The sequence below is a fragment of the Schistocerca serialis genome, chromosome 7 (assembly GCF_023864345.2).
Source record: "Schistocerca serialis cubense isolate TAMUIC-IGC-003099 chromosome 7, iqSchSeri2.2, whole genome shotgun sequence".
NCBI lineage: Eukaryota > Metazoa > Arthropoda > Insecta > Orthoptera > Acrididae > Schistocerca > Schistocerca serialis.
This window is the reverse complement of record NC_064644.1, coordinates 406,625,171-406,769,349: the sequence shown is the minus strand read 5'-3', so window position 1 is coordinate 406,769,349 and position 144,179 is coordinate 406,625,171. Positions and strand designations below refer to the sequence as shown.

The window sequence follows — 144,179 nt, the reverse complement described above, 5'->3', positions numbered from 1 at the left end:
GGATGACGTCAGTTCATATCTCGTTCATGAGACATTAGCTAACGGTTTTCTGCTGAGAAGGTGTTCTCTAAACAGTATCTCACACGAAAAAACCAGTTGCGTCTTTACCTGATGTTGCTCGCACCTTAGGTAACTCGGCTATGCATGGCTCTGTTTAAAAGGAACTGTTCGAACACAATGGTCTTCCATCTTAGTAGAGACATGTGGTCGTCCAGAGCCGAGTCTTCTTGCGACCGTACATAGAATCATGTACAGTGGCTACATTCCTGGGAAGTCTTTATGCAATAGCCGGCCGCTGGTGGCCGAGCGGTTCTGGCGCTACAGTCTGGAACCGCGCGACCGCTACGGTCGCAGGTTCGAATCCTGCCTCGGCCATGGATGTGTGTGTTGTCCTTAGGTTAGTTAGGTTTAAGTAGTTCTAAGTTCTAGGGGACTTAGGACCTCAGCAGTTGAGTCCCATAGTGCTCAGAGCCACTTGAACCATTTTTCTTTATGCAATATCGCAGCAGAAACATCTAGCTTTTCGTAGTCCTGTTGCACGAGGTCGTTCAAACTGCGTGAGGTACTCATAATGGCGTCTTTTTCGCCTTTAAGGCATTCTTGACTAACATCGTCTCACCACGTCCAGTCTCAAAGTTAACTAATGCTATCGACCGTTACAGCGTGTGTTTGAAGCAAACCTCATTCACATCCTCATAGTGGCGCTGCTACCGCCAGTCTAATGCAGTTGTCGTGCAATCTGAATTGACATCATCTTTCAGATGTAGAAACACGCCTACGAACTTTCGTTTATGTCGCACAACTGCTTCTTCGTGTTGTGATTTTTCCGTCGGTGTGTTAACTTACTCATAGGACAAAAAAATTTTTTTTTTTAAAATAACTATGCTATTTTACAAGGGTACGTGTCTCGTAAGTACAGACATACAATCCTGAACTACTTAGACAATTAGTTTTAGGATCAAAGGTTTCATTTGTTGCTGTTGATATTGCTGTTGAGGTCTTCAATCGGAAGACTGCTTTGATGCAGTTTTCCACGATAGTCTACTATGCGGAAATCTCTTCGTCTCTGCATAACGACTGTGAAGCTGGTAGCTGTAATGGAACCTTGCCCCCCTCTACAATACCACCCCTTCTCCACCTTTCCCCCTATTACTAAGTGAGGATTCCTTGATGACACAGGACGTGTTGTAACAACCGATGCCTTCATTCAGTTAAGCTGCTCTATAATTTTATTTACTCCACAATTCGATTCACTACGCCCTCCTTAGTCTATCGATCTACCCATCTAGACTTCAGTGTTCTCCTGTAGCATCCCATGTCGAAAGCTTCTCTTCTCTGTTTGCCTGAAATGCTGATTGTTCGCGCTACACCTCCGCAGAAGGCCGCACTCCAGACAAGCAATTTAAGAAAAAAGGCTTCCTAACACTTCCATTTATTTTCGACGTCACTAAATTTCTCTTTTTCAGCTACGCTTTACTTGCTGTTGCCAATCTGCATTTTATTTTCTCTCTCCTCCTCCCACGATCGGTTACTTTGCTGTCCAAACAACAGAAGTCTATACTTTTAGTCTCACATTTCCTAACCTAGTTCCCTCAGCATCTACTCCGTTCAACTGCTCTACCATCTATGACGTCGTCTTTGACAGGATTACGATGCCGTCGACAAACCGTAAGGTTTTTATTTCTTCCAGGATAAGATTTTCACTCTGCAACGGATGTGCGCTGGTATGAAACTTCCTGGCAGATTAAAACTGTGTGCCGGACAGAGACTCGAACTCGGGACCTTTGCCTTTCTCGAGCAAGTGCTCTACCATCTGAGCTACCCAAGCACGACCTACGCCCCCTCCTCACAGCTTCACTTGTGCCAGTTTTGTTTCTTCTGTTCGAATTTCATTTACCGCTTCAAATTTCTGCTTTGTTCAGTTTACTGCGTCCCCAGTATACAGAAAGAATAACATCGGTGATAGGCTAAAACACCCTCTCACTCCTTTCTCAACTTACTTTTCCCTTCCATGTCCTTCGACTCTTATGACTGCAGTCTGCTTTTTGTACGAGTTGTAAACAGCCGTTCACCCTTTCGCCCTCAGTATTATATCCCTGTTGCCTACAGAATTTCAAACATTCACAAAAGCTTTCTCTTAATCTACAAATGTTGTAAACGTAGGTTTGTCTTTCTTCCCTCTATCTTCTAATACGTCGTAGGATCAGTGTTACCTCATATATCCTAACGTTTCTCTGGAACCGAAACCAATGTTCTCCGAGCTCGTCTTCTGCCAGTTTTTCCATTCGTCTATAAATACTCTAGAGTGCAAAATTTAAGATCGAAAGAATTTTCGTAGGAGGAATCATTGCCAAGTAATATAGTTCGATGAAACTTGAACCATGCGTAGAAATGACTGCTACGGAAGGTAACTGAGGCAAATACGCAATGAGATGAACAGAAAAGACACTTTTATTGAAAGACAATAATTACAGTGCGACTTGTGATGGTCCCACGGATATTACAAAAGGTGAGACATGGTTCTTAAAAGGCTGTGTGAACACGGACAGCAGTGCATGGTCTGCATCGTGCTACCAGACTGGCTCCAAGGTTGGTAAGAAGTTCTCATGGTTGGATGGTTGGGCGTTCCATTCCGCCACCATCGAGGTTTACTACCCCTGGATAGTCGTTGGTGCCTGAGGACGTGCTGCTGCAACACGTCTGCCAAGCGTGTCCCACTCTTACTCTATGGGATTTGAGTTGGGAGAACGGCCAAGCCAGCCCATTCCTGGAGTATCCTCTTGTTCGAAGAGCTCCTCTAGTTGCGTTGTTCGATACGGTGACGCATTGTCATCCATAGGAATGATGGCCGAATCCATTCCTGAAAAGGCGCACATGGGAAAGGAGTAGAGTGTTACAACAACTTTGACCGAAAAGGGTACCATGCTTAAAAATCTGGAGGTCCGTACGTTCATCCAACACCTGGATCACGAAAAAGTTACTGGGTGCATTACGTTTTACCACTTCTCGCCATGTAAGTGTAAGTGGACGACTAGAATCACTACTCAGACTGAATATGCTCTCATCCGAGAAGAGGATGCGGCTCCGCATGTCATTGATCCAGTCCCTATAAATGGAAATGTCGTGTGGCTAGGGCCTCCCGTCGGGTAGACCGTTCGCCTGGTGCAGGTCTTTCGATTTGACGCCACTTCGGCGACCTGCGCGTCGATGGGGATGAAATGATGATGATTACGACAACGCAACACCCAGTCCCTGAGCGGAGAAAATCTCCGACCCAGCCGGGAATCGAACCCGGGCCCTTAGGATTGACAGTCTGTCACGCTGACCACTCAGCTACCAGGGCGGACTATCCAGTCCCTATGATATGTAAATTGAAGGTTATGGAGGGGGGGGGGGGGGAGAAAGGAAAGGAAAGGCATTACTGATGTCGGCTGCATCGGGACTGTACGCAAATCAGCGGCGACGTGTGAAAATGTGTACTGGACTCGGGATCCGCACTTGGAATCTGCTGCTTACTAGACACGTGCGCCATCCGGGACACCGTGTTATCGCAACTGCGATGTCAAAGTTAGCGTAAGGAGGGCTATGCGTGAAGCGTTAAGTGAATTCGAAAGTAAAATTCTATATACCGACTTGACAGAAAATCCTAGGAAGTTCTGGTCTTACGTTAAATCAGTAAGTGGATCGAAACAGCATATCCAGACACTCTGGGATGATAATGGCATTGAAACAGAGGATGACACGCGTAAAGCTGAAATACTAAACACCTTATTCCAAAGCTGCTTCACAGAGGAAGACCGCACTGCAGTTCCTTCTCTAAATCCTCGCACCAACGAAAAAAATGGCTGACATAGAAATAAGTGTCCAAGGAATAGAAAAGCAACTGAATAGAGGGAAGTCCACAGGACCTGACGGGATACCAATTCGAGTCTACACAGAGTACGCGAAAGAACTTGCCCCCTTCTAACAGCGGTGTACCGCAAGTCTCTAGAGGAACGGAAGGTTGCAAATGATTGGAAAAGAGCACAGGTAGTTCCAGTTTTCAAGAAGGGTCGTCGAGCAGAGGCGCAAAACTATAGGCCTATATCTCTGACATCGATCTGTTGTAGAATTTTAGAACATGTTTTTTGCTCGTGTATCATGTCATTTCGGGAAACCCAGAATCTACTCTGTAGGAATCAACATGGATTCCGGAAACAGCGATCGTGTGAGACCCAACTCGCTTTATTTGTTCATGAGACCCAGAAAATATTAGATACAAGCTCCCAGGTAGATGCCATTTTCCTAGACTTCCGGAAAGCGTTCGATACAGTTCCGCACTGTCGCCTGATAAACAAATAAGACGAATATCAGACCAGCTGTGTGGCTGGATTGAAAAGGTTTTAGCAAACAGAACACAGCACGTTGTTCTCAATGGAGAGGCGTCTACAGACGTTAAAGTAACCTCTGGCGTGCCACAGGGGAGTGTTATGGGACCGTTGCTTTTCACAATATATATAAATGACCTCGTAGATAGTGTCGGAAGTTCCATGCGGCTTTTCAAGGATGATGCTGTAGTATACAGAGAAGTTGCAGCATTAGAAAATTACAGCGAAATGCAGGAAGAACTGCAGCGGATAGGCACTTGGTGCAGGGAGTGGCAACTGACCCTTAATATAGACAAATGTAATGCATTGCGAATACATAGAAAGAAGGATCCTTTATTGTATGATTATATGATAGCGGAACAAATTTTGGTAGCAATTACTTCTGTAAAATATCTGGGAGTATGCATACGGAACGATTTGAAGTGGAATGATCATATAAAATTAATTGTTGGTAAGGCGGGTGCCAGGTTGAAATCCATTGGGAGAGTCCTTAGAAAATGTTGTCCATCAACAAAGGAGGTGGATTACAAAACACTCGTTCGACCTATAGTTGAGTATTGCTCATCAGTGTGGGATCCGTACCAGGTCGGGTTGACAGAGGAGATAGAGAAAATCCAAAGAAGAGCGGCGCGTTTATTCACAGGGTTATCTGGTAAGCGTGATAGCGTTACGGAGACGTTTAGCAAACTCTAGTGGCAGACTCTGCAAGAGAGGCGCTCTGCATCGCGGTGTAGCTTGCTGTCCGGGTTTCGAGAGGGTGCGTTTCTAGATGAGGTATCGAATATATTGCTGCCCCCTTCTTATACCTCCCGAGGAGATCACGAATGTAAAATTAGAGAGATTCGAGCGTGCAAGGAGGCTTTCCGGCAGCCGTTCTTCCCGCGAATCATACGCAACTGGAACAGGAAAGGGAGGTAATGACAGTGGCACGTAGAGTGCCCTCCACCACACACCGTTGGGTGGCTTGCGAGGTATAAATGTAGATGTAGATGTAACACTGTGTGCCGGATGGCGCAGTGATTAACGCACCTGAGTAGTAAGCAGGAGATCCCGGGGTCGAATCCCGGTCCTGTACACATTTTCACTCGCCGCCGCTGATTCCGCTTAATGTCGTGATGCAGCTGACATCAGTAATCCCTTTCCTTTCCCTTCTCCCTGCCCCTCCCCACCTCCAGCTTCAATTTACATATAATTTATCACAGCTGCGGATTCCGTGTGGTGTATGTTCTCTCGGACATGTCCGAAAGAACAGACACCACGCAGTCATATAACAGTCTTTGTGACTTTGGCACCATCGCAAATGGTACGGCCAATGTGCAGTTGCCGACGGAACACAATGTACTGGTGGCTGGGCAAAGATATTACCGCTGCGCAATCGCCTTGTCACTGTGGTGTGAGAGATAGCGTGCCTCACAGTCCTGTTAATTGTAACTGCAATTTCACCTGTTATTTTACGTGGGTCCGTTCTTGCCTGTTACACAATGTGACGGTCATTTGCTGTTGTAGTGGGGTTGATCGACCACCTCCTCTGGTTCGGGCAACAGTGGCTGCTGTTGGGAGCGCTCTCCGCGCACATGAAGCAGTGCTGCACCGCGCTTCTGCGATAAACCTGTCACACTTCGTCCATCTTCCGGTTTTCCGATCATTCTTTCCAGTGTGAAGTCATCCAGACGTTGTCTCCAGGCCTCTTTGTAATGAAGAGCACTGCAGCAGTGCAGCCGTGACTGCTGTCTGATTGACACATGCTCGCTTTTCCCGTTCCGTCAACTGCCTCGTGTTGGCGCTATAGCCACACTGACTTCACGTCATGTGACGTTCAGCTTTCTGTGGATGACTGGGAGACCTCACATAACATGCTCGCTCACTACTTAATATACAGGGTGGTCCATTGATCGTGACCGGGCCAAATATCTCACGAAATAAGCGTCAACCGAAAAAACTACAAAGAACGAAACTTGTCTAGCTTGAAGGGGGGAACCAGATGGCGCTATGGTTGGCCCGCTAGATGACGCTGCCATAAGTCACACGGATATCAACTGCGCTTTTTAAAATAGGTTCAAATGGTTCAAATGGCTCTGAGCACTATGTGACTTAACTGTTAGGTCATCAGTCCCCTAGAACTTAGAACTACTTAAACCTAACTAACATAAGGACATCGCACACATCCATGCCCGAGGCAGGATTCGAACCTGCGACTGTAGTGGTCGCGCGGTGCCAGACTGTAGCGCCTAGAACCGCTCGGCCACTCCGGCCGGCTTTAAAATAGGAACCCCCATTTGCATAACATATTCATGTAGTACGTCAAGAAATATGAATGTTTTAGTTGGACCACTTTTTCGCTTTGTGACAGATGGCGCTGCAATAATCACAAACATATGGCTCACAATTTTAGACGAGCAGTTGGTAACAGGTAGGTTTCTTAAATTAAAATACAGAACGTAGGTACGTTTGAAAATTTTATTTCGGTTGTTCCGATGTGATGCATGTACCTTTGTGAACTTATCATCTCTGAGAACGCACGCTGTTACAGCGTGATTACCTGTAAATACCACATTAATGCAATAAATGCTCAAAATGATGTCCGTCAACCTCAATGCATTTGGCAATACGTGTAACGACATTCCTCTCAACAGCGAGTAGTTCGCGTTCCGTAATGTTCGCACATACATTGACAAAGCGCTGACGCATGTTGTCAGGCGTTGTCGGTGGATCACAATAGCAAATATCCTTCAACTTTCCCCACAGAAAGAAATCCGGGGACATCAGATCCGGTGAACGAGCGGGCCATGGTATGGTGCTTCGACGACCAATCCACCTGGCATGAAATATGCTATTCAATACCGCTTCAACCGCACGCGAGCTATGTGCCGGACAGCCATCATGTTGGAAGTACATCGTCATTCTGTCATGCAGTGAAACATCTTGTAGTAACATCGGTAGAACATTACATAGGAAATCAGTATACATTGAACCATTTAGATTGCCATCGATAAAATGAGGGCCAATTATCCTTCCTCCCATAATGCCGCACCATACATTAACCCACCAAGGTCGCTGATGTTTCACTTGTCGCAACCATCGTAGATTTTCCGTTGCCCAATAGTGTATATTTTGCCGGTTTACGTTACCGCTGTTGGTGAATGACGCTTCGTCACTAAATAGAACGCGTGCAAAAAATCTGTCATCGTCCCGTAATTTCTCTTGTGCCCAGTGGCAGAACTGTACACGACGTTCAAAGTCGTCACCATGCAATTCCTGGTGCATAGAAATATGGTACGGGTGCAATCGATGTTGATGTAGCATTCTCAACACCGACGTTTTTGAGATTCCCGATTCTCGCACAATTTGTCTGCTACCGATGTGCGGATTAGCCACGACAGCAGCTTAAACACTTACTTGGGCATCATCGTTTGTTGCAGGTTGTGGTTGACGTTTCACATGTGCCTGAACACTTCCTGTTTCCTTAAATAACGTAACTATCCGGCGAACGGTCCGGACACTTGGATGATGTCGTCCAGGATACCGAGCAGCATACATAGCACACGCCCGTTGGGCATTTTGATCACAGTAGCCATACATCCACACGTTATCGACCTTTTCCGCAATTGGTAAACGGTCCATTTTAACACGGGTAATGTATCACGAAGCAAGCACCGTCCGCACTGGCGGAATGTTACGTTCAAATGGTTCAAATGGCTCTGAGCACTATGGGACTCAACTGCTGAGGTCATTAGTCCCCTAGAACTTAGAACTAGTTAAACCTAACTAACCTAAGGACATCACAAACATCCATGCCCGAGGCAGGATTCGAACCTGCGACCGTAGCGGTCTTGCGGTTCCAGACTGCAGCGCCTTTAACCGCACGGCCACTTCTGCCGGCGAATGTTACGTGATACCACATACTTATACTTTTGTGACTATTACAGCGCCATCTATCACAAAGCGAAAAAGAGTGGTCCAACTAAAACATTCATGTTTCTTTAAGTACTACACGAATATGTAATAAAAATGGGGGCTCGAATTATAAAAAAAACGCAGTTGATATCCGTTTGACCTATGGCAGCGCCATCTAGCGGGCGAACCATAGCGCCATCTGGTTTCCTCCTTCAAGCTAGACGAGTTTCGTTCTTTGTAGTTTTTTCGTTTAAAGCTTATTTCGTGAGATATTTGGCCCGGTCACTATCAATGGATCACCCTGTTTAAAGTTACTTTATGTCATCCCTAAGTTTTGCACAGTGATGCAATTCACGTCATTATGTTGCAGGAGTGAAATAAAACTGATATTTGCCGGCCGCGGTGGTCTCGCGGTTCTAGGCGCTCAGTCCGGAGCCGCGCGACTGCTACGGTCGCAGGTTCGAATCCTGCCTCGGGCATGGATGTGTGTGTTGTCCTTAAGTTAGTTAGGTTTAAGTAGTTCTAAGTTCTAGGGGACTGATGACCACAGATGTTAAGTCCCATAGTGCTGAGAGCCATTTGAACGATTTGAAAACTGATATTTCGACGATAATCACACCTGTCAATAGCTGCCTTTCATCATTTGCTTTTCACAAATGTTCAAATGCTCAGTTTACTTTCGACAAAAGTGCACCTGACGTGAGATCAACATCCAGACGATGGTGATACTCGAACCATACATTTGCGAGCATGGCTGATGTACCTGCATTCAGTACTGGTGCCACGTGGCTCCGCTGTTCGCTCAAAGTTGATGGAAGAGAAGGCACGCGGACGGAGTGGTTTACAACACATCACCACACCCCGAAAAAAATGAAAACGAAAAGTCTCATATCGCGAGGTTAGGCTAGCTTTAGCAACAAGTGACGCAATGCGGGAACCGAAAGCGACTTAACGGCCATTGCGTCAATGAGGCAGCTCATTGGTAAGGAAATGCTGTCGCTGCGATGTAGCCGAATTCCGCCTGTGATGTTGCCTTTACATCTGGGTAAGATGCTCCACTACGGCTGCGTTCACAGTACCACCGACAACAGTTGCCAGTCGCCATCGTCGGAGGTCGCCCAGTAAGATCGGCCGACACCTGGTCACAGCGTCCGATCCCTTTCATCAGCTTTTGGCGGAGTCACGGAGGTTAGGTTACGTTAGGTTACATTAGATTAAATTAGATGAGTTTAGGTTAGAATCTATTCTACCGACCAGGTTAGCCGAGGGCGCTAATACGCTGCTTCCTGGACTCGGGTAGGTGCGCCGGTCCCAGATCCAATCCGCCCGGCGAATTAACGACGAGGGGTTGTGTGCCTGCCAGCCTGGATGTGGTTTTTAGGCGGTTTTCCACATCCCCGTAGGTGAATACCGGGCTGGTCCCCACGTCCCGCCTCAGTTACACGGCTCGCAGACATCAGAACATTTTTACCCTGTTCCATAGATTACACTAGTCGCAGACAGTTGGGGTACACTAATTCCTTCCTGGAGGGTGTGGGATGGCGGCAGGAAGGGCATCCGGCCACCCCTTCAACTAACATTGCCACATCTGATTAACCATGGCGACCCTGCGTATCCGCGGGAAAAATGGCACAAGCAAAAGAAAGAAAAAAAGGTTTGAATCTATTCTATGTATGAACTACGTTAGAGTTTAGCCTGGTGTGGGATGGATATCACGACACCTTTGTTCTTGGGGACGAGTGCTGAATCGCGGCTCTTGCTATTAAAAAGACGCAGAATGCATGTGAATGAGGTCTATCCGTCGCGAAAAGATCGTGACGAGTACTGCACAGCCTGTCGTCATTTATGGGAGTAACTCAATAAGTTTTGTGGATATATGAGATGTAGGGGGAAGTGTGATGTTACCCCTTTCATGTGCAATGGGAAGATACCTTCCCACACACTTTAATGTCTTCCAGGGTCCAAGGGATTCAAGATTCCCACGTCTTGCTGCTGTTTCCATCTATAGACGGACAGTGGCGTTTGTAAGTAACTTTAGGATACTTATTTGATATTTTGTGCAAGGTTCTTCATGTTAATGCGAGAAAGAAAATTTCGAGTCCATTGTTACACATCTGTAATATGTTGTAGACATTTGGGAATATGTGCTCCCACAGCCAAAGTTAACTGTAAATCTACACTATTTCACACTTTTAGTGTAGACAATATGCCTGTTTACTGAGATGCTATTAGCCATATTTACTTATCTTAGGTATTTCATTACAGAATTACTTTATCAGAAGGGAGACGTACTCGAGTATCTCTTCCCATTCCCTGAGGATGAGTCGGTTTCTGAAACTGAATCAGACGTTGTTTCTAACAGATCAGGAAAATAATATACTGATCATCCACTCACGGTCTCCTGCTACTTTTGAACAACAAGTTCCACAGTAGTAGACAATGTCTTCAATAAAACTATCATTCAGAATATTGTTGAACAGGACAAACTTGTATGCATCCCATGAATGATGAAGTTTTCAAATGAGCCCTGAAACGCCTGTAAGAGTAAAGAACTGGGTGGACACATCAGACTCTGAAATCAAAGCATTTATTGGGTTACTCATCATTATGGCCATCCTGAGATTGTCACATTTATCAAGTTACTGGAGTTCAGATTCTCTTTTGCATGTTGAATCAGTGTCGAAAGTGATGACTCTAAAAAGTTTCAAAAATTTTAGAAAACGTTCGTCTCAACCATAATTCAAAGGCAGTGGGGAAGGGTGCTCCTGGATATGATAAATGATGTAAAGTGACATAACTGACGCCCTAAATTGTAATTTCTTAGAGGCACATATCCAGTCAGGTAGATTATCCAATTATGAAGCTATGATAACATTCTACGGAAGATCGAGCATGAAAAAATATATGCTCATGAGGCCTGTAAAAAGAGGGTACAATTTCTAGCGTCTGGCTGATGCTAAGACAGGCTATCTATTGAAGTTCCAGATCTATTGTGGAAAAGAGGAAGACGATAATGCCAATATTCCTCTTGGTGAAAGCGTTGTAGTTGAATTGTGTCAACTTTGAAAAATAGTAAATGCATTGTCGCATTTGAGAAGTATTTCACTTCGTACGTCTTCTTGAAAACATTTTTGGAGAATGGAATATATTTTTTAGGTATTGTCAGAGTCAACATAAAAGATCTTCCGGAAACGATGAAGAAAAATGACAAATTTTCAGGAGGCGAGTTCATGGCACAGATGAAAGATTCAGTCGTTGCAAGAAAGTAGCAAGAGACAAAAACAGTACCAGTTCTGTCTACAGAAACATATCCCAAGGATGCAACATTCGTTTCCAGAAAAAGAAAAGATGGTACCATGTGTAGCATAGCTTGTCCAAGTGCCATGAGTTTGTACAACAGTGTACTGGGCAGTGTAGATCTCTTCGATTGGAAGCGAGAACGGCATGAAGTTGGACGGCGATCTCTAAAATGGTGACACAGAATATTTTATTTTCTAGTTGATGCTGCCATCGTGAAAGCGTTTATAATGCACGCAGCAGTCACACGAAATGAAAACCAGCGTACATTCCGTTTAGAGTTAGCAAGATAATTACTGTCAGGATTCTCATCACGGAAACGACGTGGGAGTCCACCTGTATTCATTACTCTCGTTCCAATAATAATAAAAAAAAAAAATATACGGACAGCATTGCTGTGCCTGATGAACATCTGCCGAAGAAAATTGTGAAGTATAGGCGTTGTCGTGTACGTATCCATGTTTCAGATTGATCCATAACATCCAATAATTAAATTTTCGTTAGTATTTAGTGAATAAAAGATAATACAGCAATCACGTATGTTTTTATTTTGTTTTAGAGTGTAAACTTTTATAATAAAAAATCCTAAAAAATTTGATAGTATCATCTCGTGGTCCATGGGAAACCATTTTCCTACACAAATTTTCAAAAAACTGGGGGCCTAAATTTTTTTCCTTGTATGACGTAGGCAGTTCATACCAAGTCATTGAACCACCAACTGTCACCTGTAATACGCTCAGAAAAAAATGTGGCAGTGAAAGAGTCACATACGAGTCTTTGTGACCTTGAAAAGTAATATTATAAACACTCGGTTTTGCTGTATTTATTTGAAATTTTGCAGGCATACGTCAATTAAGCTTCTATGAATGCCATTCAATATACGTGTGCAAAACATGCATAAACTTTAGAATAAAATACTCTGAACACTTAATACAATGAAATGTGGAAACACATACACCACATTTGAAAAGCGCTTGATATAACAGAATTACGACCCTTTTGGCATCAAACTGCCAATAAACAGTAATACTAATTTGTAGACACTTAATATCCACCTGCAACAACCCAAAAATGGTTCAAATGGCTCTGAGCACTATGGGACTCAACTTCTGAGGTCATTAGTCCCCTAGAACTTAGAACTAGTTAAACCTAACTAACCTAAGGACATCACAAACATCCATGCCCGAGGCAGGATTCGAACCTGCGACCGTAGCGGTCTTGCGGTTCCAGACTGCAGCGCCTTTAACCGCACGGCCACTTCGGCCGGCAACAACCCAAAAAAGATCCACTACAGTATCTATACGTTTAAGTGCGCCACCCTTATCACTTGAAGGAATTGTTTTTTGAGATTATGAAGTACGTCTATAATTTCCGATAAAGGCTTTTGCCTACATGTGGTTTCCTAAAACCTGTCATTTCAGCACTTGGATCCCGAACTAAATCCCGATTATGATATTTTTTTAACCTCAGGATGCCACAAGCTCACACTTTCTTGGGATAAACTTCTCAGTTTCTCATAGTCCATATTCCATGTGCGAGAACGTCGATCGGTTTGACCGAAGAGTGCCGGCCGCGGTGGTCTAGCGGTTCAGGCGCTCAGTCCGGAACCGCGCGACTACTACGGTCGCAGGTTCGAATCCTGCCTCGGGCATGGATGTGTGTGATGTCCTTAGGTTAGTTAGGTTTAAGTAGTTCTAAGTTCTAGGGGACTGATGACCACAGATGTTAAGTCCCATAGTGCTCAGAGCCATTTGAACCATTTTTTGACCGAAGAAAACAAACTGATTTGAATTTCACCGACTGTCGTCCGAAGTCTGTACGTTCGGGGGATGAGATAGGCTACAATGCGAACGCGCATGTAGTGACGTACTGATTTGAGAAGATTAGCCGTTTTCGGCCGCTGTCGGTCGTGGGCGGAATCCATCGATATCGGTGCCCTTGTGGACACAGCCTAATACGGACCCATCGGGAGATAGACAGAAACACGAGAAAGTAGCCGGTTTAGGGCAGAGGGCAAAAGTGCCACGGCCAGCACCACGAAAAGAAAAAGAAAGAAAAAGAAGACGAAGATCTCTGCGACAATCTGGACTCGTAGTAAAAGCAGTAGCGGATTGCCTGAGTCTGCGACAGTTCATGTAAAGGTAGGCTATGTCGGTAGAGGGTGTCACGCAGCTGCATAGTAATGTCATAGCCATCTGTTCATCGTCCAAATCTGTGCGACAGCGCCCTGCACTGCTTGGAACATCCATCAGCTGCGCTCTGACAACGGTGACGGAACACGAGCAGGCCAGGTTGCCTATGGTTTCTTCTCCGGTGTCGTTCCTCTTAGCTGTGTCTATCCTGTCCTTACTGGGCGGGCATGGCAGTTTCGTACTCGAGCGATCTGAGCATCCTTGTCTCGCCTTCTATCGATGGCTTCCAGTCGCGAGTGGAATGGGAAGAAAGCCTAACATACGCTTCCATGCGAAGTAGCCTCTGCCATGCACTTCACAGTGGCCTGCTGCGTATGTACGTAGATGTAGAGCCATGCTTGAATGCTGGTGTCGTGGAAACGGCGCATGTGATATAGAAATTTGCAAGGGCTAAAGATAGCGACACGCCCATCTTCCTGGTTTCTGGCAGAACTTCTTGGAAATCCTGCTTCTGTCGCACCAGCAGCTGCTTTACCGCCTCATTCGTTCTAGATTCGTTTTTCTGCAATAAAACTCAGATAAATTATTAATGAAGGCTGCTACAAAGCAACATCAAAGTTGTTCAAGAACACTCCCTCCACTAGAATCTTCGTTTCATGGTCTCTGTTTGTGTTTCAAAGCTATACATATAAGGTGCAGTCAAATAGAACGAAACGCGTGGAAAAAATTTGTAAACTATTTATTATTACAAAAGTAATGGACAAAACTGTTAATCCATTTATACCACTGTGAGAAAAGGCGGTCGATGTCTTCATGGAAAAATGTTTGCCGTTGGCTGCATCTCTTCGTCCGAAGCAAATCGACGGCCATGAAAGTGGAAGGAAAACTAAGGAAGTGGCGCGGTAAGGGATCGCGACTGTATGGAGGATGTGCAAGGGCTTCCCAGCGAAACTTTTGCAGTCTACTCAAGATAGCAGATGTGGGTGGGCCACATATTGACAAGGTTATTTCGACTATATTGCAGAAATTTCACCGGGAAGCCCTTACACATCCTCCATATTATCCTAATCCCCCCGACTCGAATTCCATATTTTTGGAGCACTGAAGGAAGACATTCGTGGCCGTCGACTTGCTTCGGGCGAAGAGGTGCCTGGGTGCAATTATAGTTCCATAGGCAGCCACAAATATTTTTTCATGAAAGCACTGGCCATTTATCTCACAGTGGGATAACTGTGTTAGTAGTTATAGTGGTTACTTCTAAAGTAATTAAAATTTTCCCATTTTTTTCCCACCTATATCACTTTCATTTGCCTGTCCCTTAAATGTACAGGGTGTTGGGGTGTAGGTACGGACATTGCGATCGTTGGTACCTTAAAATGTGCACCCACTTCAGTGCGTTAGTTGTTTTCTCTCTGCGCCGACCAGTCTTCCCGCAAACACTTCACATAATCACTTATCTGATGTCTTCTGTACGGTCGCAACTACGCCACGAAGTGGACCACGGCAATCACTACATATATTATCCGCTTTTACCTCCACGTGTGCACACTTCAATACCTGACCTGATGCCCAGGGGAAAATGAACGTTAATGGCTTCGTTATACCACGAGTACTTGGTGAAGTGCGAGGGTTAGTCAATTATTATCCGCATAGTAGTTATAAAATTTTATTGTAGTCAAATAGGAAATTTACAAGAACATAATTTTTCGACATAGTCTCCTTGCGTTTCAACGCACATGGTCCATAGTTGTACGTGCTTCCTGATGCCCTCAAAAAAGAAGGTTCTTGGTGGAGCTGCGAACCAGGAATGCACCGCTTCTTTCACTCCTTCGTCCGAGGCAAATCGACGGCCCTTTAATGTCTGCTTGAGAGGACCAAACAAGTGATAGTCAGAAGGGGCAATATCAGGACTATATGGAGCATGATTCAGTACTTCAAATTTGAGTTTCTAGAGCGTTTCAGTTGTGTGGGCAGCAGTATGCGGACGGGCATTGTCGTCCAACAACACAACACGTTTTGACGGCAATCCTCGGCGTTTGATTCGAATTGCAGGCTTTAGCCTGGCAGTAAGCATCTCACTGTTACGTACACTGTTTATTGTTGTGCCCCTTTCCCCATAATGTTCCAGTACTGGACCTTGTGAGTTCCTAAAAACCGTAGGCATCAGTTTTCCTGTGGACGGTTGGGTCTTGAGCTTTTTCTTGCACGGCGAATTTAGATGTTTCCATTCCACACTCTGCCGTTAACTCTCCGGCTCATAATGACGAATCCACGTTTCGTCACCAGTAATCATCCCCTTCGTTATCATAGCGATCCAAATGTTTTTTGCAGATGTCCAAGAGCGTTTGTTTATGCAACTATGTGAGTTCTTTTGGGACCCATCTTGCAGAAACTTTATGAAACCCAAGTCTGTTGTGGATGATTTCGTAGGCAGAACCGCGACTAATTTGCAGACGATGCGCCACTTCGTCAATAGTTGATCGTCTGTCAAAGAGAATCATTTCACGCGAACGCTCAATGGTTTTCTCATTTGTGGCGGTAAACGGTCGTCCGGCTCCTTCATCGCGCGTAACACTTGTGCGAACATTTCGGAAGTTTTCGGTCCATTTGTAGACACTCCGTTGCGGAAAAAGACTGTTCCCGTCCTGTACCGAAAGTCTTCGATGAATTTCGGTGCCTGTTACGCCTTCCGACCACAAAAAACGGATCACTGAACGTTGCTCTTCTTTAGTACAAATAGACAGTGGAGCAGCCATGATTAACAGCACGGCAGCGATAACGAAACTAGCATAGCAGCTTGAAAATTGGAAAGCTATAGCCGGCCGAAGTGGCCGTGCGGTTAAAGGCGCTGCAGTCTGGAACCGCAAGACCGCTACGGTCGCAGGTTCGAATCCTGCCTCGGGAATGGATGTTTGTGATGTCCTTAGGTTAGTTAGGTTTAACTAGTTCTAAGTTCTAGGGGACTAATGACCTCAGCAGTTGAGTCCCATAGTGCTCAGAGCCATTTGAACCATTTTGCAAAGCTGTAACAACAAATAAACAAAACATGCATCATCAATGTAAACGACAGTACTATCAAAATAAACAAAAATATAACTAAATTGCGGATAATAATTGACTTACCCTCGTAAATACTGATGTAGTGTTGTTCAATGCACTGTCACCACTAATAAACAGAAGTATCTGCATTTATATCTCTAACACCGAGTATAATTTAGAGTACCTGAGGACTTTTCTCCATCTGTATGTGAAGGATAACCTCAGGAACTACTATAGGGACTAACTGATAGTCTGATTCACGAGAAAGGTTTGTGTGCAGAATTTATTACCACTACGCCAGACAAGTCATCTGGTCATGGATACTTTGTGCTACTCCTGCAGAGACAGGGTGAGTCGCTAGTAAGATTGTAAGATGGAAAGAACTATGCCCCTTACATGAAGTCATGAAAGATCACCGCACTCACGTTGAGTGAACAGTAGGGCTGAACAAAAATGACTGACAAGGCACAATGCATCTTGTAGAGGGTATAGTATGGGCGTATTGGAATAATTAATGTTGGGTGATGGTTTTAAAGTAATTCACACGACATGAAAACTTTGTGGAAGTGCGTCGATTTACTGGAGACTAGTTTATCCCAAGGAAGTATTCAGAGTTGACAACAACCGGGCTCGGGAGCGACAAAGGGAAGCGACAATAGGCAGCTTAGGGCAGCTCAAACTCTGAGAAAGCGGTAACGGAGTGCGGCCTCCAGCTGCCTTAAGATGAGTGACAGTGAGGGGGTGGTTGACCCCATGCTGGTGTACCGAGAAGCAGACAGAGAACTTGTAGGCCTGTTGATAAATGTCTGTCGTCACGTTTTCAGTGAAACATGCGAGAAAGCCGTGCAAAGCTACAGTGGAGAGGTCAACAGAGGCCAAAATATGTGTGTTCATGACTACAGCAAGTTCACGCTGAATTCACGGTCTGCAGAGTCTGAAGTAAATCAGGTGAAGAGCGACGGAATGAAATACGCTGGCCTCCGATGGGAAAGTAGGACCAAGGAATTTGAAGTACTCTCCTGGGAGTCAGAATTCCGGAAAAATTGGTGTTTTGTGCAGACGCTAACATCGATGGGTGGCCTGGGAGGAGCTAAATAGCAGAAGTTGAGAGGAAGGGAAATTTTGTTGGAATTTGTTCACTTCCCAAAGCAGGCATTGGTCGGCGCTGTGAAGCAAAGCGTAATTATTGCGTCTTGCGCTGCAATTGGTGTAAGTGATTTTGCTGGAGGGGAAACCGAGGCAAAGAGTGGACTAGCAGAACACTCCGTAGAAGTCTTCCATTCCCAGCTTGCCTAGAGTGAGGATGTGGTGTTCTTTACTCAGCTTGCCTGAGAGAGAGTGAGCATCTCTGCAGTTTAGGACTTAGCAAACAGAACGATTGAGCTTGGAGATAGGAAGTTTTGTTTGGCTATGTACTGAGCAACATAGCTAGGAGTGAATAGACGAGCACAGCCTTGCAGCACCATGAGGCCGGCCGACGTCCGCACAATGACGACGCCCCGCCATGCTGAATTCGGTGATATTGCACCTGCTCCAGCTTGAGTTACGCCACTGATTAATTTGTTGGATCACGTATGCAAAGTTTCCATGAGGGTTTCATGGGCCATGTTTTGTAGAATTCTTCTTGCGCTTCGCATTACGCCTGGGTCAGTCGATAGGAATTAATTTTGATTTATCGCACTTTACTCCACGTAAACGCAATTTATTCCCACTGCCTGTTAGGAGTGTCATGTAATATGATGATTGAAGGTTCTGAGTTAAAATAAATTTGTGTTAATCGACTGCATCTGTTCTCAATCAAGTTGTTGAAATCCCAAGTTACTTTCATAATTAATTTTATGTTCAACATTTGCATCTGGTGTTCAATAGCTGAATATAACATCAATGTTCACCCCTTTTAATTAAAAGGGATCAATTCTGAATCAATTAATGTCGACACTGCCACCACAGTTCAATCAGGAGTCACAGGGCCTTATTACTTTCCTTGCGTTATCCGATATTGCGGCAGTTTTTGCACTCTCTATTGATCTGTTAGTCAATTAGCTGGGGTGAACAGACGCCAAAACCAGGTAAGTGACGGGTGGGGTGTTACAAGATTTAAGTAATGTACTACATAATAGGACTAAATCCTTCAAAGTTTGTCTTCATTATATTTACAAGTATGCAACGCAACACTTACTTCGTTCTGAAGAGTAGCAGTTTACCATGATACAACACTATGCTGTATTAACGTAGCCTTCATTTGACAAAAAAAATCTATATCAGTAACATTTAACAATATGTAAGGTTTGACAACAACGACTTCCCTTAACTTCCCAATGTTGTGGGAATATTGTGCAGAAAATTTCATAAAATCTGTTTCACTAATTATGCCACAAACTTGTATCTTAAGGATCACATCAAGAATACCTTAGAAAGTGCTTATCATCTCCCTCTACGTTCTCAGTTGATGTAATATATGCTAAGATGTCTGACTTTGGCAGAATGAAAATTTCATCAGAGTAACCGAACGGATTAAAGTGTATTGTAATATCCGCGAAAGCAGACAAATTACTTGCATATGCGATTGCAGATGTTGTAATGGTCGCCTAGTCGTAGATATTCCTAATTGCTATAATCACACTAATTCACTCCAATTTACGGAGCTTGTTAGCACTTGACGTTAGGTTGGCACCATTAAAATGCATTGTGGTAATCGCTGCTGCTTGCTGGATCGCTGCTTTGTCTCGATGCCGATGCTGGCTCTAAATCTGGTTGTCTAGGGTTAAAAAACATAAGGTCCCGTGTTTTTTATGTGCTTTTGATGATAAAGAACGATCGAAACCAACAAATATGTAAACTTCAAATATTTATTACTCTGGTGGACATCTTAACTCCACTGTCCACCAAAGATCATGACACAACACAAAGAAGTACTTCCTTTACATGTTCTTTGCATTGTTTATCCACCTCAAACAATAACACACAAACACACTTTACCAAAGTGACGTTCCGACTGCCTCCTCGACCCTTCTTGCTGCTTGTATTTATAACATTGTCAAAGAACTACTAAAAAGTGATATAGTTTATAAGTCACATGTACATCTGTTATCATAATTTGTGCAGATAAGTTATTAATTTGCATCGAGTGACATAATTTAACATGTTATGAAAATGACAGACAGATTTGTTGACTTGACAGAATAATTCTCTGTTACAAAAAGGCCATTTTTTAGAAATTTGTCAATTGACTTCTCTAATTTGCATAAATAAGTAAGTAACATGAATTATTAAGAATTACATTGGTTTTCGTCTAAAATAGGATTGATTACGTGAATACTGAGTGAAAACGCTCCTAGTGAACAAAGAGGTTTCACTGGGTGATTTTTATTTAAGGAGATCCAAAATACCTAAGTTGGCCACTATTTTTCGTACTTCATATTAATTATTTAAGGTAAACTTAGTATTTTTACATGATGACATTTGCTGTATCAGTGATCAAGTGATATTAACTTTTGTGTGGGTCAGTTATTCAGTATAATTTATTGGGTTGACTGTTTATGGAGACATGTTGTGCAATCATTGTTAACATACACAATAACTTTTCTATAATCATAAATACTCGTTAAACTGGTTGAATTTGGAGGGTATCGCATACTTCATTAAAGTAAAGCCTTTAATATGTTCCGTTACAATACCCCCCTCTGGTAATATCATTTACAGAATGTTAATGATATTAGCTGACTAGGACAAATGTGTCAAATGGTTAAAATTTGGAAAAGTACTAATTTAATAATTTTTTTTGTTTTTGTTTTACTATGCATAATGTGTATGTATACAATGACCATTACATCATTTCAAAATGACTTTTTCTTGCAAATATTTTAGTTGTGTTGTTTCAAATGCCCTTTGTGTTATGGCTCTCAGTATGACAACATAATAAAAATATTTAGTAATATATGAAATCAAAAAAAACTGTTAATCTTTGCTCCTAGTGAGCCACATGGAAAATGATCAAAAACAGACACAAATATATCACATGCGATCTTAAGATATATAAAAATATATATGTAAATTATTTCAAAGTCAGCTCGCATTGAGTCACAGAATAATCAAGATAATAGAAGGAACATAAATATATTACATAGATGGACAGGTCAGATGTCCATAGGAAAATATTGCAACTGTCTGCTCATTTTGAGCCACATGAAGGAAATGAAAACAAAGAACATAATTATAAGTATGGACATGATATATAAACACAAACACTAGAGAAGTCACATGTATGAATATAATATGCATTTGAAACAAAAGAAAAGTTTTTTTAAATATTGTCTCCCATTGAGACATATAGTCAAGATAGTACAAGAACATATGAATACCAAATTTGCACACTTAAATTGATCATAACATAACACAAACATCAAACTTGGTGAACATCTGATTAGCTGTAGAAAATTGTACACAAATCTTATGCCTAAGAAAAGAATAGTAACAAAATGATGGGTCTTGCACAACAATTTTTTTACATTGTCTTTTATATTTGGTGCAAGTATGTCCCATATTCAACAATACAAACAGAAAGTAATAAATGTTTGTCACCTCTTTGGGTGCATGGTTAAACTTGCCCCTTGCAAGTAAAGAAGATGTCTCCAAATTTAATATTCAATAGTGACAATAAAAATATAAAAACATTGTCTCAGAGATCTGGAACTTTTCCAGGGTCTATAGGATGAGTGGTAGTTGCTATTTGACACACCCACTAAAAATCTTCAGCAGGGAACGCTCACAGGCAGAAGGCTCAGTGTAGTGCAAATGATTGAAGCAACCAGGCACACATAACACGAATATGCACTCGTGCTTCCTACAACCAACTGAGCGAGTTTGAATGGGGTCAAATTGTGGCCTTCCGAATGGCGGGATGGTCCTTTCGGAGAATTGCCATATATAAGTTCGACGCGATGTGTCAGTTATGCAACGATGCTTCTATCAGTGGTCACATGGACATCCGTAGACGAGGTTCTGAACTTCCACGCAGCAAATACGCCAGCCAGGTTCAAAATGACTCTGAGCACTATGGGACTTAACATCTGAGGTCATCAGTCCCCTAGACTTAGAACTACTTAAACCTAACTCACCTAAAGACATCACACACATCCATAACCGAGGCAGGAGTCGAACCTGCGACCGTAGCAGTCGTGCGGTTCCGAACTTAAGCGCCTAGAACCAGTCGGCCACAGCGGCCGGCCGCCAGCCAGGGTCGTCGTATTGTATGAGCAACAGTGGCAGAGCGTACAGATACCACAGCACAGGGCTTATAATGCCAGACGTGACAACACGAACTATTGCGAACCAGTTATTAGCAGTGGAATTACGGGTACACTCAACTCTAGCCTCTCTTCCAATCACAGCGCGACTGATGCCGTCAGAGGATCATTTGGAGTGGCGCGTCGTGGTCTTCAGCATGAAAGCAAATTCTGCCTGCACGCAGGTTGTGGTCGTTTGCGCATACGACATAGACCTGGTGAAGGCTCTCTCGTAGAGTGCATTCATCAGAGACACCCTGGCCCCACCCCAGGGCTTATGGAGTGGGGCATGATAAGCTACAACTCTCGTTCGCATTTGGTGTTTCTGGAAGATACACTAACCAGCACTCGGTGCATGCAGGATGTTGCTAGACCCGTTTCTTTGCTCTTCTTGCAAGAGGAAGGTGATGTGTTTTTCCAACAGGATAAAGCTCGCCCATTCATTGCCCATGAAACCCAACGCGCTCTGCAACTCATGTATCAGCTGCTCTCACCAGCACGGTCTCCGGAATTGTCCAGTCGAGCAGCTGTAGGGTATGATGGGACCGGAAGTGACTCTTGCGACTCGTCACCCAACAATTCTTACACAATTAGGTGAACAGGTCGACCAGGCGTGACGTAACGTACCCCAGGACATTATTCACTATCCGTACGATCGACTAAATGCCAGAGTGAGAGCCTGCATTACCGCCTCTGGTGACTACGCCATGTACTAACGTCGGTGCTTCAGCATGTACTCCATATGCACAGCTGCAAGCACGAATCTTGACTGAATTGGAAACCTCTAAAAGGGTGTAATAATGTTTTCCGACAGTGTAGTTTAGCTTGTGTGATAAGTATATCGCAATTCTACTGTCATAGATGCATGGTACTAGGTGAAAAGTATGTACACTCCTGGAAATTGAAATAAGAACACCGTGAATTCATTGTCCCAGGAAGGGGAAACTTTATTGACACATCCCTGGGGTCAGATACATCACATGATCACACTGACAGAACCACAGGCACATAGACACAGGCAACAGAGCATGCACAATGTCGGCACTAGTACAGTGTATATCCACCTTTCGCAGCAATGCAGGCTGCTATTCTCTCATGGAGACGATCGTAGAGATGCTGGATGTAGTCCTGTGGAACGGCTTGCCATGCCATTTCCACCTGGCGCCTCAGTTGGACCAGCGTTCGTGCTGGACGTGCAGACCGCGTGAGATGACGCTTCATCCAGTCCCAAAAATGCTTAATTGGGGGCAGATCCAGAGATCTTGCTGGCCAGGGTAGTTGACTTACACCTTCTAGAGCACACTGGGTGGCACGGGATACATGCGGACGTACATTGCCCTGTTGGAACAGCAAGTTCCCTTGCCGGTCTAGGAAAGGTAGAACGATGGGTTCGATGTTGGTTTGGATGTACCGTGCACTATTCAGTGTCCCCTCGACGATCACCAGTGGTGTACGGCCAGTGTAGGAGATCGCTCCCCACACCATGATGCCGGGTGTTGGCCCTGTGTGCCTCGGTCGTATGCAGTCCTGATTGTGGTGCTCACCTGCACGGCGCCAAACACGCATACGACCATCATTGGCACCAAGGCAGAAGCGACTCTCATCGCTGAAGACGACACGTCTCCATTCGTCCCTCCATTCACGCCTGTCGCGACACCACTGGAGGCGGGCTGCACGATGTTGGGGCGTGAGCGGAAGACGGCCTAACGGTGTGCGGGACCGTAGCCCAGCTTCATGGAGACGGTTGCGAATGGTCCTCGCCGATACCCCAGGAGCAACAGTGTCCCTAATTTGCTGGGAAGTGGCGGTGCGGTCCCCTACGGCACTGCGTAGGATCCTGCGGTCTTGGCGGGCATCCGTGCGTCGCTGCGGTCCGGTCCCAGGTCGACGGGCACGCGCACCTTCCGCCGACCACTGGCGACAACATCGATGTACTGTGGAGACCTCACGCCCCACATGTTGAGCAATTCGGCGGTACGTCTACCCGGCCTCCCGCATGCCCACTATACGCCCTCGCTCAAAGTCCGTCAACTGCACATACGGTTCACGTCCACGCTGTCGCGGCATGCTACCAGTGTTAAAGACTGCGATGGAGCTCCGTATGCCACGGCAAACTGGCTGACACTGACGGCGGCGGTGCACAAATGCTGCGCAGCTAGCGCCATTCGACGGCCAACACCGTAGTTCCTGGTGTGTCCGCTGTGCCGTGCGTGTGATCATTGCTTGTACAGCCCTCTCGCAGTGTCCGGAGCAAGTATGATGGGTCTGACACACCGGTGTCAATGTGTTCTTTTTTCCATTTCCAGGAGTGTATATAGTGAGCGCACTGTGTGAGGAAGATGTTCGTACACCAGTTTCACAAGCTGTAACCTCCAAACCTCCACCACATTGTGTCACGCATTACCACTTTTTTAAAATTAAAATTATAGCTAAATCCTATACTACATTCCATTAGAACTAGTAACAGCCTTGGGAGAGCCAGTCCTGACAAAACTCTACCATCCGGTGAGCAAGATGTATGAGGCGAAATACCCTCAAACTTCAAGAAGAATATAATAATTCCAATCCTAAAGAGAGCATGTGTTGACAGATGTGAAAATTACCGATCTGTCAGTTTAATAAGTCACGGCTGCAAAATACTATCCCGAATTCTTTACAGACGAATGGAAAAACTGGCAGATGCCGACCTTGGGGAAGATCAGTTTGGATTCCATAGAAATATTGGAACACGTGAGGCAATACTGACTCTATGACTTATCTTAGAAGATAGATTAAGGAAAGGCAAACCTACGTTTCTAGCATTTGTAGACTTAGAGAAAGCTTTTGACAATGTTGACTGGAATACTCTCTTTCAGATTCTGAAGGTGGCAGGGGTAAAATACAGGGAGCGAAAGGCTATTTCCAATTTGTACAGAAACCAGATGGCAGTTATAAGAGTCGAGGGCCATGAAAGGGAAGCAGTGGTTGGGAAGAGAGTGAGACAGGGTTGTAGCCTCTCCCCGACGTTATTCGATCTGTATATTGAGCAAGCAGTAAAGGAAACAAAAGAAAAATTGGGAGTAGGTATTAAAATACATGGAGAAGAAATAAAATCTTTGAGGTTCGCCGATGACATTGTAATTCTGGACCTGGAAGAGCAGTTGAACGGAATGGACAGTGTCTTGAAAGGAGGATATAAGATGAACATCAACAAAAGCAAAACGAGGATAATGGAATGTAGTCGAATTAAATCGGGTGATGCAGCAGGAATTAGATTAGGAAATGAGACGCTTAAATTAGTAAATGAGTTTTGCTATTTGGGGAGCAAAATAACTGATGATGGTTGAAGTAGAGAGGATACAAAATGTACACTGGCAATGGCAAGGAAAGCGTTTCTGAAGTAGAGAAATTTGTTAACATCGAGTATAGATTTAAGTGTCAGGAGGTCTTTTCTGAAAGTATTTGTATGGAGTGTGAAACGTGGACGATAAATAGTTTAGACAAGAACAGAGTAGAAGCTTTCGAAATGTGGTACTACAGAAGAATGCTGAAGATTAGATGGGTAGATCACGTAACTAATGAGGAGGTATTGAATAGAATTGGAGAGAAGAGAAATTTGTGGCACGACTAGAAGAAGGGATCGGTTGATAAGACATGTTCTGAGGCATCAAGGGATCACCAATTTGGTGTTGGAGGGTAGCGTGGAGGGTAAAAATCGTAGAGGGAGACAAAGAGATGAATGCACTTAACAGATTCAGAAGGATGTAGGTTGCAGTAGGTACTGGCAGATGAAGAAGCTTGCACAAGATAGAGTAGCAGGGAGAGCTGCATCAAACCAGTCTCTGGACTGAAGACCACCACAACAACAATAGTGGATGGAAGTGTAGGGGTAAAAAATTACAAAGGGAAACGAACTTTTGTAGACGGTTATCAGGTTCATAAGAGTGCAGTACACAGTAATATTCAGAGATGAGACGGCTTTCACAGGATAGGACCGTAAGATGAATCAAATTAGTCTCGGATCGGAAGCCCACAACAATATCCCCTGTAAACAGATGCACAGTGCAGTGGTAGAATGGGAGCCGGTGAGAGTGACAGACAGCTCAGAGTTTCCTCTCCGCTTTTCCTTTGCAAGCGGCGGACGGCATGTTTGTGGAGGCGTCGCTGGCGTGACGTGTCGTGGGCGGGCTGTTTGCCGGCTGCTGGGAATGTAGGCACGGGGACAATGGCCGCGCGCTCCGACGCACCTCGCTGCTACTCGGCCACTTCCGCTGTGCTGCCTCGCGTCTCCACCATCGCCAAAGTCACGGCCGGAGCTGCCCTGCCTCTGCCTCTGCCTCTGCCTTTCCCTCTCCCCTCCCCCTCCCCCAAGCCAGCGCTAGCAACACAGAGGACTCCCCCACCTACCTCTCTCGTCGTCACGACAGGTCACTAACGACTCCTTCCGCATATCGCTGAAGTTCATTTGAACGCCGACTCACACTGGATGCAACGGAACGGAAGGCGAGTCACCGTCGAACGGTAATACACTGACGGAAGAAAAATCTCAACACCAAGAAGGAGATGAGTGACGTAAACAAAAGTTGGTAGGTGTGTTCCTAGATCTGAACGATGATGTTTACACAAATTTCGTGCCGGTCACACAAAGAGTGGCGCTGGTAGTGCGACTATGACGGTGCAAATCAGGTTTGCTTTAAATACGCGCTGCAACGGTTGTGAGGGTTAGTTACCTTTGAGATTAGATTAGATTAGATTAGTACTTGTTCCATAGATCATGAATACGACACTTCGTAATGATGTGGAACGTGTCAGATTAATAAAAGGTGTCTATACAAGATATTACATTAGACTCAATAATTCTTTGTTTTTTTGAGGTTGGGAAATTACCCACTTACTACATCCAAAAATTCATCTAATGAGTAGAAGGAGTTGCCATTAAGAAATTCTTTTAATTTCCTTTTAAATGCTATATGGCTGTCTGTCAGACTTTTGATGCTATTAGGTAAGTGACCAAAGACATTTGTGGCAGCATCATTTACCCCCTTCTGAGCCAAAGTTAGATTTAACCTTGAGTAGTGAAGATCATCCTTTCTCCTAGTGTTGTAGCCATGTACACTGCTATTACTTTTGAATTCGTTCAGATTGTTAATAACAAATTTCATAAGTGAATATGTACATTGTGAGGCTACAGTGGAGATTTCTACCTCTTTAAATAAGTGTCTGCAGGATGATCTTGGATGAGCTGCAGCAATTATTCTGATTACACGCTTTTGTGCAATGAACACTCTTTTACTCAGTGATGAGCTACCCCAGAATATGATGCCATACGAAAGCAGAGAATGAAAATAGGCGTGATAAGCTAATTTGCACAAATATATATCGCCAAAATTTGCACTGACCCTAATAGCATAAGTAGCTGAACTCAAACGTTTTAGCTGATCCTCAGAGTGTTTTCTTTTCCATTTCAACCCCTCATCAATACATACACCTAGAAATTTTGAATATTCTACCTTAGCTACCGATTTCTGATCGAAGTCTATATTTATTAATGGGGTCATTCCATGTGGAACTGGATATACTGTGTTTTATCAAAGTTTAATGAGAGCCCATTTGCAGAGAACCACTTAATGATTTTCTGAAAAACATCGTTTACAATTTCACCAGTTATGGTGGCGTTAGTCAAGAATGCCTTTGAGGCGATATAGACGCCTTTATCAGCACTTCACTGAGTTTGAACTAGGTCGTGCTATATGATTAGAAGCTGGATGTTCCTTCTGCGATGTTGCAGAAAGACTTGGCAGGAATATAGCAACTGTAAATAATTGTTGGCAGCTGTGGTCACGAGAATGTACGGTCGTAAGAAGATCGGCTCCGGAAGACCATGTGTCACTACCGAGAGGAAAGACCATCGTGTTCAAAAATTGTTCAAATGGCTCTGAGCACTATGGGACTTAACTTCTGAGGTCATCAGTCCCTAGAACTTAGAACTACTTAGTTCTACAGAGTGTCTCTACAGAGTGTCTTGGCCTGCTCGATCCAAGATCTGACTCCAATCGACCACGTAAGGGATATCATCAGACGATAACTGCAGCATCATACAGAAACCTTGTATTGACCGACCAAGTGCCACAGGTGTGGAGCTGAATCGCACAAACTGACATAGGCACCTGTTCAACACAATGCACATCCCATGCTTGCATTCAAGATTGTGGCGGTTAGATTGATTATTAATGTAGCAGCAATTCACGTATTGGTCCAAATGGCTCTAAGCACTATGGGACTTAACATCTGAGGTCATCAGTCCAATAGACTTAGAACTACTTAAACCTAACTAACCTAAGGACATCACACGCATCCATGCCCGAGGCAGGATTCGAACCTGCGACTGTAGCAGTAGCGCGGTTATGGACTGAAGAGGCTAGGACCGCTCGGCTACAGCGACCGGCCTTCATAAATTCACAGGCTTATCTCGCACTTACATTAACCTGTGATCTTGCAATGTTAATCACTTAAATGTGTTACTTAACAAATGTCATCCTGAAATTTCATTACTTTACAGTAATTATTTTTTGGTGTTGTCATTTTTTTTCGGTGTATGTTCACACAAGACGGAGCGGCAAAACAATGTCTATACCTAATGTTACTCTCCGCGCCATCTTTTGCTGTGAGACGGAGGGCACTTCGTGTATTGCTGCCCCTTCTCATCTTTCCTGTTCTAGTCGTGAATTGTCAGCGGCAAGAAATATAGCTGGTAAGCGTCCATGTAAACTCGGCTCAAACTAATTTTATCTTTACCTTATCCTGCAAACTATGGATGAAGGGCAATATGTAACGAGGGTACGAACATGCGGAGTAGGTTCTCAGATATGTGAATGGCTCTAAGACATCTTACGTAACAGAACTGCGTTGTACTCACAGCAGGTGTTCGTCACAGACATGGGAATTGTCAGTAGCGGTCCACGGAAGTTGAGGTCTTTATTAACCTGGAACGTGACATTTGGTTGGTGAAACCGAAGAATGTGAAAGGAATAACCGTGTTGATATGTAGTTTAGCCTGTGGTCTATGTCAGATTGTAAGGTGACAGCCTGTTCGTGGCTGCTGGAGCCAAGAATGTCAGAGCAAGAAAGCTGGTTGTTGCGACAGACTGATCTGAAGCTTTGCCCGAGATCTAGGTTAGGCTGCAATGTGACAGTTTAGTTGTGAGTTGGCATAGCTCACGAATGTGAAAGCAAGGAAGTACCTGAAATGTCTTGGGCTCCTCAGAAATGTCGACACTTTCTATCTCCGCACTAGTGTCTGTTGTGTACATGGCTCCCGAGGTACACAACAAACACAACAAGAGGTTTCCACTAGACAGGTACAACCACTAGCATGGCGCCTCCCAGTTCTGAGGCGCTGCCTACAGATGGTGCTCAAAAAATCTGGACCACTTTCTGCTTGCATAGCACGTCCATCAGCGCACTGTACTCGTCCATCGACAGGGTTGCGAGTCGCCAAAGATAGTGCTTTCAATCTAGGGCTTCATTGATTTCGGCTATTACCGGCGGAGATGGAAATCCTTCTGCCGACAGGCAGAAAAGGTGACGCGCCGCAAACAGTGACACAGTTCCGATCCTGCAGTCAGGTGGCGCCCTTCGGTGCCTACAGTTTCTGCAATTACGCCATGGAGCACAGTACAGCGATTTCCGTGCCGATGACTGTATTCTGGCATAGCGGTTGCTATTACGAGGGCAGTTCAATAAGTAATGCAACACTTTTTTTTCTGAATCAGGGGTTGTTTTATTAAGCATTGAAATACACCAGGTTATTCCCCAATCTTTTAGCTACACAACACTATTTTTCAACGTAATCTCCATTCAATGCTACGGACTTACGCCACCTTGAAATGAGGGCCTGTATGCCTGCACGGTACCATTCCACTGGTCGATGTCGGAGCCAACGTCGTACTGCATCAATAACTTCTTCATCATCCGCGTAGTGCCTCCCACGGATTGCGTCCTTCGTTGGGCCAAACATATGGAAATCCGACGGTGCGAGATCGGGGCTGTAGGGTGCATGAGGAAGAAGAGTCCACTGAAGTTTTGTGAGCTCCTCTCGGGTGCGAAGACTTGTGTGAGGTCTTGCGTTGTCATGAAGAAGAAGTTCGTTCAGATTTTTGTGCCTCCGAACACGCTGAAGTCGTTTCTTCAATTTCTGAAGAGTAGCACAATACACTTCAGAGTTGATCGTTTGACCATGGGGAAGGACATCGAACAGAATAACCCCTTCAGCGTCCCAGAAGACTAACCATGACTTTACCGGCTGAGGGTATGGCTTTAAACTTTTCTTGGTAGGGGAGTGGGTGTGGCGCCACTCCATTGATTGCCGTTTTGTTTCAGGTTCGAAGTGATGAACCCATGTTTCATCGCCTGTAACAATCTTTGACAAGAAATTGTCACCCTCAGCCACATGACGAGCAAGCAATTCCGCACAGATGGTTCTCCTTTGCTCTTTATGGTGTTCGGTTAGACAACAAGGGACCCAGCGGGAACAAACCTTTGAGTATCCCAACTGGTGAACAGTTGTGGCAGCACTACCAACAGAGATGTCAAGTTGAGCACTGAGTTGTTTGATGGTGATCCGTCGATCATCTCGAACGAGTGTGTTCGCACGCTCCGCCATTGCAGGAGTCACAGCTGTGCACGGCCGGCCCGCACGCGGGAGATCAGACAGTCTTGCTTGACCTTGTGGCGATGATGACACACGCTTTGCCCAACGACTCACCGTGCTTTTGTCCGCTGCCAGATCACCGTAGACATTCTGCAAGCGCCTATGAATATCTGAGGTGCCCTGGTTTTCCGCCAAAAGAAACTCGATCACTGCCCGTTGTTTGCAACGCACATCCATTACAGACGCCATTTTAACAGCTCCGTGCACCGCTGCCACCTGTCGGAAGTCAATGAAACTATACGAGACGAAGCGGGAATGTTTGAAAATATTCCACAAGAAATTTCCGGTTTTTTCAACCAAAATTGGCCGAGAAAAAAAATGTGTTGCATTACTTATTGAACTGCCCTCGTAGGTTGGTTCGTAGCGTTTTTGTTTTTTCGTGTTGGTATCCCGGTTGCTACGGGTTTATTAATCATTGTCATTATTTATTTGTAGTTCACTGTTGCTATCTGAGTTTACATTGTAACGTATTACTATGTTTACGACGTTTCTCATTGAGCCATATATGTTATCTCGCATTTCTAGCTGTTTCTCTCACACAAATAATGTTAAAAATTCAGAAATTCAGGGTCGCCACCAGCCCAAGCCCTTCCTAACCATTTAGAAAAAACGAGGCTGGAAAATTATTAGTTTAATTACTTAAATGATTTAATTACAAGTACACAAATTTTTTTAAGCAGGCAGATAAATAGCACTACATGTTGTGCATGAAGCAACTTGATTAATTCAGGAATGGAAATCAGAGTAAGTGGGTAAGATCGACACCAAAGAATTTATCTTTTACGTAAATTATCTATTGTAACTAAATATTTGGTTGCACATCGTAACTACACATAACTGGTGCCTGACTCGAAATATTTAAGTAGGAATTACGTGAGAATGAAACAGGGCACAATTTAACTACAGCAAGAAGAAACACACAAGACGGGGTGTGAGACAATTAAACTATCATCTCCTTTGCATTAATACCATAAAAATATCCCAGTGAGATTTGCATTACGATGCTACGCATGCACTATTCTGGACAGAGGTTTAACCAACACACAAGACTGTGCGATAATGATTTAACTTACTAACTGCGTCTGCTGCTTGCAAACGGCCGAACTAGAGCACGTGGTGCATTCTGACTCAAACTGTTGTACTGCTTTGTAGAAAGCGCACGAAAGAACAGATATTCTTGCAGAAATTGTATCTCATTAAACAATGAAACTGTTAAAACAAAGCCTATTGCGGTGCCGTGATGGATCAGAAGGGTCATTGATTACCAAACACGTGGCACAAAATCGACACACAAAGACAAAAGCAATTTCCACAAAATATAAGATTAAAAATCATTAAAAAAATAACTCGCTTCACACGCTTCAGTTAAGCTGAAGTTCTTAAGTATTTCACCAGTTAAACATAGCGAAGTCCTAACTCAGCCTGATTCCTATCGCATAAACCCCCCGTAAGAGCTACGATCCGTACTGACCAAGCGTTCACCGAAGAGTGCCCCTTTCTCTTTAGAGATTACCTAGCTCCCTGTGCAGCGGAAGCTGCCAGAGGGGTACCCCTCCGTCACCGACCTCACACACAAAAACAGCCTTCGACACAGCCCTCGACTAAGATGGGTAAACCTCTCTGTTCAGGTATTGGAAACCTAAGTTGGTCACCCTGTGCTCTCCTTCGAACGAGAAGTAACATCGTCTGCTCCCAGCAGACGATGACCAATTTAGCAATTCCCACAAAACAAAACCGAAACCCCATATTAAAACACACATATAAGAATCAATAGGCCTTATTTGAGTACTCAGCCTTTCTGGAAGAGTTCACGAATTCAGCTAAAATCAGATAGTAAAGTGAAGAAGTTGTACCGAATTCGACAAGCGTCTTACGAAACGACTTCACAGAGACGTTTCATCATATTCTCATTTTCTCATTGGGAGATAATGAGTTGTGCTATGGACGCTAGAAAATGGAGTGCCAAGAGGAAAAATCGGAACATTCCCGACATATTCTTCTGTTAAGAGTGCAGTAGAGGCGAGACAGCAGCGGAGGCAGCCAGAAACATTTGCGCCGTGAATGGAGATAATGCCACTTGATACAGCATGGTAGGAAAATTGTTTCCTCGTTTTAAGGGAGATGTTTTCGACACCAGTGACTCTCCACGTTCAGGGAGACCTTGCTGGTTTGATAACGATCGTTTATAAACGCATTAATCCACAATAATCCACGTCGGAGAACTGGCAAATGTGCTGAACTGTGATTATTCGCCGGCCGGAGTGGCCGAGCGGTTAAAGGCGCTTCAGTCTGGAACCGCACGACCGCTACGGTCGCAGGTTCGAATCCTGCCTGGGGCATGGATGTGTGTGATGTCCTTAGGTTAGTTAGGTTTAAGTAGTTCTAAGTTCTAGGGGACTTATGACCACAGCTGTTAAGTCCTATAGTGCTCAGAGCCATTTGAACCATTTTTTTGTGATTATTCCACCATCGTGCGACATTTGAATTCAGTGGGGTAGGATCAAAAATCGGTTGTAAGAGTACCGCATGCTCTAATCCAAAATCACAAAAATCAGCGGAAGGCCATATGTATATTTCTGGTTGCCCGCCCGGCTAGCCGCGCGGTCTAACGCGCTACTTCCCGAGCGGGAAGGCGTGCCGGTCCCCAGCACGCATCCACCCGGCAGATTAGTGTCGAGGTCCGGTGTGCCGGCCAGCCTGTGAATGGTTTTTTAGGCGATTTTCCATTTGCCTCGGAGAATGCGGGCTGGTTCCCCTTACTCTACCTCAGTTACACTATGTCGGCGAAACATTTGGGGTTACACTAGTCTGGTATGAGACGTTCGCTGGGAGGTGGGTCCACTGAGGGCCGAACCGCACAATAGCCCTGGGTTCGGTGTGGGGTGGCGGTGGGGTGAGTGGACTGCTGTAGCCTGTTGTGAACCACTGAGGGCTACGGCAGACGACGCCTCTCCGTCATTTCTAGGTCGCCGGCTCGATACAATACAATACAATACAGGGTGATTCAAAAAGAATACCACAACTTTAGGAATTTAAAACTCTGCAAAGACAAAAGGCAGAGTTAAGCACTATCTGTCGGCGAATTAAGGGAGCTATAAAGTTTCATTTGGTTGTACATTTGTTCGCTTGAGGCGCTGTTGACTAGGCGTCAGCGTCAGTTGATGCTAAGATGGCGACCGCTCAACAGAAAGCTTTTTGTGTTATTGAGTACGGCAGAAGTGAATCGACGACAGTTGTTCAGCGTGCATTTCGAACGAAGTATAGTGTTAAACCTCCTGATAGGTGGTGTATTAAACGTTGGTATAAACAGAATACAGAGAATGGCCGCCAGGCAGCCCGTGACAGAGCACTTCATCACTGGCCTCCAAGAAGCCCTGATCTTACCCCCTGCAATTTTTTCTTATGGGTGTATGTTAAGGATATGGTGTTTCGGCCACCTCTCCCAGCCACCATTGATGATTTGAAACGAGAAATAACAGCAGCTATCCAAACTGTTACGCCCGATATGCTACAGAGAATGTGGAACGAGTTGGAGTATCGGGTTGATATTGCTCGAGTGTCTGGAGGGGGCCATATTGAACATCTCTGAACTTGTTTTTGAGTGAAAAAAAAACCTTTTCAAATACTCTTTGTAATGATGTATAACAGAAGGTTATATTATGTTTCTTTCATTAAATACACATTTTTAAAGTTGTGGTATTCTTTTTGAATCACCCTGTATTTCTGCTTCGTCGTCATCAATTGGCTCGTGAAGAACACGGACCATTCCTATCAAGTATCGTTACTGGTGATGAGAAATAGTGTCTTTTCGTTAACATAAAGAAAAGAATCGTTGAGCCCAAGCAAAGCATCAACTCCACATACAACGACCTGTGCTCGTTCACAAAAGATAATATTATGCATCTAGTGGGACAGCGACGGTGTGGTGTATTACGAATTGCGTCCCCGAGGTGTAACCATCACTGATGACATTTATTGTCAACAACTGAGAAGACTTGCAGACGTAATCGAAGAACAACGACCAGGAAGACTGCGGGAAGTGATGCTGCTCAACCATAAAGCCCGCCCGCATTCTGCTACACTGACAAAAAAACACCATACAGGAGATGGGTTGCGAAGTCATTCTCCACCCACCATATTCACCTGGTCTTGCACCTTAGATTTTCGCCTTTTCCGTTCTCTCTGGAACAGCCTTCGAGGATTTTCCTTCCCGCATGAAAATGCTCTCCAACCGTGGCTCATCGAGCTCTTCGCCTCAAAACCACGTGATTTCTATTGCGGAATCGAAAAGTCGACAGACTGTTGCAGACAGTGAAGGAGAATATATTATTGAGGACTAAAGCGCCTGCTTTGCGTATCTGTTGTGTTTCATTAACTTACGGAGAAACGCTACTAACTTATGAACCAATCCAGTATTTATGGAGAACTAGTGCAGGTAAACGAGTGTCTGCATAATCACTTTTAGTCACAGTGGCAATACCATACACTGCGAAGAGACAGCCAAGTTATTTAGATTTCATTGTATTAGGTATAATACATAAAGTGCCACGCGTCTGACTGTTACGAAAAATTAAGAGTGTATTACAGCACTTAATAAAATTAACGTTATTGATTATCTCCTATTGCGTTGTCATGTTTCTGCTCTAGTGCCTCTCTGCCAGGCAAGATCTTCCCGAGAACTGGCAAACAATTAGTAAGACTAGCGTGCAACTGCCACCCATGTTAGTGAACTAATAGCAGTGAACAAGTTCTCTGCTGCCGTGGATTTTTGGGCTGAATTAATGGTAACGTACAATTACAACATCCCAATATTGTTACGAGACACAGTGTGGTATTGTCCAGAGATAGCAGTGCCACACCAAAATCGGCAGCGCACATGGGTGCCACAGGCGTTAGCGGTGTCTCACTGCAGTTCGCAACGGCGAATCGGGGGCGCTCCTGAAGAACACGCCTCCCGTCGCAGCACTGCAGTGGCCTCACACTGACGTCAATATAGAACCGAGCTGGGGAGATCTCTGCCTCAGTTCGAGACCTCAGCTACAACAGTCATCATCGTCGTGTAGGACCAATGAGTTGTTAACCTTTCAGACAAACTTGTACTACACTAAGTGTCGAACATTGTACTGCAAGAGACAGTTTCTTAATCTGTGCGGCGGGGCGGGTTTCTCTCTCACATCCTTAAAACAATCTGTCCACCTACCTGAATAGGCTTCACAGGTTGTCTGCCCCTTCACACTACGATGGTAGATATTGGTTTAGCCGACAAAAGCAACATTGACGAAAATTCTACTTAATACCTACCACGCAAAGGCCACATAACGCCGTCTACGGACAATAGCTGAAAGTTAGTTAAACTATCGAGTTCCCGGGAGTCTTGCATGACTCGTTTGAAATAACGTCTAAAATTTCCTCTAGCTTCGTTTATTGTCTTTAAAACAAGGGAAATGCCTATGAAGTCCATATTTAATATCACGACACTAATTACGCTACTTGCGAGTTAACACATTCAGCCGTTTAGTAGGCTTGTTGCACAGAAGTGCTCTCCACAATGTATCGTAATTTGTACGAAACACGCCACACGGAGTTTACTCACGACTTGAAAAATTCACATGCGAAATCTCCTAAAATAAATCACTCAAAAAGCTCAAACTTTCTCAAAATGCTTAACACTGTAGTCGCATTTTATCAACTACACGAGAACCGATCAAACGCACAGTCTCTTCATTTTGGTACCAACTTGATCAGCGCAGTTTAACTTAGGTGTTTACCAGAAGACGGCTCCCGAGTGACTATCTCGACTCATAGCTCCGAGGCACCAAGCCCTACTGAAATGCGCGGAAAATGTTAAATTCCTATTGGCTAGTAGTTAAGCAGCCAATCAAATCATCTCGAGCACTTCTATACTCGAGGTGTTTCTAACGTCAGCCAATCAGATTACCACAAGTAATTTAGACTAGAAACTTCGTAATTCAGAAACTAAATACAATTTAATGAAAACAAAAAATGATTCCTTTCCACAAAATAAATTACTAATAAATTTAATAGTCGACGCCCCTTCTGGCTGACTTTTACAAAATCAATTTCACTTGGACATATATCACAAATTCCTCTATTACAAAATAACTTTCTCATGCTTACATTTACTCGGTTTTTAATAAAGTATCACGTTCTCACTTAACGTATCTCCTGCATCCACTCTCTCACTCTCTTCAAAACACTCACACAACCAAAACACAGTGAAGTAATAATTTTCCGAAGTACTGTTAATTACGTCAGAAACCTGTGTCAATGAAACTAAAGAAAATTCCACAAAATTAGATTATATGAACCTATCCTCTTGGTGGTAGCATCAGTTGATACTACAGATGAAGACACTACAGTACAAAACTCGGTTTCGGAATGCCGGCACGGTTATTATGAGCTTTAGGTAAGAATATGTATCTGCGAAAATATTGAAGTATTGATTTGAAATTTTAATAGTATGGTTCTGTTATCCATACAGGGTGGAACAAAGGGAACGCATGTTTTCACTATTGAATGACTGGGGCACGGTTTGATAAAAATAATAAATGAAGCATTAAGTGATAGATTTTTTAATGCAGTTTTGAAATATACATAATTTAATTACGTTCGAAAAATGTCTTGGAGGTGACGTCCTTCTTGCTGGACACAAATTTGGATCCTCTCCTGAAAGCTCCAACATTTCATTCGGCATGGCTTCAGTTTCCTGACGAATGGAGGCGAGGGGGCCAGTAAACATCACCATATCTCGAAATAACATAACCTGGGAACATTTGTCGAACCACTTCCATGGATGCTCTCGCCATGTGTACTGTGGCACCGTCCTGCTGAAACCGTATTTCTCTCATGTTCACTTGACGCCTTTCAAGTTCTGTACGAAGAAAGTTAACATTTTGATGTAGGTCCAACAACCCCCATCTTCGAAATGCAGCACCACACTGTTACTTTTCAACTGTGGAGAGGTCTTTGGTGTAATTCATGTGGGTTCCCCAACGCCCAATACCGACAATTCTGAACATTGACGTAATCGTCTACATGAAAATGTGTTTCATCGCTCATGGAGACTGTAGAATCTGCATCTTCCGTAAAAATTTCGTCCATTACACGACAAAACTCTCTGCAATCCACAAAATCCCCTACACTAATTTGCTGGACGATCATTATCTTGTACGGGTGAAACTTAAGATCATCATGTAAGATGCAGTGAAGCTAACGACGTGATATATAAAGCGCTAGAGCCTGTCGTCTAGCCGATCGTTTCGAAGTAGCAAGAACTGTCATTCTCACTCGGTCTACATTTTCGGGAGTACGAACTGAACGGGGAAGACTAGGTGGTTTCTTTTTCATCACAGATCCAGTACTTCTAAACGCTACATCCCATCGGAGTACAGTATTTCGATCAGGCACTGCACCTCTACGTCCAACTCTAAAATTTTGACGGAAAAGACGTTGCACTGTGACTACAGAATCATTGTTTCTAAAGTACTGCTCGACAAGGAACACACGATGCTCTACGCTCCAACGCTCCATAGCGACTGAAACTACATTGCATGGGCAGTCTGCCAACATTCATTCAAGGTCAATACCCCCTCTCGTATCCGCGTACTAGCGGTTCAAAAAACATGCGTTTCCTCTGCTCCATCCTGTAGAACTTGGTATACAAAGTATGAAAAAGATCGATTAATATTTAACAGTACTTCCTCAGATTGTGTAACGTACTGCACGCAGCTTTAAGCTAGTACAATGGCTGGCTCGGCCCAGTAGCCAGCGTCTGTTGTGCGAGCTTGAGGACCAAAGTCCGCTCTACTCCGGGCTTCACGGCAAGCTACGTTTTCAATGCAAGATGGCGATTCGTAATAATTTACTTCGTGACCAAGTGATGCTTTCATAGTCATTGACACTTGTAAATTGCCGGCCCATGGTGGCCGAGCGGTTCTAGGCGCTTCAGTCTGGAACCGCGCGACCGCTACGGTCGCAGGTTCGAATCCTGCCTTGGGCATGGATGTGTGTGATGTCCTTAGGTTAGTTAGGTTTAAGTAGTTCTAAGTTCTAGGGGACTGATGACCTGAGATGTTAAGTCCCATAGTGCTCAGAGCCATTTGAACCATTTTGAACTTGTAAATTATCAAGGAAACCGGTGGCAAAGAATTCTGTCAAAATTAAGTAAAACTTTTATTCATTTATGTAATAAAGTAAACTAGTATTTCATCTGTGGTAGTTAAAACTGAACCATCTCTCAGAGCACTCACGGAATCCACAGTTGTGGCCGGACGATTGTAGTTTTGTCTGGTCATAACACACAATTGTCACAAACTCGGATCATCTACTTTGGCAGGTGAACAGCAGGTCAACATTAACTGCTGAAAATGAGCTAGGGTGTGCTGCAGATAAGTCACTGAATTCGTGTTTGTTAGGCATGGCGCTCGAAACCCAGACGTCCATCCTCCTCATGTTTTCTCTGAATTCCTAGATTGTTCCTCCATCGAGTCCAAGCCTGATTCGTTACCCCCTATCCTCATTTCTCATAAGCTCGATGTCGATGGGAACTATGAACTCTCTTGTTTTTTTCCTTCATTTAACTTTCGTAAGCAGTCTATAGAATTTCCTTAAAAATGTTTGACTGATTTAGGCTTTTGTAGTATATCCGAGTTCATAGAAGGAAGAAGTTTCTAGTTAAGATGCAACAGCTTATGTAATTGAAGCTATTGGAGATATAACGCTGAATGAATACGATATAAACTCAACGAAAATGTAACTTAACAGTGTCCTCAAAGACCTCTCTCATTCATCCTGAAGATGTCACCAGCCTGTGAACCATACGAGTTAATGTAGACTGATGCTTATGACCTACACTAATTCCGCAAAAATACATTATAGTCTATACACAATGGACGTCAATCAGTGGGATGAAACGGACTGTTAAAACGTGTCAAAATGCATTTCAAATGGTGGAACTCCTACAGACCGCCTCAGCGGGACCGGTGCTATCAAACATTCACTGGAAGGAAATTTTGACGTTGATAGCGTCTGCCAAAATCGGAAGTTAACTTCATACCGCCGTACACACTCATAGTAGTGGATTTTGTTCTTGCGTGTTTTGTGAATCGTTATTTTATAGGCTACTTTGACATAGGGAGACACTGCGAAGTTCGCCTGAGAATTTTTCTCCCACTGTTTCATAATTTCAAAGGTGTTTTCATGAATATATGGAAATGAGTTTTTTCGATAATTCACTACTAACAGTTCATTTTTTGTTTTCGTTCCTTGTAGAAAACAGGTAAAGTGATTACCGGACAATGTCAGGTTTGTCAACTAGTAAGAATAAAAAGAGATAAAAGTATTTTAAACGAAAACTGTTTGGAAAGCTATAAATTCAGCTCTACTGAGAGGGAAAATGCATTTTTTTCGTCTTTGCTTAGCGATTAGCAAGAAAAACCTGAAAAACATAAAGTAAAAAAGCACTATTCACTATCTTCCACATAATGTTTAATATGCTTGTATGTATACGTTTCCTCGAGCAAATGAATGTTGATATTCTGAACTGGGAGGACGATACGGTTCCTATTCTTTCAATTCCTAGCAGTGGAGGCACTTTACGATACGAATTTGTTAAGAAATACTGCTGTGAATTTTCCTTTGACAGCTAGTAAACTCCACTATCATTGATATTCCCTTAATGCTAATATATTTAGAGTGTTTTTGAGACCGCCAATATATCACCACCTCACATGGACTGTTGATTTCTGGGCTAAGTGACGAGATGTAGTGTACCCGTTTCCTCTGCTGGCAACACACCACCATTTGACGGCGACGTTCCGTTCCTGGTCGGTTGTTGAAGTCCTGTGAAGATCGTCCTGTAGACGGTGGCAAGGAATGAGGAAGGCGGCGTGAACAGCTTGAAAGGTCTCTGTTGGATTCCTTTCATGTTTAATTTCTTAAATCTGTTGTCATTTACGGCATAAATTCCTCTTCTAAATTTACTGTGGCGTTTCTGACTATCTGGGAGGAGACTGAGTAGTGCAACGTGTTACTTTTACACATAAACAAGAACGATCTGTCACACTACTACACTTTAAAACACAGTTTATATGTAATTCATGCCACACAGTCTCATACGGAACCTACATCCGCTTTCTTTTATATACTGTATATGATAAGATACTGTCATCCCCCTTCCCTTCTGTGTGAGAGGATGAATGAGCAAATGTATTTCTAGTTGCATGCTTGAGGGTAGCAGACAAGCCTGTCTGCTAGAGAACAGTAGGACCAACGTCGGAACAGGTAGCTACGCTTTCTAAAAGCAGAGAGGTTTCTATCCTTAGTATGGTCCTGTCCGTCTCTTGTCATGTTGGTACAGGAAGCTGCCCCTCTGGCCACTTCCGTTTGTATTTGTGAGCCACCCTCAGAAAGGGACCAGGCAGTCTGTCCGCGGCGAGCGTCTGAAGTGGTAAGATCTCCGGCTAAGCGCGTGTCTGCTAAGTCCGCAGGACAATGTATTTCTTAAGTTCAGCCTAACTGAAAATTTAATCACCTTTATTTCAGATTTATCTCTAAAATATCTAATGTTATCTTAAATTGCAACGCAGTGTAATTCGCGTGTGAAGTTCAGAATATCTTCCGGTAGTTGCTTTGTCACTACTTTGTGTGTAAAGTGGAACCACATGTTGATCAGTAACTCTAACTAAGATCATAAATCTTAAATCCGAATGCTTGTGTGATTATAACGTCTCGTCTTGACAATATTTTTCAATATAGCAACTTTTCTTTATGTTCAACCCACGTGGGGTGTACTTCGCGAGACCAGTACCACGTGCTTATATAACTGTTTGACCCATCAGGTTAATAGTAAGACGATAGTAACCAGTTCAAGGTTTTTCTTTAGTAAATTGCGTTTAGATGTAATTTATTTTAATTATCAAAATTATTGTGGAGTTACATACACTCTTTGTGTAAACCAACTTGACCACGTGAAGCATGTGGTGAAAGCATCAACGTAGCCCTCAGCTATTCTTTTCGGGAAGATTTCACAGAGAGTTAGTATGAATTTAGTATACCAGTGAGTGGTAATTACAGGATTGTGCTACGAACGTAACTTCTTTGGGTGAAAATAGAATCGGTTGGTAGTGGTTAATTTTCTGTTGCATATGTTTCAACGTTCTTTGTGTGTTGTTTTATGAATGCAGTGTTGTATGCAGTCTCCCAATCTTGGCTCCATATTTGATGTGTTCCGTAAGATTACAATCTCACATTTTCACAATCCTAAATAAGGCACCAGTTTAGTTAGGAATCAAGTTTAATATGCTGAAATTTCAATGATCAATGTTAAAATAAATTTCCAAATATAAACTGATTTATTTCTTTTATTTAAATTCTCTTTTATATACACTCCTAGAAATTGAAATAAGAACACCGTGAATTCATTGTCCCAGGAAGGGGAAACTTTATTGACACATTCCTGGGGTCAGATACATCACATGATCACACTGACAGAACCACAGGCACATAGACACAGGCAACAGAGCATGCACAATGTCGGCACTAGTACAGTGTATATCCACCTCTCGCAGCAATGCAGGCTGCTATTCTCCCATGGAGACGATCATAGAGATGCTGGATGTAGTCCTGTGGAACGGCTTGCCATGCCATTTCCACCTGGCGCCTCAGTTGGACCAGCGTTCGTGCTGGACGTGCAGACCGCGTGAGACGACGCTTCATCCAGTCCCAAACATGCTCAATGGGGGACAGATCCGGAGATCTTGCTGGCCAGGGTAGTTGACTTACACCTTCTAGAGCACGTTGGGTGGCACGGGATACATGCGGAAGTGCATTGTCCCGTTGGAACAGCAAGTTCCCTTGCCGGTCTAGGAATGGTAGAACGATGGGTTCGATGACGGTTTGGATGTACCGTGTACTATTCAGTGTCCCCTCGACGATCACCAGTGGTGTACGGCCAGTGTAGGAGATCGCTCCCCATACCATGATGCCGGGTGTTGGTCCTGTGTGCCTCGGTCGTATGCAGTCCTGATTGTGGCGCTCACCTGCACGGCGCCAAACACGCATACGACCATCATTGGCACCAAGGCAGAAGCGACTCTCATCGCTGAAGACGACACGTCTCCATTCGTCCCTCCATTCACGCCTGTCGCGACACCACTGGAGGCGGGCAGCACGATGTTGGGGCGTGAGCGGAAGACGGCCTAACGGTGTGCGGGACCGTAGCCCAGCTTCATGGAGACGGTTGCGAATGGTCCTCGCCGATACCCCAGGAGCAACAGTGTCCCTAATTTGCTGGGAAGTGGCGGTGCGGTCCCCTACGGCACTGCGTAGGATCCTACGGTCTTGGCGTGCATCCGTGCGTCGCTGCGGTCTGGTCCCAGGTCGACGGGCACGTGCACCTTCCGCCGACCACTGGCGACAACATCGATGTACTGTGGAGACCACACGCCCCACGTGTTGAGCAATTCGGCGGTACGTCCACCCGGCCTCCCGCATGCCCACTATACGCCCTCGCTCAAAGTCCGTCAACTGCACATACGGTTCACGTCCACGCTGTCGCGGCATGCTACCAGTGTTAAAGACTGCGATGGAGCTGCGTATGCCACGGCAAACTGGCTGACACTGACGGCGGCGGTGCACAAATGCTGCGCAGCTAGCGCCATTCGACGGCCAACACCGCGGTTCCTGGTGTGTCCGCTGTGCCGTGCGTGTGATCATTGCTTGTACAGCCCTCTCGCACTGTCCGGAGCAAGTATGGTGGGTCTGACACACCGGTGTCAATGTGTTCTTTTTATCATTTCCAGGAGTGTATATATCATCGGTTGTCGTATGACTATTAAAAGATTATAATTAATGTTAGTCTGGTTGGGAATTTGGTAAGCTAGACTGGATACCTGGTGAAACAGTTGCTCAATAATGCAAGGTTAACTTCCCCAGGCAGCTCACAGCTTTTAACCCACTTTTATGGTCTTGTCTATCAGTTCCGCATACACCACAATTAAAGTAACAACATTATAAGCTTTAAGCGAATGCTAGTCTCGTACCGCATGGTTGAGCCTCCTAGTATCACGTCCCATTGCGAGAGGAATTTCAGTTCTGATGACTTGCCTACAGTTGTTCTACCTCTTTAAACCACTTCTGAAGTACAACTGCCGAACTTAACTTCACTCACACTAGGATCAATATGCCCATAAAAAGGTTTTAGATTCTCCTTACTCTTTTCCTGGATAGTTAAATTTTTGCTGAATATGAAAACAAATGACATTTTTCTTTTTTACTGTTGTTTCACTAGCTCGTGAATGTCCGCCCGCGGCAACTGAGTGGTCAGCGTGGCAGAATGTCAATCCTAAGGGTCCGGGTTCGATTCCCGGCTGAGTCGGAGATTTTCTCTGCTGAGGGACTGGGTGTTGTGTTTCGTCATCATCATCATTTCATCCCCATCGACGCGCAAGTTGCCGAAGTGGCGTCAAATCGAACAACTTGCACCCGGCTAACGGTCTACCCGACAGGAGGCCCTAGTCACACGACATTTACATTTATTTACCTCGTAAATTCGAGATGAAAGAGTGACATCCCCCAAATACGATTATCTCTTGTCGAAATATGTGTTCAACATTCGTAAATGTGGTTAACAGTGATAATATTGGTGAAGGCGTAAAGTCACTTGTCTTAAAAGTTATTCTACAGCGACAGCGCAGAACACATATGAGGCACAGCAGTTAATAAGAAGGAACTGCATTTAGGTCAGTTTTGGAGGAGGAAGGTTCACTTGTTCTATGGGAACCTGTGTGAGCAAGAGGGTGAGATTTGGTGAAGTGGGAGAGGGGTGGGGGTAAGGAGGCTTGTCCGGCAGGGGAATATAATGAATAAAGATTAGTGTTAGCAATTTAGAATCAACTGTAAAACTAACTACCAAAATAACAGAAGTAAAACTCATGTTCACTTAGGCATTCCTTCAAGAGTGCAAAATGGAGTCTAATATCCTAGTGCAAAAGTCCTATAACAAAACACTCGTCTGCAAACTCGAAGCACCGTGAAAGAGATGACGAAACGAAACTTGTCAGTCTGAGAGGGTATCTGCTGTTATTTCAGAGCTTAGGAAATAGAGTGAAATTTATGAAGAATGGCAGTATGAACTCTCTGATCAATATGTTTTTGTACTCCCTCTGGACTAGGTGCATACATTGATTCGGATGAGAAGGGTATTTTAAAGCCAGTTCGGTGCTAGCGGCCGTGCGAAGCGGAGGTCCGATACTTCCGCCTGTGCGGCGTCTGCGAGTGTTTGTTCACTTGTGGACTTAGTCTGCGCGCGGGCTAGTAACAACGATCATGGCGAACAAGTACAGGAAAACTACATTAGGATTCAATTTCTGCAAAGACTACGAACGACCAAAGGCTTTAGCAGTGGAACGATTCATTCGAGAGGACGTCAAGATACCGCCAAACGATATTGTCGGAATTCACCTGTCCATCATTAGTCCTACGGTGTTTGTTAAGATGATAAATGACGCGGCGTGTGAGAGAATTCCACAGGCGACAAAAGCAGGTCTACGATTTTGCCATGGTGACGGGAATGTCGGCACGGTTACTGTAGAACACGCTGGTCTGGATGTACGGACAATACGTGTTTTTGAGCTGCCATTTGAGCTCCCGGCTGACGAAGTTATCGAGGCTTTTAAGCCATACGGCACGGTATATGGTCACACGGCAGAACGCTGGACACAATTCGCCACGTACCCCGTTCTTAACGGAGTGCGACAGATCGCTATTGATCTTCAGAAGCATGTACCGTCCTATCTGACAATTGGTGGTTGTCGGGCGGTGGTGATTTACGATGGTCAACCACGTACACGTTCTGGCTGTGGCCAGGAGGGACACCTCAGGTCGAACTGTATGCAACGGCGGTTTACGCAACTGCCTTCAGATGTGCGGGAGCCGTCGCCGGCGATGACAGTACTACCGAGCACCTATGCCAAAGCCCTCACTGCGTCCGCTGATGATCGAAAGGACACATCCCCGATGGTAGATCAAGATGGCACTCTCCGCAACCTTGTAGCAGACGTCAGGATGACAGAGGATGCTGTTCCATCGAGCATACAATCTACGGCGACAACATCAAATGAGACCGAACTCCCAACGAGCACAACGATAGTACACGAAGAAGTTCCAGCTACTACGGATGCTGTTCCGTCTGGAACGCACTCTGTGACAACATCAGTTTCGACCGAACTCCCACCAAGTACAACGATGGGACTCGAAAGACTTCCAATTCCTACGGATGCTTTTCTGTCGGGCAGCCGTGATTCCCTACAATCTGAGGACACGGAAGGAAGGTCACGCAAACAACGTTCCCCGAAAAGGAGGAAACGGCGACATCGCACGACATCTCCTCGAGATGACTCCCCTTGCCCCGACGACGATGTGCCTGTGGACCAAGACGACACAACAGCCTCTACGGAACAGGATGAGGCAATGGAAACTGTTCGATCAGACCGGCAGTGGTCTGTCACATTAACGGTACGGGGACGTGATGATGCTGAAGAGAAATCACAGCCAGTTGGCTCTCCAGAGGCAGATGCTGTGGCTATGGACATGAATGTATCACTGCCTGCAAAGATGTGGTATGAGGATATTGAGGGGGCGCTGGACGTCATACAGAGGCAGCCGGCACTCACGAAGACGGCCTAATAATTGCTGAAGGTGAAGGGAGAGGGGCGGGAGAACGTCTTCTAACTCAGCCCCCAGCGCCGATGCAGGGAGATGTTGTCCCTCGACAGAGTGGCATTCAACGCCATGCGAACCGTATTGCAACATTAAATATAAATGACGTGCGTTCACCGGCCAAAATACACCTACTGAAGGAAACGATTTGAGCGTCTGATGTGGATTTTGCTTTGCTGCAGGAAGTCCACATAGCTGCACTCCCACACATAGCAGGCTACCAGTCCTATTCGTCACATGGAGATCACAATGGAAGTGGGGTGGCAGTTTACGTGCGAGATGGCTTCCCAGTGGAAAACGTGTGTTATCTTCCGTCGGCCAGGGGAATGGCTTTCACTACGTTTGGGACACGCATCATCAATCTTTATGCACCGTCGGGAAATAATCGGTGGCGGGAAAAGGCGCGATTTTATGCAGAAGACATTGCCCCACTATTCCATAGACGTTATGAATGTGTAATAATTGGTGGAGATTTCAACTGTGTTCTCAGCCAGAAAGACCAATCGCCGCAAGCAAACATCAGCCAGGAGTTGCGAATCGTTGTCAACGACCTTTTACTTAGTGACACGTGGGAATTACGACATGGAGATGCACCGGGATACACCTATGTGACAAGTCATTCGGCGAGCAGATTAGATCGCATTTATATGTCAAGGGCTCATGCAAATGATGTCCAGGACGCAGAACGCTGGCCATTGGCATTTTCCGATCACAACGTTTACATCTGTACGATGCTTCTCCCACGTATAGAGGTGTGGAAAAGTAAGGCTCCGTGGAAACTAAACATTCATCATCTACATGATCCTGAATGCCGTCAACGGATCCTTGAGACATGGACGATGTGCGAGCGAAGGGTTGGAAGGTATGCGACGATGCTTGATTGGTGGCTGACTTGTGCTAAACCGGCGCTTCGCCGTACGTTCATCTCATATAGCAGGGAGATGGCAGAATGGCGTCGCCGTACGACCGACTTTTATTTTGCAGCGCTGTGCGACCTGGATGATGGCCCTCCGGGACAGGACATCTGGATCGAACGCAAAATGATAAGAGCTAAACTAGTGGCTTTAGCTCGGAAACATCTTCAGGGAACCATGGTGCGCGCCAGATGTCACGATATGATAAGGCACGAGATTCCTTCCATGCACCACGTCGTGAATGAACGAAAGCAGCGACGACGCGTTTTGGTACGGGAATTAATTACCCGCGAAGACCGAAGAGTGACGCACCAAGCGGACATTGTCTCAGCATTTGTCGACCATTACCAACACATCTGTCAGGAAGAAGCAGCCCCTGTCGATGACCTCGACCGTATAGCCACGCACGTCTCCCGTACACTGACGGTGGAAGCCGCGGGAACCTTACTGGAAGCCATTAGCTGTGAGGACGTACATGATGCGATCGCACAAGGTGCGTTGAATCGGTCCCCAGGCATTGATGGGCTTCCTGCTGAATTTTACCGAGAATTTCATAACGAAATGGCACCGCGATGGACGGAAATGTACAACGAGATATTCAATTCAGATGCGCCTATTCCACCGTCTTTTATGAAAGGCCTTTTGGTGCCAGTACATAAACCTAAGCCACGGATTACAGTCACACATTATCGTCCCATCACCTGCTTAATGCCGACTATAAGATCTTTGCACGGTTGCTAGCGTCCCGATGTCGTATGTTAATTCGTAGCGTTCTCTCTCCAGAACAGACGACACCGGGTGGATCGGTGAATGTGCAAACAGCTACTGGCGAATGCCGTGATGTGATAGCGCTAGCGGAGGAGTGCCGGCTTAAAGCGGCGATGGTGTCGGTTGATTTTGACAGTGCTTTTGATAAGGTGCGCCGCAACTATCTGTACGCTATATTGGAACAAATGGGATTTCCAGACCGTTTTACTGGTCTCATTAGAAGGATTTATGGGGGCGCACAATCCTTGGTACAGGTTAATGGGCGTATAGCAGGGCCCATTCTAATTCGACGATCCATTCGCCAGGGCTGTCCTCTTTCGATGCTGTTTTGGAACCATTAATTGGGAGGCTAACAAATTCTCTTTCTGGGATGGAACCACTGGGCTACACCTTCAAATGTCGTGCCTATGCGGACGACCTCCTGCTGCTCGTTCGTTCTGAGGAAGAGGTGAAGACGGTCCTTGAACTGTTGTTGGACCATAGTGTGACGGCGGGTAGTGCAGTGAATATAACAAATCGGCGGCAATGTCGGTTGGAAGGGGCCTTACGCCGGAAGAAATCAGTCCGTTTCCTTATGTGCAATGAATCCGCTATCTCGGCAACAACTTTACCTCATCTGTAAAACATACTGCGGCAGTTAACTACCGACGCCGGCCGCGGTAACCGTGCGGTTCTAGGCACTTCAGTCCGGAACCGCGTGACTGCTACGGTCGCAGGTTCGAATCCTGCCTCGGGCATGGATGTGTGTGATGTCCTTAGGTTAGTTAGGTTTAAGTAGTTCTAAGTTCTAGGGGACTGATGACCTCAGATGTTGAGTCCCATAGTGCTCAGAGCCAACTACCGACGTATTTTACAGGCAACACGTATCATGGTCCGACAACATCTCCTACGGCGCTTTGATCCTTTGCAGCGAGTCGAGTATCTGAACACTTACGTGGTTTCTCGAATGGTGCATATTTCGCAGATCCTGCCCCTACCACTCACGCTCGGACGTCGACTTCAATCAGCACTAGGGTATTTTGTGATGATTGGATCGCCCCTTAAGGTGCGATACGCAACGCTCACGCTCCCTACGGACAAGGGGGAACTCGGACTTACGAATGTTCACTGCCGAGCGACGGCGCTCCTTCTAGCCACGATGTACAAGCAATGGCGTAGCGGGCGTGATTCCCTTACATCCCGCCTACTGGATCTCCTGGTTCGAACGTCCCTCACACCTCCGGTGGCGGTGGGCAACATTCCGCCACATTTTGCGCATTTATCAACATTTATCGTGGAACTTAGTTATATCAGAGACGAGCTTCCGCGCACGAGACCGCCATGCGCGAAGGATTTTTATGTTTGGCTGCTACGACGGATAAGTCGTTGTGTCATTGAACTCAAACACCCCAGGTTGCATTGGCCTAAGATTTGGAGACATGCGCACCAAAAATTCGTTCCTGCCTTCGTTCGGGTACTGTGGTTCTCTGTCGCCTGTGGCAAGCTCAACACCAACCAACGGCTCCATGCAATTGGACTAGTGGACACTCCACTATGCCCGAAATGTCGCCTAGTGGATGACGACCATCACCGCTTAACTTGTATCGCGGTGGAGGACGTCTGGCTCCTAGGCAGACAGATGGTAGCTTGCTGCCTCCGTGTGACCCCGCAACATATTGCACCTGCTTCCTTCTTACATCAGGAGAGTGACTACTTTCCGGCGACTAAATCACAGTCGATCATCTGGGTCAAAGGTTGGACGATCACGTACCTCTATGGGGATGCTGCCAAGTCGCGGCTTGACTTTTGGTATTTCTTGCAGCAAGCCCACAATGAGGTTCATAGATGGTCACACTATCGGAAAACCTTTGCCAACTATCTTCAGGCAGTCTTCCTCGACCCACCACGCAGTTGGGATGTGCCGGGTGCAGTCGGTGTGCACATTTGACAGCTGATAATGAACCTCACGCTTCTCTCACCACTCAATATGTAATGCACATACTATACCATGAAAAGATCTACATGTTCCTTTTAACAGAGTGATCTTTACTGAAAATAAATAAATGAAAAAAAACAACATAACTGTTCCTTTAAATTTGTGATTTGTTTTACAATGATTTTTTTCTTGCAGAGGATGCATTTCATTTAGTGTTTGTGAACTGCCTATAAAAAAAAAAATGTTGGTAGAGCACTCGCCCGCGAAAGGCAAAGTTCACGAGTTCGAGTCTCGGTCCGGCACAACGTTTAGTAAAAAAAAAAAAAAAAGTGGGCAGCGCGGCATAATGTCAATCCTAAGGGCCTGGGTTCGATTCCCGGCCGAGTCGGAGATTTTTGAGGGGGTATCTGCTTTTATTTCAAAGCTTAGAAAATAAAGTAAAATTTATGAAGAATGGCAGTATGAACTCTCTGATCAGCATGTTTTTGCACTCCCTCCGCCCTAGATGCATACACTGATTCGGATGAGAAGGGTATCGTAAAGCCTTTGTATCCATATTCAACTGGTCCTTGATCTCCCAGACATTGGGAGAGGGACGGAGTTGACATTCGAGCTGGTCCCACACGTGTTCGACAGGTCTGCGAGTCTTGCTGGCCACGTAAGTACCAGAACACCAAGGAGGTAGCTCATAGAGGCATGTTATATGTGCAGACGAACATTGTCCTGTTGGAAAATGTCACAATGATACTGCCACATTAGAGGTAATACTTGAGGACACAGGATGTCTGTGATGTCGCGCTATGCCGTCAGAGGTCCCTCAAACTTTACCAGTCGCAGTGGTAGAGGACGGGCCAACACGTTGGCAAGACTGTTTTGCGTACGCTGTCCAAGTTTCTCCGCGAAGTTGTTACACATAGTCCATACAGTCTCGACATCTCCCCATGCGATTTCCTTATTTTTGGAGCCCTGAAGAAAGACATTCGTCGCCCTTGAACTGCATCAAGGCGTTAAAGGTCTTCTCTGACAGTGGAATAAAATTATTAACAGTTACGGTGATTATTATTGAAATAATAAACGGTTGACTTAATTTTTAGGGTTCCGTATCTCAGTCAGTAAAAATGGAATCCTTATAGGAATATTTTATTGTCCGTCTATCTGTATGTCCGACTGTTCAAAACACTTTCTGCGCAACGGGTAGACATGCCAAGTTGAAATTTATATCTCCTACTAACGTCTACAGTCCCTTTTCGGTATAACAAACGTTACCTTCGCAGTCAATATAATCAAAAGGCACGGCCATTTATGTAACATACACTACTGCACATTAAAATTGCTACACCTCGAAGATGACGTGCTACAGACGCGAAATTTAACCGACAGGGAGAAGATGCTGTGATATGCAAATGATTAGCTTTTCGGAGCATTCACAAGGTTGGCGCCAGTGGCGACACCTACAACGTGCTGAGATGAGGAAAGTTTCCAACCGATTTCTCATACAAAAACAGCAGTTGACCGGCGTTGCCTGGTGAAACGTTGTTGTGATGCCTCGTGTAAGGAGGAGAAATGAGTACCATCACGTTTCCGAGTCAGAGATGTGTCGGATTGTAGCCTATCGCGGCTGCGGTTTATCGTATCGCGACATTGCTGCTCGCGTTGGTCGAGATCCAATGACTGTTAGCAGCATATGGAATCGGTGGGTTCAGGAGGGTAATACGGAACGCGCTCCTGGATGCCAACGGCCTCGTATCACTAGCAGTCGAGTTGACAGGCATCTTAGAGGCATCTTATCCTCATGGCTGTAACGGATCGTGCAGCCACGTCTCGATCCTGCGTCAACAGATGGGGACGTTTGCAAGACAACAACTATCTGCACGAACAGTTCGACGACGTTTGCAGCAGCATGGACTATCAGCTCGGAGACTGTGGCTGCGGTTACCCTTGACGATGCATCACAGACAGGAGCGCCTGCGATGGTGTACTCAACGATGAACCTGGGTCCACGAATGGGAAAACGTCATTTTTCCGGATGGATCCAGGTTCTGTTTACAGCATCATGATGGACGCATCCGTGTTTGGCGACATCGCGGTGAACGCACATTGGAAGCGTGTATTCGTCATCGCCATACTGGCGTATCATCCGGCGTGATGGTATGGAGTGCCATTGGTTACACGTCTCGGTCACCTCTTGTTCGCATTGACGCGCACTTTGAACAGTGGACGTTACATTTCAGATGTGTTACGACCCGTGGCTCTACCCTTCATTCGATCCCTGCGAAACCCTGCATTTCAGCAGGACCGCATGTTGCAGGTCCTGTACGGGCCTTTCTGGATACAGAAAATGTTCGACTGCTGCCCTGGCCAGCACATTCTCCAGATCTCTCACCAATTGAAAACGTCTGCTCAATGGTGGCTGAGCAACTGGCTCGTCACAATACGCCAGTCACTACTCTTGATGAACTGTGGTATCGTGTTGAAGCTGCATGGGCAGCTGTACCTGTACACGCCATCCAAGCTCTGACTCAATGCCCAAGCTTATCAAGGCCGTTATTACGGCCAGAGGTGGTTGTTCTGGGTACTGATTTTTCAGGATCTATGCACTGAAATTGCGTGAAAGTGTGATCACATGTCAATTCTAGTATAATATATTTGTCCAATGAATACACGTTTATCATCTGTATTTCATCTTGGTGTAGCAATTTCAATGGCCAGTAGTGTATTTTGATACTCGCAAACCTATTTATCAAAATGTATAGGGTATCTCTCGTTGGTCTAGGACCATGAAATTTTCACGAAGGAGGGGTTCGCAGCACAACAAAAGGAAAGAAATCCGAAAGCTGTTAACTTGTAATCACGCCAGACGAAGAAAATTTTTTGTCATTTGTTATCAGACCTTACTTCTGTCCACCCACCTGTTAGAACCCCCGCCCTTTTTATCAGGTACAGTTAGACGTATTGTATTGAAATTTATGGCATTTTTGCAGCTCTATAGTCACTTGGTAGACTAAAAATGTTAAGCTTATACGTCAGTCCAATCAAAAGTTACAGCCATTTATGTCACACATTTTGATATTCGCAAAATCACTCATTAAAACGTATAGCGTACTTCCTCTTGACGTAGAATTATGAGATTTGACAAGAAGAAAGGCTTGACATACAAGTTAAAGAGAAAAATATGCGATTATATCCTTTTTGTATTTGTTGCTGTTGCTGTGGTCTTCAGTCCAGAGACTGCGTTGGTGCAGCTCTCCATGCTACTCTATCCTGTGCAAGCCTCTTCACCTCCAAATAACTACTGCAACATAAATCCTTCTGAATCTGCTTAACATATTCATCTCTTGCTCTCCCTCTACGATTTTTACCCTGCACGTTGCCCTCCAGTACTAAATTGGTGATCCCTTGATGCCTCACAACGCGTCCTATCAACCGATCCCTTCTTCCAGTCAAGTTGTGCCACAAATTCCTCTTCTCCCCAATTCTGTTCAGTATCTCCTCATTATTCACATGATCTACCTATCTAATCTTCAGCATTCTTCTGTAGCACCACATTTCAAAAGCTTCTGTTCTCTTCTTGTCTGTTTTTCGTCCATGTTTCACCTCCATACATGGCTACGCTCCATACAAATACTTTCAGAAAAGAATTAAATTTAAACTCGATGTTAGCAAATTTCTCTTCTTCAGAAACGCTTTTCTTGTCATCGCCAGTCTACAATTTATATTCTCACTACTTCGACTATCATCGGTTATTTTGCTCCTCAAATAGCAAAACTCATTAGGACTTCAAGTGTCTCATTTCCTAATCTAATTCCCTCAGCATCACCTGCTTTAATTAGACCACATTTCATTAACGTCGTTTGAAAAAAAAATTCTTTTGTCATTTGTTATGCTTGCCTTAGGTGTGAACGGAAAAGTTATACTTTCACACAAGACTCGAGCCTGTAATCTTTATCAGTTGACACAGCATATGTTTCATCAAGGCAAAACATTGCTCAAGAAGATATTCAGAGAGTGGTTACTTCCACACTACAACGAATACAAGAGTACACGTGGCTATGGGGGGGAAGGGGCGGGGACGACGAAGACGACACATATCATACTGATGTTGATGATGATCGGTCCAGACTAAGTGAAAATTTTTATTTGTTTTGTGATGAACGTAATACAGTTTGATAACGCTAGCCTGGTGCCTCATTGTGTGACACTTTCTGCGTCCATCGGTGCACAGTATCTGATGAAAAGTATCAGAACACCTTTTAGTGGACATCAATAATGGGTCTGTACACCGTTAGCCTATATCACAACTTTAACTCTGCTACAGACACTTTGTATGAGATATCTGAATGTCTGGGGAGGAATGGCATCCATTGTTCCTCAAGGGCCGAAGCAGAGAAGGTAGTGATATTGGAATCCGAGGCCTGCAGCGAAGCTGACGAACTGACTCAAACCAAAGGTGTTGTATTCGTTTCAAGCCAGGATTCTGGCCACGTCAATCCATTTCTTGAACGTTGTTGTCCACAAACCATTGCCTCACAGATACTGCTTTATGACAGGGTGCATTTTCATGCTGATATAAACAGTCATTGTCTCCGAACTATACTTGTACTGTAGGCAGTACATTTAGCGTTTACTTACGCGCAGTAAGAGGACAACACCATAATCACGAAAAACACTACTGTACAGTAACACCACCTACTCCATAGCTCACTGTTCGAACTACACAGGTTGGGAGGTAACGTTTTCCAGGCATTCGGCAAATCCAAACCCACAGGGTGTAGCATGCGTTATCACTCCAGATCATTTGTTTCTAGTCAGTCACTGTCCGATGGCGGCTCTGGTTACACAATCTCAAGTGTCGATTAGCACTCACTACAGAAATGTGTGGCCCATGAGGAGCTGCTGGATCACTGTGCCCCATTATTTCTGTCTGTCTACACACAGTCATTACACTAGCTGGACTGCTGACAGCACTTTGGAACTAAGGAGTGATTCCTTCTGCTGATTTCATGCAATTTTTTTGCAACCACCTCAAACATCAAGAAGGAAAACAGGAAATTAAGTGGAAGGATTGGGTTTCACATGATTCATTATTGTTTATCAAAACATATTTATTTAAGAAAAATAACTAAAATCACATAGAGCCAATTAACAGGATCACAAAAAACACTCTGAACTTTTCGGATTTAAGAAATTACACAGCTTAGTGTCGTTTTAGATAAGTCAAGAGTTCAAGATAAGAACTGTGTCTGATGGCGGTTCTTAGATGTCAGATTCAAAATTTCTACCTTTACGAACCACAACTCAGAAAATTCTTCAACAAGAGAACAAATAATTAATATTTGGAAACCGATGGTTCTTTAAGACATCATAGAATCATAGAAGGTTAAAAACTTAATAGCTATACAAGAAGACAGAATAATTTATGGGTGCCTCGAGACATCTAGGAAAAAATTTTTAAAATACTCCTCCAAGGGCATCTAGATAATTTAATAAAATAAACAAGTGCACAAATTTATAGAGCTGCCTTAAGGTGGACAATGCAAGTTTTCTTAAATCTCGCCCCAATGTGCAGTTAAGTGATTAATAAGCGAAAGAGTGTGCACAGATTGATATAGCTCCCTTCAGAGAGACAGTAAAAATTCTCTTAAGATATATCCTAGAAAACACTTATGTGATTCAGTAACTGAACATGTACGCACAGCGGCTCAAGAGCACCATTTAAAAAGGAAGAGAATCAATAATTAGTACTCAGAACCAACTTGTAGCAAAAGGTGAACCGTGCATGGCTCCCGTTTATCCCATTTATTGTTTGTCATCTTCTATTACGGTACTGCCGCCTCGTTTTCTTATTCCATTTACTGTCGTCACTGACTTCCTGCCTTAATTGCCCGTGAGTGGTAGCAGCAGCGCATATCGATAAGGGCACTGTTGTACCATCTCTGAACGACCGATAGTACTTCCGTGTTGTCGTGTGTCTGGCAGTCAGTTGGAGACGGACCAGCAGTGCAGTCGGGGACGGAGCGCCGGTAAGGCGCCGACAGCCAGTGCTCGCCGACCGCCGGCGACACACATGAACTGTCCGACGGTGGCAGATTGGAGCGGGACGACCGTTGGTTGGTCGTTCGGTTGGTCGTCTCATCGGCCGACGTATACTTGGTCCTTTCACCGTTTCCGGGCCTGGGAGTGGGTCGGTTGGCGTGAAGCAGCGAGGAAATCTCCACGGCGCATAGTGAGCAACAACATGTTTTTTAAAGTTGGCAAATTTTAGCCACTCCCCGGTGGAGTTTAACTGTACTTGGTTATTTTGAATTGAATTGCACCAGCGGAATCTTCTACATTGTCGCCGTTAACGTTCCGGTTACCTGTCCTGGCCGTTGACGTAAATTCAGGCAGTGTATTTTCCTCATCGTGTTGTCGCTGTCCAGGACGGTGTGTAGTTTTACAGCTCAATGTATAATTGGTTGTGGGCGCCAATACCTTCTACGTTGTTCCATTGAACTCCCTGTTGTGTGCTGGTCAGGTGGAGGAGAAGTTATCTTGTCGGTGGGTCCGTTGACTGTCTGTCGGTTGGGTTGTCGTCGGATCGAGAATGGTTGGGCCGACTGCCTGTCTCACCTAAGCGAGCGTTAGTGTTTGAATTCCAGGCCGACCCTCGGAAACTTTTGAGCGCCGTTGGGTGCACGGCCTTTCCTTATTAGTTCTTGTTATTTATATTTGTATGGCTTCTAGCCGATTTTTTTAATTAAGGTTTTTTGCCCATAACGTGTAAGATTGTTTGGGCCTTCAGCCTAATTGAAAGAACTGATTTAAGGTAAGGCCTTCTGCCTTTTAAATTTCTGATTTTGGTTTGAGTTTTAAGCTATTGGCTTTCAGCCGATTTTAAATTAAAGTGGTCTCGCCCTTAATGTATGAGATTGTATGAGGTATTAAGCTGGTTATTAAGATCCAAAAATTAATGCTGTTTTTCTTTTTTTTAATTTTCTTGGTTCTTATAATGTTTGGTCAAATAAATGAAGTTTTATGTTCGAGTGTAACTGACAGCCACTTATTTTGGACCATTTACACAGTTTAAACTACCTGTCCTGTCCTGCAGGTTTAGCAGGGCGTCTCAAAAGGTAAATGTATAAACAAATAAATAAATAGAAGATGAGAAAAGGTCGCCCCATCAAAACATTTAAATAACAAACAGTTAAACAATCAGATCTAGTAAACTGTAACCATGAGACAGAGCATAGTAAAACTTAGTAGTTTTGTAACCTTTTGCTTTTTACACCCAGTGAACCTCAAATGCTCCATTTAGTTATTATCAATGGGCTATATTTTCACAAGTACAGACGACCCCTCAGTATGAGACGTGCGATTCATTTACAGCCGACCGACATGTGGCCGTCGTAACAGGGCTTCACACTATGTCCAACAAGAGCACTTGACTCTGCAAAGCCCCAAACATCAAAAAGTACACAATTTTAGTACAAAATTTGAAACAGTAATTTGAAGACTGCCCAAGGGTAGCCGGCGGCAGTGCACTCTGTGAAACGGATCTATAGAGGTGACACTAATAGCCACAATACGATGAGCACTGACTGAGTCAAGCACGAAGAGAATCGAAGCGTGCCACAAAAGTAGAATGCTGGAACAGACAAAGGGAGCGCCTAAATTTCACTTTCGTTCTCATTTAATACAACCCCATGACAACAGTATTTGCGCAAATCACCGGACATTTCAGATGATTGTCTTCAAAAGTTGCTCTAAGGTTAAACATGTACAGCATTACCAACTCATCGAGTTCACTGCTGAACGTGGGACGATAAATTGCAATAACAAGTGTCGCCAGTTGCTACACAATACCCTAATTCCTTCCAAAGCAATACCACAAGGTATTAAGTCGCGCAACATGACGCAAATCAGGAAATTTATCGGATCAGAAAGTTCCTTGCATAACGTGACTTCCACCGAGAAGAGCCAACAGCAATTTCAAATAGGCAAGACCACATAAATGTTCCATCTTTAGTGGCCACAACTATTAAATAGACAAAAGGGCTCCCAATCACACCATAGCACGTCATGTTCGGTCGAACGGCAAGTATTGTCCACGGGCCGTGCGCGGCTCACTCCACGGTCTGGCCTGAAAACACAGACTACCCGTCCGTCCAATGCCGCCCCTCGCTCTACCACGCCCTCTGGCGCCACAACTCCCAGCCGCAAGGAGTGACATATGGCAGGTGGGGCGGTAATTCAAACGTGAGACCCCGCCATGGTTCACCACCCTTGGCAATACTCGACGATTCCTTTCCATCACTACATCAGTCTGCCTGGACTTGGTGTAGTTGTGGTCCTTCCTCTGCTTTTTCACTATGCTGTCACATTACCAACAGTTCGCTTGGGCAGCTTTAGAAAGGCTGAAACCTCCCTGATGGATCTTTTACGCAGATGACATCCAATAACCAGTATACATTTGGAACCACCGAGTTGTGACAAACCCGTTATGCTGCTATTACTTCGCTACTGACAATACAATATTCTGTGTGTGTGTGTGTGTGTGTGTGTGTGTGTGTGTGTGTGTGTGTGTGTGAATTTCTGAGGGACCAAACTGCTGAGGTCATCGGTCCCTAGACTTACACACTACTTAAACTAACTTATGCTAAGAACAACACACACACACACACCCAAGCCCGAGGGAGGGTTCAAACCTCCGACGGGAGTGGCCGCCCAATCACTAACACGGTGCCTCTAACCGCACGACCGCATTTTTTTTTTCTTTATTGTTCTTTCACTTCCAAAACTGGGGCGGGCTGGCAGCCAAGAGAGTTACAGAAAAAAACATAGTTAAATGAGAAAATAACGCATAACATAGAATGGTATAAAGTGATGAATAAACAAGAACAAAAATAGATAAGTGTAAATGGTAGATTTAAAACAATATAGACGAGAGCCACACACACATGCAGAGAATGAACACTGTGAGTCGACATGAAAACAAAAAAAAAACCCTGCAGTGGCAACACAAATGAATGAAGCTGGCGACACCGTTGGTGCTGGTGGAACGTAGCACTGCACACGACACTGAAGTAACACTGACACCACAACGAAAACGTTAAAAATCACTGCACTGAAGGGGACGTACCACCCAGTGAAGGTAGGAGGGGGGGGAAGAAAAGGGAGGGGCAGAGATGGTAGGAGGAAACCAGGAGGTGGGTAGCAGGGGGGCAGTGGAGGGGAGAAGGAAAGGAGCCGGAAGCCCAGGGGGAGGAGGGGGTGAAAAGGAGAAAGAAGGTGTTCAGCTCGGCTGCAATATTCTCTGCTTCCTTTTATACTGGTGGGTCCGCGTCTCGTGACACCCGGTGGTCAGTTCCTGATTACACAGGGGTGTCCGGATACTTTTGATGAGGTAGTGGAGATACAGTGACCTCCGGCTGTTTTCATGAAGTCCTGAGATGGTCAGTGGAAGCTTACAAAACCGAAAAAGAAATTTTACGAATCAGTCGTCTACGCTACGTCGGTAGGAAACTTATGTTTCCGAGGAATCGGATATTCAATCGGCGCGCTCTTCTCCTCGGCGGAAATTAACGGCGCGCTCACGTGAGTTGCCGTGTCACGAAAATCCCCAGCGGCGGGTATTCCCCCGGCAGACACGACGTGTCCTGCCGGCTGCACGCAGTGAGCTCCATACCACACTCAGACACTGGTCAAAGTCGTCTCTGCACTAAAACCGTGACTGTGTTGGTAGAGTCGCCATTTCGAGCCAACGTGGTGAACAGCTGTGGTGTATTCTAATGCAGTAATCGAAGGAGGAGAGGAAGCCACATTCATTTCTACTATTAAGTACGGTATGCTATACACATGAAACAAAATGATGATAGAAAAGCGGGAGTAAATGTACTACGAAATTTGAAATATTTTCATGTTTCTTCACTCTCCCAGAATTTATAAAGCAATAGGTCGACGATGTATGCAGGAAATAGTACACAATATCGAATAATACCGGTTATTTGATGACCAAGAGCTGCTGTACAATGGCTAAAAGACAGCAATGCACGGCGTTTATTCATTTCTCCCGCTAATTTTCAGCAAATGTTCACTCAAGAAAGCTAATTATAATTATCAATGTGTGATACTTTTTTTTTTTTTTTTTTTTTTTTTTTTTTTTGTAACCTCTGCATTACATTTGCGATATGGGGACATGCGTTATCACGAACTTGGCGCACCATCCAAAACGCTGGTTTCCGACAGATATACATATACAATCTTCATTCTCCGATGCCTGTCTACCGGTGTTTGTCCTACGACAGCAAAGAAAATAATAACAGCACGTTGGTTTGGACGGATTTGGTAATAATCTCTTCATAATTCACATTTCGCATTTATCTCACGCACCCATACACACCAACACCACACTAATCCCTTCCCTGCCTGTCGCTCATGATACAAAAACCACAGGACAGTGATATTCACATATACAAATGAAGGTAGTACCTCGTACACAACGTATAAAAGGGCAGTGCATTGGTGGAGGTGATGTTTGTACACTATGTGATCAAAGTATCCGGACACTGGCGCCCTCCGTCGCTAATGCTGGAATTCAATATGGTGTTGGCCCACCCTTAGCCCTGATGACAGCTTCCACTCTCGCAGGCCTTCGTTCAATCGGGTGCTGGAAGGTTTCATGGGGAACGGCAGCACATGCTTCACTGAGTGCTGCACTAAGGTATTTATGTCGGTCGGTCGGTGAGGCCTGGCACGAAGTCGGCGTTCTAAAACGTCCCGAAGCTGTTCTACAGGATTCAGGTCAGGACTCTGTGCAGGCCAGTCCATTACAGGGATGTTATTGTCGTGCATTATGAACAGATCCTCGATCGTGTTGAAAGATGCAATCGCCATCCCCGCATTGCTCTTCAACAGTGGGAAGCAAGAAGGTGCTTAAAATATCAATGTAGGCCTGTGCTGTGATAGTGCCACGCTAAATAACAAGGAACGCAAACCCCCTCCATGAAAAACACGACCACACCATTACATCACCGCCTCTGAATTTTACTGTTGGCACTACACACGTTGGCAGATGACGTTCACCGGGCATTCGCCATATCCCCACCCCGCCATTGGATCGTCACATTGTGTACCGTGATTCGTCACTCCACATAACGTTTTTTCACTGTTCAATCGTCCAATGTTTATGCTCCTTACTCCAAGCGAGGCGTCGTTTCGCATTAACCGGCGTGATGTGTGGGTTATGAGTAGCCGCTCGACCATGAAATCCAAGTTTTCTCACCTCCCGCCTAACTGTCATAGTACTTACAGTGGATCTTGGTGCAGTTTGGAATTCCTGTGTGATGGTCTGGATAGATGTCTGCCTATTACACATTACGACCCTCTTCAACTGTCGCGGGCTCTTTCAGTCAACAGACGAGATCGACCTGTACGCTTTTGTACTGTACGTGTCCCTTCACGTTTCCACTTCACTATCACATCGAAAACAGTGGACCTATGGATTTTTAGGAGTGTGGAAATCTCGCGTACAGACGTATGACACAAGTGACACCCAATCACATGGGCACGTTCTAAGTCCGTGAGTTCCGCGGAGCGCCCCATTCTGCTCTCTCACGACGTCTAATGACTACTGAGGTCGCTGATATGTAGTACCTGGCAGTAGGTGGCAGCACAATGCACCTGATATGAAAAACGTATGTTTTTGGTGGTGTCTAGATACTTTTGATCACATAGTATATTCAGCGTGGAATGTCAGATCCCTTAATCGGGCAGGAAGGTTAGAAAATTTAAAAAGGGAAATGGATAGGTTAAAGTTAGATATAGTGGGAATTAGAGAAGTTCGGTGGCAGGAGGAACAAGACTTTTGGTCAGGTGATTACAGGGTTATAAATACAAAATCAAATAGGGGTAATGCAGGAGTAGGTTTAATAATGAATAAAAAAATAGGAGGGCGGGCTAGCTACTACAAACAGCATAGTGAACGCATTATTGTGGCCAAGGTAGACACAAAGCCCATGCCTACTACAGTAGTACAAGTTTATATGCCAACTAGCTCTGCAGATGATGAAGAAATTGATGAAATGTATGACGAGATAAAAGAAATTATTCAGGTAGTGAAGGGAGACGAAAATTTAATAGTCATGGGTGACTGGAATTCGTCAGTAGGAAAAGGGAGAGAAGGAAACATAGTAGGTGAATATGGATTGGGGGGAAGAAATGAAAGAGGAAGCCGCCTTGTAGAATTTTGCACAGAGCATAACTTAATCATAACTAACACTTGGTTCAAGAATCATGAAAGAAGCTTGTATACCTGGAAGAATCCTGGAGATACTAAAAGGTATCAGATAGATTACATAATGGTAAGACAGAGATCTAGGAACCAGGTTTTAAATTGTAAGACATTTCCAGGGGCAGATGTGGATTCTGACCACAGTCTATTGGTTATGAACTGCAGATTGAAACTGAAGAAACTGCAAAAAGGCGGGAATTTAAGGAGATGGGACCTGGATAAACTGAAAGAACCAGAGGTTGTACAGAGTTTCAGGGAGAGCATAAGGAAACAATTGACAGGAATGGGGGAAAGAAATACAGTAGAAGAAGAATGAGTAGCTCTGAGGGATAAAGTAGTGAAGGCAGCAGAGGATCAAGTAGGTAAAAAGACGAGGGCTAATAGAAATCCTTGGGTAACAGAAGAAATATTGAATTTAATTGATGAAAGGAGAAAATATAAAAATGCAGTAAATGAAACAGGCAAAAAGGAATACAAACGTCTCGAAAATGAGATCGACAGGAAGTGCAAAATGGCTAAGCAGGGATGGCTAGAGGACAAATGTAAGGATGTAGAGGCTAGTCTCACTAGGGGTAAGATAGATACTGCCTACAGGAAAATTAAAGAGACCTTTGGAGAGAAGAGAACCACTTGTATGAATATCAAGAGCTCAGATGGCAACCCAGTTCTAAGCAAAGAAGGGAAGGCAGAAAGGTGGAAGGAGTATATAGAGGGTTTATACAAGGGCGATGTACTTGAGGACAATATTATGGAAATGCAAGAGGATGTAGATGAAGATGAAATGGGAGATAAGATACTGCGTGAAGAGTTTGACAGAGCACTGAAAGACCTGAATCGAAACAAGGCCCCGGGAGTAGACAACATTCTATTAGAACTACTGATGGTCTTGGGAGAGCCAGTAATGACAAAACTCTACCATCTGGTGAGCAAGACGTATGAGACAGGCGAAATACCCACAGACTTCAAGAAGAATATAATAATTCCAATCCCAAAGAAAGCAGGTGTTGACAGATGTGAAAATTACCGAACTATCAGTTTAATAAGTCACAGCTGCAAAATACTAACGCGAATTCTTTACAGACGAATGGAAAAACTGGTAGAAGCGGACCTCGGGGAAGATCAGTTTGGATTCCGTAGAAATGTTGGAACACGTGAGGCAATACTAACCTTACGACTTATCTTAGAAGAAAGATTAAGAAAAGGCAAACCTACGTTTCTAGCATTTGTAGACTTAGAGAAAGCTTTTGACAACGTTAACTGGAATACTCTCTTTCAAATTCTGAAGGTGGCAGGGGTAAAATACAGGGAGCGAAAGGCTATTTACAATTTGTACAGAAACCAGATGGCAGTTATAAGAGTCGAGGGGCATGAAAGGGAAGCAGTGGTTGGTGAGGGAGTGAGACAGGGTTGTAGCCTCTCCCCAATGTTATTCAATCTGTATATTGAGCAAGCAGTAAAGGAAACAAAAGAAAAATTCGGAGTAGGTATTAAAATTCATGGAAGTAAAAACTTTGAGGTTCGCCGATGACATTGTAATTCTGTCAGAGACAGCAAAGGACTTGGAAGAGCAGTTGAACGGAATGGACAGTGTCTTGAAAGGAGGATATAAGATGAACATCAACAAAAGCAAAACGAGGATAATGGAATGTAGTCAAATTAAATCGGGTGATGATGAGGAGATTAGATTAGGAAATGAGACACTTAAAGTAGTAAAGGAATTTTGCTATTTAGGGAGTAAAATAACTGATGATGGTCGAAGTAGAGAGGATATAAAATGTAGACTGGCAATGGCAAGGAAATCGTTTCTGAAGAAGAGAAATTTGTTAACATCGAGTATTGATTTAAGTGTCAGGAAGTCGTTTCTGAAAGTATTTGTATGGAGTGTAGCCATGTATGGAAGTGAAACATGGACGATAAATAGTTTAGACAAGAAGAGAATAGAAGCTTTTGAAATGTGGTGCTACAGAAGAATGCTGAAGATAAGGTGGGTACATCACGTAACTAATGAGGAGGTATTGAATAGGATTGGGGAGAAGAGAAGTTTGTGGCACAACTTGACTAGAAGAAGGGATCGGTTGTTAGGACATGTTTTGAGGCATCAAGGGATCACAAATTTAGCATTGGAGGGCAGCGTGGAGGGTAAAAATCGTAGAGGGAGACCAAGAGATCAGTACCCTAAGCAGATTCAGAAGGATGTAGGTTGCAGTAGGTACTGGGAGATGAAGAAGCTTGCACAGTATAGAGTAGCATGGAGAGCTGCATCAAACCAGTCTCAGGACTGAAGACCACAACAACAACAGTATATTCAGGTGATTCATGTGAAAAAGTTTCTGACGTGATTATGGCCGCGCCGGCCGGAGTGGCCGAGCGGTTCTAGGCTCTACAGTCTGGAACCGCGCGACCGCTACGGTCGCAGGTTCGAATCCTGCCTCGAGCATGGATGTGTGTGATGTCCTTAGGTTGGTTAGGTTTAAGTAGTTCTAAGTTCTAGGGGACAGATGACCTCAGAAGTTAAGTCGCATAGTGCTCAGAGCCATTTTGATTATGGCTGCACAACGGGAGTTAACGGACTTTGAACGCGGAATGGTAGTTGGATCTAGACGCATGGGACATTCCATTTTGGAAATAGTTGGGGAATTCAGTACTGCGAGATCCACAGTGTCAAGAATGAGTCGAGAATACCAAATTTCCGGCATTGACTCTCACCAAGGACAACGCAGTGGCCGACGGCCTTCACTTACCGACCGAGAGCAGAGGCATTTGCGTGAAGTTGTCAGTGGTAACAGGCAATTAACACTGCGTGAAATAACTACAGTAATCAACACGGGACGTACGACGAATGTATCTGTTAGCACAGTTCGTTACTGGCCTATGGCATCAGAAGAACGACGCGAGTGCCTTTGCTAACAGCACGACATCGCTTGCAGCGCCTCCCCTGGGTACGTGACCTTGTCGGTTGGACCCTAGACGACTGAAAGCCGTTGCCTGGTCAGATGAGTTCCGCTTTCAGTTGGTAAGATCTGATAGTAGGGCTCCAATGTGGCGTAGTCCCCACGAAGCCATGGACCCAAATTGTTAACAAGGCTCTGTGGAAGCTCCATAATGGTGTGCGCTGTGTCTACATGGAATGAAGTATGTCATCTTGTCCAACTGAACCGTTATTGACTGGAAATGGTTATGTTCGGCTACTTGGAGATTATTTGCAGTCATTCATGGACTTTATGTTCCAAAGCAGAGATGTCATGTCACAGAGCAACAACTGTTCACCATTGGTTTGATGAACATTCTAACAATTTGAGCAAATGATTTGGCCACCCGGATCATCCGCCGCACATCTACGGGATGTAATCGAGAGATCAGTTCATTCAAAACATGCTGCATCGACAAAACTTTCATAGTTATGGATAGCTGTTTTTAAAACACTTGCAAGGTGCTGGGGAGGAGAAGAGTTTGTACCTCTTTTAATTCTGACGAATTTTACATGAAAACTGGACATGCACTCGACCCCCTCCTTACATACCACCTAATTAATTATGCGCACAACGGTAACGAAAGGAAATGATGGTGGACCCTGCCAGTTGGAAAAATAAGGAGTGCACACTCACAATAATTTAATGAAAATCGTGATCTACTCAGAGAGAGAGAGAGAGAGAGAAAGAGACGCTACGGTCGCAGGTTCGAATCCTGCCACGGGCATGGGTGTGTTTGATGTCCTTAGGTTAGTTAGGTTTAAGTAATCCTAAGTTCTAGGGGACTGGTGACCTCAGAAGTTAAGTCTTATAGTGCTCAGAACCATTTGAGCCAAAAAAGAGAACGTTATCATAATAAACAACAGGAAATGGGATTCTGCATATATCTACGTAATGATGAAATGATATGCGGATTAAGTATTACAATGAAATTTATTATACATCAGAACATAAAGGCACTTGATTATCGACACAAACAGTAGGTTAAAGTATAGGGTGTACTGAACTGAATATAAGAGCTGGCTCGAGAACAAGTGCCTCCTCCTCTCTGTGATGCAATAGATTGACGATAGTGACTGGAGGTCCTAATGAATCAAATATTACTCTCCCGACTATATTGCAGTATCGGGATTAGTAGTGAGAGCTCAAATGGAGTCACATGGAGAAACAAGGAAGGTGGACTTGGAGCAAAGCGAGCGGGCGTACTGTTGAGGACTTCAGTATACAATTGATAAGTCTTACAATGTCGAAGTCGCAAAATACTGTACCAGTACTGAAATCTGCAGCACGTCTTCGGTAGGCAGCGTACTGATGATGTAGGCGCCGACTTCTGCCGTGCAGCAACTCTGTGTCAAACCCTGGCCGCGAAGGCTGCCCGAGAATTCTAAGTTCTTCCGAAAAAGAGCGACCAAGTCGCAAGACTGTCCGACTCGAGGAAGATCAGATCCCGAAATCCCTGCTCGCGCAACGCAAGAGCGAAGCCAACATTGCTCTACTCCCTACTCTCCTCGAAAACCGCGAATTAGCATTCAGTTCTGATTCCAAAATTCCCCTACACTGTCTCAGAACATCATTCGCGCCAATAGCGACCGTTCCCTCCAATTTCGAGCAAAGCTTTATGATGTCAACTAGCCTCAGTTTAAGTTGACCAATCACACCTCTGCTATTCAGCTGAGGGCACTAAACTTGCCATTTGACCGGCTACGAAAACAACATGCATAGACCACTGGCCATCCAGCGCCAGACAGTCGCACCCAGCAGGGCACAGTCCACAGGTATTCTCAGAATCAAGAGGACAATGCAGTCAGTCGGTGCCAGGAATGTTCGTTCCAGACGCGGCAGAACGGTAAACACAGAAAATGCGGCGACACTCAGACGTCTCGCAGGTCGTTTCGCCCTGCATACAATAGGCGAAACTCGACCGACGTCAGTCGTTCCGCCAAACCCTATTGTACGAACCACTCAGAATTCAGTGAAGTGTAGCCCCCAACCGGAAATGCCATGTGCCGCATCCTTCGATGCTTACCTCGCACAAGCCACCCAGGGAAGTAACCCAACATTTATAGGAATCAAGTGAAAAGTATTTTTTGAGCTCTCAGTACAAATACCCTCATTACAGTAGCCTTATTCGGTCTGTTACTACCGTGCAATGACATATAACATTAATAAAATTGATGAAAATTAGAGGAGACATGCAAAAGAGGGCATGGAACTTCTCAACACGTTGGTTACAGCTGTCACTTAGCGGATGAATTTTCTCTGTTTTCCCCATATGCGGTATGGATCTTCGCTTCGATGCGTCTTGAAACACCAAATGCTTTGGGTCCCTTGATTATGGAAGCACTCAACATACGAGGACGAACAATTTCCCGGCTTTCGAAGTCACGTAACTCCTACAAAATGCACTCACAACTACACAGATCAATGTTCTGGCCACGACTGACACATGCGACGTATTGAGTACATTGCACAGGTGCCGTTCGTGGTCACTTGCCAGCAGCGCAACACGCAGGCTTGGCTAGCGACTGCAATTAAGCTGAAGAGCCAAAGAAACTCGTACAGACATGCGTATTCAAACACAGACATGTGTAAAGAGGCCGAATACTGCGCTACGGTCGACCACGTCTATGTAAGACAACAAGTGTCTGACGCATTTGTTAGATCGGTTGCTGCTGCTGCAATGGCAGGTTATCAAGATCTGAGTGAGTTTGAACGTGGTGTTATAGTCGACGCACGAGCGATGCGACACAACAGGCAGCGATGGAGTGTGGATTTTCCCGTACGATCATTTCACTAGTTTACTGTGAATGTCAGGAATCTGGCAATACATCAAATCTCGGTTGTCGCTGCGGCCGGAAAAAGATCCTGCAAGAACGGGACGAACGACTGAAGAGAATCGTTCAATGTGACAGAAGTGCAACCCTTTCGCAAATTGCCGGCTGCTGTGGCCGAGGGGTTCTAAGCGCTTCAGTCCGGAACCACGGTACTGCTGCGCTCGCAGGTTCGAATCCTGCCTTGAGCATGGATGTGTGTGATGTCCTTAGGTTAGTTAGGTTTAAGTAGTTCTAAGTCTAGGGCACTGATGACCTCAGATGTTAAGTCGCTTAGTGCTTAGACCCATTTGAACCATTTCCGCAAATTGCTGCAGATTTCAGTGCTGGACCATCAACAAATATCAGCGTGTGAACCATTCATTGAAAGTTCATCCATATGGACTTTCGGAGCCGAAGGCCCACTCGCGTACCCTTGATGACTGCACGACAGGAAGTTTTACGCCGCACCTGGGCCGTCAACACCGACTTTGGTTTGTTGTTGACTGGAAACATGTTGCGCTGCGGGGCGAGTCTCGTTTCAAATTGTGTCCAGTGGATGGACGTGTACCCTGCACGTCAGCAGGACACTGTTCTAGCTGGTGGAAGCTCTGTAATGGCGTGGAGCGTGTGCAGTTGGAGTGATATAGGACTTTTAATATGTCTAGAAACGACTCTGACAGATGACACGTAGGTAAGCATCCTGTCTGATCGCCTGCATCCATTCATGTCCATTGTGCATTCCGACGAACTTGGGCATTTCCAGCGGGACAATTTGACAACCCACACGTCCAGAATGCTACAGAGTGGCTCCAGGAATACTCTTCCGAGTTTAAACACTTCCGCTGACCTCCCAACTCTCCAGAAAAGAACTGTATTGACCATATGTGGGATGCCATGCAACGTGCTGTTCTGAAGAGGTCTCCACCCCCTTATGGATTTATGGTCAGCCCTGGAGGATTCATGGTGTCGGTTCCCTCCAGCACTACTTCAGACATTAGTCAAGTCCACGCCACGTCGCGCTGCGGCACTTCAGCGCGCTCGCTGGGTGTACCAGTTTATTTGGCTCCTCAGTGCATGCTCAATAACGCATTTCTCGCGGTGTTTCCATACTTTAGTCCAAACACTGTATGTGTGGTAATTAATGAAGATGCTACAATATCCGTCTGTCTAAATTCTAAAGCGAAATTAATATTCTGCTATATTTTTTAATACAATGGCTAGATTAGACAGTCAAGAAAGCTTCAGTATTATCTGGTGGGATGCCGAGGTAGCACTTTTATGCCAGCGATGGATAGGTTAGAGCCGTCTCTCAGTAACAGTGAACTTCAAACTAAACCCAGACGAGGTTCGGTGTAGACAGCGATTGCGTTTTTCCGTGTAGCAGAACAATTTACGGCTTGCCCCGGCCTATCCTGACAGACTTTACGCCGCGTGTCACGGCTCGACTTCGTGGAGTAGTCTCTGTAGTTCGGTATCGAGCTCTCCGGCGGATGGTACCGCGACAGACCGTGACGTCATATCGCGAGGCGGCGCGCCTTCGTCCGGAGTTCCAGCTCCATCTCCAGCTGCGGCTCCTGCCCAGGCGGAAGGGAAAGCCCGGCCACGCCCAGCGCACCATTGTTCTGGCCGCCCCGGCACCTGCGCTTCCCGCCCTCTGGAGAGAGTGACTTCTGTCAGCGCGGGAGACGCCCAGCATGGCGACAGAAGCGCGCGCGCTGCCAACCTTGCACCGCTCAAACCGCGCGCTAGCGGATGCGTTTCGCAATGCGCCAAAACCGTACACCCATCACCACCACCATACACCGTGTGTCCCAGTTCCGTTAGGACTGTGACTACGAGGCGTGTTTTTTAAGTAAGTACCGTTTTGAAATTAAAAAAAGACGTGCTAAGATATCTCAATAATTTTATTTTTACACGAAAGCCAGTAACTTAATCTACTTTTCTACATAATTTCCGTCAATATTCAGGCACTTTTCATTTCGTTGTACCAGTTTTTGAATACCCTCCTCATAGAAGTCTGCCGCCTGAGTTGTTAACCACTCCATCACCACCGTTGTGACTTCGTCATCGTCTTGAAGACGCTGACCACCCAAGTGTTTCTTCAAGTGCAGGAACAGGTGGTAGTCGGGGCTGTACGGAGGATGATCTAGAGTTTCCTATCGAAAAGATGCGATAAGATCTTTGGTCTGACGGGCATTGTCTTGCAGCAAAAGGATGCCCTTGCTCAACTTCGATGGACTGCGTAAGTAGGCTGTTTATGTTTTTATATTGGTAACGCCACGTAGCGCTCTGTATGAAAATCACTAGCTGTGCTGTGTGCAGTCTGTGGCTGGTCAGTATTGATGTAATATTCGCTAATGTAGTGTTGGGCAGTTGGATGTGAACAGCGTGTAGCGTTGCGCAGTTGGAGGTGAGCCGCCAGCAGTGGTGGATGTGGGGAGAGAAATGGCGGAGTTTTGAGAGCGGATGATCTGGACGTGTGTCCATCAGAGAGAGTAAATTTGTAAGACTGGATGTCATGAACTGCTATATATATTATGACTTTTGAACACTATTAAGGTAAATACATTGTTTGTTCTCTATCAAAATCTTTCATTTGCTAACTATGACCATCAGTAGTTAGTGCGTTCAGTAGTTTGAATCTCTTCTTTAGCTGGCAGTAGTGGCGCTCGCTGTATTGCAGTAGTTCGAGTAACGAAGATTTTTGTGAGGTAAGTGATTTGTGTTAATGTTAGTCTGGGCCATTCTTTTGTAGGGATTATTGAAAGTCAGATTACGTCGCGCTAAAAATATTGTGTGTCAGTTTAAGCACAGTCATGTACAATTTTTCTAAGGGGACGTTTCATATGTCGATCCTTAGCCGTGGATACCTCACTGGAATCTTCTGATTTTGTTCTTGTAGTTTGTGTAATTAGTGTAGCTATTGTTTATTGCTAGCGCGTAATCATAGAGAGAATTTCCTTTGTAGTTGTAGTTTTCATTCTTGTACAGTAAAACAGTTGTGGCATGCATGTAGATTTGCACCAAGTATTTCGCAGCTGCGCTTGCAATTAACAAGATACTATTTTGAATGCTATGTTAATGTGTTTTCTTATTTTGCTCTTCAAATTGTGCTTTTCTGTGTTGTCGTGTGAAATATTGTGACAGTTTAGTGTTGATCAGAATAGGTAAAGAGCGAAATGTCTGAGTACGTTCAGTTCTGCTCAACTGTTTGAAAATCAAATAATGTAAGAGGTTTATCAGCACAGTAATTCATAATTTTTTTTAAGGGGACGCTTTAACTGTTGCTTTAATTCTGGTGTGACGTAGACCACACATGTTTCATTGCCCGTTACAGTTTGGCTTAAGAAAGCATCACCGTCGTTGTGGTACCGCTCAAGGAAAGTCAATGCACTGTCTAAACGTTTGGTTTTGTGCACATCCGTCAACATTTTCGGTACCCAACGTGCGCACAATTTTCGGTAATTCGAGTGCTCCGTCACAATGCCATACAAAACACTACGAGAAACATTAGGAAAGTCATCCCGCAAGGAGGAAATCGTAAAGCGTCTGTTTTCTCTCACCTTATTGCCCACTTCCTCCACAAAATTTTCATTAACGACTGAAGGACGCCCACGCTGTTGTTCATCATGCACATTTTTTGTGCGGCCATCACTAAATGCTCTCACCCACTTTCTTACCATTCCATCACTCATAATGTTTTTCCGTAAACTGCACAGATCGCACTATGAATATCGATCGCTTTTTGGCCTTTAGCATTAAGAAATCTTATAACAGCCCGTACTTCACAGTCGGTGGGACTCACGATTATCGGAGGCATCTTAAACACTCAGTACACAACGTAAACAAGGAAGAATCAGACTGTAATGGCGTCAGTGCGTAGATTAAGGTACAGGCTTTCATGTAAAAATAAAATTATTTAGGTATCTTAGCACGTCTTTTTTTTAATTTCGAAACGGTACTTACTTAAAAAACACGCCTCGTATGAAAAATAAAAGTGACGGACTGTATTTACAAAATCGCTGTATTTATTCAAAATAGTCCTCCCCTGAATCAATACACAGTTGAAATCGTTTTAAAAGTGTTTCGAAACAATCGTTGCAGTCCTTTTTTGGAACTGTATTTAGCACTGGAGTACAGTTTCCTTAGATGTCCTTAATTGGGTTGTAACGATGTCTTTTCATTGCCAGCTTAATTTGGGGAACAACCAGAAGTTGGCTGCGACAAAATCCGGCGAATACGGCCTGTGATCCAGAACTGTGATCCGTTTGCTGGTCAAAAACTCGCACAGGAGCTTCGCTCTGTGAGCTGGTGCGTTGTCGTGGAGGTGCAACCAGTACCATGCTTCTCGCTATTCAGGTCGAATTTTTACGAATTCTCGCCCACAAACACAACACTTAATGTTGGCTCTCCGTTTGACCGCCATTATCTGACGAGCGTCAGACACGAACTGTTAACATTTGCAGCCAGGACGCTTGATAGAGCACTTTGGTCTTCTACACGGCAGTTGTTGGAGCTTAAATGATCGTAATGCCGTAACGCGACCTAAGATGGCACTGCAGTATGAAATTTCACTCAAGCACTCCTAACGGGATGGGACATTCTGTGTACATTCAAGAGAAACTGTCGAACAGATGCAACAACTGTAGGCCTACGCTTATATTGCTGATAATCTATTGCAGAATTCTGGAACACCTTTTATGACCTTTCTAGAGACCGAAAAGTTCCGCTATAGGAATGAACAGGAACTGCAAAAAAAAGTATCTTGTGAAACCCAGATCACTATGCTCGTACATCGGATCGAGAAGGCAGTGGGTACTGGCGCCCAGGTCGGTGCCTTGTGACTCACTGCCAGGTGACGTTAGAAACTCTCCCTTTGTCGGCTAACAAACATAGTACTAGCATACGGAATATCAAACATACTATTTGAATGTACTTATGAGTTATCATGAAGTAGAACAAAGCATATCGTTGTCAACAGAGGGGGGGGGGGGATCGTTCTCAACAGAGGGGGGGGGGGGGGGGGGAGAGAGAGAGAGAGAGAGAGAGAGAGGACGTAAAAACAGTTCCGCGTGTACAGCAAGGGAGTGTTACAGGACCACTACCGTTCACATTGAAACGTCCCCTTAGAAAAATTATAAATGACTATGCTTGTAAATTTCTACTTTATTTGATACAAAGACAGCTGAGTAAAACTGAGCGTACTCAGACAGTTCTCTCTTTACTTATTCTGATCATCACTAAACTGACACACAATAAATTAACTTCTCATGGCTGGGATACACAGTCATATAATATTTCTTAAAAGACATCATAGTCGCCGTTGACTGTATAAAATATTTATTGTTACTATTGCAATTTCGGCCTAACGGCCATTTTCAGCTAACACAACGCAACGCAATCTGACTTTCAGTAATCTCTTCAAAAGAATGGCCCTGACTAACAATAACCTATACCTTTAATGAATCACTTACTTCACAAAAATCTTCGTTACTCGAACTACTGCAATACAGCGAGTGCCAATACTGCCAGCTAAACAAAAGATTCTAACTACTGAAGGCACTAACTACTGATAGGCATAGTTAGTAAAAGAAAGATTGTGATAGAGAACAAACAATGTATTTACCTTAATAATGTTCAAAAGTCATCATATATATATATATATATATATATTATTGGTGTTTTGCCCCTAAAGAGCGCATTTGGACTAAACTACATGGCCAGTTCCTTTTGCTGCCTTCCTTGCTGCCCAAACTTCCCTCATTCGCTCGCTGTGTTTCTGTTTCCGGTCCTCTGTCCATGCTTCTTGTCGGCTTTGTGTCTTCGGCTTCATCTTGATTGCCTTTTTGGTTGCCCATATTTCTTTCATCTTCTGGCTGTGATCTTGCTTGCGTTCTTCGGTCCATTTTATGCCTATTCGTTTGTCACATTGTATCTCATGTAGTTTACTTTTCTTAATGATGTTTCTGAATTTTATTCTGTCGTTTATTGTGTCTGCTGTTACGTTGAGTTGGTTCAGGTCGTTTTCTACCTCTGCCACCCATTTGTTGTTTCTAGTGGTTACCCAGTCAAAGATCTGTTTGGTCAGCCTGTGTGAGGGCATTCTGTATAGGTGTCCATAGAATTGTAGTCTGCGTTTTCTAATCTTTTCTGTGATTGTCTCCGTATGTTTGTACAGTTCCTCTGTAGGTTTCTTGATACATATTCCATTGTTGTTAGTTACGCCAAATATTTTCCTTTTTCCGTTCTCCTTTTTCTAATTGTCTGATACGTGTATGCCCTAGGATTAGTGTGGTCTCTGCTGCATATAGTGCCTCGGGGAGCACCACCGTGTCGTAATGACGTAATTTGGCTTTTTGTGAGATAGACTTCTTGTTGCAATGATTCCACACTACTTTGTATGCCTTGTCCAGTTTAGTCTTTCTTTCCTCGTTTGAGTCTCTGTTATGTCCACACATTTGTAGTGTTTCACCGAGGTATTTGAAGTTTGCCGTTTTATAAATCGTGCCATACTTTGTGTTCAGAGATGTATTTTCGTAAGAAATCTGTAGTCCAGTTTTGGAAGCGATTTCGTGTAGTTTTTCAATAGCGTCTTTTGTTTCCTTTATACCTTTCGTGACAATCGCCAAATCGTCTGCAAAAGCCAGGCATATAATCTGTAGGTTTCCTAAGGTTATCCCCTATTGTGATGTTTCCCATTCTTTTATGACCTTATCTAACACCAGATTGAAAAGGAGAGGTGAGAGGCCATCGCCTTGTTGGACACCTATGCGAATTTCAAAGGGCTCTGATAGTTCCCCACAGAACTTTACTTTGGAGGTCGTGTTGGTTAAAGTTTGCTCTATGATAGCCCGTGTTCTGTTATCTACTTTGTATTCTGCTAGAATTTTGAAGAGAGTTTTCCGGTCGATAGAGTCGTACGCCTTTTTGAAGTCAACAAAGGTAATGATCAGGTTCTGTTTGTGTTGTAAAATCGTTTTCAGGTTCCAAATTTGTTCCGCACAAGACCGCCCTTTACGGAAGCCTGCTTGGTATTCCCCAATCAAGTGGTCGGTCTGGCATTCTAGTCTGTTCAGTAAAGCTTTAGAGAGGATCTTGTATGTGACCGGTAGTAGGGATATTCCTCTGTAGTTATTCGGGTCAGTCTTGTCACCTTTTTTGTGCAGTGGGTGTATCAGGGTAGTTTTCCAGTCGTCAGGAATTTTCATGATCTTCCAGATGTCTTCCAAGATCCTGTGGATGTCTTTGGTGAGTTCTGGGTCTTGTAACTTCCAGATTTCCGCGATGATGCCATCTTCTCCTGGTGCTCTCCGATTGATTTCATTCATTCATTCATTTCATTGTTGCCCTTATGGACAGTGTTTGAACTCGAAAATCACATGATGACACAATTTTCACTTCTTTCCTTTCTTCCTCTTCTCTTCCCAAAATCTCTTCATCCTTTGGCTGTGCTCCTGTTTCCTTTGCTCTGTCCATAATGTTCCTTTCTTCTTTCTCTCCTTTACAATAAATTTTGCACTCCTAACTTTGTTTCTGAAGTATTTCCTGTCTCCTATCATTTGCCTGTTGATCCCTATCTGCCTTAAGTCTTCGTCTATTTCATGATACCAATTTGTTTTCTTGCTTGAGCTGTTTACTACATCAAAAATTTTCTTTGTAAGTCGGTTGTTGTCCATTCTCTGTATGTGCCCACAGAAAGTTAATCTGCGTTTTCTGATCGCGTCTGTTAGTCTGTCAGTGTGCTGGTACAGCTCTTTGGTAGGTCGCTTCATCCATACGCCATCTCTGTGAATTGGTCCAAATATTTTTCTGAGAATTTTGCGTTCTATTTTTTCTGTGTCTATGATGCCTGATGCTCCAATTGTGGTTGTTTCTGACGCGTACAGTGCTTCTGGTAATACAACTGTTTTGTAGTGCCTAAGTTTGGCCTGCCTCGATATGCTTTTCTTATTATAATGTGACCATGTGAGTTTGTATGCCTTCTGGAGTTTCTTCGTTCGTTCCATGTTAGCCGCCTTGTTTGATCCTCCCATTTGTATGTACTCCCCTAAATACTTAAATTTTTCGACTCTTTCTACGGATCCATATACCGTATGCATGGTGTGTACATTGTTGGTCTGTCGTTCCATATATTGTGTCTTCTCGTAATATACCTGCAGACCTGTTTTGGCAACTATTTCATGCAAGCATTCCAGTGCTTCCTTTGCCTCCTGTGTATTATTGCTGAGTATGGCTATATCATCTGCAAATGCCAGACATTTTATGATTGTTTTGGTTTCACGTGTTCTTCCCAGCTGTATTCCTTTAACTTGTTCCTCCCACTGCTTGATAATTTTGTCTAACACTATGTTGAACAGGATTGGTGAGAGCCCGTCTCCTTGTCGGACACCTGTGTGTATGTGGAAGGGTTCCGAAATTTCTCCCATGAACTTAATCTTGGAGGTAGTGTCTGTAAGCGTCTGTTGTATAAGTGCCCTGGTTTTTCTGTCGATACCATATTCTTCCAGTACGTCAAAGAGTGTCTGTCTGTCTATGGAATCATATGCTTTTTTAAAGTCCACAAAGGTAACTACAGTGTTTCTTGCCTGTCTGACTTTCAAAAGTGTTCTCAAGTTCCAGATCTGTTCGATGCATGATCTCCCTTTTCTGAAGCCTGCCTGGTATTCCCCAATTTGCAGATCTGCTTGTGGTTCTAGTCTGTTTAATAGCACCTTAGAGAAAATTTTGTATGTAACTGGTACTAGCGAAATGCCTCTGTAATTGTTTGGATCTGACTTATCACCCTTTTTATGTAACGGATGGATCAATGCACATTTCCATTCCTCTGGCACTTTCTCTGTGATCCAAATTTCGGAGATAATCTTATGGATTTTTTTGGTGATGTTTTCATCTTGGAGTTTCCAGATCTCCGATTGATATATATATATATATATATATATCAATTCATGACATCCATCTTTACAAATTTCCCTTTTCTGGCGGACACACGTCCAGATCGTCCGCTTATAGTAACCTCTCAAAACTCTAGCATCTCTGTCTCCACATCCACCACTGCTGCCGGCTCACCTCCAACTGCGCAACGCTACGCGCTGTTGCCCAACACTACAATAGTGAATATTCGAACAGCGCCAACCAGCCACAGACTGCACACAGCACAGTCAGTGATTTTCACACAGAGCGCTACGTGGCGTTACCAACATAAAAACCTAAACAGATTCCAGTTTCAAAACGCTATAAAAAAAAAAAAGAGTTTCTGCTCAGAATCACTTCAAATTTAAATGGAATATTATCGATGAAGGGGGAAACAAAAGAAAGCATAGCGAAAACTCTCCCAATAGACGGCGCTTTAACTGTCATAACGTAAATGAGATCTGCTAGGAATAACAGATGAATCACAATACGATGACTATGATGTGAGTTGCATAGTAAACCAACGGCACTATGTTATGTGCATGGCTGCAGAAGTTCGGTAGTCAGCAGTTGTGGCAGTGTTAGTTAGGCAAGATCGTACCACGCCGAATAGGAAAAATCGGTTTTTAATTGTCCAGAGGCAAACTGAGAAACAGTTGTGTACCTCCAGTCTTTTATTTTGCCTATTCTGCCACTTACAGTGCCATCTAGTGGTAAAATTCTCGTAATTTTTTTCTGTAACGTTTTCCCTTCTTCGGATTTGTTCCGATCAAATTCTCATTCTGAGCAGCTTTATTTTCTTCAGCGTTTTGAAACTGGAACTTTAATTATAATCACCCTGTAGATATTTACAGTTCGCCCCCGTAGCTGAATGGTCAGCGTAGGTGACTGCCAGGTCTAGGAGTCAAGTTCGATTCCCAGCACTGACAAGGATTTTTGCCTTGGTAGGAAGACTGGTAGCGGGTGCACTGCGCCTCGTAATGGCAAATGAGGAGTCTAGTAAACGCGAGCTCTCAACTACATTCCTGAAGAGCTACGAGCACTTCATCTTCGATACAGCGAAATAACCTCTTCTACTGCAAGCTTTTTGCTTTCCATATTTTGGGAGGAGGTAGTATATGCCAAATCAAGTAAAAATTGTGGAGTGAACTTGAGCTCTAAAATGCATACCTTAAGAGCTATGAGCAATTGTTCAGTAGAAGAGATGTGTTTCTAAGTTGCGAAGATGAACAAGTACACGTCGCTTTTCAGGTATGCACTTCAGAGCATATTTTTACCGGCTATTTTTTTGTCCTGTTTTAGTACATACTACCATATCTCAAAATATGGAAAGCAAAGAGCTTACAGTTGGGGAGATTATAATCACATTAGAGAAGATCAACCATCGCTCATAGCTGTTAAGTCACGTATTTCAGAGACCATGTTTACTGGACGTTTCTGCTTGGGAGGAATTATCCCCATTATATATCTGGGAGTGTGCATACGTAGTGATTTAAATGTTAACCGACAGCATTTAACAAATTGCAGGAAATGGAGATGCCAAATTGAAAATCACTGGAGGGATCCCCAGGACGTGTACTCCATCACGAGAATTACTAGACCTCTGGAACCGCGCGACGGCTACGGTCGCAGGTTCGAATCCTGCCTCGGGCATGGATGTGTGTGATGTCCTTAGGCTAGTTAGATTTAAGTAGTTCTAAGTAGTTCTAAGGGGACTGATGACCTCAGAAGTTAAGTCCCATAGTGCTCAGAGCCATTTGAACCAATTACTAGACGTTTTTCTCTGAAACGACTTATCCTCATTACATATATTGGAGTATGCATACTCAGTGACTTAAAAGTGTAATGACAACATTTAACAAATCACAGGAAAGGAGATGCCAAACTGAGAATCACTGGAGGAATCCTCAGGAAGTGTTCTCCACCACGAAGGAGTCAGTCTACAAAATCTTTGTCGACCGATACAGCAATATTGCTCCTCAGCCCACACAACCTTTAGCGTAAGAAATAAGAGTGCTGTTCACGCAAGGTATGTAGTAGAACGTCTGTGAAGTTCGGAGGGTAGGAGATGAGGTACTGGCGGAAGTAAAGTTGCGAAGGTGGGTAGTCAATCTGCTTGAATAGATCGGTTCTCAGCATAAGGCAAAGGTCCCACTTTCGAATACCGATCCGTCACAGTTTTAATTTGCCAGAAAGTTTAAGAAATAGAGGAGATTCAAAGAAGAGGAGGAAGTTTCTTCACCGGTTCGCTTACTGAGCTTGAAAGTTTCCCGAAAATGTCCATCCAACTCCAATGGATGAGAAGTGCCGATTACTGTTAAAAATCTCGTGAAAAGACCACGAAGCCAAAATAATTTGGAAAATTCGATCAAAAGTTGTTCTCCTCGTTACAGGCTTTGGAAAGGGTGGGGGGGGGGCAAGTGAGAACAATGCACAAAGTAACTTCCACCACATTCCGTAAGATGGGTTGTGGAGTGAAGAGGCATGTGCAGGGTGAACTGCATAGACAAAATTTCAGATTTTATTCAGGTATAATTTCTGAGTATTTTGGTATAAGGGACTCACCGGTGACAGGTAAATGATTTCGATAGTGAAGACACCCTTTCAAGTCCTCTTTGTTTAAGACACCCAGAATTCTGGCGTGAAGTACCCTGAAGTATTTGCTCAATCCGCAAATCACGTACACGGAAAAAAAATCTCGTGTAGGAATGAATGCTCGTAACGCTGCTCTGCACGTCCGGTTTCGTCCTGATTTCCGCTTCGCGTGAGCAGCAAGTATCTGAATTTCTCTTTCAGTCTCGTCCTTGGAAAGCTATCGGTTTCATGTCTACCATAACTGCTTTGGTGACAGAGTAGGTACGGAGGGGGGGGGGGGGGAGGATTCAGAGGTTTTAGCACACAAAGTGGAGCGTTATATTGAATTTGAATGTATTTGAATAACGTTAATTCATAGCGCCGAGAGTAACTTTCACAAATGCAGTGATTGTACCTCCACAAGAGGCACTATAACACAGATACGAAAAATTTCGAACAGGAAATAAAATTCATAACTACGTACCCAAGCTCTGCCTCCGTTACGTGTTTCGCAAATATTCACAATACTAGACGCAGACACATGAGGTACACATGCAGGACATTCGCCTGCCTCCTGCCACCAGCATTGCCAAATACAGATTTGAGGTTCGCCGATGACATTGTAATTCTGTCAGAGACAGCAAAGGACCTGGAAGAGCAGCTGAACGGAATGGACAGTGTCTTGAAAGGAGGATATAAGATGACATCAACAAAAGCAAAACGAAGATAATGAAATATAGTCGAATTAAATCGGTTGATGCTGAGGGTATTAGATTAGGAAATGAGACGCTTAAAGTAGTACATGAGTTTTGCTATTTGGGGAGCGAAATAACTAATGACGGTCCAAGTAGAGAGGATATAAAATGTAGACTGGCAATGGCAAGGAGAGCGTTTCTGAAGAAGAGAAATTTGTTAACATCGAGTATAGATTTAAGTGTCAGGAAGCCGTTTCTGAAAGTATTTGTATGGAGTATGGCCATGTATGGAAGTGAAACGTGGACTATAAATAGTTTTGGACAAGAAGAGAATAAAAGCTTTCGAAATGTGGTGCTACAGAAAAATGCTGAAGATTAGGTGGGTAGATCACATAACTAATTAGGAGGTATTGAATAGAATTGGGGAGGAGTTTGTGGCACAACTTGACTAGAAGAAGGGATCGGTTGGTAGCACATGTTCTGACGCATCAAGGGATCACCAATTTAGTATTGGAGGGCAGCGTGGAGGGTAAAAATCGTAGAGGGAGACCAAGAGATGAATACACTAAACCGATTCAGAAGGATGTAGGTTGCAGTAGGTACTGGGAGATGAAGAAGCTTGCACAGGTAGAGTAGCATGGAGAGCTGCATCAAACCAGTCTCTGAACTGAAGACCACAGCAACAAAAGACACGGGATAAGGCTCAAAATGGCTCTGAGCACAACCGGACTTAATTTCTGAGGTCATCAGTCCCCTAGAACATAGAACTACTTAAACCTAACTATCCTAAGAACAGCACAGACATCCACGCCCGAGGCAGGATTCGAACCTGCGACCGTAGCGGTCGTGCAGTTTCAGACTGTAGCGCCTAGAACCGCTCGGCCACTCCGGCCAGCGAAGAAAAGGAGAACCGATTTTATGTGTTCTGACATCTGTCTCCCTCCTCGGCCTAAGTACGAGTTATGACATAGCGTGTCCATAAAGTCGCATTACGATTTGGAAATATCGCAACCTAGAAACTATTAGAGACAGAGGCTTTTGGTTTATTTCAAAGCGTGTAACAGCTCCCAAAGCTTTATCGTGTTATGCCGGACATCCAGTGTGTGCTCCACTCGTAATTTGTAGAACATCAGATTTCCATTCGAGTAATGCCCATTAGGGGTATTGTGACTGGTTCGTTGATTCGTGTACTAAGAGTAGCATTTACTGGTGCTGTGTACTCGCTATCCTTGAAATCCAATGGTGCTGCCATTCATAAACAGCATTCCAGGCGGTTTTTTGCAACAGGGTAACGCTCGCCCACATACCGCTGGTGTAGCCTAACATGCTCTGCAAAGTGTCAGCATGTTGGCTTGGCCTGCTGCGCCACCAGTCTGTCTCCAACCGAGCACATATGGGACACCGTCGGATGACAACTCCAGCGTGATCCACAAGCAGCGTTAACCGTCCCTGTACTGACCGCTCAAGTGCAACAGGCATGGAGCTCCAACCGACAAACTGACATCCACCACCTGTACAACACAATGCATGCACATTTGCATACTTTCAGTCAACGTTCTGGCGTTTACATCGATTACTAATTTACCAGCATTTCACATTTGCAGTAACTTCTCTCGTACTTACATTAATCTGTGATCTTGCAATGTTAAACGCTTAAATACACTACTGGCCATTAAAATTGCTACACCATGGAAATGACGTGCTACAGACGCGAAATTTAACCTACAGGAAGAAGATGCTGTGATATGCAAATGATTAACTTTTCTAGCATTCACACAAGATTGGCGCCTGTGGCGACACCTACAACGTGCTCACACGAGGAAAGTTTCCAACCGATTTCACATACACAAACAGCAGTTGACCGGCGTTGCCTGGTGAAACGTTGTTGTGATGCCTCGTGTAAGGAGGTTAAATGCGTACCATCACGTTTCCGACTTTGATAAAAGTCGAATTGTAGCCTATCTCGATTGCGGTTTATCTTATCGCGACATTGCTGCTCGTGCTGGTCGAGATCAAATGACTGTTAGCAGAATATGAAATCGGTGGGTTCAAGAGGGCAATACGGATCGCCGTGCTGGATCCCAGCGGCCTCGTATCACTAGCAGTCGTGATGACAAGCATCTTATCCGCATGTCTGTAACAGATTGTACAGCCACGTCTCGATCCCTGAGTCAACAGATGGGGACGTTTGCAAGACAACAACCGTCTGCGCAAACAGTTCGACGACAGCTGCAGCAGCATGGATTATCAGCTCAGAGATCATGGTTGCGGTTACCCTTGACGCTGCATCACAGACATTTTTTCGGATGAATGCAGGTTCTGTTTACAGCATCATGATGGTCGCATCCGTGTTTGGCGACATCGCGGTGAACGTACATTGGAAGCGTGTATTCGTCATCGCCATACTGGCGTATCACCCGGCGTGATGCTATGGGGTGCCATCGGTTACACGTCTCGGTCACCTCTTGTTCACACTGACGGCACTTTGAACAGTGGACGTTACATTTCGGATGTGTTGCGACCCGTGGACCTACAATTCATTCGATCCCTGCGAAACCCTACATTTCGGCAGGATAATGCAGGACCGTATGTTGCAGGTCCTGTACGGGCCTTTCTGGATACAGAAAATGTTCGACTGCTGCCCTGGCCAACACATTCTGCAGATCTCTCACCAATTGAAAACGTCTGGTCAATGGTGGGAGAGCAACTGGCTCGTCACAATACGCCAGTCACTACTCTTGATGAACTGTGGTATCGTGTTGAAGCTGAATGGGCAGCTGTACCTGTACACGCCCTCCAAGCTCTGTTTGACTCAATGCCAAGGCGTATCACGGCCGTTATTACGGACAGAGGTGGTTGTTCTGGGTACTGATTTCTCAGGATCTATGCACCCAAATTGCGTGAAAATGTAATCACATGTCAGTTCTAGTATAATATATCTGTCGAATGAATACCCGTTTACGATCTGCATTTCTTCTTGGTGTAGCAATTTTAATGGCCAGTAGTGTATGTTACTTGCACAAATATATTCCTGAAATTTCATTACTTTACGTTATTTTTTTTTGATGTTGCGATTTTTACCCGTCAGTTTATTACAAGGCCTACTATTTTTCTCGTAAAATAACGTGTCCCCGAACACAAGTTGAGAACATATTGGGTGTATGTGGCTACCTCTCCCCTCCTCTTCCCTCGCCTTGCACATCCCGCGAATAGGAAGGCTCTTGTTGTCTCTTCAGTGTACAGTACTTTCGCGGTCGGGCATTAGCGGGCTGCAGTGGGGCGTGCCGAGTGACAAACAAACGGTGTGGGCGAAAGTTCAAAAGCTCTACTTTCAGATGGTAATAACGGCGTGCTATCATAATTACGTCCGAAATTTTCTCCTTGAAATATGAGATCAAGTTGGTGATGTTTTCTTGTGAAATTAAGTAGTGGCTATGACTTCCAATAAATTTTAGTAAAGCTGGGAAAAATTCATTTCTAAAACAAAAACACACTCCGGTACGAAAGCTTGAATCACACGAAGAAGGCTGATAGCGTAAGTACTTGTTTTATGGAAATCACCGATTATTTCACTCAATTTTATGTAGTGGCCGAAAAGCGAGAACTTCTACTATGTTACATTAGAATGAACAGGTATTACATAAAATCTTAGCTAATAATTTGCAAAGGAGTTTCCATCTGTTGCAGTCGGTTCGATGCAGGTTGAGAGCGTGCAGTCGATCGTACAACCACGAAAATGTGGACAAATGGATATTATTATACAGGGTGTTACAAAAAGGTACGGCCAAACTTTCAGGAAAATTCCTCACACCCAAATAAAGAAAAGATGTTATGTGGACATGTGTCCGGAAACGCTTAATTTCCATGTTAGAGCTCATTTTAGTTTCGTCAGTAGGTACTGTACTTCCTCGATTCACCGCCAATTGGCCCAATTGAAGGAAGGTAATGTTGACTTCGGTGCTTGTGTTGACATGCGACTCACTGCTCTACAGTACTAGCATCAAACACATCAGTACGTAGTATCAACAGGTTTGGGTTCATCACGAATGTGGTTTTGCAGTCTGTGCAATGTTTACAAATGCGGAGTTGGCAGATGCCCATTTGATGTATGGATTAGCACGGGGCAGTAGCCGTGGCGCGGTACGTTTGTATCGACACAGATTTCCAGAACGAAGGTGTCCCGACAGGAACACGTTCGAAGCAATTGATCGGCATCTTAGGGAGCACGGAACATTCCAGCCTATGACTCGCGACTGGGGAACACCTAGAACGACGAGGACACCTGCAATGGACGAGGCAATTCTTCGTGCAGTTGACGATAACCCTAATGTCAGCGTCAGAGAAGTTGCTGCTGTACAAGGTAACGTTGACCACGTTACTGTATGGATAGTGCTACGGGAGAACCAGTTGTTTACGTACCATGTACAGCGTGTGCAGGCACTATCAGCAGCTGATTGGCCTCCACGGGTACACTTCTGCGAATGGTTCATCCAACAATGTGTCAATCCTCATTTCAGTGCAAATGTTCTCTTTACGGATGAGGCTTCATTCCAACGTGATCAAATTGTAAGTTTTCACAATCAACATGTGTGGGCTGACGAGAATCCGCACGCAATTGTGCAATCACGTCATCCACACAGATTTTCTGTGAACGTTTGGACAGGCATTGTTGGTGATGTCTTGATTGGGCCCCACGTTCTTCCACCTACGCTCAGTGGAGCACGTTATCATGATTTCATACGGGATACTCTACCTGTGCTGCTAGAACATGTGCCTTTACAAGTACGACACAATATGTGGTTCATGCACGATGGTGCTCCTGCACATTTCAGTCGAAGTGTTCGTACGCTTCTCAACAACAGATTCGGTGACCGATGGATTGGTAGAGGCGGACCAATTCCATGGCCTCCACGCTCTCCTGACCTCAACCCTCTTGACTTTCATTTATGGGGGCATTCGAAAGCTCTTGTCTACGCAACCCCGGTACGCAATGTAGAGACTCTTCGTGCTCGTATTGTGGACAGCTGTGATACAATACGCCATTCTCCAGGGCTGCATCAGCGCATCAGGGATTCCATGCGACGGGGGGTGGATGCATGTATCCTCGCTGACGGAGGACATTTTGAACATTTCCTGTAACAAAGTCATTGAAGTCACGCTGGTACGTTCTGTTGCTGTGTGTTTCCATTCCATGATTAATGTGATTTGAAGAGAAGTAATAAAATGAGCTCTAACATGGAAAGTAAGCGTTTCCGGACACATGTCCACATAACATATTTTCTTTCTTTGTGTGTGAGGAATGTTTCCTGAAAGTTTGGCCGTACGTTTTTGTAACACCATGTATATGTCACACCTCACAGTCAATGAAGTCTTTAGTGAAAAAGAAAGACATGGATATATGGAAAGGTAGGTGAACAGCAGTGAGTGAGAGTAAACTGCAAGTGATGAACCCGCCTTCCTCCACTCATTAATTCATGGCTCCCACCTGCTCGACGAAGAACCTGCACTCGCACGTAGTATTGTAGTGCGCCACGATTGCGTACAATGTGGCTGTTGTGCTGAACAGATAATACTGGTTGACTGCGACAGAGATGTCGTCTCAGCTTTAGACGAGTTTAGAACCGACTGTAAGTTTAGTAAAGTTTTAGAAATCCTTCCTAAATTATTACGATGTAGATTTTTACACGAATCAAAGTGGCTGGCTATTTTCCGTTTTCGATTTTAGTGGTCAGCCTTTCACATCTTCCTGCACTTTATTTTAAGAATTTTCATTTTATGACAGTTACGGACTTTTTAAGCTCAGAAGGCACAGGCGCGAGCGTTTTGACAATCCTAAAGTTTTAACATCATCTGAAAGACTTTCACCTTCTCCTTTTTACAATAATTATCAGAAAGCTACATGTATCTGCTAACGGTTTCAAAATGCATTTTGTTATGTTAATGGATGTTTAATTGGTAAATATATTCTTTTAAGGTTGTTACTTTGCTATTGTGCTACAATTTTGAATAGATTTATATATAAATTCCAAACTCCCTCGTCAAACAATAATTCATCATTGCAGGAGAAAACAATTTTTTAGTCTACATTAGTTTCAAGCGTAAAAATATTCCAATATGCACACACTATTTTGTATCCAGGACGAAATTTTCACTCTGCGGCGGAGTGCCAGTAAATTCCTATTTCATGTTATCGTCAGTCACTATTTAAGTCGTACTTATGCGTTACAGAAATTTCCGCTTAAGTTCTTGACTGTACGTTCTATGACAAAAGAGAGATAAAGCAGTCTGGTTTCTGTCTAAACATGTTAGCCGCTGCACATAGTAAACATAAAAAAGTGCGTTGTCGAACTATTTCTTTGCTTCAGTTATAAAGGAAATTATTCTTGTGATCACAAATCGTATTGGAAAATCGAAAGTGTCCGGGAAGCATTTAAGCGTGTTTATATATTCGCCAGCAGCAGGAAAATCGGTGTGCTGCCTAAATATACTGCAAGGTCTCGTGGCTGAGAAAATGCCTTGTGATATGTCAAATAAGCACTTGCCAGAAGAGTGTCACTCCTGATAAACGGCTTCCTGACTTTCTAATCTGTGTACCAGAGCCTTCCAGCGATAGGCTCCGGAATCGGGGAAAAATATTGCCGCGCAGAGAGAACTTCCGCGAGTAAGTCGAGCTATTTCGGTAGGTCGGTTCCGTTCCTCATAACTTTGTCCCCGGGCAGTAAATGTCAGCAATGTCCGCCGGTGACTTAGCGCACGTTGCACTTCAGCAGGGACCGTGTAAGATTAGCAAACTCTGTGGCTGTAATGTTGTTAGTACCGAGTAGCTACGCGAGACTCAAAAGGGGACGTTTGTGCAGCGACGCGAGCAACAGTGCTCCCTACGTAAAGCTCTGTCCTAAAACTGTTCAACTTCATGACGACAATATGCTGGAGCAAATTGGGCTTGGGTCAGTATATCTGATTACAGTTACCCTTCATCACAGTCTCAGTTGCTGCACAAAGGTTATTTTTTTCTGTTGTTGCAGTAGTCTTTAGTCTTCAGTCTGAATTGATGAGGCTGAAGATTGAATTGATGTCGCTCTCTATGCTAGCATGTCTTGTGCGAGTCTTTTCATCTCTGCATAGTTATTGCAAACTCCATCCATCTGAATCTGCATAATTTATTCAAGCCTTGGTTTCCCTCTACAATTCTGACACTAGACAGATCCTTCTATTATCAAACTGACGATTCACTGGTTCGGCAGATTAGTCAAGTTGTGCCACATATTTCCTTTTTGTGTTCTCATCTTGATTGAACGATATATCGTTCACGTTTCACTTCTGATCAAGGCTATTCTCCAGACAAATACATTCAGAGTAGTGTTCTAATATTTAAATTTGTATTGTATGTTAAAAAATATTTCTTTTTCAGATAAACTTTTCTTGTTATTGCAAATCAGCATTTTATATCCTTCTACTTCGGCCGTTATCAGTTACTTTGCCACTCAAATAGCATAACTGATCTACGAATTTTAGTGTGCCTTTTTTATGATCTAATTACTTCGGTATCACCTGTTAACGTCCATTACCTTTGTCATATTTTTGTTAATATTCATCTTACGACATCTTTTAAAGACACTATCCATAACGTGCAACAGTTCTGCCAATTAATTTGGTGTCTGTAACAGAATTACAGCATCACCAGTAAACCTCCTCGACTTGTAGCTGCCTCTCAAATTTCCCGTGGTTTCTTTTAGTGCTTGCTCAGTGTGCAGACTGAAAAGCATCACAGGTAGACTACAATCCTGTACCACACCCTTCTCAAGCACTCTTTCCCGTCCTTGCCATTCAATTCTTCCAACAGCAGTCTGGTTTCCACATAAACCTTTAATAAACTGTCACTCTCTGTATTTTATTTTCTGCTACCTTCAGAATTTCAAACAGTGTAGTTCAGCCAGCCGTCTAAAGACTTTCTCTAAATCTACCAACACTATAATAGCAAATTTTCCTTTCTTCATTTCATCTTTCTAAGATAAGATGCCGCGCAGGGTAGCTGCGCGGTCTGAGGCGTTGCGTCTTCCTCGGGTATGGGTGTGTGTGTTGTCCATAGCGTAAGTTAGTTTCAGTTAGATTAAGTAGAGTGTAAGCCTAGGGACCGATGACCTAAGCAGTTTGGTCCCATAAGATCTTACCACAAATTTACAAATTTTAGGATAACACTGAGCGGTGTGGCTCGATCAGCGATACTCCCGACGTCGGTGTGGCTCATCTTTCCGGTGGTGTGCGCAGAGCGCGCGGTGGCGCCACCTACCGGGCCGGTCGGTAAGCTCCAGCAAGTAGCGTGGAATTTTGGTTTGGCATGCCTACAAAAAAAAAAAAAAAAAAAAAAAATGTTCAAACGCGTGTGAAATCTTATGGAACTTAACTGCTATGGTCATCAGTCCCTAAGCTTACACACTACTTAACCTAAATTATCCTACGGACAAACACACACACCCATGCCCGAGGGAGGACTCGAACCGCCGCCGGGACCAGCCGCACAGTCTATGACTGCAGCGCCCTAGACTGTTTGGCTAATCCCGCGCGGCCACGCCTAACAGTAACGACGTTTGGGAAGTCTGGCGGACAGTACAGGCGTAGTGCAAGGCAGCAGAAAGAGCACATCTAAAAGGGGCTGTTTACCTGGGTGAGGACGCCGTAGGAAATATCGCCGGCGTGGAAGCAGTCACGTTGAAAAGTCCCCTTAGAAAAACTGTAAATGACTGTGCTTAAACTGAAACACAATATTTTTAGCAGAACGCAATCTGACTTTCAATAATCGCTACAAAAGTATGGCGCTGACTAACAATAACCTATACCTTTCATGAATCACTTACCTCACAAAAAACTTCGTTACTCGAACTACTGCATTACAGCGAGCGCCAATACTGCCAGCTAAATAAAAGATTCTAGCTACTGAAGGCACTAACTACTGATAGGCATAGTTAGCAAATGAAAGATTTTGATAGAGAACAAACAATGTATTTACCTTAATAGTGTTCAAAAGTCATCATATATATATCAGTTCATGAATCCAGTCTTACAAATTTACTCTCTCTGATGGACACACGTCCAGATCATCCGCTCTCAGAACTCCGCCATCTCTCTCCCCACATCCACTACTGCTGGCGGCTCACCTCCAACTGCCCAACACTACAATAGCAAATTCCAACAATGCAAACCAGCCATAGACTGTACACAGCACAGTCAGTGATTTTCATACAGAGCGCTACGTGGCGTTACCAACATAAAAACCTAAACAGCCTACTTACAACGTTACTGGGAAGCCGTTGGTGTATTTCGCTTGCTATATGTCCCCTGGCACCGAAATCTGCGGCGGATGAATTCGTCGAACAAGCAATAGGGTAAGGACCGTGCTTGTGCTGTAAATTGAGGCCGGAATCGACTACTGGGTTCTGTGCTGTTGAGTTCATTTTCTTGGCCAGCCGTTGCTACTCCTGCTGAGTCGGTCCTCGAATGTGTTTAATTTCAACTTGCTTAGTAAGCAATGTTCTAGTGAGAGCTGTATGTGATGTGATGATTAACATTTACTAGGGCCTGGGGTGCTTGTTTGTAGGCTGCTACTGTCAGTGTTTAACTACCGTTGAAAACAGTTTGGCTGGTCCTTGTCTAAGTGCCGCCTGGTTATTGTATTTATATCACACGACGGAGTTAAGCTGGCCAATTGCTAGAGAGATACTTGGATGAAATTTTCCCTTGATATATTTTGTCGTGAATTTCAATAACATTACTGTTACGTTTCTATCTGAAGTAATAGTGTGTCTGAGAGGCATGTGTCTAATTCTAAATGAGTAGTTTCATAAATTCTTACGAGTTACTGAGAGCCCAGATGTTATTGTGTGTTTAAATAGTTTGAAACTGATTCTATTAATGAAAGTACAAGAATTCCTTCAATGACAGTATGAGGATATTCTAATTAATTCTGATTTAATCATAAATTTAAGTGTGGCTATTTGCTGTAGGTCGCTTTCTTTTTGTGTCGGGGGGAAACTCGATATACCGTTAGCTGCCCGCCTCGGTTGCCGAGCTGTTCTAGGCGCTACAGTCTGGAACCGCGCGACCGCTACGGTCGTAGGTTCGAATCCTGTCTCAGGCATGGATGTGTATGATGTCGTTACGTTAGTTAGGTTTAAGTAGTTCTAAGTTCTAGGGGACCTCAGAAGTTAAGTTCCATAGTGCTCAGAGCCATTTGAACCATACCGTTAGCTTGCACCCTAGTTACTTGCATTTTGACTTCTTTTTATCGAGACTTCTGCTGTTTGTCTTGGTAGCGAGTGCGGGGTCCTGGGTTGTCCTGCTTGTGCTGATGTGTATTTTCCGCCCCCTTTGCCCTCGCGTACCGACTGGCCGTGTGTCTAGTTCGCTCGCGGCTTAATGTATAATTGGCCCTACGCGCATAAGATAATGTATTTGTACTGCTTAGCTGATGTTCATTAATAGGTTTATTAATTCTACAGATGCTGTGCTGTAATGAAATGTTGTGTTTCTAGTTACTTAAGGCAGACGTCAGTCTGTTGTAGATAGTTTTGGAATTTTTCGTGCCTATTCGTAACCGTTGCTTCTCCCGTTTGGGGGTCCACGACGAGCCTGTATTGGAAAAGCTGAGTGAGCGGGCGTCCGCTTCTGGGCGTAGTTTGTTGAATCCCACGAAGTTGCTTGGTCACATGAAATTTTATATTTTATATCCTACATTGTAGTGTGCCTGCCATTTAAGTAACGTGGTTGTGTGCCATGGTATCTGCTTTGTTGCTGCCTGTACTCTGAATTACTTTGGTAATACCAATCACTGCAGTAACGAAAGACTACATTTTCTCGTTAAATTCTAGTAAATTGTTCTTCAGGTTGATCATAGGTTTTGAATAATTATTTTTAACTCCTTTCACTAAGTGAATTTCGTCTACTCCAGGGGCCTTGTTTCCACTTTCACTAATAGGCCATAACTGCCGTGGTTTATGAACGTTTAAATTTTGAAGTAACTTGCTCTCATATAAATCGTAAATTTAAAGAAGTGTGATACTTTTAAAAATGTGTTGATTTTATTTGTTATTTGTCATGTTTAAATGCGCCAAATAAATGTTCAGTGCAACTGTCGATGGTGATTGCCTGATGTCACTTGGTCCAGTCCTACGACCACACAGCCCATTGTGCTGAGCTTGTGTCGTGTAAAAGGTTGAATTCCATGCTGTGCTGACACATCAAACATGGTGAATCATTACTGCCTCGCGCGTTCCTACACTTTTCTGGAACGCAAAGCGATCCTCCTGGAAGACGGTCCCTACGAATCTATCAATTCTTTTGTAAATAATTGCTGGCCGCGGTGGTCTCGCGGTTCTAGGCGCTCAGTTCGGAACCGCGAGACTGCTACGGTCGCGGGTTCGAATCCTGCCTCGGGCATGGATGTGTGTGATGTCCTTAGGTTAGTTAGGTTTAAGTAGTTCTAAGTTCTAGGGGACTGATGACCACAGCTGTTAAGTCCCATAGTGCTCAGAGCCACTTGAACCATTTTTTTTTGTAAATAATTTATGTCAGTATTTTGCAACTACGAGTTATGAAACTGATAGTTTGGTAATATTCATATCTGTCAACACTTCGCACTTCGTTTTTTGTAGTTCTGGCTCATATATCTTGCACTCCACCGGGAATAGTTACATTATATTTGTGTCTGCCGCGCGGGATTAGCCGAGCGGTCTTACGCGCCTCAGTCATGGACTGTGCGGCTGGTCCCGGCGGAGGTTCGAGTCCTCCCTCGGGCATGGGTGAGTGTGTTTGTACTTAGGATAGTTTGGGTTAAGTAGTGTGTAAGCTTAGGGACTGCTGACCTTAGCAGTTAAGTCCCATAAGATTTCACACACATTTGAACAACATTTTTTGTGTCTCCCGAAGGTCTCAATAATTTCAAATGAATTTCGTCTACTCCAGGGGTCTTGTTTCCACTTAGGATGCAGGAGGATCTGCAGCGAATTGACGCATGGTGCAGGGAATGGCAATTGAATCTTAATGTAGACAAGTGTAATGTGCTGCGAATACATACAAAGAAAGATCCCTTATCATTTAGCTACAATATAGCACGTCAGCAAGTAGAAGTAGTTAATTCCATAAATTATCTGGGAGTACGCATTAGGAGTGATTTAAAATGGAATGATCATATAAAGTTGGTCGTCGGTAAAGCAGATGCCAGACTGAGATTCATTGGAAGAATCCTTAGGAAATGCACTCCGAAAACAAAGGAAGTGGGTTACACTACGCTTGTTCGCCCACTGCTTGAATACTGCTCACCGGTGTGGGATCCGTACCAGATAGGGTTGACAGAAGAGATAGAGAAGATCTAACGGAGAGGAGCGCGCTTCGTTACAGGATCATTTAGTAATCGCGAGAGCGTTACGGAGATGATAGATAAACTCCAGTGGAAGACTCTGCAGGAGAGACGCTCAGTAGCTTGGTACGAGCTTTTCTGGAAGTTTCGAGAACATACCTTCACCGAGAAGTCAAGCAGTATATTTCTCCCTCCTACGTATATCTCGCGTAGAGACCATGAGGATAAAATCAGAGAGATTAGAGCCCATACAGAGGCATACCGACAATCCTTCTTTCCACGAACAATACGAGACTGGAATAGAAGGGAGAACCGATAGAGGTACTCAAAGTACCCTCCACCACACACCGTCAGGTGGCTTGCGGAGTATGGATGTAGATGTAGATGTAGATCTTCGGGTGCTCCCTGAAAACCCACCCGTAGTACTGTATCTCCCATTTTTCCTTCATTTATTTCGTCTTACCTTTCTATAATATTGCTTTCCGCTTAATTTCCATTGTAAAGCCCTTATACGTTCTTTTCACGTTTAAGCTAAACCTTCTCTGCCTAGTACTGGCTACTAGGATAGAACTGCCAGTTTTGGATGACCTTGACTTTGAGCATCAGGTTACAGATTCCGTGTCAGCCTGCCTTACGCCTGACACGATAGGGAATGTTGTATTCAAAGTCTCCACAAAACTGTATTTCGTGGGACTGGATAGAAAAATGCACTTAATCTAAAACAAACTGAAAAAATATGATTTGGAGGCACGCATAAGACATGCCGAAGCTGCCAGAAACTGTCGAAAGGATCCCAGGCATACACTGGAGGGACAGTGAGCGAGAAGGAGAGTACTTCTCTCGCATCAGGCATCACCTGTCAATGAACACCACGCTTACGGTAGAAAGCGAGCAGCAGAAGTGCCCAGCAGAGCCACGTCGATTGAGAGACAAAAACCATGCCGGAGACTATGGATCCACTTTCAATAAGCGGCACCTTACCAGAATACTTACATGGATATGGTGTCTGTTCTTTCGGACATGTCCATATACGTATATAGTTCTGGCAACACCGGCCATGACCTTCTTCTCCTGTGCAGATGCACACATATTCCCCGAACTCTTACGGGACTTGGTAAGAATGTCTTCCACGGGTAATGAGTGTGTCGGGGTGGGACACTACGAATGTAGTGTGTGGTCATACAAGGTGAGAATGTGGGTCTCGCGGGAGGTGTTTGCGCGATAGTCCCTGTAGTCGCGCTATCCTCTGTGGCCTCGGTGGCTCAGATGGATAGTGCGTCTGCCATGAGATTGTGGGTTCGAGTCCCGGTCGGGGTACACATTTTCACCTGTCCCCGTTGATATATATCAACGCCCGTTGGCAGATGAAGGTATTAATATAATTCTAATTCGCAGAATACAGTCTGTATTAACTGCTGTGCCGTTGTTTCGCATTGTCTCCTCCAATACTGCCTTGGTAAGGTTAGGCTGGAGGAAACACGTGGCAGTTTTCTTCCAATATGGGTACGAATGACACCTAGCGATCAATACATCTAACGCGACGTCTTTCACAGACAGATCTACGACCAGTTATAGTCCGCACTGTGTCTTCATTCAGACACACGATACTTGTCTGTGAGCTCCAAGAACAGTGGTGCCATGCCGCAAGGCTTTGGAGCACAGGCCTTGTACACAAACAGCGCCTTCGGCTCGATGTCTGCAACGACGATGCGACTACGTGACAGCATGTTAAAACGAGAGTATAATCAAGTGTCGTAGTGTAACAAATAAAATATTGCTGTGAGTAACATATCCGCATATTATTAATGTGCGCCGTCATAGTTTGTTAAAAAATAATGGCATTACGTAGCTGTTTACAAGTTTGGCTGATTTTCTCAAAAGACGTACACATAAAAAAACGAGACTGACCACACATCGCAGCGCGATACTGAAAACAATTACGTTCATATCCCACGTTAAACAACTCACATAGCGTGACAATGTAACAAATACAGCTATATCCAAATTTAACAATTTCCACACTGCATCATTTAACAACAAATGCAGATCTGATAAGTACAAAAGTCTACATTCTACCTGCATCATTAGTGTGTGACGTCACCATAAGAGCGTCCGTAGTAGCCTTATAATAACAACGAAAGATTCACACTGCGAAAACCGTTGCTCTCACCACTTACAAGAAAATTGCTTTGCTACATACCAAGCCTATTTTAGTAGTCTGTGACGTCACCGTAATACTTGTAAATAACCACAGAAAAATCTCACTACCTAGATAGATATCTCTGAGTCTGTGTGAACCTCACCATACCACGGTGTTGTGCGGTGGTCCATGGGGAAGTACTACCGCAACGGAGAATCCTCTTTCCGAAGAGGTGGTCCTGTCCAACACTAATATACATTGCGTATGCGCACCACGCCTATAACTGCAAGCATCAAGATTCAACTCCTAAAAAACACACACATTGACTAACTGTAACTACTGGAAAAACGTTGCTCAAGTACTTGAAAAACGTAGAAACTCCAGCATTGAACCGGAACTTAAGAGAAACGTACTCTGTTCAAAGAAAGTCTTGTGAAACTAGTCCTGCATGGAACCGAACATGGTCGATCTCCCTTCGTAGCTGGCGAGAGAGAAAATGACACAGTGAGCAGCTGCTCGCAAGGTATCACCCGCCCACGACAAATTCCGGTCGCAACAGGTAGCGTCCGGAACACAGAGTCCGCTCTGTAACCGTTAATCAATGCTGGCGATTACCAAGAGCACTCACACACCGCCATCACCTGTGATCACCGTATACAGGGGCTTGAAAAAGCACAGAGTATGCCACCAGTTGAAGCATGCTGCAGTATTAGCTGTATTAAACACATTATAATATTCTTTATAACATGTCTCTCTAATTCTCTGAGAACTACCCAGATGTTATCATCTGGGAGGCTGGAAACGGTTTGACGTTTATATAGTTTACTTTGTGTGGAACCATACTCTAGGGGCAGCGTCTTTGACTAGTAGTCGAAACATCGCCACTCCTTAAACTTTCAATAAAAATTATCGGCCGTGACAAACGCACACTTCGGGTGTAAGAAGTCACCCACGCTCTGCTAACGATCTTGTCAAAGATCGCGGAGGAAATGACAGAGGTTCAGGGCACTCTCTTGCGGGGGAAACAGCTCCTAAAAGGCGGGCTAATGAGCGGTGATCAACAGTATGAGGATGCAGAAGGCAATAGAAACCATTGTTTTAGGTACACATGTGTGTCCACGGGACACGTGGCTTGAAAATGAAAAAAAGAATGACGATGATCTCTCCATTGGAAAAGATTCCGGACTAGCCCCCCTTTCGGATCTGCCAAGAGGGAGGTGACCATGAGAAAACGACTGAATAACCAACGAAGGGATGCAATTCTCAGAGTCGGAGAATGGAATGTCAGGCCAAATGCCTGCAGCAAAAATGTGAAGAAATCGAAAAAGAAATGATCGTCGGAAGGACTGACTTAGCATATGAAAAGTCAGAATAACTTTTGGTGATATTAAAAACAAGGAGAAACAGAGGGAATTCCTCTGTTAACCGCAGAAGTGAGAGCGAATAGGTAGAAAGAGTACCCTGAAGGCCTCTGCGAGGGGAAGACCTGTCTAACGACGTGATAGAAGAAGAAACTGAAGATAGTAGGAAGCAGACAGGGGTTCAGTATTAGACTCATAATTTACAAGAGCTCTAGAAGACCTGAAATCAAATGAGACAGAAGGGACAAATAACATTCGATTGGAATTACTAAAATCATTGGGGCAACCAAACGAATATTCAGGTTGGTGTGAAGAGTGTATGATACTCGCAATGTACCATCCGACTTTCGGATAAATATCACCCACAAAATTCCGAAGGTAGCAATAGCCGACTAGTGCGGAAACCATGGAAAGGATCATGGAAAAGAAAGCTGAGGATCTCATAGATGAAGATCAGTTTGATTTTAGGAAAGGTAAAAGCGTAAGAGACGCGTTTCTGTCGTTGTGTTTGATAATGGAATCGAGACTGAAGGACAATCCAGACACTAATGGTTCAAATGGCTCTGAGCACTATGGGGCTTAACATCTCAGGTCATCAGTCCCCTACAACTTAGAACTACTTAAACCTGACTAACCTAAGGACATCACACACATCCATGCCCGAGGCAGGATTCGAACCTGCGACCGTAGCGGTCGCGCTGTTCCAGACTCAAGCTCCTAGAACCGCACAGCCACCGGCGGCCGGCCCAGACACTAATCATGACACTAAAAGTCACATCTTCAGGTAAACATATAACTAAAATATTACAGCTAAAAATCGCGCAACTTTGTATCCTACATTCGCTGTCTGGCCGCGCCCCCATTTCGTCATTGCGTATAGACCGCTAACTGGTTTGGAATCCGGCTGTTTTATTCAGTTGTTCTGATGGACAACGAATGTTACGTACAAACATGTGAGCTTTTTATCTCTGATGTTTCAGCTATATGTTCACATGAAGACGTGGTTTTTTAATGTCATGAAACCGGTAGTGATCTAAAAATAAAGGACTAAATACAGCTAAAGCGGTTTTAATATCCAAGACATCGCCATTGGCCTGCAAATATGTCTGACATGTTGAAACAACGGGTAAAACGCTGACATCAAGACCCTCGCAATTTGGTGGAATTTCTGCGATCATATCCTCAGCGAGTGCCTTAACCTGGATGTGATATTCGTGCACAACCTCGTGGGTTCACTTCCTAACCGAATCCAGGCGGAATTACACGGTACTAAGTCATGCCTGTAATGATTTCCCTAGTCGTGATTAATTTCTTTTCCGGTGAGCTGCTTTGTAGCTTACTACAGAACGACTATACTACCGTTAATGTACATTTGGCATCAGGCCACAAAGATAAGAGAAATTAGCGTTGGTGCAGAGGAATATAGGTAGTCGCTCTTTTCACTCACTCTATTCGCAACCTTCACAAGGTACCCTCCACCACGCGCCATATGGTGGCTTGTGGTGTATATATCTAGTAGTAGATGTGTTCTAAAGATTTGGTAGTCATAGCCAGAAGAGACGTCATGATCATATTAAGAGTCACGAGAAAAACACAAAGTATCTGAAACATACCGGGTGATCAAAAAGTCAGTATAAATTTTAAAACTGAATAAATCACGGAATAATGTAGATAGAGAGATACAAATTGACACACATGCTTAGAATGACATGGGATTTTATTAGAACCAAAAAATACAAACGTTCAAAAAATGTCCGACAGATGGCGCTTCATCTGAGCAGAATAACAACAATTAGCATAACAAAGTAAGACAAAGCAAAGATGATGCTCTTTACAGGAAATGCTCAATATGTCCACCATCATTCCTCAACAATAGCTGTAGCCGAGGAATAATGTTGTGAACAACACTGTAAAGCATGCCCGCAGTTATGGTGAGGCATTGGCGTCGGATGTTGTCTTTCAGAATCCCTAGAGATGTCGGTCGATCACGATACACTTGCGACTTCAGGTAAACCCAAAGCCAATAACCGCACGGACTGAGGTCTAAGGACAGGCTGAGCATACGATCATCACCAAACGACGCGCGAGAGATCTTTCACGCGTCTAGCAATACTCTGCTTTTTTTGTTCTAATAAAACCCCATGTCATTCCAAGCATGTGTGTCAATTTTTACCTCTCTATCTATATTATTCCGTGGTTTATTAAGTTTTCAAATTTATACTGACTTTTTGATCACCCGGTATGTGCACATGTGCACGATTAGCGAGCGTTTATCTGTTCTGCGGTTCATTTTGTTAATATTTCGGATATACGCATATGAAAATCATGGACTAGTCCGATATCAGCAGTGAAATAGGGTTCTTTGGAAGAGAGACAACACAGTTCTCACGCAACACAACTGGGTAACACTCGGGGTAGGTTGCGCAATAGTCGATATGTCAAGTATTTTTATGTAATGCACGATGAAAAACGAATCTGAAAATCTGAAAAATTTCCCAAAATCTCTTACGGAAGTGATAAATAAGTGTAGATTACGTCGCACATGACATGTAATCGTTGGTTTTTTACTATCGAAAACATCATGAACCAACCAATCACATTATGTGATTTTTATCAATATTCTCAAAGTGTGTTCTAATTTTAGCACTAACCGGAAGTGATGCCACGGTCACGTGACCATCTTATAAGCTCGTATTTCTTCCCAGTAGACAAACTGTAGACCTGTACTAGAGCTACATACATACGATTTGTACTCTACATCTTTAATGAGTGGTGGTTTAAGCCTGCTTGATAGATTAGTCCCTTTAGGTATCAGAAAGACCAAATTTATTCTGTACCGCTGTGAGCAAGACAGGCAGACCTCTCCGTTGTTAGCAGAGATGTAAAGTTGTACTTAGCATTCTCAGGGCTACTGTCCTGGAGACAATGACTCTCACTAGATTTTTTAATATTATTTACACTTGCAAAAAGCTCTGGGAAGATGGAATTTTCTACTAGCAAAAAGCTCTGGGAAGGTGGAATTTTTGCTATTCACGGGTGAGAGTGAATAACTGTAAATAATAAACGCGTTTCCCAGTATCATCATCTCACTCAGGCATGGTTCTATAGGAAGTATCCAACCATAGTAACTTAGGCGATGAATTTATTTCCGCATTGATAAAACAACAGCTTTGCGTAGCGTATACATTCCATACTAATTTTGAAATGCAATTTGCTTATGACGAATAGACACTCATCCAGCAGAGTAACAGAATCAGGTATAGTATTCCACTAACAGAAAGTCCACAATGATGACTCTCAGTTTTGCTGTTTGATAGCGTGTGTAAACTTCTTCCGTATTAAATAATTAAAACTGTAGGCATACAGAGCATAGTCTTACAACCCATTATCGGTCCTGATTACCTTGAATGTGTGTTCTTCTATACAAGTCACACGTCAACTCATACGCATTCTCCTTAATTTTTTGGAAGATGCTGATCTCTATCACATGCCAGTTTGTCTTGGTATTTGAACCTGTCATTTCTCTCACCTCTGTTAATGTTTTCTCTGTATGTCTAGGGCAAACACTCATAAATCGAGTCTTGATACTATTTTCTGTTCAGCTTTCCATGCTTTGAATGTGTTCTCGCATAGCAATATGATTAGAACGTCTACCATCAGTAAATACTTTTTGTTGATGACGGTTATTCATACTGGTAGCAAAAACAGCTTCGTTTAGGCGACACACGTATTATCCAAAAGCTCTACATCTCCACATATTATTATTATTATTGGCGATTCTCCCCAGATATGGGAGACGTTAAGCAAATAATCTATCAATTTTTCTTTGAGTTCTTCTTGTTTTTCTGTAGGATTTCATTCTTTCCGAAAAGGCTTGTTTACTCTCATCCGACCACTTTGGTCTGTACTGATTTTCTTTTGGTTGCTCTGATATAACTTCCATTTGTCTACTTTGTGTCTGAAGGTGTCTCTTTCTAGAATGTCAGCTGGTCTTATGTTTACATTATTTAAGTCCTTTCGAAATCCATCTAGCCAAGGTGTGGAGCTCTTAAGTGAAGCTACATAATCTATTATTCTCTTCGTCCTTCGATTTTCTGGTAGTCGGCTGATATGATCAAAGAATTTTATTCGTCTTTCCCTAATATCAATTTCGATGTTTGAAAACTTTTCAGTTGTTTCAATTCATTGTAGCCTATAACCGTCTTGGGTATATCTTCCTCCTAAAATTTTCCTGATGATCTTTCTCTCTTCTTTTTTGATGTCTTCAAGTTGTTGTTTTCTGTTGAGGGTTAGTGTTTCACTTGCGTAGAGGATTGCTGGTTTTATGACAATATTGTAACCTCGAATTTTTGCTCCTCTTGACATTGATTTTTTTGTTTAGAGGTTTTGCATCAACCCTGATGCTTTTTTAATTTTTTGGAGGCGATGTTGCTGTGAGATTTTTTCAATACCTGTCGGTTCGATGAATTCTCCAAGGCATTTAAAGTATGGAACCCTGTTAATTTTACCGTATTTTGTTTTCATGTTTGCAGTTTCTGTTTTTGACCAAAAGAATTCAGTTTTCTCAAATGAAATTTGTAAACCTACTTTTTCGGCACATTCTTTGAGTATTTACAGCTGTTTGGCTGCAGTCTGTTCATCCTCTGTTAGCATGGCCAGGTCGGCTTCAAATGCAAGATATGGTATGTAGAGGTTGTTTTTGGAAATGCCCAGTGGGACTGGCTTCCAAACTCTGTTTCTTGTGTTCTTTCTTCCATTCATCCGTAACTTTTTCTATAACTGTAAGTAGGCTGTATATATTTTCTTTTTGGCAACGTTACGTAGCGCTTTGTATGATAATCACTGGCTGTGCTTTGTGCAGTCTGTGGCTAGTTTGCATTGTTGTCTGCCATTGTAGTGTTGGGCAGCGGCAGCTGGATGTGAACAGCGCGTAGCGTTGTGCAGTTGGAGGTGAGCCGCCAGCAGTGGTGGATGTGGGGAGAGAGATGGCGGAGTTTTGTAATTTGTCATGAACTGCTATATATATTATGACTATTAAGGTAAATACAGTGTTTGTTCTCTATTAAAATCTTTCATTTGCTAACTATGACTATCAGTAGTTAGTGCCTTCCTTAGTTTGAATCTTTTATTTAGCTGGCAGTAGTGGCGCTCGCTGTATTGCAGTAGCTTGAGTAACGAAGATTTTTGTGAGGTAAGTGATTGTGAAAGGTACAGGTTAATGTTAGTAAGGGCCATTCTTTTGTAGGGATTTCTGAAAGTCAGATTGCGTTGCGCTAAAAAAATATTGTGTGTCAGTTTAAGCACAGTCCTGTATAAATTGTTCAAAGGGGACGTTTCATATGGCGACCCTGCCAGGATACCTCACTGGAATCTTCTGATTTTTTCCTTGTAGTTTTTGTAATTAGCGTAGATTTTGTTTATTGCTAGCACGTAATTGTAGAGAGAATCTCCTTTGTAGTTGCAGTCTTTCATTGTTGTACAGTAAAACAGTTGTGACATGCATGTAGATTTACACCAAGTATTTCAGTAGACATTATTTCCATTTCTATGTTAATGTGTTACCTTATTTTGCTCCTGAAATTGTGCATATCTGTGTTATCGTGTGAAATATTGTGACAATAATGGCGTGTGAAAAACGTAATACTAGGCTCCAAAGTAAACTGAGAAATGACAGTGAAGACGAAAGCAGTGTGTTAGCGCCACCAAGTAATGAATTAACTAATGTTCAAAGTAGTAATTTGGTAATTGTGCATAGGGAAATGGAGCGGGCTGCAAATAATGGTGTAGACAGTGAAACAGGTAGTGAACAGGGAAGCATTATCGATCGATCGGTCAGCAACAGCTCGCCTCAGGAACCCGAAATGACAGGACACAATCTCGCAAGACACATTTTCTGCTTGTCAAAATGTGAATGTTGCCGGTGAAAATGCACTGCAAAAAAGCATAGAGAAACAGATTCCAGACACTAATACATTATTATTGCAATTAATGCAACAAATGGAACAAAATCAGAGACAAATGGGACAAAATCTTCAAAAGTTAGACACAATGGAACAAAATCTTAAAAAGTTAGACACAGTGGAACAAAATCTGAAAAAGTTAGACACAGTGGAACAAAATCTGAAAAAGTTAGACACAATGAACAAAATCTTCAAACGTTCGACACAATGGAACAAAATCTTCAAAAGTTAGACACGACGCTTGAACAAACACGTGAAGATTTAACTACTGAGTTACATAACATTGAATCGAAATGTCAAAAAGTCTGTAATGACGTATAAACACAAATTTGTGAGCATTTTCAACCTATTTTTTCGCGGCATGAAAATGCGTTACAGAATCACGAAGCAGCCATAAAAGAACTGCAAACCATTGTTCATGAAAATCATGAGACCTTGTGGGCTAAAATTGACTCAGTTGCATCTACCGATTCGGTTATGCAACTTGCAAAAACTCAGGAAAACTTGAAGGACACAGTAGATTCGATTTCAACACAAATGGACGCTCTGAAACTTGGTTCAGAAAAACACACTGAGGAAATGTGTTCACTATCGGAGAAAGTAGCCGAACTTTCGGATCAGGTCACTAACTTATCTACAGAGGTAGATGATGATCTGAATGACACAAGACCTGTAGCCATCACTGACACAGAAGAGTATGAACAAATTAAGAAATTCAAACAAAATCAGAATCAAATTAATACGCAATACAAAAGAGAAATCCGGGAAGTACAAGATCAGTTGGCACAAGTAATACAAAAATTTCATATTTCAGAGGACACTTGCGCTCCAACACGGGAAGAGGGACATAGAAGTACGAAACAGCCACAAAATAATAACTCAGGGCACTTCGGAAATTATGAAAGAAATTGGCAAGGCACACCGAATTTTGAGATGGAACCACCGAAACAACGTAACAATTACCGATATGCGACTCGCCGACACGATGATTTTGACTATAAGGTGTTCATTACTACACGTAAATTCAAAACATTTAAGAATTCTGCCAACGACATTCATCCACAAGCATGGCTCCATCAATTCTCTCATTGTTTCCTCCCAACTGGTCGTTAGAACACAGATTAGAATTTATGTGTGGCTACTTAGAGAATGAACCAGCTGTAAGAATGCGATCGGTCATTCACGATTGTCACAGTGAAGGAGAATTTCATCATGGCTTCCTCTCAGCGTATCGGTCTCAAGCTACACAAGACCGAGTAAAACATAGCATCATAATGACGAAACATTTCGAACAATCTGAATTCTCCAGTCTTGTGAAATATTTTGAAGACATGTTGCATAAGAATCAATATCTTTCAAACCCATACAGCCCTTCAGAACTCATCCGCATTTGCTTAATCAAATTACCTGAACATTTACGACATATTATTTTGGCAGGACGTTGCAAAGACGACATTGAAGCTTTTCAGGGACTGTTACAAGAATTAGAAATTGACACAGACAGTCGCGGGATGCAAAAACAGGAAAACAATCACAACAGGTCACACCCGTCACAATTCCGTGACGACAGAAACAATAACTGGACACGACAAGTCTATTCTTATAATGCAAATCGTGACCAAAACAGACACCACCCATATGACAACCACTGGCAGAGTAATTATAGTTACAGAGAAAGATCGCATTTCCGAAGTAGTGAATATGACAGAGATTACCTTAGAAACAGACAATATGGGAACCAAAACAATAATTATCGAGGAAGGCAGAATAACTTCAGACGCAACGGTCCGCCGTGCAGTGACGATTCTGGAAGAAATTCTCCACCACATGACCGACAAGAAAGAAATTATGAAATCTACCGACATGACGACAGACGAGATAATCATAACGACAGACCTGAATTTCATCAGAACTGGCGGGATTCAAACAGAGCAGGGCACTTTCGACAACGTGAATTTGTAGAAGCTAGGTCTCCTAATCCCAATAACGACGCGCGCCAGCAAAGGGACAGACATTGACTCGCACCGCAGGCAGCCGCTTGCGCCGGCTGGCTCAGAGAAAAATGACATAGACGCGAACCTTGAGAAGAATTTTAGCATTCCTCACCGACGTATACCACATGATATTTCCGTTCAAGTTGAAACTCTGTGCACTAGGAAGAGTAAAGGTTTACACCACATTTCACATGTAAAACCGTTTATTGGAAGATAATCTGCTTTATAACTTAGTCTTTGCCATAAAATTTTTCACTTCGCGTTACTAGTATGCTTTAGAAACTGTTACCATGCAACAATGTTTGAAGTTAAATATCCAGTCAAGAACCAAGAGAACTTATTTAAACAGAAATTACGAATGCATTGTTATTGTGAACAGACGGCACAGTGTTATTGTGTGTGTACATTCTTGCTTGTTAGTTGCACGTTTACGTAACGACTATAAGGCTCACATACTTAGAACATTTACCAGTACTGCTAATGAGATTTTAATGCAACATTTTGGTTTACTTGAAGATACATTCTGGATTTAAAGTACTTTCTGAGGAATTAATGATGACTCAGCATTTGATTTCTTTGAGAGCTACACGATTATATCACGACGCTACTAATGAGTGACAATTTACAATGTTGTTTTTGCGGTGTATCTGTTTTATATCTGCACAGTTTTTCTGAATTCTTCTGGAAAGTAAAACATGTTTTAGTGGTAAGCTACAATGTGACAGCCTTTTTCGTAGCACAACAATACTTTACAGTATAGTACTTTCTTGATCACAGTAATGTACGTAATAACTACGATTTCTATACACAAAGCATTTCACTTTCGTTTATGATGGGGTAAGTACATTGACTTCTGCAGAACTTAGCTTTCGGAGGACGATAATTACGACACTTCCACAGAATTATCTTACAGCAAGACGCACATTTAGCGCTACAGGACACATATTTGAGTAATTAATTTTGTACTTAAAACATTTATTTTTAAAGATATTTGAAGTACAATGATACAAAGGGTTTCCGTACTAATTTTATTCCATTGCAATAATCTGTAACACCTGAGGGTATAATTACATTAAACCTCAGGGGGGTACACGCTTACTTTGTGTACCATGTGTTTGGCAAGCACAAGGAGCCCTAGCTAATATGGTGTTTGCTTATACAACTTTACACATCGGTACCATATTTCTCTAACACAGAATTACACAGCTATCTGATTATTTGACAGAGAAACAAACATTCTTTTTTCCACTCAGTAACAGATGTTTACGCAATTATGCAGCTGGATAACTTCACACTTATGAAATTTTATTTTGTGTGTACTATGTGAACCCTTCATAATTTTCAGAACCATTGTGATACTATGAGAGCTTTGAATGATGTATTTGGTATGGGATCATGATTTTTAAAGTGCGTTTGAGGCAGATGACACTTTTGACATGAGCAGAGATTTTTTTTAGGTTTTGAAATTATTGGAGGAAGCTACGACGATTTTCAGAGTTGACTGAGGTGTTATGATGTTATTATTACGATGACTATGTGTATTATGCTGTTGCGGTATGTTTATGATCAGTAAGCTGATGCCATATGAGTTATTTGATTATGCTACATATCTGTAATGATGAAATATTGAAGAAGTGTCGACGAATAAGGTAAGGAATAATGAGTAGTGGTTAGGGACCCTGGTTTGTGAAAAAGGTTGTTGGAAAACAAGAATCGTACTTTAAGAGTTATGAAATGTGTGTATATGCGTGAATGTATCACAATGCTGGCGAAAATTTTTTGGACGCTGTTATATTTATAGGATTTTGTTTCTACAGATGTGTAACCCAAATTCTTGACCTGTGAAATATTTTTATATGAGACTGTCACTGTGGCGGAAACTGCCATCGTAAATATTTCAGCAAGAAAGGTAAGTGGCCTTGGCGTAATGCGTTTTGGGCGCCCAGCTGAGAGGTAGACGTCTGACAAAAGAAAGCCATTAGGTGCACAAAAAAAAAAAGGAGGCCATTATCCTTTGTAGAAAGCATCGCAAATACGACACGCTCGAACTTGAAAACATATGGTTACACTGTGGAGCTCTTAATTTATGATATTTACTAAAATGCCTAATGAAATGATGAGAAACATTTTACATCCCTTGTCTTTCTAGTTGAGAAATTGCTCATTTTGTTTAATATCTAGTTTCTAGTGGCGCTGCAGAATTGGCTAAAATAAAATTTTATAGAGGTACTAATATAAATATTTTCTGTCTACAGATCGAATAAATAATAATTTTTTCAAAAAATGAGGGAGCACAAAAAGACATTTACCTTCACAGGAACTGCATTCGTAATTTTCTTTTCAAGTACTTGGTAAATTTTTTGGTAGAATAACTTCTTGTGGTGCACCACTTTAATTGCTTAGAGATTAAGATGTGATTATACATTTCTCTTATCTGCATTGTTATCTTTAGTGTACTATTTTTTCTGCTTGAGCTATGTCATGTTTAGGTATAAGTTATTTCATTTTCTGCTGCTGTTTGCCAGGCATAGTGCTACTAAATTTCACTTTACATTACTCTGTTAAGCCAGTTTTACTACTTATTTATTTTTCTTGTTTGCTGCTCATTGCGTTATATTAGTTGTAATATTGCTGCTTGCTTGGCCAATATGAATAATTTGTCATTGCTGTTTGTGTTAATTGTTTTGTACTGCTGCATTGCCTCATCCCTTAGTTTAGCATCTGAGCTCAGTAGATTTAAGTTAGCTTAAGAGGGGGTAGACTATATAAGAGAATGAGTTGCGATGAATTGGAAGAAATCCGTTGAGAAGTTATACAAAAAAGGTACAGAAAGCAGGTATAGATAGGACCTTTTGGGAATAATGATGAATGAAGGGAGATCTCCAAGAAAAAAAAAGGTTTTGTTTGCAAATTACTGCAGTACCAAATGTTACACTGAAAACAAACCCTGTCCTTTCCCCCTGTGTTATTCTGCTATGTGTTTGTGTACTCTTGCATTTTTGTGTTTTTCCTGTCTTTATGTGTTTAGCTAATAAGATTTATGTTGTAGAAATTTTCTAATACTCAGCTACATGAAATATGATGAGGAATACTGTTATCCTCAAATATAATTTGCATTAATAATATGTTATTTACTATGTAAAGATGTTAGCCATGATTAATTCTGTTCTGTTTTAATGCTCATGTGTGAAGTTGATGTTTCAAAATTTATTCTGATCTTTTATGTATCTACTTATCTCATAATTCCTGTAACACTGATGTATATGTTTATTTCTATTCTGTTGTAAAGCCTGCATTACAAATGTTATCTCTATTGTTATGTTCTTTAATGATGTATTTTGTACCTTTGTAATTGTATTCTTATGTTATAAAATTGTAATTGACACCAGTTCATCATATTATTAACTTGTAAGTTACATTTCACTGCACGCGTTTCTGTTGGTCATAGTATATAGACAATATGGGAGAAGTAGGGACTAATAGTGTTTGCACGTGTGTTAATAATTCAGCAAGGGACTGGATAACAGCATTGCTGGTTCTAAGGACATATCAAAAAAATTTTTCTGTGCGTGCACAAGTGGTGGTTTATGGACTTGCTATATTCTCCGCAAGAATCTTCGATGGTGATTGTGCACCTGCACAGTCGCAACGGATGGCTGCTAGCCATCTCTACAAGGACTACAGTGGGTCTACACCTTTGATGATTCATCAGTACCATTATGTCTACAAGGACTGTAGTGGATCTACACCTTTTGTGGCCCACCTGTACCATACTCTCTACCAAGACTATAGTGGGTCTGCTCTGTGGTGACCTACCTACCGATATTCTTCAAAACGTCGAATGACTCTGCTGTGGGTTTGCTCTGTTGTGGCCCATTACCTGTCAGCATGTCAAGAGTCAGCACTGTCTTTCCGTTGGAAGGACAACACTACTTCTTCAAGACTGCATGGAAATCCACTACTTCTGTGTGCAATTTCTTTTACTAATGGGACTTTGTGAAAAAAAACTGTAATTACTATTCTGATGAATGATCAGGACTATCTTTATGGACTGTGAGAAAATTTTAGCTTTTGACCAACATTGTATCAATAAGTGTGTGCATTTGATTTCTTTGTTATTGTAATTACGATTATGAAAAATTTTAACAAATATGTATTGCCCAGTGCCCAAAACAATTTGTAAAATTTTTTTGTGGGGAGCATGGGGGCTATGTAAGTAGGCTGTTTATATTTTCTTTTTGGCAACGTTACGTAGCGCTTTGTATGAAAATCACTGGCTGTGCTTTGTGCAGTCTGTGGCTAGTTTGCATTGTTGTCTGCCATTGTAGTGTTGGGCAGCGGCAGCTGGATGTGAACAGCGCGTAGCGTTGTGCAGTTGGAGGTGAGCCGCCAGCAGTGGTGGATGTGGGGAGAGAGATGGCGGAGTTTTGTAATTTGTCATGAACTGCTATATATATTATGACTATTAAGGTAAATACAGTGTTTGTTCTCTATTAAAATCTTTCATTTGCTAACTATGACTATCAGTAGTTAGTGCCTTCCTTAGTTTGAATCTTTTATTTAGCTGGCAGTAGTGGCGCTCGCTGTATTGCAGTAGCTTGAGTAACGAAGATTTTTGTGAGGTAAGTGATTGTGAAAGGTACAGGTTACTGTTAGTAAGGGCCATTCTTTTGTAGGGATTTCTGAAAGTCAGATTGCGTTGCGCTAAAAAAATATTGTGTGTCAGTTTAAGCACAGTCCTCTATAAATTGTTCAATGGGGACGTTTCACAACCACGTTGAAAAAAATAGGAGAGAGTCCATCACCTTGTCTCACACCTGTTTGAAACTCGAAGGATTCTGAGATCCCATAAATATTACTTTAGATTTTGTGCCACTTAGTGTTTGTTTTACGATTTCTTGTGTTTTGGGATCTAATCTCTTGTCTTCTAAAATTTGGAATAGTGAGGGCTTGTCTACTGAATCATATGCTTTTTTTAAATCTACAAATGTGCATACTACAGGTTTTTGTATAAGAGCTCACACTTTGAGTATGGTTTTGAGGTTGAAAATTTGCTCCGGACATGATTTGTTCAGCCTGAATCGTGCTTGATATTCTGCTACTTTGAGTTCTAATTGCTGTTGTGTTCTATTCAAGAGACAAGCTGATAGAATTTTGTAGGTGACTGGTAATAGAGAGATCCCCCTATAGTTGTTTACATCTGATTTATTACCATCTTTATGTAGTGGATGAATCAGAACAATCTTCCAGTCATCCGGTATTTTTTCGGTTTGCCAGATGTTTTGGACTATTTGAGTAATTTCTTTAAGTGAATTTGGGCCTCAATTTTTCAGGAGTTCTGCCACAATCGCGTCCTCCCCTGATGCTTTATTGCTTTTAAGTTTCTTGATGTGCGCATTAATTTCTTCTTGTGTTGGTGGTCACGAGTTCCGTGGTGAGATTTCTGACTGCACTTTCGGAATCTCGTTTCGGGTTCTGGACAGTTTAAAAGCTGTGAAAAATATAGGGTTAGTACTTGGCAATTTTCTTTATTTCGCAGGACCATTTTACAATCTTGTTTCCGGATCAAAAGGTTTTGTGGTAAGTACCCTTTGATTTGGTTTGCGAAGCTCTTATTGAAATCGTGTGTATTGTAGTTTTTGAAGTTTTCTTCGATTGACTGCAGCTGCTCATTGACATATATTCGTTTGATTTGTCTTAAAATCATAGAAGTGTGTTTGCGCATTTCGATAAATTTCTTCTGTGTTTTTCTCGTTTGTTGCAATTGTAATTTTGAAATGCCTTTCTTCTTTCTTCTAGTGCGTTCTCGCATTCTTGATTCCACCAAGGGTGTTTTGGCTTTTTGTGAAGAGGGATCAGATCTTTTGTTGCTTTTATAATTTTAATTTGAATGTCTCCCAATCTTCTGCGTGTTGTTCTTCCCATTTTTCAGTGATTTTGGAGTCTTTGATTTTGTGTATATCAAATTTTATAATGAGTGGTTTTTATCTTTTGAATTTCTTCTTGGGTGTGAATTTAATTTTTATTCTGGTTAAATAATGATCTGAACCGACATTTCCACCTCTGCCTACTTGCACATCGTGAATTTCTTTTTGGTAGTCAGATAATCAGTCTGAAATTCTCCAAAATGATGGATGCGTGAACACCACGTTTTTTGGTTTTTGGGATGCTTCCAAATCGAGGTTGACATAATTTTTAAGCTGTTTTGTTGCCACAATTCAATGAGTCGTGTGCCATTTCTATTGGTAAATTTGTGTGCTGGATAGTTTTCTACTGTCTTCTTGTATCCGTGTTCTCTACCAATTTGTACATTGAAGTCACCGAGTAGGATTTTCAATTACCTTTTCGAATTCTTCCCAGAATTATTCTGTTTTTTTTTCAGGCTTTTTTTATTATCACCATTTGTTGGTGCATGTACGGTTAATGAAGGTGTAGTTTTTGCTTGTGTTTTTGGTTCTTAGGGTCAACAGTCAATTGTTGATAGATTTCACATCTGTTACTAAGTCCAGCACCTTTTCGGCTATAATGAAGTCCATTCCAAATAGTGCTGCACCTTTGCCAATTTTCTTGTTTGTTCCACTTTTGAAGATTCTGTAATTATTGTAGGCTATCGTTTCTGAATCTGTATAGCGGTGAGAATTTGAATTTTCTGCTTCGTGATTCTGTTGTGAAGTGGGCAATTTTCCTGCTTGAATAAGTGTCTGAATATTGAAAGTGCCGATACACATTGAAACGTCCCCTTAGAAAAATTATTGAATTACTGTGCTGATAAACCTCTTACATTATTTGAGTTTCAAACAGCTGAGCAGAACTGAACGTACTCAGACATTTCGCTCTTTACCTATTCTGATCAACACTAAACTGACACACAATATTTTTAGCGCAACGCAGTCTGACTTTTAATAATCCCTACAAAAGAATGGCCCTGACTTACAATAACCTATACCTTTCATGAATTCTTACCTCACAAAAATCTTCATTACCCAAACTACTGCAATACAGCGAGCGCCACTACTGCCAGCTATATAAAAGGTTCAAACTACTGAAGGTACTAACTACTGATAGGCATAGTTAGCAAATGAAAGATTTTGATAGAGAACAAACAATGCATTTATCTTAATAGTGTTCAAAAATCATAATATATAGCAGTTCATGACATCCATTCTTTCAAATGTACTGTTTCTGATGGACACACGTCCAGATCATCCGCTCTCAAAAATCCGCCATCTCACTTCCCCACATCCACCACTGCTGGCGGCTCACCTCCAACTGCGCAACGCTACGCGCTGTTAACATCCAGCTGCCCAACAATACAATGGCAAGTATTACAACAGTGCCAACCAGCCACTGACTGCACACAGCACAGCCAGTGATTTTCATACAGAGCGCTACGTGGTGTTACTCATATAAAAAACCTAAACAGCCTATTTACATAGCCCCCATGCTCCCCACAAAAAATTTTACAAATTGTTTTCGGCAGTGGCCAATGCAGATTTGAAAAATTTGTCATAATTACAATAACAAAGAAATCAAATGCACACACTTATTGATACAATGTTGGTCAAAAGCTAAAATTTTCTCACAGTCCATAAAGACAGTCCTGATCATTCATCACAGTAAAATTGCAGTGTTTTTTTCCCTCAAAGTCTGAGCAGTAAAAGAGAATGCACACAGAAGTAGTGGATTTCCATGCAGTCTTGAAGAAGTAGTGTTGTCCTTCCAACGGAAAGACAGTGCTGACTCTTGACATGCGGACAGGTAATGGGCCACAACAGAGAAAATCCACAGCGGAGTCATTCGAAGTTGAAGAATATTGGTAGATAGGTCGTCACAGAGTAGACCCACTGTAGTCCTGGTAGAGATTATGGTATTGGTGGGCCATCAAAGGTGCAGACCCACTGTAGTCGTCATAGAAATAATGGTATTGGTGGGCCATCAAAGATGCAGACCCACTGTAGTCCTTGTAAAGACGGCCAGCAGTCGTCTGTTGCGACTTTGCAGGTGCACAATCACCATCGAAGAGTCTTGCGGAAAATATAGCAAGTCCATAAACCACCACTTGTGCACTCACAATGTTTTTGGAATTGTCCTTAGAACCAGCAATGATGTTATCCAGTCCCTTGCTGAATTATTAACACATGTGCAAACACTAACAGTCCTTACTTCTCACATATTGTCCATATACTATGACCAACAGAAACATGTTCAGTGAAATGTAACTTACAAGTTACTTAATTTGATGAACTGGTGTGAATTACAATTTTATAACATAATAATACAATAACAAAGGTACAAAATACATCATTAAAGAACATACAGATAACATTTGTAGCAACATAGACTTTACAAAAGAATAGAAATAAACATATACATCAGTGTTACAGGAATTATGAAATAAGTAAATATATAAAATAATGAGAATAGTTCTTGAAACACTAATTTCACACATGATCATTAAAACAAAACAGAATAAATAATGTCTAATCATCTTTACAAGGTAAATAACATATTATCAGAAAAATTCTACAACATAAATCTTATTAGCTAAACACATACAGACAGGAAAATCACAAATTCACATAGTGTAATAACACAAAAATACAGGACAGGGTTTGTTTTCAGTGTAACATTTGGTTCCGCAGTCCAACCCAAAACTTCATTCCATAGGTTTTTCGTCTTATTTCAACATTTGTTTCTACAAAAAAAAAATCCTATCCAAGCATGCTTTCTGTATTTATATGTTCACATATTTCTTACCTCATCATTTATTTCCATTATCTTACCTCATCATTTATTTCCAAGAAAATCCTACCTATACCTGCTTTCTGTACCTTTTTCGTATAACTTCTCAATCGTTTCTTCCAATTCATCGCAACTCATTCTCTTATATAGTCTACCCCCTCTTAAGCTAACTTAAATCTACTGAGTTCAGATGCTAAAGTAAGGGACGAGGCAATGCAGCAGCACAAAACAATTAACACAAACAGCAATGACAAAAAAATGGAAATTGGCAAAGCAAGCAGCAGCAAATGCAATAACTTATATCTAAACATGACAAAGCTCAAGCAGAAAAAATATTACAGTAAAAATGGCCATGTTTAATACCTATGTCACATCTTAACACTAGGTTGATGCATCACGAGAACTTACGCTAGCAGGTAAGTTACCAAATCGTAAAAAAGTTATTTATGCAATTCCTGTGAAGGGAAATGTCTATTTATGTGCCATCGTTTTCTTGGAAGTAGATCATAAATTTATTATTGACTGGATCTGTAGGCATAAAATAACTATATTAGTACATCTATTAAATTTTAATTTAACCAATGCTGCAGTGCAGCTAGAAACTAGATATTAAACAAAATGAGTAAATAAATACATAAAGCAAGCCATATGGCATTTCTCTCAACTACCAAGACAATAGCCGTGAAATGTTTCTCATCGTTTCATTAGGCATTTTAGAAAATATCATAAATTAAGAGCTCCATAATGTAATCATATGTTTACAAGTTTGAGCATGTAGTATTTGCGATGCTTTCGACAAAGAAATGGCAATAGCGAGGATAATGGCCCCTTTGTTTTCTCCACCTAATGGCTTTCTTTTGTCAGATGACTATCTCTCAGCTGGCCGCCCAAAACGCATTACGTCAAGGTCACTTACCTTTCTTACCGAAATATTTATGACAGCAGTTTCCACTACAGTGACAGTCTCATATAAGAAATTCACAAGTCGAGAATTTGCGTTACAAATGTGTAGAAACAAAATCCTGTAAATATAACAGTGTCCAAAAAATTTTCGCCGCCATTGTGATACATTCACGCATTTACACACATTTCATAACTCTTAAAGTACGATTCTTGGTTACCAACATCCTTTTTCACAAACCACAGTCCCTAACTTCTATTCATTATTCATATACATATAAATATGTAATCACATTCCTCATATATGGTAGCATCATCTTATTGATCATAAACATACCTCAACAGCATAATACACATCGTCATCGTAATAATATCATAAAAACTCAGCAAAATCTCAAAAACGTCATAGCTTTCTGCAATAATTTCAAAACCTAAAAAGAATTCTCTGCTCATTTCAATAGTGTCATCTACCTCAAACGTACTTTAAAAATCATGATCCCATACCAAACACATCATTCAAAGCTCTCATAGTATCACAATGGTTCCGAAAAAATATGAAGAGTTCACTAAGTACAGACGAAATACAATTTCATAAGTGTGAAGTTATCTAACTGTGTAATTACATAAACATCTGTCATTGATGTAGTAAAAAAAAAAAATGTTTGTCTCTCTCAGTTAAATGATCAGATAGCTGTGTAATTTATGTGTTAGAGAAACATGGTACCGATGCATAAAGTTGTGTAAGCAAATACCATATTAGCTAGGGCTCCTTGTGCTTGCAACACATATTCGAACACAAAGTAAGCGTGTACCCCCCTGAGGATTAATGTAATAATACTCTCAGGTGTTACAGATTACAGCAATGGAATGAAATGTATCACGGAAAGCTTTCTTTGTAATTCATAAATCTTTAAAAATAAATGTTTTAAGTACAAAATTAATCACTCAAATACGTGTACTGTAGCGCTGAACTTTGCGTCTTGTAAAAATCTCCGTGGAAGTGTCGTAGTTATCGTCCTCCGAAAGCTAAGTTCTGCAGAAGTCAATGTAATTACCTCATGATAAACAAAAGTGCAATGCTTTGCGTATAGATATCTTACTTATTACGCTTATTGCCGTGATGAAGAAAGTACTGTGCTGTAACATATTGTTGTGCAACGGAAAAGGCTGTCTCATTGTAGCTATACCACAAAAGTTACTACTAAAACATGTTATCCTTTCCAGAAGAATTCAGAAAACTGTGCAGATATAAAACAGAAACACCGCAAAAGCAACATTGTAAATTGTCACTCATTAGTAGCGTCGTGATAAAATCATGTAGCTGTCACATAAACAAACTACTGTGTCATCTGGTATCTCGCAGAAAGTACTTTAAATCCAGAATGTATGTTCAAGTATACCAAAATGTTACATTAAAATTTCATTAGCAGTACCAGTATATGTCCTAAGAATGTAAGCCTGATAGTCGTTACATAATCGTGCAACTAACAAGCAAGAATGTACAAATACCAACACTGTGTCGTCTGTTCACTATAACAATGCACTCGTAAATACTGTCTAAATATGTTCCCTAGGTTCTAGACTGGATAGTTAACCTCAAAACATTGTTGCATGTTAACAGTTTCTCAGTGTGACAAATTGTACTAGTAGCATGAAGTGAAAAATTTTATGGCAAATACTAAGTTAAAAAGCAGATTATCTTTCAATAAACGGTTTTACATCTGAAATGTGGTGCAACCCTTTACTCTTTATAGCACGCAGAGTTTCAGTTTCAATGCAGTTATCATGTGGTATACGTCGGTAAGGAATACTGGAAATTTTCACGAGGTTAGCGTCTATGTTATTTTTCTCTGAGCCAGCCGGTGCACCTGGCTGCCTGCAGTGCGAGTCATTGTCTGTCTCTTTGTTGGCGCGCGTCGTTGTTGGTATTAGGAGACCTAACTTCTACAAATTCATGTTGCCGAGAGGGCCCAGCCTTGTTTGAATCCCGCCAGTTCTGACGAAATTCAGGTCTGTCGTTATGATGATATCGTCTGTCGTCACGTCGGTAGTTCGTGTAGTTTCTTTCTTGTCGGTTAAGTGGTGGAGAATTTCTCCCTGAATTATCACTGCATGGTCGAGGATTGCGTCTGAATTTATTCTGTCTCCCATGATAATAATTGTTTTGGTTCCCATATTGTTTGTTTCTATGGTTATCTCTGTCATATTCATTACTACGGAAATGCGATCTTTCTCTGTAACTATTATTCTGCCAACAGTTGTCATTCGGGTGGTGTCTGTTTTGGTCACGGTTTGTGTTGTGAGAATAACCTTGTCGTGTCCAGTTATTATTTCTTTCATCGTGGAATTGTGACGGATGTGACTTGTAATTGTTGTGTTCCTGTTTTTGCGTTCCGCGATTGTCAGTATCAACTTCTAATTCTTGTAACAGTCCCTGAAAAGCTTCAATGTCGTCTTTGCAACGTCCTGCCAAAATAATATGTCTTAAATGTTGAGGCAATTTGATTAAGCAAATGCGGATGAGTTCTGAGGGGCTGTAAGGGTGTGACAGGTACTGATTCTTATGCAACATGTCTTCAAAATATTTAAGAAGACTGGAAAATTCAGATTGTTCGAAATGTTTCATCATTATGATGCTATGTCTTACTCGGTCTTGTGTGGCTTGAGACTAATATGCTGAGAGGAAGGTATGATAAAATTCCCCTTCACTGTGACAGTCGTGAATGACCGATCACATCCTTACAGCTGGTTCATTCTCTAAATACCCACACATAAATTCTAATCTGTGCTCCAATGACCAGTTGAGAGGAAAACAATGAGAGAATTGATGAAGCCATGCTTGTGGATGAATGTCGTTGGCAGAATTCTTAAATGTTTTGAATTTACGTGTAGTAATGAACAGCTTATAGTCAAAATCATCGTGTCGGCGAGTCGCACATCGCTCATTGTTACTTCGTTTCGATGGTTCCATCTCAAAATTCAATGCGCCTTGCCAATTTCTTTCATAATTTCCGAAGTGTCCTGTGTTATTATTTTGTGGTTGTTCCGTATTTCTATGTCCCTCTTCCCGTACTGGAGCGCGAGTGTCCTCTGAAATATGTAATTCTTGAATTACATGTGCCAACTGATCTTGTACTTCCCGGATTTCTCTTTTGTACTGTGTATTGATTTGATTTTGATATTGTTTGAATTTTCTAATTTGTTCATACTCTTCAGTGTCAGAGAAGGCTACAGGTCTCGTGTCATTCAGATCATCATCTGCCTATGTAGATAAGTTAGTGAACTGATCTGAAAGTTCGGCTACTTTATCCGATAGTGAAATTATTTCCTCTGTGTGTTTTTCTGAACCAAGTTTCAGAGTGTCCATTTGTGTTGAAATCGTATCTACTGTGTCCTTTAAGTTTTCCTGAGTTTTTGCAAGTTGTGTAACCGAATCGGAAGATGCAACTGAATCAATTTTAGCTTGCGAGGAGTCGTGATTTTCATGAACAATAGTTCGCAGTTCTTTTATGGCTGCTTCGTGATTCTGTAATGTATTTTCATGACGCCGAAAAATAGGTAGAAATGCTCACAAATTTGTGTTTTTACGTCATTACAGACTTTTTGACATTTTGATTCGATTTTAAGTAACTCAGCAGTTAAACCTTCACATGTTTGTTCAAGCGTAATGTCTAACTTTCGAAGAATTTGTTCCACTGCGTCTAACTTTTGAAGCTTTTGCTGTGTTTGTCTCTGATTTTGCTCCATCGTGTTTAACTTTTGAAGATTTTGTTCCATTGTGTCTAACTTTTGAAGATTTTTTCCCATTTGTTTCCGATTTGGTTCAAGTGTTGTGTCTAACTTTTGAGCCTTTGTCCCATTTGTTGCATTAACTGGAATAACAATGCACTGGTGTCTGAAACATGTTCCTCAGTGCTATTCGGCAGTGCATTTGAACCGGCAATATTCGAATTTTGAAAAGCAGAAAATGTGTCTTGACTTATTTGAGAAAACGGTGAGGACCCAAAACCTTAATCTGCAGTATTTGCAAGATTGTGTCCTGTCATTCCCGATTCCTGAGGCGGGCTGTTGCCGACCGATCGATCGATAATGCTTCCCTGTTCACTAATTGCTTCACTGTCTACACCATTATTTGCAGCCCACTCCATTTCCCTATGCACAATTACCAAATTACTACTTTGAACATTAGTTAATTCATTACCCGGTGGCGCTAACACACTGCTTTCGTCTTCACTGTCATTACTCAGTTTACTTTGGAGCCTAGTATTACGTTTTTCACACGCCATTATTGTCACAATATTTCACATGACAACACAGAAAAACACAATCTGAAGAGCAAAAATAAGAGAACACATTAACATAGCACTGAAAATAATATCTAGTTAATTGCAAGCACAGCTGCGAAATACTTGGTGCAAATTTACATGCATGCCACACCTGTTTTACTGTACAACAATGAAAGACTGCAACTACAAAGGAGATTCTCTCTACAATTACGCGCTAGCAATAAACAAAATCTACACTAATTACACAAACTACAAGAAAAAATCAGAAGATTCCAGTGAGGTATCCTCGGCTAAGGGTCGACATATGAAACGTCCCCTTAGAAAAAATTATACATGACTGTGTTTAAACTGACACACAATATTTTTAGCGGAACGCAATCTGACTTTTAATAATCCCTACAAAAGAATGGCCCTGACTGACAATAACCTATACCCTTCACGAATTCTTACCTCACAAAAATCTTCGTTACCCGAACTACTGCAATACAGCGAGCGCCACTACTGCCGGGTAAATAAAAGGTTCAAACTACTGAAGGCACTAACTACTGATAGGCATAGTTAGCAAACGAAATATTTTGATAGAGAACAAACAATGCATTTACCTTAATAGTGTTCAAAAGTCATAATATATACAGCAGTTCATGACATCCATTCTTACAAATGTACTGATGGGCACACGTCCAGATCATCCGCTCTCAAAAATCCGCCATCTCACTTCCCCACATCCACCACTGCTGGCGGCTCACCTCCAACTGCGCAACGCTACGCGCTGTTAACATCCATCTGCCCAACACTACAATGGCGAGTATTACAACAATGACAACCAGCCACTGACTGCACACAGCACAGCCAGTGATTTTCATACAGAGCTCTACGTGGCGTTACCAATAAAAAAACCTAAACAGCCTATTTACAACGTGTGTGTTTTTCGTGGAAGTTTACCAGAGCTCTCCGACTTGTTCTCCCGCATAAGTCCACGCTCCCCAGAATCCGAATGCTTGGTTGCCACTCTGGAGTGGGTGGATTGTCCGCCAGGGGAAATTTTGTCATTACTTGTGTGAGTCATGTTTGCTTGTTATCAATTGTCTAGTTTTGCTAATTGTGTAGAACCAGGGATTGTGGGTTCCTGGAGCATGTTTACAGCCGCACCTCCTGGTGAACAGACGCCGACCATACCGACGCTTGCTCCAAGTCAGACCAGCAGGTTACAGGAGCAAACATGTGATGTATTATGTACACAATGATAGTAAACAGCATTTCCTTTGTCATTTATTGCAGTCTTTACTTTACATCGTAAAGTGATTACAAGTAACATTTAAGGTTGTGCTTAGCAATAGTTTCGTCATGTTATCAATACTAATTTGTTACTATGGACTTTCAAATTAATTGAATTCAGCTTCAGGTGAACACACACTCCATCTTTCGCAAAGAACTGTTGATAGACAATGATGTTTACACAATATAATTACAGGAGCTACGTCGTATTGTCGTGGAGGTATTCATAGTCCTTTCACAAATTCCACATCTTTTTTCGTCATTGGTTACTCCCGTATATTCGTACATGCTAACATCACTTGCCGGCCGGGGTGGCCAAGCGTTTCTGGGCGCTAAAGCCGGGAACCGCGCGACTGCTACGGTGGCAGGTTCGAATCCTGCCTCAGGCATGGATGTGAGTGATGTCCTTAGGTTAGTTAGGTCTAAGTAGTTCTAAGTCCTAGGGGACTGATGACCTCAGAAGTTAAGTCCCATGGTGTTCAGAGCCATTTGAACCATTTAACATCAGCTGATGAACTTGGTGTCGCTGATCTTTCGATAAGATTTGGCTTGATCAGTTGAAAGAAAGGTTCTTTAGAAAAACATGACGGACGTACGCTCATATTTCGAGAGGTGGAAACATCTGATGCACCCAGGAACATTGTCGAACATGATAGCTTTGGTGGTGTAGGTGTTATGGTGTGGGGAGGAATAATGTTGCATTGGCGTACTGACATCGAAATCTTTGCACTCGTTATACTCACCGGCCAACGCTACTGTGACACTGCACCCCTTCCTCATGCGCGTCCTTACAGAGATGCATTAAGATCTGATTCCGTTTTTATGGGTGTCGATGCGCCAACACATGGAACAGCGCAGGTGGCAGACCTCTTGGCGGACTGCCCGTTCCCGCGACTTAAATCCCATCGAGCATGTGTGGAAAGCGGTGGGGAGACGTATTGTACTCATCCAAATATACCAACGACCGTACAGCAGTTGTCAACCGCACTGGTGAAGGAAAGGATTGCTCTACCACAAGAACTCCTTAGCAACCTTGTGGACAGCAAGCGAAAACATTGTACAGCATGAATTGTTGTCTGTGGTGATCACAAACCCCATTTAGAACAACGTCCCTCCTTTTGTAATGTCCAGAAGACGATCATAAGTGGCGATGACTTGAATGTCTCATTTGTTCATTGAGTATTTCTTTCAGTTATTTCCTGTGCGATACCGTAACAACTTTTTATATGTATGGTCCAGGTTTCATCAAGCTATGTTTCTCGGCAGTTTTCTTTGCGTTAAATATTTGAGTTAATGCATTGGTTTTCAATTAACTACACTACTGGCCATTAAAATTGCCACACCAAGAAAAAATGCGGATGATAAACGGGTATTCATTGGACGAATATATTTTACTAGAACTGACATGTGATTACATTTTCACGCAATTTGGGTGCATAGATCCTGAGAAATCAGTACCCACAAAAACAACCTCTGGCCGTAATAACGGCCTTGATACGCCTGGGCATTGAGTCAAACAGAGCTTGGATGGCGTTTACAGGTACAGCTGCCCATGCAGCTTTAACACGATACCACAGTTCATCAAGAGTAGTGACTGGCGTATTGTGACGACCCAGTTGCTCGGCCACCATTGACCAGACGTTTTCAATTGGTGAGAGATCTGGAGAGTGTGCTGGCCAGGGCAGCAGCCGAACATTTTCTGTATCCAGAAAGGCCCGTACAGGACCTGCAACATGCGGTCGTGCATTATGCTGCTGAAATGTAGGGTTTTGCAGGGATCGAATGAAGGGTAGAGCCATGCGTCGTAACACATCTCAAATGTAACGTCCACTGTTCAAAGTGCCGTCAATGCGAACAAGAGGTGACAGAGACGTGTAACCAATAGCACCCCATACCATCACGACGGGTAATACGCTAGTATGGCGATGACGAGTACACGCTTCCAATGTGCGTTCACCGCAATGTCGCCAAACACTAAAGTTTTGCCATTCGTGCACCCAGGTTCGTCGTTGTGTACACCATGGCAGGCGCTCCTGTCTGTGATGCAGCGTCAAGGGTAACCGCAACCATAGTCTCCGAGCTGATAGTCCATGCTGCAGCAAACGTCGTCGAACTGTTCGTGCAGATGGTTGTTGTCTTGCAAACGTCCTCATCTGTTGACTCAGGGATCGAGACGTTGCTGCACGATCCGTTACAGCCGTGCGGATAAGGTGCGTGTCATCTCGGCTGCTAGTGATATGAGGCCGTTGGGATCCAGCACGGCGTTCCGTATTATCCTCCTGAATCCACAGATTCCATATTCTGCTAACATTCATTGGATCTTGACCAACGCGAGCAGCAATGTCGCGATGCGATAAACCGCAATCGCGATAGGCTAGCCGGCCGGAGTGGCCGTGCGGTTATAGGCGCTACAGTCTGGAACCGCGTGACCGCTACGGTCGCAGGTTCGAATCCTGCCTCGGGCATGGATGTGTGTGGTGTCCTTAGGTTAGTTAGGTTTAAGTAGTTCTAAGTTCTAGGGGACTGATGACCACAGTAGTTAAGTCCCATAGTACTGAGAGCCATTTTTTCGATAGGCTACAATCCGACCTTTATCAAAGTCGTAAACGTGATGGTACGCATTTCTCCTCCTTACACGAGGCATCACAACAACGTTTCACCAGGCAACCCCGGTCAACTGCTATTTGTGTATGAGAAATCGGTTGGAAACTTTCCTCATGTCAGCACGTTGTAGGTGTCACCACCGGCGTCAACCTTGTGTGAATGCTCTGCAAAGCTAATCATTTGCATATCACAGCATCTTCTTCCTGTCGGTTAAATTTCGCGTCTTTAGCACTTCATCTTCGTGGTGTAGCAATTTTAATATCCAGTAGTGTATAAAGTTATTTTGATAACGTCAGGAAAGTGAGGTCACAATACAAACGAACGTTATTTTATAAAAAATATCAGAAGCTAGTAGGTGACAGTGATCGAACGTGTAGGTCGATAAGACTACACTGATAGGACAGGAGTCATGGGATACCTCCTACTATCTCCCCTGTTGGACCCTTTTTTTTTTTTTTTTTTTTTTTTTTTTTTTTTTTTTTTCTGCCGGCCGGTGTGGCCGTGCGGTTCTAAGCGCGTCAGTTTGGAACCGCGTGAGCGCTACGGTCGCAGGTTCGAATCGTGCGTCGGGCATGGATGTGTGTGATGTCCTTAGGTTAGTTAGGTTTAAGTAGTTCTAAGTTCTAGGGGACTGATGACCTTAGTAGTTAAGTCCCATAGTACTCAGAGCCATTTTGATTTTCTTTTTCCCTGCTCGGAGCAGCAACTCGGCGTGGCATGGACTCAACAAGTCGTTGAAAGTCTCCTGCAGAAATACTGAGCCATGCTGCCTTTATAGCCGTCCATAATTGGGGAAGTGTTGCCGGTGCAGGATGTTGTGCACGAACTGATCTCTCTATCATGTCCGATAAATGTTCGATGAGACTCATGTCGGGTGATATGGATGGCCAAAAACATTCGCTCGAATTGTCCTGAATGTTCTTCAAACCAATGGCGACGAAATGCGGCGCAGTGACAAGACATCGTTGTTTGGGAGCATGAAATCCATGAATGGCTGCAAATGGTTTCGAGGTAGCCGAACATAACCGTTTATAGTCAATGGTCGGTTCAGTTGAACCATTCCATGTCAACACTGCCCATACCGTTATGGAGCCAGCACCAGACTTACACAGTGCCTTGCTGACAGATTCGATCCATCGCTTCGCGGGGTCTGCGCACACTCGAACCCTGCCATCAGCTCTTGCCAAGTGAAATCGGAACTCATCCGACCAGACAATGGTTTTCCAGTCGTCTAGGGCCCAACCGATATGGTCAGGAGCCCAGGACAGGCGCTGACGATGTCGTGCTGTCAGCAAACGTACTCGCATCGGTCGTCTGATGCCATAGCCCTTTAACGCCCAGTTTTGGCCCCCCTGTTTTAACGGATACGTTCGTCGTACGTTCCACATTGATGTCTGCCGTGGTTTCATGTAGTGTTGCTTTTCTGTTAGCACTGACAACTATACGCAAACGCCGCTGCTCTCGGTCGTTAAGTGACCGCCGTCACTGACTGTGTTGTCCGCTGTAAGAGGTAATGCCTGAGATTTGTTAGTCTCAGCGCACTCTCGACACTGTGGATCTTGGAATACTGAATTCCCTAACGATTTCCGAAATGGAATGTCACATGCGTCTGCCTCCAATTACCGTTCCGGGTTCAAAGTTGGTTAATTCGCGCCGTGCGGCTATAATTATATCAGAAACCTTTTCACATGAATCACCTGCGTACAAATGACAGCTCCACCAGTGCTCTGCCCTGTTACGTCTTGTGTAAGCGATACTGTCGCGACATGGCCGCGCGGGGTAGCTGCGCGGTCTCCGGCGCCTTGCCACGGTTCGCACGGCTCCGTCCGTCGAAGGTTCGAGTCCTCCGTTGGGTATGCGTGTGTGTGTAGTCCTTAGCGTAAGTTAGTTTAAGTTACATCAAGTAGCTTGAAGGCCTAGGGACCGATGACCTCAGCAGATTGGTCCCGTAGGAACTTATCACCTTTGCCACGCTACCTGTATACCAGCATACTGCTATTCCATGATCTTTGTCACCTCTTTGTAAGTGCTGCAATCTAGGAGACTTCGGACAGAAGGAGACAAAATTTGCCCGCGATGAAATGATGGCACACTACAAAATGGTATATATATATATATACATATATACATATATATATATATATATATATATATATATATATATATATATATATATATATATGTGTGTGTGTGTGTGTGTGTGTGTGTGTGTGCCTATGTGTTTTGCGCCAGAATCTACGCAGCTTGACTACAATACGTGTAGATATGTACTCCGCAAGTTACCGTATAACGTTAAATATTTAGTGTACCACTATAATTTCCCCCATTTCCTGTTCCCATCGAGAATGGTCTGCGAGAAGAACGATTGTTGGCAAGGGTCCATGTGAGTCTGAATCTCTCTAATTTTACCTTCGTGGTCTTTTGTAAGATATACGTAGGAGGAAATAATACATTGATTCATTATTCTAGGCAAGTAGGCTCTCGGAATTTTAACAGTAATCCATACTGTGATGCGCAACGCCTCCCTTGTAATGTGTGCCACTGGAGTTGGATGAGTGTCTCTGTGACGATATCATTCTTACTAAATGAGCCTGTGACGAAAGCTCTGCCCTTCTTTGGATCTATTTCCTCTATCAATCCTGTATGGTACAGATCCAAAACTGACAATCAGTATTCAGGTATCTGCCGAAAGAGGTTATTCTAATTGTTCTACACTTCCTGAAGATTCTTCAAATTAATCTCAGTTTGGCATCTACTTATGATTAGTTTTATATTGTTGTTCAATTTGAAATCACTCCTTACGCTTACTCGCAGATGTTAAATGGACGTCAGTGTTTCCAATTATTTCTTGACAGCCGTGTAATCGAACATATATGGGTCTTTCGGCCTTAACTGCGAATACATTTATGTAGTCTCTCCAGTTTAAATCGCCCCATACTCGTACTTCCAGATATTTGATGGATGTGACTTCCTCTCCATTTTATCATAGAGGATTTTTGGATTTGCATCTTTAATTAACGGTGGCACCAACATCAACACCCTTTTTCCAACCTGCAGCCGGCGTGAAGGTCGCGTATCGCCACGAGAACCTCATAAACTGTCATCTCTTCAACAACCGAACGGATTTTGATACGGAGTGAAGAACTAAGGAAAACTCTGTTCACCTTCTCATTATTTACGTACCATAGATGCCACATCCCAATTTTATTTGTTTCTAGTTCAGGGAATAACCGAAGCTCGTTGTTCCCGATTATAGCATATACAGGGTGATCAAAAAGTCAGTATAAATTTGAAAACTTAATAAATCACGGAATAATGTAGATAGAGAGGTAAAAATTGACACACATGCTTGGAATGACATGGGGTTTTATTAGAACAAAAGAAACAAAGTTCACAAAATGTCCGACAAATGGCGCTGGACAGCAAAACTGCTACCGCAACGGGTGAGAGGTACGCTGATATGTTACAGAATCACATCATCCCCAGCCTGGCTGATAAACAACTGACTGAACGTACGATGTTTATGCAGGATGGTGCTCCACCGCATATTGCTAGACGCGTGAAAGATCTCTTGTGCGCGTCGTTTGGTGATGATCGTGCGCTCAGCCGCCACTTTCGCCATGCTTGGCCTCCCAGGTCCCCAGACCTCAGTCCGTGCGGTTAATGGCTTTAGGGTTACCTGAAGTCGCAAGTGTACCGTGATCGACGGACATCTCTAGGGATGCTGAAAGACAACATCCGACGCCAATGCCTCACCATAACTCCGGGCATGCTTTACAGTGCTGTTCACAGCATTATTCCTCAACTACAGCTATTGTTGAGGAATGATGGTGGACATATTGAGCATTTCCTGTAAAGAACATCATCTTTGCTTTGTCTTACTTTGTTATGCTAATTATTGCTATTCTGATCAGATGAAGCGCCATCTGTCGGACGTTTTTTGAACGTTTGTGTTTCTTTGATGCTAATAAAACCCCATGTCATTCCAAGCATGTGTGTGTCAATTTGTAGCTCTCTATCTACATTATTCTGTGATTTATTCAGTTTTCAAAATTTTACTGACCTTTTTATCACCCTGTACTTTACACCATGCGCTTTCAGTGCATCAGTTGTTCTCTCTTCCTCATGTTTCCAGTAGGAGGATGCATCTGCTTAAAAATGTTTATCGCAGTGTACAAGTTTTCGAGAAGTAAAGGAAATTCTCTGTTTTTTCATAGTAATTTTAGACTAGACTATGTTTAGAATATACTGCAATATGCTAATATACCCTACACTTTCGAACACCTGAGTATTTCATAATACAGCGATCTATCATTTCCGATGTAGCAATGGGACTACATTCAGGATTAACAGTATTTACTTCGAGCACGTACTAAAATATGAAGAATTACATCCATTTTTTAAATTTATTGTTTTAATCTTACTTGGTCCAGAACAGTGCATTGAAAAACAAAATAAACTTCCCAGTCATCAAATCTAAGCTCAAGACTAGGGAGGCTAGTGAAAACAGCTTTCTCGAAACAAACCACGAAACTCAAGAACCAAAATTGGTTACAGAGTATGAGATAATAAAGCAATGCATAATTTGTATTTTATAAGCTCAAGCTATAGGAAGACGATAAAGCTCATATGCAATTAATGAGCCCTGTGCTCCATCCCTGAGGGTCATTCAGTGTATGTTGGCAGCTGTATCATCCTGTCAATATCTGTCAAGGCTTCAAATAAATGCGCCATGGCGGAACGGTGATAGGGTGATGAGGTAGAGCGGAGGAGGGGGGGGGGCAGGCATGGTGTCAATACAATACTCTTTCTCGGCCATCATCAGTTTCCAGACTTTGGAATCACTACTTGCTATTCAATAAGAAGTATAAATGGGCCCCTTTTCATTTTTCCTATGAAGGAAAACTCCGTGGGAGTACCAGGAACTGAACCCGTGTCCTCCACGTGATGGTCAGGGTAACAGCTCTTCAGCGACACAGTGTTATCCGTAAAGGACAAACACTTTGCGCAAAACGTGCGTTCCCTGTCTGTATCTGCACTTCTGACTTAATGGCTTAGCGAACGGCTCTTCCTGGAGTAGAAATTTTCCGTCTGCGTTGAGGAAAATAAGGAAACCCGAGGTAACGCCGCCTGCACACAATCTATAAATGATTAAGATACCAGTATCTGAAGACTATCAAGCCCTCACAACATACCAAGGGAAAAAAATCATTGCATTCCATCTGAAAGACCTCCTCTGCAACTGTCAAAAGACAGACATGGAGTAAATATCCAAAACCATGGGAAATGAAAACACGCAATTAAAGATGATTTCACCAAACACGTCTGATAACCGTAGTACAAAAGCTATGCGGTATGAAGGAAGGAGAACGAGGATTTAACCTCCCATCAATGACGTGGTTATTAAGTATGGGGCACAAACATTGCGAGCAGGATGGGGAAAGAAATAGACTGTATAGTTTTTAATATAACTATCGTGATTTTCCTTAAAAGGTTTGTGGGAACGGTTCAAAGCTAAATCTGGCCTTCTGGATAGATGTTTACACTCCAGTCCTCCACAAAATGAGCACAGTCTCTTGAACAATGAGAAACATCGTCAGGTCTACTGACTGCGAAATCAATGCGCTGCCTTGTGAGTTATCACCGACCGTCGTCTGTCGTGGGCGCCCACAAAGGGGAATGGAAAGGTAAATTACTACTGACTGATGAAACGGGGCTCCTACTGTGCGGTGACATACGTGGAGTCAGGAGATAGAAGGAGGAAACTGTTTTTTATGCCCCAGGATATTATGGCCAATGGATCCTAAACAGTCCAAGTTCTACCTTGGATACGCCCGGAAGCCAATTTGCCTGTGTCAATGATCAGCAGACTGTCAGCTACGGCGAAACACTGGGCGAATTACGGCAAACATGGAAGCTGACAACGAGGAAAACCAGGCCACATGATGTCATTGCCCTACTCACCACTGCAGAGTGCACGGTAAGTGCCAACGTAAGAACTGCACCCTCCTTAAAAATATCTCAGTGCTGAGTGCTAATTGCTGACTGTTCAGTGAGTAGTCTCAGGCGTCCTCTCAGTTTGGCTATCCAGTGAAAGAGGAAACTGTGGAAGTCGACCCTCAGCACGCCTAGCTATCTTCGATAGTTTACGGAGACAGAAGTCCTGCTGGAAGGACTCTGATGCTGCTGGCTGCAGTGCCAACTTCCAACGCAATGCTGATGGACGCGGAGCTACCATTATGCTGCAGGCCTGATGGAGGCTTGAGCTACGTGACCATGGCTCTGGCTGCCGTCCATCCTCAAGAGGGCTACTGCTGCTTTTCATCCAGTTCCTGTGGCAGACACCGATGCCACCAGCTCCTGTTCCCTAAATGGGGCTGAGAGCTGACCCCTGCTTGAGTACTCCATGTGGCCCCGGGGCCTTGTCATCTGAGTGCACATTTCGCCGCCAATGAGAGCAGTTTGGAAATAGATACATAGAGATGGAGGGTCAACGGGCACCTGATGACATAACCACTGCCACCCAACGCCTCGTTGTGATGGCAGAACTACAAGTCGAGATCATGGAGGCCTTCCCTTGCTGATAAGGCCGCCAATCTGCTTGTGGTGCAGCGCTTTGAAAGACAATCATGTATTACTGCTTAATAAATGTGTTATGTGTCCTCACCACTGCATCCTGCCCGCCTCTCTCCAGATGACTGTACGGATCTGGAACCACAAATAGCTCAAATGTCTCTAAGCACTATGGGACTTAACATCTGAGGTCATCAGTCCCCTAACTAACCTAAGGACATCACACACATCCATGTCCGGGGCAGGATTCGAACCTGCGACCGTAGCAGTCGCGTGGCTCCGGACTGAAGAGCCTAGAACCGCTCGACCGCAGCGGCCGACCTCTGGGACCACATCCCTATGATTGTAGCACGGGGTTATCACTGGTGTTTGTGTCTGTTAATGTTCTTGCGTGCCTGTACAGAAATGTCTTACAAAAGTAAATGCTCTATTAGTGAGGGAGCTTAATGTGGAATGATCATCATCATAAACGATACACACCATCCGAAATGTTTCCTTGTCACTACAGAAATGTAACATTTTGGTTAATTTTTCAAACAGTACCATTTTCAAGTTACATTTTTTATATTTTTGTGAATGTATAAGTAGTGCACTGCCAGTTTCTTAGTCCTGGAATGAAGAGGAGTAGTACTTATTAAATGTGCCTTTGATTTCACGAAGATCTGTGGCTCCCACAGCAAAGAAAAGCACACTGTACAGTAAAATCAGTCACCAAAGGCAGACTCGACGCTAAAACCGTTTAACACCTCCTCTAGCCTTGATAATGGGCTAATTAGGAGAGGAAGAGAGTCCACAAATTTTTTCAGAGTGCCAAATCCAACTGCAGACACTCACCAATGATAGCCTACCTAGAGCAGGGTCGGTCGTGGGGTGCCAACCAGCACGTGAGCAAGATGTGTGGGTCGAGGTTCAGCCTGTGTCAGTTTTGCTTGATACTTCACGGAAGTATTCGGTACAAATAGACAATTTATTTAGCATTGCCGTGTGGCATTTTTCGGTCGGCGCGTTTTTCTTCAGTTTGGCATAATCGTGCTGTCAGCGCCATTTATCCTTCACTATTTGTTCGTGGTATTAAAGAACATCACAGATACAGTGGCTGTTTTTTTAAAAAAGACGCAGTTTAGCGATACATCGTCACAAGTCTTTAAAAATGAATGGGAATGACAGGAGTGAAAAACAGAAATTATCAGTATCTATTACGTGATACACAGTCGCATAATCAAAGGGTACACAAGTTTGCTGTGGAACATTACAACACCATGCAAAAATAATTTAAATATTTAGCTGACAATTAGAGAGCAAACAATTCCAGCGATAATTGTACCATACATCAAGAACCACTTTTTGCAAATTGCAGTCATTATTAAGTTATCAGATGGAACAGTTTTCGATGGAACTGAACCACAAGCATGAAGACAACGTATTTTTTGGCGGTAACTTCCACCTTTTCCGACATTTGGGGAAATGCTTGCTTCAGCGGAATTTTTGTCAGTGTGAAGGCTATTTTCTTTCGATATCTTTGGCTGACATCTATATCTCTGGCTGACATCTATCTCTTTGCCTGAAAACTTTCTTGCTTGTGGTTTATTTACGTTTTGACAATACTAACAAATATTAATAGGTGGAAGGTTAAATCCGCAAACCTTTACGTGGAAGTCAAGATTTATGCATAATGAGTGGTGGAAAAACTGTGTTTAGGAAACGGAGGTTTCATGGAAATCGGTTTACCGACAAAAAAGAGAAAGCAGCTCGAAATGAAGGACATGAGCTGTCAGTTTCAGCATCGAAACTTGGGACAGGAGAATTATACAGTACCGTAAATTTACTTTCAAAATCTTTTCTTAAAGAATTTACTTTATTTACTAACAATTCATCAAGAACATAAACACATTTAATCACACTAGGTAAGCGTGGAAGTAGTTGCCAGGAAGTAACTGATGGAAAATGAAATCACTTTTAACAAATGTGAATTTTATTCCTAAAAGCTTTTTCAAAACATATTTAAAATTATAAGCAGAAAAGCACCCTCGAAATATCAAGTGACAATTTTATTTAGAGGCAGGAAGAACAATATTAACATTATGAGCCTTCAGGCTGAGAAGCTTGCCTGCTCTCTTTCAACACGGCCGTAGTCATGACCACTCACAACAACGTATGAAAGAGTACACTGGTGCAAATCTGCAACACGCCAGATTACTTCAAACTAAAAAAATTTTAACAACTCACACAAACACGTAAACTATGCACCCCGTAAGAGGGATGGAAGTGATACAACACTCAAATTATTTGCCACCGAAGGTGCAATTTTTTTTAAGGACTCTTACAGTGGAAGGGTGGCAACCTTATAACCTAAAATGACTATTTAAATAAAGCCCATAAAATGCAGACTTACATAAAATGTACAAATGCTCTACATTACACATGTACCACTTCGCAAGATGATAGGCAAGATAAAAACATATTTCAAGAATTCGGCCTTTAAGCAATAAATTCGTTAACACCGAATCTGACAAACATGACAGAGGCAGCTATTAGCGTATGGCGGATTGACAGGGGGGGGGGGGGGGAGGGGTCATTAAACAACCCGAACCGCAGATTGCTCAAAACCTCCCCAATTCCACAAGGGAAAAACGGACCACCCAATTCACAAATAACCACCTCCCGCGGGTGGGCAAACGGAGAAGAATGGTGGGACGACCCCAAAACAAAGCGGCTGGTGACTTCACCAAGAAAACAAGTACAATTTAACAAGTAAATGAAACAACATATCTCCAATCACTTAACTTCTAACAAACTGCGATTTCTGGAGAAGACCTGGCGCAGCACCCCCAACGCTCTGCCGAACCGTCCGCTGCCAGCCGCTTCAACGGACGCAGGAAGGCGCGCCGATCTCCCATCTCACGGCGTCGCAGCTCGCCCCTGCCAGCCCGATGTCGTGGTTTCGCTCCTGTTGCTCTCGTGTGAACCGCGAAGCCACTACCCCTTTCTACACGGCGCTGCCCACTGGACTCAGGTGGGGACCTCACATGCGCCGACGCTCAAGGCGGACAAGTCATCTCGGCCGACCAACCGACCGATCCAACCGCCAATGACCGTTGCCCGAGCAACTCGGGCAAACTGGCGGCCTACGCGCAGACTCAGATGCAGGAACTCAGCCCCGACCGGGCGACCACTAGCTGAGTTCTGTTACTGGCGGATTGGCAAAACTCTCGTTTTCTGGCTTTAAAGTTTGATCCAAACTACAGAGATACTAGCACTCCGACGACAGACAGACACTAACTGCCGCACAAATGCAAACGAGAGACAGACCAGTAACTGGTGACGCGAGACTGATCTAGCCTCACTCCGATTGACCCCCTGCCGAGTTTTTTTTTTCTTTATTGTGATTTTAAAACCTGTGGAACAGGTAGGCTGGCAGCAGCACAATACGCCGCTCTTCAGCCGAAGATAGTACAATGATATAAACAGAGAAGATACATCACTGGGAAAAACGGCGGGAAAAAACAGTAGACACATGAACATAAAAAAACATGAAGCCGTTCACACTCGATGACAATCCACACTACAAACCGTTGACACGAAGCACAAACACTGAAGGTGACGATGGCACTGGTGAACGATGGAGTGTGACGGTGAACACTGAACACTAAACACGACAGCACACACGAGACACTGATGGAGATGATATCCAGCGCACGAATGTCCACTTAGCATGTGCAAGTCCGGGGACCTGCCAAGAGGTGAACAAGGGTGAGGTGGGGGAGAGGGGAGAACAAGGATGCCAATGGCTGAGGAGATGGGGGCAGGAGGAGAGGGACAGAGGAGGGGAAACCTGGGGGAGGAGTGGGGAGAAATGGAGGAGGGACGGAAGAGGGAGAGAAGGGAGGGAGGCTGCCCAGAAGAGCAAACACAGGAGGAGGGTGGGAGGATCAAAGTTGGTAGGAGGGGTAGATGGAGGGGAGGAGGGCATCATCAGGGAGACCGAGCTGGTGGAAGCCACCTTGGGAGAGGGTAAGGAGGGTGGAGAGATGGAGACCGGGTGAGACATGGGAATACAGGCGCGGCACCAGGCGGGAGTGGGAGAGGATCGGGGAGACTAGTCGGTGAGGAAGATCGAGTTTGCGGGAGCTGTACAGGATCCATATCCTGTTCAAGGATTTGGAGGGATTTATAAAAGGTAGGGGAGGGGGCGGAGATCCAAGCTGGATGGGTGTAACAAAGGATAGGGCGGATGAGGGATTTATAGGTGTGGAGGATGGTGGAGGGGTCCAGACCCCACGTACGGCCGGAGAGGAGCTTGAGGAGACTGAGTCGGGAGCGTGGCTTGGCTTGGATTGTCCAGAGGTGGGGAGTCCAGGAGAGGCGACGGTCGAGGGTGACGCCAAGCTACTTAAGGGTGCGAGTGAGGGTGATAGGACGGCCATAGATGGTGAGATAGAAATCAAGGAGGTGGAAGGAAGGGGTGATTTTGCCTACAATGATCGCCTGGGTTTTGGAGGGATTGACCTTGAGCAACCGCTGGTTGCACCAAGCGGTGAACCGGTCAAGATGGGATTGGAGAAGGTGTTGGGAGTGCTGCAGGGTGGGGGCAAGGGCAAGGAAGGCGGTGTCATCGGCAAACTGGAGAAGGTGGACGGGGGGTGACGGCGGCGCCATGTCCGCCGTGTACAAAAGGTACAGAAGGAGGGAGAGGACGGAGCCTTGGGGCACACCGGCGGAGGGGAAAAGGGTGTAGGAATCTGTGTTATGGATGGTGACATAGGAAGGACGGCGGGAGAGAAAGGAGCCGATCAGACGGACGTAGTTAATGGGAAGGGCGAAGGTGGTTAGTGTTTAACGTCCCATCGACAACGAGGTCATTAGAGACGGAGCGCAAGCTCGGGTTAGGGAAGGATTGGGAAGGAAATCGGCCGTGCCCTTTCAAAGGAACTGTAGGGAAGCAGCCTACTCATGCTGTAGTAAATTCACATCAGTCTTTCCATTGTGTGCCAGCCAGTCTGCTGTAACTAGCTCTGACATCATAAATGTCGCGCAATACTTTAAAAATCTAACAAAGAACCTAAAACTTTTCTGGCATGTCAGAAGTAATACTAAATTAGTATGTGTTAAATATCAGTTCGATAACTTCAGCCATTTTCGAAATTTGGACGTTTTTCTGAAAAAATCATTGGCGCAACAGAAAAGAGCTAGAGACTTCAAAATTTATATTTAGATTCATCTTTCATAATGATGTAATAAAAACAGTACTTTGGATTTCACAAATTAAGATTTTAGTGGAAATTCATGATTTTCTGGTTTTCATCTCAAAACTGAAGGAAGCAAGATAGATTAAGTAGGCTAATAAATAAGGTTAGGATGTTTAGATTTAAATAGGTTGGAGGTCTGCTATGGCTATGAAGATGTGAAAAGTTTCTTTTGAATACCTATAAAATTATAGCGATAGCGGATCTCAAAAGGCCAGTTCAGAGCTCATCTACTGCGTGCAGTGTAATTAAATTAATTCTCTCGCCCAAAATATTTAACTTAGCCACGTCAAAATTTTATTATCAATACTTACCTGCGTGCGAATGCACATTTAAATTAAGAGCTTCATCGGCCATCAGCAAAAGAAGCTATAATTTATTATGTAACTTGAAGTGGTGCGTTACTAGCCCAGCGGCTAGTCGGGAGAGCCGATTTGATCAGGCGTTCCCTTAGCCGTCCGCACCGCGGCTTTATATATAAGAACGCTGCGCGAGGAAGGAAGGCCCCAGTTCTCTCCAGACGCTGAATAACACGCCATCTGTGTCGGGAGTCGCGTCACATCGGTATCACTGCTACAAACAGCCTCGGGTGCCGTATTAAGTTACTAGAGATACGCGGAACCATGAAATCATTTCAAGTGAAGGGTTAATTCTGGGATGATTTTCATTATCTAGCTTCAGTTTGCGTATTGTCGTATTTTCACGTGCCGTCGCGGGACAGACATTTTACCAATTATTTAGCATGGCGTTTGATGAAATACTCTCATCAAATTATGGCGAGCATTCATTTCAACATTTAATTTGGACATTTATAGTTGCATCAGCGCATTAGACTCTGAACTGCTCTGTTACTTAGGTTGAAAGGATACTTGTGTTTTTTATCAGTGAACTTCAGAATATACTCAACTATTTTGGAAAATTGTTTTTGATTAGAAATCCCGGACAATCTCCTAATTCCTCAGAGCTATAAGCTGCAGCTATAATTGTATTCTCAGATGAAGTGGGCACTAGGAACTCTAATTACAGGCTTCACGTTTTGTTAAATCACTTTCTGGGTGCTAAAAAGTAACTAGAGAGCCAGTGTTGAGAACGGCGAAAGACAGCATTAACAACATTCTAAAAGCCAGAAACTGATTCAACATGCAAGCATTTATACAGCAATTTATTTTTACAAGTTAATCGCCGCCCCACAGAACCATCCCGGCATTTGCCTGAAACGATTTAGGGAAATCACGGAAAACCTAAATCAGGATGGCTGAAGACGGGATTGAACCGTCGTCCTCCCGAATGCGAGTCCAGTGTGCTAACAACTGCGCCACCTCGCTCGGTAAGGGCGAAGGTTTGGAGCTTGAAGAGGAGACCGGAATGCCATACGCGGTCATAAGCACGTTCGAGGTCCAGGGAGAGGAAGATTGCGGAGCGACGGGAATTAAGCTGGTCGGAAAGGAGATGAGTGAGGTGAAGGAGAAGGTCGTCGGAAGAGAAGAACAGCCGAAAGCCACACTGGGTAACGGGAAGGAGGCGGTGCTGGTGGAGATGCTGGTGGATGCGTCGGGTGAGGATAGATTCCAGGACCTTGCTGAAGACCGAGGTAAGGCTGATGGGACGGTAGGAGGAGACGGCGGACGGCGGTTTGCCAGCTTTAAGGAACATTTAGGATACGGGAGGTTTTCCACAGGTCCCCCTGCCGAGCTGATAGCGCCCCTTAAAAGCACGTGAACAGGCAACTTTTCCGCTTTCCCACCAGAGGGAGACACCAAAGCTGCGATTACCACAGCGGCGCCACCGCCAGAAACGGAGGGCGACTGCTTCACACAACGCGCTGCGGCGCGCTCTTCAAAACAGCAATTTTTTTTACCACGGCTCCGATATGTATTCCGCTGGATTCAGAGTTACCGATTTAGAGCTTCTCCGCCAGGCTATAAAGTTTTCATGTTCATGTGTTAGTTGTAAAAATACGGAATGCATGATTGTTGTTGAAGAAAGAAGAGTGGGAGTAGCTTGCGATTTTAAATTAATTTGTAATTCGTGTGGCTATGAATTTTCAGTTTCCTCCTTCAAAAAAACTGACACTGGTACCTATGAAAGCAATTTTAGGTTATCGTATGCTCTGAGATGCCTTGGACAGAGGAGGGAAGAAGGTAATTTATTGTGTGGTTTTCTGAACATACCTCCATCTTGTGTAAGGTTTGAAAAAATAAGTAAAGAAATGTCTGATGCTGTACGCGATACTGCCAGAGTTTCTATGAAGAAAGCAGTGGAGGTATTGGTGTAAATAAACCAAAAGAAATAGATCCTGGGGTAGATGTTCATGACAGTGAATCTCCTGCAAATGTTACTGAACTGTGTGTGTCTGTAGATGGGACCTGGAAGAAAGGGGGTTACACATCTCTGCATGGGGTTGCAGCTGTTATTGGTAGTGACTCAGGTAAGGTATTAGAAGTAGAAATTACGTCTAAATACTGTCACCAGCGTGCAATAAGGAAAATGTCCAACAATGAACACAGTGAGAAAGTGTGGCAAGAAAAGCATGCAGTAGCATGCTCTAAAAATTATTTGGCTCGAGAGGAGGCATGGAGGCTGCTGCAGCTGTGAGGATGTTCCCCAGATCTGAGGACCAGTATAGTGTTAGATATATTAATTACTTGGTGATGGGGACTCCTCTTCTTTCAAAGCTGCAACACATAGAAATCCGTATAATACAACAATAGAAAAGTTGGCTACATCCAATACAGGCTGGGTGGTAGACTTCGTCGCTTGCTGAAAGAAAAGAAGGTGAAGTGCTTGAGGATGTAAAACCACTAGGAGGAAAGGGCAGGCTTATTCTGAAAGAAATTCTCTTCAGTTATTTTATGGGGGAGCTATCAGGAAAAACACACATAATGTGTGTTACCTACGATCGTACAACAGGGAGTCCCTCTTCTGCGCTCGTAGGTAGCACACCGCGCCTTGTACACGCCCACCGCGGCGCTCGGGGGTCGCAGCACCAAGTTACGACACCTGAAGATGGGCTTATAAGAGCCCGGAAGAAATTTACAACTGAAGCGGTATTTTCAGCCTCTGGTATAATGCTCAGTTGAGGATGTTCCACCAACAGGATTGTTTTAAGATTTTTTGTACTATATTGTCTATTGTTTCAGTTTTTGTATATTCTCTACATCAAATGTGAAGAGGGAGACTGTGTCTGTAAACTGTATATTGCTTATGTAATGAATCTGCTGTGTGATATTTCTTATAGTCCTGTCCTCTTGTAATTTGTAGTTTTCTTATAAGATTTTCAACGCGTGTCTTGCAGATGGGTAAGCGGCACCGTTTCTATAATTCACAATAGCTCTGAGGAGGGACGTCTTTGTCGTGTAGTTTTGTTTGGCGCTGGAGGGAACGTGCATTGGGATTTGTTTATAGCAGATTTCTTCTTTTGTTGTTTTGTATTGTGTGTTTAATGTCTTTCACACTGTTTCTCAACTTTCAAATGGCTCTGAGCACTATGGGACTTAACATCTGAGGTCATCAGTCCGCTAGAACTTAGAACTACTTGAACCTAACTAACCTAAGGACATCACACACATCCATCCCCGAGGCAAGATTCGAGCCTGCGACTGTAGCAGCCGCGCGATTCTGGACTGAAGCGCCTAGAACCGCTCGACCACCGCGGCCGGCTTTCTCAACTTTACATGGAATCTGCCAGTCGGATCTGATTTAGTTTTGTAATTTTACTCTTTGTGATGAGCTATTGTGTCTTATTGATGTATTGCTCTTTATCCATGAGAACCACTGTGATTCCTTTGTCTGCCCTTGTGATGATGGTGTTGTGTTCCTGTAGTTTTGTTCTAAGTTTTGTCAGTGTTATGGAATCTGTATTGTTTTGTTTCCCTCCGTTTCCTTTCATCTGTGTTATTATCATTACTGACTAGCTCTCTCGTAAAACCAATGTTTACCTCACTTCTTTCGTTTCTGTTTTCCTGTGTGAGAATGTTTCTGATTCAACTATGAGGTTTTGTATGTATTTTTCGTGAATTTGTGTGATGACGTTGTATTTCTGACCTTTTTCTAGCCATTTTATTTCTTTTGTATGCAAAACAATGTCAGTGAGGTTGCCAATCTTGGATAGAAGTGATGTTTTTAGTTAGACTGGGAGTAATTTGTGGCTGTATTAGTTGTTTGTTTATCTTTTAAATCTGCAATCGTGGACAGAAGTGATGTTTTTAGTTAGACTGGAAGTAATTTGTGGCTGTATGGGTTGTTTTTTTAGCTTTTGAATTTGCAATCTCTCTTTTGTGAGTGTTTTTTTCATTTTTTCTACCACTGCGTATGTACGATTTTTAGCCTTGCTCACAAGATGGGAGAAAACAGCGGTATTATTCAGAACTCTCGTAAGATTAAGATGTGCTTTATATAGCTCCCATTAGGGTTTGTTTTTTGGCATAAAGGGATTTGATTTCGTCGTTTACTCAAATTTTTGAGCTATTTGTTTCGTTTTCTGTGCGCTGGCAGAACTGTTTTAACTTGTACATTAATATGTTTAGGTATAATATATTTGAACTGCAAATGGTGTTATTTTTATATGTTGGACAGTTCTACGCAAGTTGAGATGTATCCTTCTAAAGTTCAAGTAGAAGCCACTTGGAAATTCCTGACATGGCGTCCATAATACGTTTGTTTGCATGGCCATCTTCTGGAGCACCTGTTAAAATTAGTTATTATTGGTTTTGCATCTTAAACTTCTTCAGTTTAATTAAAGAGAATTATACCAGACGCGTTTCGCTTTTATTTATAGAGCATCTTCCTTGGTTATTCTATAAATTGGATACATACATTTGGGTTGAAAACAGCGTTTTGTTTATAAAGTTGTTGTACAAGTTACTTACGGTCTTTCTTTCGATATTCTCCAAACCACTACTTCTTCCTTCCTAGAAAGACATCGATTTACGTATACACTTGGCAGTTTTTGCCATTCTGCAGTATTTCTTGCGCTGCATTATTTATTCTTCACTTTTGTAAATTGAAGTTATGTGTGTTTCTCACTCTGTACACTAACAGTGTTTATATCTGTTCGTTTGTTTCCGTTCACATTGTGTGTGTTACCTACCTGTGATACTACAAACTTTCACAGACACACACACACACACACACACACACACGAATTTTAAAAAAAGTAGTATCACAGGTTGGCAACTCTCACAACGTGAACGGAAACAAACGAACAGAATGTAACCTTCCCCTCCTTCCTACTTCCACCTATTGCCCATATTAAACAACGCCCAGCCCAAGTAATTAGTAAGCAAAGTCGTTTATGAAGTTTTGGGAGGAGCGAAGATTACAATAAACTTTCTAGTTTACTTAGCTTGTCATGTTGAATTGGCTCCAGTTCTTCTTGTCTATGGGTCTGATTCTTGAAGTTTAAAATATCACATCAGATCCTCATGGTTGGTTCGAACTAAATAAATCTGTATATTGTTATTGCAGAATTTTTTTACGTAAATAAATTTTCTCACATTTTAGTATATCGTGCAGTATTTTGATTTTTGGCAATTACAAAACCGAAATTACGTTGTTAGCACAGAAATACGTCCTATCACATCAGAGGAAGCTTACGACTCTAACACTTCGGGGAAATAAAAATATTCCAAAGGGTTTACAATTTTTCTTAACAAATGAATTTCTATTAGTTCCCGTTACATTATTAATTTCGATTATTATTTCAGAAATGAATCCAGAAATAAATATAGTATACAGTACAGGACTGCGTAATTAATAATACAAATTTTAAGTGTGCCAATAATTCGTAATTTCAAATGTTCCTAAAAAAATAATTTTAACTGTACATTCAGAGCAAGTATTTATTGAGTATAACATCGAGACTAAAATATTTTATAAATTAATTCCTTTTCATAAATTTTAGCTTGAAATATAATATACTGTGTATAAAATTATATGCAAGTTTTCAGAAAAGCAACTGAAATAACACGGATCTGTCCAAAATTCGAAATATTGTACTGGTACCGGCAATTACAGTTGAGGAAAAGTAATGCTAGAGAAGGATGTTTCGTTGCAAGACGTAAACACTGTTATTGTCCAGAGTGAGAAACACACATAATTTCAGTTCGATTTATAAAAGCGAAGTGTATGAAATGCAGCGCAAGAAATACTGCAGAATGGCAAAAACTGTCAAATGCATATATGTAAATCGAAGTCTTTCAACGATTTCCGCTGCCAGGAAGGAGGGAAGAAGCAGTGGTTCGGAGAATCTGCAAAGAAACACCGTAAGTAACTTGTACACCAACTTTTTAATCTAAAGGAACCAAAGTACGCAAAGGTATGTATTCGATTTGCAGAATAACCACGGAAGATGCTTTATAAATAAAAGCGAAATATGTTTGGTGTAACTCTCTGTAATTAAACTGCATTAAGCTCAAGAGGGAAAACCAATAATAAATGATTTAACAGCTGGCACGGAAGATGGCCGTCCAACAAACGTACAATAACTTCTTTCTGCCTCTCTGTCACATCTTCGACCCGTCTTACCGGAGTCATTCCATACTACCTTTTACAATGTAAACAAGACTTCACTGCCGTGACTTGGGAATTTGGAGGTCGCATGAGCGCTGGGTACCCGATTTAGACCCTCTACAGCGTCACAAAACACTGAAAATACATTAGAAAATACACTAACTGATGAAAAGAAAAATTAGCAGCTGGAATGGATGGTACGATGAGGAGGCGATACTGTACAAATATATCCTGTCAGCGGGTATGTAAGAGATTAGAATTACAATCCACAGTGATGATTGCAATCGGCGCCAGGGTGTATTACTATCCTCCAGCTTATGTTTCCGTTGCGCGCTGACTGCTGAAGTATTGTTATCGCTGTGTGGCCGTGTCATCAAGTGGACAGATTAATTGTGAGTCAGACTCTTAGTGAACATCGTGAAGGACGCTGGAGACTACCACATAGTCCTATTCGCTTGATACTGTGTTATCAGTACTTAACAGAGTTTCAAATGGGCATCGTTGTGGGCCTACATGTGACATGCTAGTCGTATCGTGTAATATGCAGGCATGTACTGTGTTCGAATGTGACAGTGATCTGAAGCTGGAGTGAAGGGGAATGTGATAAAACAACAAGTATCGTCAAAGTTTTGTCGACCGCGTCTGTTCATACCAAACGGTTGATTCTCATATTGTGTGACAAGCACATTACAAACTTGATATGATTACCACCTGTCCTGGCGCTAGTAATGGACAAACTGCAATACTCTTGTCATCCCACCCCAGTGGTTGGAACCTAGCAGAAGCTGAGCTATTTTATGTAAATTGAAACTGGTGTGGAGGGGAGAAAGGAATGGGAAGAAACTAATGATCTCAGCTGCATCGGGGTTTTATGTGCAATCAACAGTGACAAGGAAAAACGTATGCCAGACAGCAACCTGAACCTGGGATCTCCTACTTATTAGTCAGTTGCCCTAAGCACTGCGCCACCCAAGAGCAGTGTTTATCGCAAATGTTTGGACTACCTAGGCACGCTCCGTGGCTCATCCACACTTCCAACTAGCGCTGCCTATAGGCAGTCTCCGTCCATGTTCTTCACGCTCGCTAATATTAGATTCCGGCTTGGAGGTCTAACGCAAATGTGCATCTGCGCCGAAGGTTGTTGATTCATTGCCCATCGAGGCGAATCAGGCTTATGAATTGGTGGTGTCTTCTTTTGGACATGTCCCTCAGAACAGGCACCACGCATTCATACGATCGGGCTATTTCGTTGTCATCTGTTGTGTAAAGCTGCGGTTAAGGTCACAACACAGATAGTTGCCCCTGCTACGGTAGTGTACGTGGAAGCCTAGAACTGCCAAAGAGTTGCGTGGTGTTATTTTCAAGGATGAATTTTGTTTCCCCACGATCTTCCGCCAGCCAGTATTGTACTGCTGAAGGCAGAGGACACATTCCGTCAATGGTTTAGAGAGAATTCTGGTGCTGCCTACAGCTGCATGGCGCAGAGAGCCATCTGTATGGATTCTAGTCACCTCTGCATGTGGTCCAAAGAACGTAGACGACACAGTAGTGCGTCAGAGGAATCCACTCCTACCTGCCATGAGATAGGATCCTAGCACCATCATTCAACAGGACTATGCTCATTTACGGACAGTACTTTCTGAACTGTCTGGATGATGTTGAGCTACTTCCTTGAACAGTACGGGCGTTCTAACTTGCCCTCGAAGTAACGTGTGTGAGACTAGCTTGGACATCGGTCCTATTCCAGTTCTAAGATCGGAGCAGTTGCAACAGGTGTGGGCTAACTTGCCTCAGAAGAAGGAACGAAAATAAAAGGTTCAACCCCCCCCCCCCCTCCATCAACTAATAGGTCACTAGGTCAGATTGCAGAGGAACGGGGAAAGACATCGGCTGTGGGCTTCCAAGGAACTACCCATGTTTTCGCTGTATGTGATTTTGGGAAATCACGGAAAACCTAAATGTGGGCAGCAGAACGGGGATTTGAGTCATTGTCCTCCCGAATACTAGTCAAGCAACTTACCATTGCTCCACCTTAATCCATAACTTCCCCGACGGGAGAATACATATGCTGTATGGTACTGTACCTAACTGAATCAGTGGATGCATCCATGAGCATATGACACTCTACTGACATGGTACCAGCATTGTGCTCCTACCGCCATGTCTCTTGTTCCTTTGATTTGTAATTACTGAAACAAACTATGTAACTTGTCCATGCCAGAAGTTTCATTTGATTTCTTCTACATCTTGTAACGTTTCTACAAGTGGTCGCATGTTTGTCATTACAGCTCTTTTACTTTTGGTGGTGATCCAAACACATCCGGATAGCAATGCTGCATAAGAAGCCGCACGTGCCTGGAAACTTGGCACCGAGATGAGGAGACGCCCAGAATGGACGCCAAGTGTTGGAGATTCGCAAATTCTTCTTGGTGAATACTTAACAAGTGATTCGCAAATTATTCTTGGCAAATACTTAACTGATCCCCATCTGTACCAGTCTGATCTACTCATAACAGGTAGAACTTTCTCTCCTTAAGAGCTGACTGTTACAGGCAGATGATGTATTTACAGAAAAGTAAGGTTGAAGTCTCTGCCTGTAGCAGATCCCATGTAAAGGCTATCTTTGTTTGATCCTCGCTTTGTAGAAAATATATCGCTATTTAAGTCAAAGACATTAAGTTCGACGCCGGCCGCGGTGGCTGAGCGGTTCTAGGCGCTTCAGTCCGGAACCGCGCGACTGCTACGGTCGCAGGTTGAAATACTGCCTCGGGCGTGGATGTGTGTGATGTCCTTAGGTTAGTTAGGTTTAAGTAGTTCTAAGTTCTAGGGGACTGATTTCCTCAGCTGTTAAGTTCCATAGTGCTCAGAGCCATTTCAACCATTAAGTTCGTAAATAACGGCTTGTAGCGTCTCCTTTTTTATCTGTTATAATACTTGACCGGCTCAAAATCCTTTGCAGAGAGTTCCAACGCAATGAATGCTGAATCAGGTATCAGTCTTTCTAAAACAATGTTGGTAGTTGTTGCGTTGTTGCAACTGACGCCGAGCATTAGCCACCATCAGAACTGGTATTTATTTAACAGGTTACGTCTGTCGGATTTTTGTGATCGTTAGCACTGCTTTAAATTTATAACTGTTTAAGCACATGATGGCTCTAAGATCAGTCTTTGTACTTTGGTAAAAATTCTGGCAAACGTTATACGAGACTGTAAGAACGTTTGTTAACTTTGGGTCAGATTATGGAATTTTTGGAACTCCTGAATGCGCAGGCGTTAGATTTATAACATAATAAACGCTTATATTAAATATGAGATTTTTCATCTGTTAGTTATACCGTATGCCAACAGCCTTGCCGCAGTGGTAACACCGGTTCCCGTCAGATCACCGAAGTTAAGAGCTGTCGGGTTGGGCTAACACTTGGATGGGTGACCACCCGGTCTGCCGAGCGCTGTTGGCAAGCGGGATGCACTCAGCCCTTGTGAGGCAAACTGAGGAGCTAGTTGATTGAAGAGTAGCGGCTCCGGTCTCGTAAACTGACATACGGCGGGGAGAGCGGTGTGCTGACCACATACCCCTCCACCTCTGCATCCAGAGACGGTCGATACCGTTGGGCCTACCTAACCCTGTTCGGACGGAGTTTAGTTTTCTTTAGTTATACCGTATCAGGAAATTCTGTCGTATACCTGAAGAGAAGAAGTAATACTGGGGATGTAGTTCAATGCATATGAATCCACAAGTGACTTACGTGATCACATCCCCACAGCGACCCATCCAAAGACAGTTAACAGTTGGTCTCATTACAGGTTCACCCGTAAGCAGAGTGGCAATGGAGAACGTCGATCCTCACAGCTTAACACGCACTGAGAGCAGCAGAGGGTCGCTTGTTGAACGAATTATTTCACCTATTAAAGGCACAGAGCGTAAGGGAACAGCTGATTACTGGTTTAGAAAAATCTTTCTTCTACACACTAC

The 144,179-nt window shown here is 43.2% G+C and overlaps 1 pseudogene; it reads left to right on the top strand.

The window, feature by feature from the left end:
* Nucleotides 1-143,546: 143,546 nt before the first annotated feature.
* On the top strand, nucleotides 143,547-143,664 carry LOC126413541 (5S ribosomal RNA; annotated as a pseudogene).
* The last annotated feature ends 515 nt before the right edge of the window (nucleotides 143,665-144,179 follow it).